Raw genomic sequence first — 144179 nt, 5'->3', positions numbered from 1 at the left:
ACTGGCAGCAAATCGAGAGTTCTTCCTGTTCTATGATACTGGAGCTTGTGTAGAGGTAAGCATGTGAAGACTCTGAGAATAGACTCACAAATTGTCATGGGTGCCAGTCCAGGTTTTACAGTATTTAGAGGATCCACCCTCCATTATCTTTATCTCATCCAAAACTCTACTGTCCATATTCTTATCCAATACAAAGTCACAATCACCACCACTCTGTCCTATATTGTTCATGGATATGTATAAATGTATATCTATTATAACGCATCAACCACGACTGCACTACAAACACACGTTGTATCATTCCACTGCACTTGTAGAGATGCAAGCTCCAGTATTTGTGTTAAAAAAGATATTATTACTGAGCTCTGCGAACCACAAGACATAACATATTTGTAGCAAGGTGTTAGTCAATAGAACTTAAACCCTACGAGCGGTGTAAATGCTGAATTTGATTGTGAAAAAAAAAGTGAGATAGCCGCCCCCACAGCAATGAATGCCGTCATGAAGACCCCCACCTGCCAAGAATGAGACATATTAATTTTGTTGCATGAACATTAATTTTAAACTGTTGCTGGAGTGGAGAGATGACTTGTTTAAAGAGATCAGCAGTGGCTGGCAAAAAATTTGCATTGTAAGAGACAGTCGCCTTGGAAAAGACAATGGGAACTGCTCACTGATTCAATGAACAAAGATTGGGCAGGCCAATGGTGACTCACATCTTGTCAGTGTAAGAGACAGCACTACACCCCCGTCCACCGCCTCTACCCACCCACCCCCCCACCCCCCAAACCCCCCACCGAGAGCTTTGAAATCTACAACCACAGGAGCGGTTGTTCCCAAATAAGGGGTTAGTCACATGACTAACCTGCTGGCCAACTTGGAGTTTTGAATTGTGCTCTCAGGACAGTTTGAAGACACAGACACAGACTGCAGATTGCAACTGAACTTGGAACAAGAGACTCTCTCCTGTCTGGCTCTCTCTCTTTCATGTATCTCCGGCTCCACTGAATCATTTAAACCTCAAGAGAGAAAAGACTCCTACATTGAAATAAGTTTTAAAGTGTGCACTGGGACCCAACGAAACAGCAAGACTTACCGGCAACCAAAAACTCCACATCGAACTCAAAGGACCGTAAATAGAACCCAGATATTGCCTCAAACTTTTCCCCTTTATTCGTTCTACTTTTGTCTCTATCTGCATGTGTGTTTATCGCGTATGCATGCTAGCATGGTCGCATCGCGTATTCGTAGTCGTTAACTGAATTAGAGTTTAAGATTAATAAACTTCCACCTTTCTTCTTTAAGTAAAAGAAAACCTGTCTGATTGATTTCTTTGCCTTACAATTGGAAAGCAGTGAACCAGGATTCACTGAGGGGGAGCTAAAAACACAGTGTTTTTAAAAATTAAACCCTGTTACGATCAAACCCAGCAAAAGCTGAGAGGGAACCCCTAGACTCCTTTCTCATCTAGTCGTAACAATGTGCAGTTCCAGCCCATGATGAATTGGGAGGCTGAGGATGCCGTGGAGGTAGTCAAAATGTTTAAGCAAAAGTTCAAATTAATATTCAGTAGTTTTCTGAAAGGCACCAGTGAAAAGGACAAGGTCAGCTCTGTCCTCTTGTGGACAGGAGAGAAAGGATTAGATCTTTTCAATGCTGGGAAATGAATGAGGACGAAAGTGAAAACCTAGACAAGATTTTTGAGAAATTCAGTACACATCCTCAGCCAAAGTCAAACCATTGGATCCACCGTTAGGAATTTCAGAGCCTGAGACAGGAACCAGGTGAGCCTGTTGACAATTTCTCAACGAGATTGAGAAATGTAGCCAGCAAGTGTAAATTCAAGGACGCAGATGAAAGGCTATTAGATCAACTCATTTGGGACTCAGCACACCCTGATGTCCAAAACGCTTTAATTGGCAAGCAGAAGCTTACAATACCACATGAGGTAGACACTGACAGAGAAGGTGAAGCCACAAGCAGACATAGGAAAATGCTGACTAACTAAACGGCTAGCCTTCCATTAAGTCAAGGGAAAGGAAGCAGGGTTGATGCAGTGAAAAAGCAACAAAGGGATGCACACTAGAGAGAGACAGAGAGGGAAAGATGTGCAAGAGATGTGGATGACTGCATGAGTTCACAGACATAAAGAAATGTCCTGCGAACGGATCAAACTGCAGAGCTAATAGAAAGCCCAATCACTGTGCAGGACAAAGAAAGTAGATGGTAAAAGAATTACCAGAGTCAGAGCAACAAGGTAAATGAGAAATAAAAGAAACCAAAACATCCATATCCTGGAAGATGAGGGGGAGTTTTAGGACACAATAGACATAGGAACCATAGACCTACATGAAATATCGAGATGCAAAAGTTCTCAGAAGAAAGAAATTTAAACAACCATATGGATCAGGAAGAAAGTGAGAAGTAAGCCCGTGACCATAAACCTGAAGCTGAAGCTTGAAACTGGAGTACAGAGTAACATCATCCTGCTCAGACTATACCAGAAGATCCTCCCTAAAAATTTGAAAGAGAGTGGTTAGCCAAAGTAAGACGCTCTGAAACTGAGCAACGTCGTGCTGACAGCATACGGTGGAACTGAGATTCAACAGCCGGGAACAACCCTAATCAGAGGGACGCACAAAGGAAAAGACGTTAACTGTATGTTCCATGTCACTGAAACAGATGGTCCAGCTATCCTGGGTTTGAGCAGTTGTAAATAGCTGCAGTTGATCTCGATAAACCATGAGATGAAGGCAGCATCACTAAATGTTGAAGGTAACACACCCATTGAAAAGCTGCCTCCAATCAGAAGCACGGAAGATCTCACCCAAATGTATCCAAAGTGATTTGATGAGTTGGTTGGATGCTTTGAGGATTTTGAGTATCACATCACTGTTGATCCAGAGAAGGAACCAGTGGTTCTTTATCTTCATTTGCCAGATTGCTGTGATTGCCAGATTAACAAAGGCTACAGATCGGGTAAATTCCATCATGGTGAGAGAGAAGCCAAATGGATGGCTATAAATTTGCTTGGATCCCAAAGACCTTAAGCAATGAAGAGGAATCACTACCCTAATCCAACAATGGAAGGAATCATGCCAGCACTGGTAGGGGCAAAAGTTTTCAGCAAGCTTGATGCTAGAAACAGCTACTGGAATGTAAAGCTTGATGAGGAAGCTTCGCTGTTGGCAAATTTCAACACACCCTTTGGACGGTATAAAGTCCTGTATCTACCTTTTGGCTCTAAAGTGAACCAGGGTATGTTCCAGCAAAAAATAGACGAGACATAAAGGGGATGCAAAGGAGGAATCAGCCTGGCTGATGATATCCAGATTGTCATGCAGGCCCCCATCTGCCAAGAATGAGGCATATTAATTTTGCCACATGGACATTAAATTTCAAAAGGTTGCTGGGAAAAAGAGGCCTGCTACAAGGACTGCCAGACCTTGGCTGGAAAAAACACATTTACATCCTAACAGACATTGAAGACAGGGAAGCGCATTCCATTCCCTGCCAAGATGATACAATACACAAAGACAAGATGTGGTCAGACCAGTTAGTCACATGAATAACCTGCTTGACAACCTGGGGGTTTCTGAATTGTACAATTTGAACTGAGAGTCTGCAGAAAGCTGTTTGCTCCTGGATTGAAAAGACCTTTCCTGGCTGGCTCGTCACAGCCTCTCCTGCCTGCTCCCATCTCTTTCTCACAAGCCTCTTAATCCATTGAAGACACATGAACCCCAAGAGAGAAAACTCTCCTATAGCGAACAAGGTTTAAGAATACTGGGCCCCAACAAAAAGCAAGATCTACCTAAAATCAAGGACTCTACAGTGAGTTTGAAGACCCGTAACAAAAACTCTTTAGATATTGCCTCAAACTGTTCCATTTTATTTTTCTTCTGCTTTTTTCTATCTCTACTTGCATGTGTGTATCGCGTATGCATGCTAGCATGGGGCACAGCGTGTATCCTGGGTGTTAACTGAATTAGAGTTTAACTTTAAGTTTAATAAATTTCAACTTCTTTAATCCTAAGAAAGCCTATTTGTCTTAGTTTCTTTGCCTTATATTTGGAAAGTGGTGAACAAGAATTCACCAAGGGGGATCTAAAAACATGGTGTGTTTAAAATTAAACCCTGTTACAGCAAGACTAGGTGAAGTCTAAAAGGGAATCCTAGACCTCTTTCTCATCTGGTCGTAACAAGATTTATAGTGTAGATGGAAAAGACCATGAATACCATCTGCAAGAATCCATGCAGAGAACCAGGACAACTGAGATCAAGCTAAATGCAGACAAGGGCATTGTAAAAGTGATAGAATGTCAGTTCTTCAGAATGGTGTACACACTTGATGGAGTCAAGCCAAGAGCTGAAAAAGTCACGGGTTTCTCTGAGATGGAAGCTCCGAGAGATAAGAAAGAGCTGAGAGATTTTCTTGGCTTGATCCAATACATGAGCTTTTTCATACTTCACATGTCAGAGCACACAGCAAACCTCCAAGAGCTGATGAGAGAAAATGTTGAAAACCAGTGGTCAGAGTCACATGAGAGGAGTTTCAGTAAACTCAATGAACAGACAGAAAGAACATGTACACACGTTGTGCCTGTTTCAGCTAAACAAAATAAGTGACATCCATTTGCTGGTTCATTCCTCAGGGTAATGCCTTGAATAATCAGAGTCAAGCTGCCTGGTTTAAATTTCAAACAAAGCTTGGCAATTAACTGTCAGTCATCGTAAACTGGTGCATTCTCCATGGTCATGCCTCTATCAATCAGAGTTCACTTACCAACCAACACTCTCTTCTCATACAGTATAAAGTTGTTGTTTTTCCTTACATTGGTATTCTTGCGGATTGTCCTGACGAGTGCAAGACGAAAAGCTTCGACAACATATCTCTATTTTCAGCAATACTGAAGTAATATGTAAGGAGACAAGTCTGTCATATTTAACAGCGTGACACCTGCCAATCTGCAAGTAATTGCTTCTACAAAAGAACTGTAAGCAGCCCTGGTACAAGAAGGAAAGTTTTAGCATTTGCATCCGAAGCTCTAACATCAGCTGAGATTGGATGTGCCAACATAGAAAGAGAGCTTTTGGCAGTGGTGTATGGAAGTGAGAAATTTCATACATATCTCTACGGGAGAAGATCCATAATGGAGAGTAATCATCGTCCACTAGAATGGATCTACAAGAAAAATCTTTGTAAAGCACCAGTAAGATTACGAAGTTTACTCTTGAGGCTTCGGAGTTATGCTCTCACTTTGAAATAGCCAAGAAGAGGAATGGTGCAAGTGGATATCCTATCTCGTCTGATGCCACATGAGAAGTACGAGATAAAAGATCTAGGTGTAAAAATACATCACCTAGTGAACGTGACGCCACAAAATTGAGTCAAATCAGAGATGAGACCAGTAAAAATGAAGAGTTATAGATGCTATCTCAGTGAGATGCAGTGAACACAACCAGCAATACAGCAGTATTAGTCAATTAGATCTGGCAGGTGGAATCTTATGAGTGTTGTGGCGTTCCCGGTCCTGCTGCAAATCCCATTTCTCACACAATTTTGTATTTAGATTAGCCACGCGGCGACAGGCACGAGGAACACATGGGATCATGCAGCAGGAGTGGCCTTTCATTGGTGGAACCTGACGTCACTGCCTCAAGCACCATGATTGTCACAGATATAAAACTGGTGCTGGTGGGCACAAGGATCAGCAGCCTTCCTTTTGATTTAAGTAAAAGCTTCAATTTAAGTTAGTCTGAAGATACTTACATAAAATATTTTTGTTTTCCTTATTTTGTGAAAGTCACCACCAACTTGATATCATTTATTTTCCCTACAGCCAAAGTGAATGACATGGCAGCCAGCAGGCTGCGTCCCGCCCCACGGTTCAGTGATGCCGAACTGTAGGTTCTCCTCCAGGCCATCAGGGAAAGGCGGGAGGTCCTCTGCCCTGCAGATGGAGTCAGAAGACCCTTCCGCCTCACCAAGGCGGCCTGGAGGGAGGTAGCGGAGGAGGTGCCAAACTGTGGGGTAACTCTTAGAACATGGGTGTAGTGCTGCAAGCAAAACAATGACTTGCTCAGATCAGCGAGGGTAAGTGTTCCGGGCAAGGCTGCTGCATTGATTTCTTCCATGGCTCTGTGTCTCTAAAGCAGAGGGTATGCAAAGAATGCAGTGGAATGAGTGAGCAACCTTGTTGTCATTCACTAAATTTTGAAGATTGGCATTGTTTGTGATTGGTTGTGTCATGCGAAGGCCAATGCAGAATGAGTGATCTTGATGCATGTATGCACTGGTTGTGATGCATTATTTGCCATGTCATTCAATCTGCACTGTCTGTTGCAGAAGAAACAAAGCCACAACCAGCATGAGCGTGCTAAGACAGGAGGAGGGTCCCCTGACATCAGGCGACTGACCACGGCTGAGGACGAGGCTTCAGAGATCATGAGAGAGGAGGGAGGCAGGGTGAGCAGAGAAGGCAGGGCAGGAGCTACAAGACATAAGGATGAAGTGTCATCTCTGCTCTTGCAGCTATATGTGGAAACTGAAGGAAATTGTGTGAACTCGTGAAGCACATGCTTAAAGTGCCTCTCTTTGTGTCTCCACTGCAGGTGCCCACACTCGAGTCCTAGAACGCCGTGTGACCCAAGAATCCTTTGAGGAGGAGGCAGAAGAATCCAATGCATCGTCACCTGTTTCTTCCACCTCTGCCAGCACAGATACATCTACACGGTCCACGGCTGGTTTAAGATTAGAATCTAGGTCACAAGCTGGTGTGCACAACACAGACTTCCCAGCAGCTGAGGGAGCATGTGCCAGCCGGGTCCCCTCACAAACAGAGGACTGCTGGGGACCAGGCCCCTGCTGAACCCCATGCTCATGATGATCCTCTGTTGCTACGATAAGTCTGCTGGATGTGCAGCAAAGCCCTGTGGAAAATATGTTGGAGATGCCCAAGGTCATGCGTGACTTTATGTGTGACATGGATGAGTCTATGCAAGCCATGACACCTGCCATGTCCCAGGCATTTGAGCATATAGCTTCCTCAGTCGAGAGTCTGGCGAGCTCCGTGAATCTGGTTGAGTACTCGAGCCACATGCAATCTGACCTGCATTCCATCACTGTTGCCATGGGCTCCATGCAGCAGAGTCTAAGCGAGAGTGGGACAAGGAACCTGGACATCCCTCCACATGCTCCTTCCCCTCAGGGGAACAGGCAGGTGCCATCGTGCACACAGATGGAGGACAAGCGCATGCCAGCTGTCCCAGAGCCTTCCTCTCAGGATACACCCAGAGTAAAGGGCGTCTCGTCCTCCCCCACCCCGTTCCCCAATATTGACCTCCTCATCTCCAGCAGGCGAGCACATGGAGGAAATTCAAGCACTACTGCTGCAGACCCCCAGTAGAATGGAGCCATCAAGGCCCCATTCCTCCAGAGGATGCCTACCACAGTCATCCACAGCAACAGGGCAGCACACTGAGCAGACTGCCTCCAACTCAGCTGTTAATGTCGGGGTAGCACCTAGACGTAGTGGGAGGAAAAGGAAATTGAAACAGTTTTGATCACGAAGGTGGCATGGGTGCTGTACAAATTGTCACAATTGCAAAGATGTATTAAAACATTTTTATTACATGCAAAATTTGACCCACTCTCAGTAATGTTTTGTTTGGTTACAGATGGGGCCTGTAGCAGGAACGCAATGATGCTTGCAAAGCATCTCAGGAAATGTCCAGTGTCCATATCTCATTGAAATTTGAGCCTTCATTCTTCAATGATGGCTGTTTTCCTTTAGATGATTCATAACTTTTTCCAATACAGTCATGCCTTACTTTTGTTTTCTATGGTCATAACTTAATGCTGCTTGCAGTGGTGTGTAGCCGCATTCGTCATAGCCCATAGATGATTTCAAATGCCAAACACATGAAAGTGCAGCAATGCTTCGTTAAGATTGCAGAGATGAATAAGATCTCATGTAAATTGGAATTTCTGTGGGGAACTGTTAGGTTTCTTCTTTTTTAATAATTTGTTCATGGGATGTGGGCGTCACTGGCTAGGACAGCATTTATTGCCCATCCCTAATTGCCCTTGAGAAGGTTCCTCCCAATGTTCCTTGATGATGTGGCTTATTGTTGGCTGAAACGTGCATCAATTAGGTTCTCCCTAATGTCCTTTGCATATCTCTCCATGGCCCTCATATCGATGATGGCATTGTTGTCTTTGTCTTCCTCCTCACCCTCTTCATAGTCATCCTCATCTGAGGAGGACTGGTGTTCCTCCTGTTCCTCCGCCTGCAGAATGTTGCTGCATCTAATTGCAATGTTAAGCAAGGCACAGCAGACGATGATTATTTGTGACACCCTCTGTGGCGCATACTGAAGAGCCCCTCCAGACGGTCAAGGCAATGGAATCGCATTTTCAGCATGCCAATGGTGTGTTCAATGATGGCTCTGGTGGATGCATGAGCAACATTGTACTTCTCTTCTGCAGCGCTTCAGGAATGATGCACTGGTGTCATCAACCATGTATAAAGGGGATAGCTCTTGTCACCCAGAATCCATCCGTCCACTTTAGCTGGTTCCTCAAAATCTGCTGACAGCTGGGAGTTCCTCAAAATGTAGGACTCATGACAGCTCTCTGGGAAACGTGCGCAAACATGCATGATTCTTCTCCTGCAGTCGTAAACCAGCTGTACGTTTAAAGAGTGGAAGCCTTTGGAATTGACAAAGACAGCAGGCTGGTCCCAGGGTGCTCTAATGGCCACATGAGTACAGTCAATCAGCCCTTTCACTCTAGGGAAGCCAGCAATGGCGCCGAAGGCCACAGACCTTGCTCCCTGGCAGTCCTCATCTATAGGTAAGTAGATTAAATCATTGGCGCATCGAAAAAGAGCATTGGTCACCTCTTTGATGCACATGTGGGCCGCAGACTGTGAGATGCCACATATGTTGCCTAAGGATCACTGGAGGGAGCCACTGGAGACAAAATTGAGTGCAGCAGTCACCTTGAGGGCAACTGGCATGGGATTCCCACCAAAGCCACGTTGCTGCAGGTTATGCTGCAGGATCCAACAAATTTCTGTGACCATTTTACGTGACATCCTTAGGCGTCTCTGGCATTGCCTCTCTGACATTTGAAGGTAATTTGTCCTTGTCCTGAGGATGCGATGATGAGCCAGTGCCTGTCTTCGATAAGGCCGTTCCTGGATGATATCATTCGGAGGATCCTCACTTTCCTGTTCTGTCTGTTGCTGGTGCTCAAGCATCATGAGTTGAGGGGAAAGAGTCCTCTTAGTCTCTCCCTTTGTTCTTCTTCCCATGGTACGAGACAAATTGGGTATATGAGACCCATGTCGCTGTGGCTTTTCTGAACAATAAATAAGCAGAGTGTGGCAATTCAGCTCTGTTGCCAGTGAGCTGAAACATAGAGGCAATGAACAGTTCCCTTAAATCTGCTTTCAAATTGCAGCCAGGTAGAAGACACACCCACTGCCATTTGCCTCCTCCCATTCTCCTTGCAATCTTTAAGTGTCCACGTGGTTTCCATTATCGTTGGAGAAAATGGTGAGCGTGGAATTCAGGGCAAGTCTCCCTCCTTCCAATCTCCTCCTGCAACCTTCCAGCTTGAGCCCATCACCCTTGGTGCACCCAACATTACCGTTATCCTTCTCTGCGTTACCATTGAGCCTCACCCTGTTACAGTGCACAGTGTAATCATCAATGTATTCATGCCAGCCCTCCCCCCTATTCCTACACCCATTACTATTGACATGCCAACTCTTGCCCTTGACCCTCCTCACACCGACCTGACCATTGTTGTTGAGTCCGTTCCCCTTCATATGAAGCTGTCAAATACCCACCCATTAGTCTTGACCATCCCCCCTACAGAATCTATTTGCCCCACAGCTCCCCAACATCGATAGCACTCATCCTTCACTTTAGGCCCTTGCCAAATATCTTCACACAGTACTGATCTAATTCACTCACCACCCCTGCAGCCGACAAAATGCACCTTCACCATCAACATCAACTATTCGACAACCGGGACACTCCACCACCCTCCGCTGCTCTTCCATGCACCCATTCAACTATACCCTTCTCTCCCTGACTACCCTCCCCTGTTCCTCCATGTAGCCCCGTCCATGCCGTCACCGCCATCCCCTGAGATGATTTACCCTTGCTGGTGCGGAGCCTGGAGGCAAACATCTATTCCAATGCTGGCATGGAGGTAAATATCCATTGCAATGCTGGCATTAGTTTGGTGGCTAACCTAAAGAGAGACGAGCACAGTCCTGAGTCTCAACTTCACAAATCCGACTGCTGCATGCCACGTTGAAACAGTCTTGAACCATGTGGCACAGGAATATCATTCACCATTCACCTAATCTGGCAGGTAGGACTAATTTGTAACTATGTATAGGGTAATGAGCATTCATGTTATTTAAATGAATGCAAACTGCAATCCACCACTGTGCTGGGGGAGCTCCGGAACACCACAAACCTGCCGCTGACAGGTTTCTCTAAAATATCCCACCATCGGGAATTCGAATAAACACCTCCCGCCTAATTATATCACCCTGCACGCCATCAAATCCGCCATGGTGGACAGCATTAAATTCCCGCTGACATCTCACTAGAAGATGGTGTTCTGCTGGCCAGATCCAGAATCAAAATACCCAAAATAAGAACTTCTCCAGGAGATACATGAAGGCCACATGGGAATGGAAAAGTGTAAGCTTAGAGCTAGATCAGTGGTTTACTGGATAGGCATGTACAAAGACGTTGAAGGAATGGTATCTACATGTAACATATGCCAGAAATATAGAAATACACAGCTGAAAGAGGAACTGATGGTTAATGAAGTACCACCCAGACCATGGTATACTTTGGGAGCTGACCTATTCATGCACAACCAAGAATGGTATCTACGAGTAGCAGACAATTACTCAAAGTTTCCATTCATCAGAAAGGTAAAATATTTGAGAGCTACAATTACCACAGCAGTACGAGTTCTATTTGCTGAGCAAGAGATTCCAGAAAGGGTAATATATGATAATGGAATGCAATGCACCTCCAGAGTTGTTCAGGGGTTTGCTGAACAATATGGATTCAACATCATAACCTCATTACCACATTACCCAAGGGGACATGGTTATAGAAAAAGACATGTCCAGACGGTTAAGAAGGCCCTCATAAAATGCTGAGAGACAAAGGAAGACCCAAACCTTGCCTTATTGACACTCTGAGCTACACCTCTCAAGGCCGACATGAAATCACCTACAAAGCTACTGAATGGCAGAAAATACAAAACAACTCTGCCAAGCAAGTGACATCCTCCATCCTCCAAATGACCATGACAAATCACTGATGCACAGGTAGAAGGAAGTCAGCAATTCAACAAACATGCCAAATCAATGCCTGAGTTGTTGAGAGGACCAATTGTGCATATACAGGACCCAATTCTGAAATCCTGCAACTTTGCAAAGGTTGTTTGTATAGCTGAGACTCCAAGATCATACAGAATCAAGTGTTACGATCGGATGAGAAAGGGGTCTCAGGCTCCCCTCTTGTCCCTTTCCTGGTTTGGCCGTAACAGGGTTCATCTTTTCGAACAGTGATTTTAGCTTAACACCTCAGTGAGTCCTTGCTCACTGCTCTCCAATTGTAATTGTAAATTAACCAACCAGACAAGCTTTCTCAGTTTCAAACAAGAACAATGTAAGTTTATTAACCTTATCACTCTAACTTGATTAAAATTACTAAACTATGTGACACAACCACCCTAGAAAGCATATGAGATAAACACACACACACAAATAGATACAGAGGGGGAGAAAGAATTAAAAGGGGAGGTTTAAGTTGGTTGGCAATAAATAGAATTCAGTTACTGTCTTTCGGTCTGGATGTATGGTCCTTGGTTGGAGTTGAGGTCTTGCAGTTCTTGCTGGGGCCCAGTGCACACTTTCAAACTTGTTTCTCTGGTACAATAAGACTGAAGAGGTCCTCTGTCTTGAGGCTTAAGCTGCTTCCGTGGGTCCCTGGGACTTTGCTTGAGAGAGAGACAGGGAGAGACCTTCCTTCTCTTTTGTCTTCAAATTGACATCTGCCCCCCCAAAAAACCTTTCTGTGATGCACAATTCAAACAGTTCCCACTCTGGCTAACAGGTGAGTCATGTGACCAGCTCTTTGCTTGAAACAGCATCTTCTGTGAGGGTTGTTGATTCTCAAAGTTCTCTAGTCACATTCTGTGGTATGTGGAGCTCTGGCTCTTACACAGACAAGAAAGTTGATTATTATGACTGCCCAGATCAATCTTGTTAATTGAATCCGTGAGCACTTCCATTGTCTCTCTATTCAACTGTCTCTCAGAATGCAAATGTGCAGCCATGTTTCAGCTGTCCAACTCTGTGGTCTTTTTGAAAAAGCGCTGTGCAACGTCTGGTAATAGGGTTCAAGTGGTGCTCCATCTGACAAAATTAATACGTTTCCATTTGGCAGGTGTCGTTTCCATCACACCTTCACCTCTCTCCGAATGAAATGCGACATTAGGGGAGCATTTCATTATAAATTAGAAGGAAGAGAAAATACAGGAAAGCACATATGCATTTTTGTTATTCATTTGCATTCATTCAGAAATTGAATTCATTAAAATTGTTACAGCCTGTCTTTCCTTTGTAGCAGCACTGCTTTATACTGCCCCTTTTTCCTTGAGGTCTGGATAGTTATGTGTTGCCCAAAGGGTTAAAATTTCTTCACTACCAGCTTGTAATAAGTTGGAACTTGGCATCCCAATAAACATGTGATTTTTGGGGAGGTTTGAGGTTTGTACATTTCCATGATTGTCAAGGGTGCCTTTGTTCCTGTTGGGGTTTGCAGAGGGATGGTTAGATTTAATTAGCCTTGGTTTGGAGCTCTGATCATGGGAGTCGGCAGTGGGTGGATCCACTCTGACCTCATTTTCAATGCTCTAGTGAGTCATGCAAGTGCTGTTAACTTCAGGGTATAATAAAAGCAAAATACTGCGGATGCTGGAAATCTGAAACAAAAACAAGAAATGCTGGAATCACTCAGCAGGTCTGGCAGCATCTGTGGAAAGAGAAGCAGAGTTAACGTTTCGGGTCAGTGACCCTTCTTCGGAACCGAAGAAGGGTCACTGACCCGAAACGTTAACTCTGCTTCGCTTTCCACAGATGCTGCCAGACCTGCTGAGTGATTCCAGCATTTCTTGTTTTAACTTCAGGGTATTGTTGGTTCCCTTTTCTCCTGACTGTGGGGAGAATTCTTTACTAACCTTCCCTTTGTCCTCTGGGACATACCTGCTTGCAGGTGTTTGTCCAGATTCTACTGCACTCCCCTGTGGCACTTCGACTAGGTGAGGCATCACCCTCACTGTTTCTCTGGGGTGTTGAATTGCTAAAAATAGGAAACATGGCCCAAGCTGCCACAAACATGTCCTAATCTGGTTTAGCTGGGGCAGGTTTGGGGGTCGAAGGAGTAACACAATCCTGACAGGCAGGTCACTAATTATAATATTTAAATGAGACTGCATGCCTCAGATTTTATCATCAATTGTTAATATAACGGCTGCGGATTAGGTTTCTTGGGGCTCTTAAAACCCAGCAGCTGAAGGGAGGGAGGAGCTGCTGGTTGCAGGAGGTAAGACTTTTTCCATGAGTTTGAGGACCAGGAGGAGCTGAAGTGTTTCCCTTGTACCCGCAGGCAAACCTGCCACAATCTCCATGCCTTTGATCTTCAGATCCACTGCTCGCAATTCGCTAAACCCCCCATCAACTGTTTCACCCCACCTCCATGATCTCTTCAGCCCGCTACGAACTCTCCACTCAGTGATCTCTCCCCTCCCCTGTGATCTCTCCCCACCCCCCCCCCCCCATGACCTATAACCTCCCAACCGATCAGCTCCCTCCTGGTGATTCACCCAACAATCCCTCTCCAACACTGCAGACTCTTCCCTCCCCACGATCTCTACTCTCCCTCCCACCCCCCTGCATTTCCCCTAGCGATCTCTCCCTTCCTCCTGCATTGCCTCTGCTTTCCCAATATCTCTCCCATCCTTTTAATCTCCCCCCCCCTCCCCAAGATCTCTCTGCTCTCTCTAATCTCTTTCCTCTCCACCACTAACACTCCCCACCCCCACCATCTCTCCCCACCCTGTGCGATCTCCCCCTCCCCTACAATCTCTACCCCTCCCTGTGATCTCTCCCCGGACCATCGCTCCCCTCTCTGTGATCGCTACACTCCCCACGATCTCTCCTCTCCACTACCATCACTCTCAACTCCACCATCTCTCCCCACCCAGTGCAGTCTCCCCCCTCCCCCACTATCTTTCCCCCCTCCACTATCTCTCCCATCCCCCGCGATCTCTCCGCCCCCCACCCCCCCCCCCGCACAATCTCTTCCTTCTCTGCAATCCCCTTGATCTCTCCACCAACCCAAAATCTTGCCCCGCAATTTCTCCACCTCCCTGTGATCTCTCCCTCCCTCTCCGTCACGCACTGAGACCCACCCACCCCCATCCCTTGTCCTGCCTATCAACTCCCAATCTTTCTCAATTGTCCGCAGTCCCAATCTGCTGCCTTGAAGTACAGGCTTTCCTGCTCATCAGTCAGCCAGCCTTCAATCTGGCCAGCTGCTGGTCAGAAAATGGAGTAAAAAATGTTAATGCGGTGCTGCCATTAAATTTGTGTTCCCATTACTCCAGGTCTTCTAGCAGCTGCAAGCACTCCTGCTCCTTCCCTGTCTCTTTATAAACATTGGGGCTTAACTAAATAGATACTGATAAGCCTGAAACAAATCTCTCTCCAATTTTCCTTCCGTGTTTTCTCCTCCTTCCCTCTAAGCATCTCACTCACCTTCCATTGTTTATCTATTTACCACTTCCTCTCTTCAGTGTGTGGCTCTCTCAACACCATCCCTCTTGTGTCTTTCTCTGCTCTTTTCCTGCTGAATTTTTGTCTGTCTGTCTCTCTGCTCCTTTTCTTCCATTTCTCTCACCTTGTCCCAGGTTGTGTGTCTATTATTCATTCCTCTGCCTCTGCCTGTCTCTTTCTCTTTCTGCTCCTTACCTCCATCTCTCTCTCTTTTCTTTCCATTTTGTGTCTCTACTCTGTTCCTTCTGTCTATCTCTCTGCCACCCCATCAACTGGTATAAAAATGCTTTTGGCCACAGGAAAAGCATTCTTGTCGTGGCCTGTCATACTGTTAATCAGCCTTCGAATTCTTGCACCATTTCATACTGTTCTCCAAGGAAAAAGTGCAAAGATATGAAAACAACAACTATCTCCTGTGTAGTATAAGGGTCTGAAAGGCTAAATGTTTGGGACAGTGAGAGTAACACCTCCCACTCTGATGATGATGTAAGAGACCACATGTGTAATGGGCTTGGGGAGAAGCAAGAAGCATCATGCAGAGTAAGAGCTAGACAGGCTTATGGAAAGTATATATAGTCCATGTAAATATAATAAAGGAGTAACTGTTCATATTTACAATGACTCTGCGATCTATGTAAACCAAGCTCAACCTAGCACCTGAAATGCTAGCAATAACATAAAACATCCCATTCTCCATCTAATCACTTTACAGCTCATCTTTTTGTTTTCTTGTGTATATGTTTTTTCCCTTCCTCTCCCTTGCTCTGTTCCTTCTGATAAGTTGGTCATCTGACAATGGTGTGAGGCTGAACCAAACTGTTTGCAACCTTGATATCACATCTGACCCTGAGATGAGCTTCTGACCACATATCTGCACCATCACTAAGACTGCGTATTTCCATCTCTGTAACGTTGCCCAATTTGATTCCTGCCTCAACTCATCTGCTGCTGAAGCCTTCATCCATGCCTTCATTACCTCTAGACTTGACTATTCCAACCGACTCCTGGCCAGCCTCCTATGCTCTGTAAACTTGAGCTCATCCAAAACTGTGCTGCCTATGTCCTAACTCACATTAAGTCCCATTTACCCAATACCCCTGTGCTCACGGATCTACATAGGCTCCCTGTTAAGTAATGCCATGATTTTAAAATTCTAATTCATGCTTTCAAATCCCTCCATGGTGTCACTCCCCCTCCCTATCTCTGTAATTTTCTCCAGCCCCACAACTCTCCGAGATATCTGCACTCCTTTAATTCTAGCCTCTTGAACATGCCTGATTTTAATTGCCCTGACATTGGTGGCCAGGCCTTCAGCTGTCAAGATCTCGAATTCTCTCTCTAAACTTCTCCAACCCTCTACCTCTCTCTTCTCTTTTAAGATGCCCTTAAAACCTACCTCTTTGAACAAACTTTAGGTCATCTGCCCTAATATCTCTTTATGTGGCTCGTGTCTAATTTTGTTTGATAATGATCCTGTGAAGCATGTTGGGATGCTTTATAATGCTAAAGGCACGATATAGATACAAGTTTTTGTTGTAATATTTTCTAGTTCTAATGACGTTCAATACCTGAAATATTAACTTGTCACTTCTCTTTACAAATGTTATGCCTGACTTGCTGAGTATTTTCAGCATTTTTGTTTCAAGGTTAAAATAAAGTTGGCTCATATTAAAATCAAGATACTCCTAGAGATGCATTCCAGTAATTGATTGGCTTTGTGCATAAAAGCCTTACATTGGCTTGGCTAGCTTCAGTGGAAATCTCTTGCACCTTTGCCTATTGACATCCATCGACTGAGTATACATGTTTCATATTTCCTGCACCACTCATAGCATTTCTCTTCAGCTTATCTATAAAGGATTTAACTGTTCTCTAACACTGCTTATGCATCAATAAAATATTTATTTTGATTTTGCATCAAGGCCCATTCACCCATCATCCCCTCTTTGGCCCCTAGTTCAGCAACACCTCAGTTTTCAAATTCTCATCTTGTTTTCAAATCCTCCCATCGTCACACCCCTCCCTATCTCTGTAACCTCCTCCAGTCCAACAACCCTCCAAAATATCTGTGCTTCTCCTGCCACTAGTGCGTCCCCAATTTTCATTTCTCCAATGCTGGCTGTGCCTTCAGCTGCCTAGGTCCTAAACTGTGAAATTTCCTCTCTAAACATCTCCTCTCTCTCCTTGAAGACATTCCTTAAAACCTACCTCTTTATCCAAATTTTGGTCATCTATCCTAATATCTCCTTAAATAGCTTGGTGTCAAGTTTTGTTTGTTTGTTAATATTCCTGTGAATAGCCTTGAGATATTACACTACATTAAAGGCACTATATAAATGCAAGTTGTTGTTCTTATTTCTGCCAATGGCAACTGATCTATTTTACACTTAGTGTTGCATTATGTATAGTCTGAAATATTACCTGCAAAAAAGTATTCTTCCACATCTTCTCACTTTGTGCATACACATCAGTTTTATAAACTGACCCACTCATGGCTGGCTTCCTGGGCAGAGCTATTATCAACCCCATTTGCCATGTTATTGAGGTTTCTTTTATATTCATTATTGGGATGTGAGCATTGCTGGCTAGACCAGAATTTATTGCCCATCCCTAATTGCCCTTGACAAGGTGCTGGTGAGCTGCTTTCTTGAACTGCTGCAGTCCTTGGGGTGTAGGTACATCAACAATGCTGTTAGGAAGGGAGTTCCAGGATTTTGGCCTAGCAACAGTGAAGGAACAGCAATACGGTGCCAAGTTAGGATGGTGTGTGGCTTGGAGAGGAACTTGCAGGTGCTCCCATGCATCTGCTGCCCTTGTCCTTCTAGGTGGTAGAGGTCACAGGTTTGAAAGGTGCTGTTGAAGGAGATTTTGTGCATTGCTGCAGTGCATCTTGCTTATGGTACACACTGCTGTCACTGTGCATTGGTGGTGCAGGGAGTGAATGTTGAAGGGAGTGAATGGGGTGCCAATCAAGCAGGCTGCTTTGTCCTGGATGGTGTCGAGCTTCTTGAGTTTTGTTGGAGCTGCACCCATCCAGGCAAATGGAGAGTATTCCATCACACTCCTGACTTGTGCCTTGTAGATGGTGGATAGGCATTGGGGAGAAAGGAGGCGAGTTACTCGCCACAGAATTCCCAGCCTCTGATCTTCTCTTGTAGCTACAGCATTTATGTGGCTGGTCCAGTTCAGTCTCTGGTCAATGGTGACCCCCTGGATGTTGATAGTGGGGGATTCAGTGATAGTAATGCCATTGGATGTCAAGGGGAGATGGTTAGATTCTCTCTTGTTGGAGATGGTCATTGTCTGGCACTTGTGTGGTGCAAATGTTACTTGCCACTTATAAGCCCAAGCCTGGATATTGTCCAGGTCTTGCTGCATATGGACATAGGCTGCTTCAGTATCTGAAGAGTCACGAATGGTGCTGAACATTGTGCAATCATCAGCGAACATCCCCACTTCTGACCTTATGATGGAGGGAAGGTTACTGATGAAGCAGCTGAAAATGGTTGGGCCTAGGACACTACCCTGAGGAACTCCTGCAGTGTTGTCCTGGGACTGAGATGATTTACCTCCAACAACCACAACCATCATCCTTTGTGCTCGGTATGACTCCAACCAGTGGAGAGTTTTCCCCTGATTTCCATTGACTCCAGTTTTGCTAGGGCCCCTTGATGTCATATCCGGTCAAATGCTGCCTTGATGTCAAGGGCAGTCACTCTCACCTCACCTCTGGAGTATAACATTTAGTAACTTGTTTAATATTCCAAGTATTTTTTCACTGTATTAGTAGTGTATCTGATGTCTCTTTTTGTTCCATCAAGGTAGGAGATGTCAATTGTACATATGAAAGCTTTTTATTCCCATATTCGACACCAATGTCAGCAACAACCACTTCAAGGTCTGTTTTAAAACAGACTAGATGAAGAGTAAAGGTTCCTTTGCTCTGCTTCAACACTCTGCCTCACCCCAACTACAGTCTAATACATTTTATTGTCCGAGTAGGGAATTAACCACATTAACCATCCATGTGGTTTCCCTGAAGAAAACTGCATAGTGCTAATTAAAGCTGCATTATGGAGAGTTCTGCTGTGTGGGATCACTCCAATTGGTCAGCAAAGAAAATTAATTTTATTTCAATTCAATGCTAATGTCACACAGAGTTACATAGAGTCTACAGTATACCTTCAATGGATTCCAGCTAGATTCAGATTAGCAGAAGCAATGTGAGATTACCTGAACCTGTATATTGTGTAAGAGCACCAAAGTAGTCCAGTTCTTAACTAATATTAAATCCAAACAGCATTTGGATGCCACTGGGCATAACTCCGGGTAAGAACACAGGTGCAAAGCCTTGCCTCATCTCATTTGACCACTGAATGACGCAGATTTAACTTTAACTCAGCATCAACAGTTTCTAATCAATGACTGATTTCAAACCAAAATCAACATATTAACAGCATCATAAGATATTCTTTGTGTATATTTTATGTTTATAGAAGGTTTAAAGCACAAATATGGCTCATTGAAAATGAGAGAGGTAAAACGTGACTGCATCAATATAATTTTCTGAGCAATACTTCACAACAGAAGATGTCAGTAACATTCTTGGACCTGTGACAGCAATTGAAGATGCAATATTTAAAATGCATTGAAGGCCTTGATGGACGGTTACTTAGAATACTAACAAAATTGAACAAAATTCGTGGAATAGAAAAGAAATCCAGACCCTTATGAAATGATTAAAGTTACTAACACATTGTGGAATGATTGTTTTATCATTTAAAATACCTGGCATGAAGGAGTAGCGAATGATATCTTGCAAACACAGGGCCAGCATTAAGGATCTCAGTAGATGGGAAGAAGGTATCTTTGAAGTATGGAATAGGTGGGAGTGGGAGAAAAGAATGAGTTGACCCTTCAAGTGTTTATCATTTTCAAAATTGTGAGTAATTGTAGTTATTCCTTCGCAGTAGCCGACACTTCATTGCATTGGGAGAGGAGGCGGTAGTGTAGTGGTAATGTCACAAGACTAGTAACCCAGAGCTCCAGGCTTATGCTCTGGGGGAACATGGGTTTGAATCCCACCACTGCAGATGGTGGAATTTGAATTCAATTAATAAAAATCTGGAATTAAAAGCTAGTCTATTGGTGACCATGAAAGCATTGTCGATTGTTATTAAAAACCCATTTGTTTCACTAATGTCCTTTAAGGAAGGAAATCTCTCGTCCTTACCTGGTCAGACCTACATGTAACCCCAGACCCACAGCAATGTGGTTGACTCCGAAATGGCCTAGCAAGCTATTCAGTTGTAACAAACCGCTACAAAACCTCAGAAAAGGAATGAAACCAGACTGACCACTCGGCAATGACCTAGGCACCGGAAACGACAACGGCAAAACCAGCCCTGTCGACCCTGCAAAGTCCTCCTTACTAACATCTGGGTTCTTGTGCCAAAATTGGGAGAGTTGTCCCACAGACTAGTCAAGCAAAAGCTTTACGTAGTTGTACTCACGGAATCATACCTTGCAGACAATGTCCCTGACACCACCATCATCATGATCCCTGTCAGGACAAATCCACCAGAGGTGGCTGCACAGTGGTATACAGTCAGGAGTGAGTTGCCCTGGGAGTCCTCAACATTGACTCTGGACCCCATGAGGTCTCATGGCATCAGATCCAACATAGGCAAGGAAACCTCCTACTGATTACCACCTACTGTCCCCCCCATCTCCCTCAGCTAATGAATCAGTGCTTCTCCATGTTGAACACCACTTGGAAGAAGCACTTGGAAGAGCACAAAATGTTCTCTGGGTGGGGTCTCCAAAGTCCATCACCACAAGTGGCTCAGTAGCACCACTACTGACTGAGCTGGCCGAATCCTAAAGGACGTAGCTGCTCGACTGAGTCTGCACCAGGTGGTGAGGGAACCAACCAGACAGAAAAAAATACTTGATCTCGTCCTCAACAATCTACCTGTCACAGATGCATCTGTCCATGACAGTTCCTGTGGAGACGAAGTCCCATCTTCATATTGAGGATACCCTCCATCGTGTTGTGTGGCACTACCACCGTGCTAAATGGGATAAATTTAGAACAGATCTAGCAACGCAAAACTGGGCATCCATGAGGCGCTGTGGGCCATCAGCTGCAGAAAAATTGTATTCAACGACAATCTGCAACCTCATGGCCCGGCATATCCCCCACTCTACCATTACCACCAACCCTGGTTCAAGGAAGAGTTTAGGAGGGCATGCCAGGAACAGCACCAGGCATACCTCAAAATGAGGTGTCAGTCTGGTGAAGCTACAACACAGGATTACTTGCATGCCAAACAGGAGAAGCAGTATGCAATAGACAGGGTTAAGCAATCCCACAACCAACGGATCAGATCTGCAGTCCTGAATGGTGATGGACAATTAAACAACTGACATGAGGAGGGGGGTTCCACAAACTTCCCCATTCTCAATGATGGGGGAGCCCAGCACATCAGTGCAAAAGATAAGGCTGAAGCATTTGCATCCATCTTCAGCCAGAAGTGCCAAGTGGATGATCCATCTTGGCCTCCTCTGAGCTCCACAGCATCACAAATGCCAGTCTTTAGCCAATCCGATTCATTCCACGTGAAATCAAGAAACGGCTGAAGGCACTGGATACTGCAAAGGCTATAGGCCCTGACAATATTCCGGCAATAGTACTGTAGACTTGTGCTCCAGAACTAGCCGCACCCCTAGCCAAACTGTTCCAGTACAGCTACAACGCTGGCAATTACCCAGCAAGGTGGAAAATTGCCCTGTGAACAAAATGCAGGACAAATCCAGCCTGGCCAATTACTGCCCTATCTGTCTACTCCAGATCATCAGCAAAGTGATGGAAGGGGTCATCGACAGTACTATCAATTGGCACTTGCTCAGCAATAACCTGCTGACTGATGCTTAGTTTGGGTTCTGCCAGGGCCACTCAGCTCCTGACCTCATTACAGCCTTGGTCCAAACATGGACAAAAGAGCTGAACTCAAGAGGTGAGGTGAGACATCACGGCAGCAACTGACTGAGTATGACATCCAGGAGCCCTAGCAAACTGGAGTCAATGGAAATCAGGGGGAAAACTCTCCACTGGTTGGAGTAATACCTAACACAAAGTAAGACGGTTGTGGTTGTTGGAGGTCAATCAGCTCAGTCCCAGGACATCACTGCAGGAGTTCCTCAGGGCAGTGTCCTAGGCCCAACCATCTTCAGCTGCTTCATCAATGACCTTCCCTCCATCATGAGTCAAAAGTGGGGATGTTCACTGGTGATTGCACAATGTTCAGCACCATTTGTGACTCCTCAGATACTGAAGCAGCCCTTGTCCATATGCAGCAAGACCTGGACAATATCCAGGCTTGGGCTGATAAGTGGCAAGTAACATTTGTGCCACACAAGTGCTAGGCAATGACTATCTCCAACAAGAGAGAATCTTACCATCTCCCCTTGACATTCAATGGCATTACTATCACTGAATCACCCACTATCAACATCCTGGGGATTACTATTGACCAGAAATGGAACTGGACCAGCCACATAAATGCAATAGCTACAAGAGCAGATCAGAGGCTGGGAATTCTGTGGCGAGTAACTCACCTCCTTTCTCCCCAATGCCTATCCACCATCTACAAGGCACAAGTCAGGAGTGTGATGGAATACTTTCCACTTGCCTGGATGGGTGCAGCTCCAACAACAGTCAAGAAGCTCAACACCATCCAGGACAAAGCAGCCCGCTTGATTGTCACCCCATTCACTCCCTTCAACACTCACTCCCTCCACCACTGATGCACAGTGGCAGCAGTGTGTACCATATACAAACTGCACTGCAGCAACACACCAAGGCTCCTTAGACAGCACCTTCTAAACCCACGACCTGTACCACCTAGAATAACAAAGACAGCAGATGCATGGGAACACCACCACCAGCAAGTTCCCCTCCAAGCCACACACCATCCTGACTTGGAACTATAACCCTGTTCCTTCACTGTCACTGGGTCAAAATCCTGGAACTCCTTTCCTAACAGCACTGTGGGTGTAACTACATCCCAAGGATGACAGCGATTAAAGAAGGCAGCTCACCACCACCTTCTAAAGGGCAAGTACAGGTGGGAAATAAATGCTGGCCTAGCCAGCGATGCTCACATCCCAAAAACGAATAAAGAAAATTATATTTCAGATCTAAACTGTATGAGATGCTGCTGGTGACACAGCAGTATTAGAACAATTGGTGTTTCTATCTTTCTCGTATTTATCTCTTAGCACTTACTTTATTGCATTTTTTGTTTTATTAATTGGCTTCTATTGATTTTAAAATCAAATGTATTGCATTATAAATTGAAAGACCTATTTGGGAAATGCAGTAATATCTTCCCAATGTACTCTCAGGTCAGCAATAGATGAATTGGACAGTAGAGTAAAACACTGTTACAATTTTGGACTTCCTGTAAATATCTTCTCGGGTATGGTGGTGTCAATTGCTCTCCTAAGTTTCATACTTTGTTTTTTAAAAATTCTTTCATGGGTTGTGAACATCGCTGGCAAGGCCAGCATTTATTGCCCATCCCTAATTGCTCTTGAGAATATGGTGGTGAGCCGCCTTCTTGAATTGCTGCAGTCCATGTGATGTTGGTGCATTCACAGTACTATTGGGTGGGAGTTCCAGGATTTTGACCCGGGGCAGTGAAGGAAGGGTGATATATTTCCAAGTCAGGATGGTGTATGGCTTGGAGGGGAACTTGCAGGTGATGGTGTTCCCATGTGTCTGCTGTTCTTGTACTTCTAGGTGGCCACGGTCGCGCGTTTAGAGGGTGCTGTTGAAGGAGGCTTGGTGAGTCGCTGCAGTGCATCTTGTAGATGGTACACACTGCTGCATCTGTGCACTGGTGGGAGAGGGAAAGAATGTTTAAGGTGGTGGATGGGGTGCTGATCAAGCAGGCTGCTTTGTCCCGGATGGTGTTGAGCTTCTTGAGTGTTGTTGGAGCTGTACCCATCCAGGCAAGTGGAGAGTATTCCATCACATTCCTGACTTGTGCCTTGTAGATGGTGGGCAGGTTTTGGGGAGTCAGGAAGTGAGTAACTTGCCACAGAATTCCCAGTCTCTGACCTGCTCTTGTGGCCAAAGTATTCTGTTGAATGTCAAGGGGAGATGTTTAGATTCTCTCTTGTTGGAGATAGTCATTGTATGGCACTTGTGTGGCGTGAATGTTACTTTGTGAGAGTGGACTTCCACAGTCCTATATCTGCTTGCATGATAGTGTCACCCAAAGCTGAATGACCAGTATTCCCTTCAAATCCTTTTGTGCATGTACTTTTTCAATTTTTCTTAAAACAGACTGAGCAAGCAGATAGCAAGGAATCATTAAGTTGATTCATTTCATCGTAACATGAACAGTATAGAATTCTTCTTCTTTGGCCTCCTTGTCTCGAGAGACAATGGGTAAGCGCCTGGAGTTGGTCAGTGGTTTGTGAAGAAGTGCCTGGAGTGGCTATAAAGGCCAATTCTAGAGTGACAGACTCTTCCACTGGTGCTGCAGATAAAATTGGTTGTCAGGGCTGTTACACAGTTGGCTCTCTCCTTGCTCTTCTGTCTTTTATCCAGCCAACTGCTAAGTCTCTTCGACTCGCCATGCTTTAGCCCCGCCTTTATGGTTGCCCGCCAACTCTGGCGATCGTTGGCGACTGACTCCCACGACTTGTGATCAATGTCACAGGACTTCATGTCGCGTTTGCAGACGTCTTTAAAGCGGAGACATGGACGGTCGGTGGGTCTGGTACCAGTGACGAGCTCGCTGTACAATGTGTCCTTGGGGATCCTGCCATCTTCCATGCGGCTCACATGGCCAAGCCATCTCAGGCGTTGCTGGCTTAGTAGGGTGTACATGCTGGGGATGTTGTCTGCCTCGAGGACTTCTGTGTTGGAGATACGGTCCTGCCACCTGATGCCAAGGATTCTCCGGAGGCAGCGAAGATGGAATGAATTGAGACGTCGCTCTTGGCTGATGTATGTTGTCCAGGCCTCGCTGCCGTAAAGCAAGGTACTGAGGACACAGGCTTGATACACTCAGACTTTTGTGTTCTGTGTCAGTGCGCCATTTTCCCACACTCTCTTGGCCAGTCTGGACATAGCAGAGGAAGCCTTTCCCATGCACTTGTTTAATTCTGCATCGAGAGACAGGTTACTGGTGATAGTTGAGCCTAGGTAAGTGAACTCTTGAACCACTTCCAGAGTGTGATCCTCGATATTGATGGATGGGGCATTTCTGACGTCCTGTCCCATGATGTTCGTTTTCTTGAGGCTGATGGTTAGGCCAAATTCATTGCAGGCAGCCGCAAACCTGTCGATGAGTCTCTGCAGACACTCTTCAGTGTGAGATGTTAATGCTGCATCGTCAACAAAGAGGAGTTCCCTGATGAGGACTTTCCGTACTTTGGTCTTCGCTTTTAGATGGGCAAGGTTGAACAACCTGCCACCTGATCTTGTGTGGAGGAAACATGCGTTCAAGTATAGAATAGCCGTGCTTAATTCAATCCAACCAATTTATCTTTGCGAAGTAACACAATATCGGTACTAGGCTATGCCAGCTCTTATCAGTGGGCCATCTCACCTGATTTAAATGAAATGGTTTTAACTGTCTTTCACCATTTTAATCTCTTCACCTCAGCGAAAACCCTCACAGATTTCCCTTTATAAATCTGACAACTGTTGCAGTCTTGTTGTTTCACAGAGACTCGCTGCCAGCCTTTCTTTATCTCCCTCTCACAGGCAGGAATTAATCAACTTGCTAACACAATAGGTGTGAGCTCTTCTTTAATTACTCAGACAACCTAAAGAATTGCTTATTGTTTAATCTCTGGGGAAATGTTTTCTTACAGCATCTCTCGTCTAGGTGCTTTCTTTAATTTGTGTTTAACACTTGGTTTAAAAACCTAACATTAAAAGTAACTTTTTTTTCAACTCCCTCTATGGTAAAATGGCCAAAAAAACCCTGAAACATGGCACTCTCCAGAATTTGCCTTAACTCTACTCTAAAAACACCAACGCTACTGCACCGGCGTTTTCCACAGCAGCTGATTTTCTCTTTCTAACAGTGAATAATACTTTTCATGAAAATTATAAGCAAGTTTTGTATGATGCAGTAATAACCCACTAAGACTCATGTTGAGACGTTCCTGATCTTGTTTCATCTGAGATTCTGACATTATCAGAGTTGAAACAAATGTTAGCAATCTGAGTTGAGTTGCAATCCAGAACCAAGATATGAAGAGTACTTAATCCTCCAATACCCTTCCAAACTTGATTTTTATTTTGAATTATATAAAACAAAGTCATGAAAAGGCTTTCGTGCTCATTCACGTTCACGAACACATTAAAAATGAGGCTGCATTTCTCTGTCAATCTACTTCTAATTGCAAACTCGGAAAATCATTTCTTTACTCAACACCCCACTGATTTCTCAATCATCTGAGATGGAAACTTCCTTCCATGAAACTACAACTCCCAGAGCCTCCTGCGGCGCTGGAAGAAACCATTATATTAGGTGACTTCTTTCAAACTCAACTCGTGTAAAAAAAACGAGCGTTGCTATACCGGCAATCAATGGTAATGTTTGTAACTCGACCGGAGCAGTCAAGGCGCTTTGTGCTTAGGGTTCATGTACCGGTTGTAAAGGCAGTGTTTAGACTATGATTTCCTACCCCGCCCCCTCTCTCTTGGGGGAATGGTGTGTGCTGAGGTAGGGGAGGGGGTTCAGTGTTGACCGAGCTGGGAAGGCGGTAGCCGGCGGAGATACACAGTCTGAGTTCGCATTATTGCTCATTTACTGAACGCAATGGAGGCGAGTGAAACAGAGCAGCGGCCTGTAAGTAATGTGGGATTTGGATTTAGTATCGGATTGTTTGATTTGAACCTGTTGAAGCAGTTCATTTTATTTGGGGGGTGGGGGAGAGGGTGTCCAATTGCTGGGGGTTTGGCTGCTTGTGATGAAGCTGTCACTGAGCGGTCGCCCTTTGTTGTGTCTCCTGGACCTAAGCCCCGCGGATACATTGTTGCACAATAAGAGTGCAGTGGATACAGTTTGTTCCATTGCCTTGTTCATTCTTAATAAAGCAACATTTTTTAATTTTTAAGATTAATTCACCAGATTTAAAAAAAAATAAAGTCCTTGACAATCTGGCCTCTTTTACTAGCTCCCCCCAATTTCTACAAAAGTCACTGGGTGAATTGACTTCAAATTCATGTGCACTCAAATCCAGGGCTGCACACGGCGTTACTGGAGTCTCAGTGACAGCCGGGTGTTCCTGGGCTTTTGACATGTAACGAATTGAAGAATGCTGCGTATTTCCCATCTCAGCAGGTGTTCGCTTACGATTCTCTCATTCAGAGGTTGATCGTTTCAGTCGAGGTTTGTAATTCTGCAGTAAACGAGTGTTGGTTTTCTCAAGACTCAACATTTCTGCAGGGAGCTATTTTCTCCACTTCAGCTGTAATTTAAATCTCTATCTTGTATCAGTCTATCACTGACACAAACAATTCCACTTGTTTTGTGTTTTTGGGTCCAGCACTCGACTTTAAAACTTTCTCCAGTAAAACAAAATCCATACTTGGAAGGATCAGGAGGCTGAAGCTGCTATTTGCGAGGTGCACCCTGAACGGATGCAGTAACCATTCAAAAATCGAGCTCAACCGTGCTTCGTAATATTCCCGCCTGATTAAATCACAATATAATTTACTGCTGTTGGTAATAAATAATTGTGATGGCGCTCCTTTGATCTCCTCGATCCCATAGCCCCTCTGTGCTGCGTCTGAGACGGACCTGATTTGAGAATAATCGAAGGAGACTTCTTGCATTTATATAGTGCCTTTAATATAGTAAAATGTATCAAGGCGCTTTGTCAAATAAAATTTGACACCCAGCCACACGAGCCATTAGGACAGATAACCAAAATCTTGAGTAAGGAGGTCGGTTTTAAGGAGGGAGTTCCAGAGCTTCAGGCCCAAGCAGCTGAAGGCAGAACCGCCAATGGTAGAGTGATTCAAGTCTGGGATCATGCCTATGCTGAAAGGATGTGCTGGATTCTAAAGCATTGGGACATGTACCGACCTCATTACGAAACCTGATACTGAGGGAATCAATGTGAATGTAATGAATTCACAACTATGCTCCACGCTACCTTATCTAGCTTTCCCATTGCCATGGTATCCATCAAAATGAGGAGCTACAATCTTGCTTTTTAAAAAATGAGTTAGTCCTATTTCTATCTGGATTAATGGCTATCCGTTCATATCTGGGATAACTTGGTCCTGCTCTCCCATCACGCTTATTCTTGCTGAGTTAAATTCCTGACCCTTGAACATGTTAAATTTAAAACCCCTCCATGGGCTCACCCTACTCCGTCTCTGCAGTTTCCTCTGGCCCTATGTAATCTCTCATCTCATCTCTCCTCGCCCCAGAAAGCTCTCTTTTCTCAGATGTTGTCCTTTTCCAAATCCGGCCTATTGTCCATCCCCCCACATCCTTCACTCCACCCTTGGCAGCCATGCCATTCAGCTGCCTAGGCCCTAAGCTCTAATTTCCTCCCTAAATCTCTCTACTATTCTATCCTTCTTTAGCATACTCCTTAAAACCTACATCTTTGACCAAGCTTTTGGTCACCTGTCCTGCTTTGATTTGTTGTCAAATTTTGTCAAATTATGCCCCTGTGAAGCACTATATGGACACTTTATTACATTAAAGGCAAGTTGTTATTTTTGTGCAGCCCCTCCAGCAGAGCTTCTAGTCATCTGAATCATACGGTCTGGAATTCCTTTCCAAAACCTGCCGCCCTCCGTCTCCTTTTAAAACCTCATTGATTTTCTTGTAACCCCTTGTAACCTCGCTCTTCCTAGCTGGGTATGTGTTTTCTTTATCTGTAAAGTGGCTTGGGGCATTCTTTACATGGAAAGTGCTTTAAAGAATGCAATATCTGTTAAGCAGCAGCCTGAGGGATTCAAAGTACAGTTAGAGTAACACTTTGATACACACTCAAAACCACTTTCTATTGTAGCAATGCAAAATGGCTGTAACTCAAATTACTGAACATATTGGAGCCCTGAGATATGAGATGCTCCTCAAGGAGACTGGTTTGAATCTAAAAATAGTGTAGCACAATTTCAGCTTCAGAAAGATTAAAACAATATTACATAGCTGGGAGTGTTGGCTGGTATGTAAACTGATGCATACTTGGGAGTTAATGACTGGATCTTATTGCCATTGAGGACGTGCAGGGTTGTGCATCAAATTAATTCCAGGAAAAGGACAGCTGTGTGGAAAGGTTAAGGGAATGTGTTGCTTTCTTCAAAAACTTCATTTAGATTACCCAAAAGTTTCCTATTTTTCTCAAAGTTTTGAACGGGATTGACAAATGATTCAGGCAAACTGTTCACTGAGGCCTTCAAATACTTGGGGACAGCAATTTTAAAAATTAGGCTGGCTAAGTTATGCTGAGACATTAGGAGAAGAAAAGTTCCACATTTGATTCTTAGCCTGTCAGCAAGCTAACTAGGAGCAAGGTTAGAGACACTACAGTTGGTGTCAATGTCCTGTGTTGGGGAGGAACTGATCTCTTCTCATCACTAATCGAGGGACCTCTGCACGTAATGTTTGCCAGATAAGGACAGATTGAGCTTGGTTGTCTTAGTCATTCTACCCTCAGTTGAGGCCCAAACCTGAAGAATGGCTATTTGAGAGAGGTCCCAAAGGCTGCACAGTGCCCATGGAACCATACGCCAACAGAGTTTTCATTCACAAGCGAAGAAGACGAGCAAAGAAACAACACCTGATCCCTCCAAAAAAGTGGGAATTCTGGGGTCAAAATGGAAATGGGGCAGACCTGTTTTATGCAAAAGGTAATAAACTTATTGGAATCAATTGCCAAAGATGACTATTTGAAATGTATAGTACAAGAAGTATTTTTGGGAGATTGAGGAATATGTGAGGAGGAGGTAGGTATGGTTTGGATGTGTTTAAAGCTGCTTGATATTGGTGTGAGTGATACATTTGTGCTGCCGGTCTTGTGAAACCAACAGTAACCCCAGTGTAAACCTGCTGGATTCAAGGCCAGTGTCCAAGCAGATCTGTTTTTTACTGGGACCTCTTATTTTCCTCCATTAGCAAGTTTACTTTGGGAATGTGTACACTTTGTGAACCAGTAGTGCAAACACCCCCTCCCTCAATGTAAAAGAAGGTAAAAAGAGACAATTCTGCATCCTTTCTAATTTGTCAACAAGTAGAATTGGCATATCTGGCTTGACATCATGCCCAGAGGTAGTGGATGAAGGAAGGTCTCTGCAACCAAGAAGGCCTTTTGCTGTAAGGAGTCATAAGTAAATTCTCGTCTTGATAATCAATTGGTATTATGTTTGCATGTGCCTTTGTCTTTTTTGTTTGTTCAGTCAGTTGTTTGAGCCCCTTATTCGACGATTTCTGTAGCCCCTCATAAGTTTTTTGATTTGCAGATATGCACTGCCAAGTGTGAATTACTTCAGGTGGTGAAACTGTCTAACTTAAACACTGTTTTAATTACAACCTGTTTTCTTTCAGCATGTTTCTTGAGGAATTTTGGATAGTAACACATATGATTATGATTACCCCATTGCTGTACTGTGCTTGATCAATGGACAAAAAATATGACCAATCAGATCAGTGAACAAAATAAAATATTGCAATGATGCAGTAGTTGGAATGTAGCTTATTTAAGCGTTTGTAATTGAAGTATCAACATGGTCAAATCGTTGCTTGATTAACTATGCAATTGCGCATTATCCCTTCCATCACATAGTTCATGACAGCCCACAGTGCAGTATAATTTGTTGTGGAGAGATATTTATGGTCATTTGCATAGGCCAATAACCTATTGGTCATTGCATGAATCTGGGAAATCCAAATGGTAATTGTACTTCCATGTCAGTGCGCCATTTTCCCACACCCTCTTGGCCAGTCTGGACATAGCAGCAGACGCCTTTCCCATGCGCTTGTTGATTTCTGCATCGAGAGACAGGTTACTGGTGATAGTTGAGCCTAGGTAGATGAGCTCGGGAACCACTTCCAGAGCATAGTCGCCAATATTGATGGATGGAACATTTATGACGTCCTGCCCCATGATGTTCGTTTTCTTGAGGCTGATGGTTAGGCCAAATTCGTTGCAGGCAGCCGCAATCCTGTCGATGAGTCTCTGCAAACACTCCCCCGTGTGGGATGTTAATGCAGCATCGTCAGCAAAGAGGAGTTCCCTGATGAGGACTTTCTGTACTTTGGACTTCGCTCTAAGACAGGCAAGGTTGAACAACCTGCCATCTGATCTTGTGTGGAGGAAAATTCCTTCTTCTGAAGACTTGAATGCATGTGAGAGCAGCAGTGAGAAGAAGAGCCCAAACCGTGCAGGTGCGAGAACACAGCCCTGTTTCACACCACTCAGGATAGGAAAGGGTTCTGATGAGGCGTCACTATGCTGAAATGTGCCTTTCATATTGTCATGGAATGAGGTGATACTTAGTAGCTTTGGTGGACATCTGATCTTTGCTAGTAGTCTGAAGAGACCACGTCTGCTAACGAGGTCAAAGGCTTTGGTGAGGTCTACGAAAGCAACGTAGAGGGGCATCCGTTGTTTGCGGCATTTCTCCTGTAGCTGCCGAAGAGAGAACAGCATGTCAATGGTGGATCTCTCTGTTCAAAAGCCACACTGTGCCTCAGAGTAGACATGCTCAGCCAGCTTCTGGAGTCTGTTTAAAACAACTCGAGCAATTGCACTATGCTGAGCAGGGAGATTCCACGGTAGTTGTTGCAGTCACCGCGGTCACCCTTATTCTTATAGAGGGTGATAATATTGGCACTGCACATGACCTGTGGTACTGTTCCCTCATCCCAGCACAGGCAAAGCAGTTCATGGAGTGCTGAGAGTATAGCAGGCTTGGCACTCTTGATTATTTCAGGGGTAATGCCGTCCTTTCCAGGGGCTTTTCCACTGGCTAGAGAATCAATGGCATCACTGAGTTCTGATTTTGTTGGCTGTTCATCCAGCTCATCCATGACTGGCAGAGACTGGGCTGCATTGAGGGCAGTAATAGTGACATCATTTTCCCTGGAGTACAGTTCGAGGTAGTGCTCCACCCAGTGGTCCGTTTGCTTGCGTTGGTCAGTGATCGTTTCCCCTGATTTAGACTTGAGGGGGGGTGATGATTTTGATGGTTGGCCCAAAAGCTCTCTTAATGCCATCATACATTCCTCTGATGTTTCTGGTGTTGGAAGCCAGCTGTATATGACTGCATAGGTGTTGCCAGTAGTCATTTGCACAGCGCCTGGCTGCTCTTTGCGCGGTGCTTCTGGCGGAACTGACACGGAACACAAAGGTCCGAGTGTTTCAAGCCTGTGTCCTCCGTACCTTGCTCTACGGCAGCAAGGCATGGGCAACGTATGTCAGCAAAGAGCCATGTCTCAACGCATTCCATCTTCGCTGTCTCCTTAGAATCCTTGCCATCAGGTGGCAGGACCGTATCTCCAACGCAGAAGTCATCGAGGCAGCCAACATCCCCAGCATATATGCCCTACTGAGCCAGCAGCGCCTGAGATGGCTTGGCCATGTGAGCTGCTTGGAAGATTGCAGGATTCCCATCGACGCATTGTATAGCGAGCTCACCACTGGTATCAGACCCACCGGCCGTCCATGGCTCCGCTTTAAAGACGTCTGCAAACATGACATGAAGTCCTGCGACATTGACCACAAGTTGTGGGAGTCAGTTGCCAGCGATCGCCAGAGCTGGTGGACAGCTATAAAGGCGGGACTAAAGAGAGGCTAGTTGAAGAGACTTAGCAGTTGGCAGGCAAAGAGACAGAAGTGCAAGGAGAGAGCCAACTATGTAACAGCCCTGACAACCAATTATATCTGCAGTGCCTGTGGAAGAGTTTGTCGCTCTAGAATTGGCATTTATAGCAACTCCAGGCGCTGCTTCACAAACCACTGACCACCTCTAGGCGCTTACCCATTGTCTCTTGAGACAAGGAGGCCAAAGAAAAAAGAATTGTACTCATTTTCTATATTTTTAAGCCTATTTTGTAGGTATTTTTCTTTTGTTTCTTTATAGACAAAAGTAAGTTTGATAAGTCCTGTAATGATCCTTAATATTGAAGAAAATAACATACACCAAATGTTATTGTTTTAGGAAAGATGTTTCATTACCAACATGGAGACAATTGAGTATGGTATTTCTTCCTTGATTTCACCACCGGTGAGTGTCTGTATTAATCCTGGAATTGCTCCATAGAAAATATTGGGAGCTGTAACTTCAGGTGGCTGAAAGCTGCTAGATTCTGGTAAACCACACTGTAGGCTGGGAAGTCTCCATCACCAGCTGCTTGTTTGGTTTTCTGGATCCTTTCGCTCTTGGGCCCATTTGAATTTATGGCTCTTGTTTCCTCCTACGAAACACCTCATTGCTGGTCTAGCAGGGAACAATACCCAAATTAAGGCTCTCAATAGTGGTAATTAAAATTGACTTCTTAAAATTGAAATATCATATAATTTATTTTACTATAAAAGGAGTATTTTAATTTTTTGAAGTATCCTCTGCACTTTCACAAGATACTTACAGATGAGGAAGACATTTTGGCCCATCTTAGTTGTTCAGCTGGAAAGATCCTACTTTCTCTTTCCTCCCTTTACCTCTTCCATTGCTGCATCTAATTGTTAATGACTTTTCTTCCCTGTTGAGTTCACCTTCCACCAGAACTATAAATCATTCCTCAAACAAGAGGCTGGGTAGGCATTTTATTCCAAGATCTCTTGCAGTATTAGCAGCTCACTGATTTTTGTGTTTTGTCCTTTTTTTCCTTTTCCTTTGAGAAGCATCATGCTATCACTTCGATGCTGTATGGCTGATGCAGATTAACTGGAATGCCCAACTGACAAAATTGTAGGACGTGAATGAGTATTCTGTTTTCTTGTGGGATATGCCATACTGATCGGTCTCCCAAGTATTAACTTTTTAATAAGGGAGTAATATTTGGAGAAATGACTGGCTTTCTAATAATGACCCTTGCAAATAAATTTTCTTAGCATTTCAAATTTGACCTTATCTACTCCCCAGTATGTTAACTTGGCAACAACAAACTGCATCACTTTGTATGTCTGTCTCCTTTTAGCATCACCCAGTGAATCACTCTTTGTAGCTGTATAAAGAGCACATGTAGGAGCAGGAGTAGGCCATTCAGCCCATTGAGCCTGCCCTGCCATTCAATATGATCATGGCTGATACTCCAGTTCAATGCCTTTTTCCCACATTATCCTCATATTCCTTTATGTCATTTGTATTTAGAAATTTGTCAATCTCTGCTTTAAACATACTCAATGACTGAGCTGTCACAGCCCTCTGGGGTAGAGAATTCCAAAGATTCACAACCCTCTGAGTAAAGAAATTTCTCCTCATCTCTGTCCTAAGTGGCTTCCCCCTTATTTTGAAATTGTGTCCCCTGGTTCTAGAGTTCCCAACCAGGGGAAACATCTGAGCTGCATCTACCCTGTCTATCCCCTTAAATATTTTGTAAGTTTCGTTGAGATCACCTCTCATTCTTCAAAACTCCAGAGAATACAGGCCCAGTTTCTCCAATCTGTCTTCATAGGACAGTCCTGCCATCCCGGGAACAAGTCTGGTGAACCTTCGTTGCACTCCCTCTGTGGCAATAATATCCTTCGTTAGGTAAGGGCACCAAAACTGCACACAGTACTCCAAGTGTGCTCTAACCAAGGTTCTATATAATTGAAGCAAGATTTCACTACTCCTGTACTCAAATCCTCTTGTGATAAAGCTAAACATACCATTTGGCTTCCTAATTGCTTGCTGCACCTGCATGTTAGCTTTCAGTGACTTATTGACAAGGCCACCCAGGTCCCTTTGTACATCTACACTTTCTAATCTCTTACCATTTAAGAAATACTATGCACATCTGTTTCTCCTACCAAAGTGGATAACCTCACATTGTTCCCCATTATATTCCATCTGCCACGTTGTTGCTCATACTCACTAAGTCTGTCCAAATCCCCTTGAAGCTGCTTTGCATCTTCCTCACAACACACATTCCCACCTAATTTTGTGTCATCTGCGAACTTGGAAATACTACATTTGGTCCCCATATCCAAATCATTGATATATATTGTGAACAGCTGGGGCCCAAGCACTGATCCCTGCGGTACCCCACTAGTCATAGCCTGCCAATGTGAGAATGACCTGTTTATTCCTACTCTCTGCTTTCTGCCTGTTAACCAATCTTTGATCCATGCCAGTATACTGCCTCCTGTCCCATGTGCTTTAATTTTGCTAACCAACCTCCTGTGGGGGACTTTATCAAAAGCCTTCTGAAAATCCAAGTATACCATGTCCACAGACTCCTCTTTATCAATTCTGTTAGGATCATCCTCAAAAAAATCCAACAGTTTCGTTAAACATGATTTCCCATTCATAAATCCATGTTGACTATGCCCAATAAGATCATTATTATCCAAGTGTCCATTTATCACATCCTTTAGAATAGATTCTAGCATTTTCCCAATGACTGATGTAAGGCTAACAAATCTCAAATTCCCTGTTTTCTCTCTCCCTCCCTTCTTAAATAGTGGGGTGACATTTGCGACTTTCCAATCTGCAGGAACCGCTCCAGAATCTATAGAATTTTGGAAGATGATCACCAATGCATCCACTATGTCCATAGCTACCTCTTTCAACACTCTGGGATGTAGAATACCAGGTCCTGGGGACTTATCAACCTTCAGCCCCATTAATTTCTCCAATACAACCTTATTACTAATACTAATTTCCTTCAATTCCTCATTGCTCCTAATCCCTTGGATCTCTAATTCTGGGAGATTTCTTGTATCTTCCTCAGTGAAGACAGACACAAAGTACTCATTTAGCTTCTCTGCCATTTTTCTATTCCCTATTATAAATTCTCCTGACTCTACCTGTAATGGACCCACATTTGTCTTAGCCAAACGTTTCCTTTTTATGTACCTGTAGAAGCTTTTACAGTCCATTTTTATATTTTTTACTAGCTTACATTCATATTCTATTCTCCCTTTCTTTATCAATTCCTTCGTCCTCCTTTGCTGTATTCTAAAATCCTCCCAATCCTCAGGTTTACTACTATTTCTGCAACTTTATAGGCCTTTTCTTTTAATCTTATACAATCCTTAACTTCCTTTGTTATCCACGGTTGACTGCCTTTACTTTGGGGTTTTTGTGCCTTGAAGCAATGTATAGTTGCTGTAAACTATGTAATATTTCTTTAAAGACTATCCATTGCCTATGTACTGTCATACCTTTTAATGTATTTTCCCAATCCTCCTTAGTCATTTTGCTCCTCATACCTTCATAATTTCCTTTGTTCAAATGTAACACCCTGGCTTCAGATTGAACTAACTCACTTTCAAACATAATGTAAAATTCTATCATATTATGGTCACTCATCCCTAAAGATTCTTTTACAACAAGATTATTAATTAGCCCTTTCTCATTACATAAAACTAGATCTAAAATAGCCTGTTTTCTAGTTGGTTCCTCAACATGCTGCTTGAGAAAACCATCCCAAACACACTCCAGAAACTCATCCTCCACAGCATTATTGCTCATTAGATTTACCCAGTCTATATGCAAATCGACATCACCGATGATTACTGTTTTACCCATGCTACGTGCTTCTCTAATCTCCTGATTAATACCATGCCCCACACTACCATTACTGTTTGGTGGCCTATGAACAACTCCTATCAATGTTTGCTGCCCCTTGCAGTTTCTTAGGTCCACCCTAGCAGATTCCACATTTTGTTCTTCCGATCTGAGTTCATCCCTTACTAATGTACTGATCCCATCCCTTATTATCAGCGCAATACCACCTCCTTTTCCTTTTCGCCTGTCCTTCCTAAATGTTGACTATCCTTGTCTTGGCAGTCTTGGTCACCCTGTAGCCACAATTCCATTATGGCAATTTGATCATACCCATTTACTTCTATTTGGGCCTTTTAAATCATTTGCCTTGTTGCAAATGCTGCGTGCATTCAGGTAGAGTGCCCTTAACCTTGTTTTCTTGACATTCTGCATTCTAAGCCGGGTTGATGCTCGCCTTTGTTTCGCCTGCCTTCTAATGTCACTTCCTACTTTTCTACCTCCTCTCATCAGCTTTACTTCCTTCCAATTTGAGCTACCCCTCAGGTTCCCATCCCCCTCACAAGCTAGTTTAAACCCTCCCCAACAGCACTAGCAAATCTCCCTGTGAGGATATTAGTTCCGGTCCTGTTAAGTTATAGCCCGTCCATCTTGTACTGGTCCCACCTGCCGCAGTACTGGTCCCAATGCCTCAGAAATCTGATGCCTCCCTCCTACACCAATTCTCCAGCCACGTGTTCAATCAATCATTCCTCCCATTCCTATGCTCACTAGCACATGGCACTGGGAGTAATCCTGAGATTACTGCTTTCGAGGTCCTGCTTTTTAATTTCTTTCCTATCTCCCTAAAATCTGCTTTCAGGACCTCATCCCTCTTCCTGCCTCTCATTGGTACCAATGTGGACCAATATCTCTGGCTGTTCACCCACTCCCAGAAGGATGTCCTGCAGCCGCTCCGTGACATCCTTGACCCAGGCACCCGGGAAGCAATACACCATCCTGGAATCACGTTTACTGCACAGAAACGCCTGTCTGATCCCCTGACTATCGAATTCCCTATCGCTATTGCTCTTCCACTCTTCTTCCTCCCTTTTTGTGCAACTGAGCCACCCGTGGTGCCACAGACTTTGCTCTGGCTGCACTCCCCCGAGGAAGCATCACTCTCACCAGTATCTAAAATGGAAAACCGTTTAGCAAGCAAGATAGACTTGGGACTTCTGCACTGCCTGCTTGGTTCTCTTAGACTGCCTAGCGGTCACCCATTCCCTGTCTGCCTGCTTGCTCCTAACCTGCAGTGTGACCACCTCCCTAAACGTGCTATCCACGTAGTTCTCTGCCTCACGGATGCACAACACTGGCTCCAGCCACCGCTCGAGTTTCAAAACCCGGAGCTCAAGCTTCTGCAGTGGGTGAAACTTCCTGCAGATGTGTTCATCGAGGATACATGGTGTTCCCACATACCACAGGACAAAAATTCCAATTGGCCAAGCTGACCTGCCATAACGTAACTTTAAAAACTTTTATATAAACAGATAGCATTTTCAAAGTTAAAATGCATAAAACATTTCTGTGATGCAGGATGAGGGCTATATTTATTTATTTATTTAGAGATACAGCACTGAAACAGGCCCTTCAGCCCACCGAGTCTGTGCCGATCAACAACCACCCATTTATACTAATCCTACATTAATCCCATATTCCCTACCACATCCCCACCGTTCTCCAACCACCACTAGGGGCAATTTACAGTGGCCAATTTATCTATCAACCTGCAAGTCTTTGGCTGTGGGTGGAAACCGGAGCACCCGGCAGAAACCCACGTGGTCACAGGGAGAACTTGCAAACTCCGCACAGGCAGTACCCAGAACTGAACCCGGGTCGCTGGAGCTGTGAGGCTGCGGTGCTAACACTGCGCCACTGTGCTGGTTTAATAGGTTTACTGTATGTATTGAATGTTCTGATATGACTTTTGTACGTTATAAATATTTAGTAAATACAGCATTAACTTATTGCAACATCAGTGAAAACATACAGATTAAAGAATGATGGGTACCTGGAAATAATTACACAGGTAATCTGGTTCAGGTGATCATATAGTGTTATACCACATGGTGTTCCTCATCCTTCTCAACCTGTCTGCAGCCTTTGACACGGTTGACCACACCATCCTCCTCCAATGTCTGCCCATTGCCATCTAGTTGGGTGGGACTGCTCTCACCTGGTTCCAGAGAATCACTTGCAATGGCTTCTATTACTGCTCTCTCACCATTACCTCTGGTGTCCCCCAAAGATCTATCCTTGGCCCCCTTCTAGGTCTCATTTGCATGCTGCCCCTTGGCAACTTCATCCGAAAGCACAGTGTTCGTTTTCATCTGTACACTGACGGCAGCCAGTTCTACCCTAGCACCAATTCTTTCGACTCCTCCACTGTTGCTAAATTATCAGTTTGCTTTTCTGACATCCAGTACTTGATTAGGAGAAATTTCCTCCAATTAAATATTGGGAAGACTGAAGCCATTGTTTCAGTCCTCACTCCATACTTTGTTCCCTAGCTTCTGGCTTCAACCTGCTGCCTGCTCCATGTCGGAGATTAAACAGTCTGTCTGCAACCCTTGTGTCACATTTGACCCCAAGATGAGCTTCCAACCTCATATATGCACCACCACTAAAACTGCATATTTCCACCTCAGTAACACCACCCAGCTTCGCCCTTGTCTCAGCTCATCTTCCGCTGAAATCCTGATTCATGTCTTTGTTACCTCGAGACTTGACTATTCCAGTGCACTCCTGACCCGTCTTCTTCTTCTCTCCATACACTTGAGGTCATCCAAAACTCTGCTGCCCGTGTCTTAACTCACACCAAGTCCCATTCACCTATCATCCCCTATGCTCCCTGACCTACGTTGGCTCCTAGTCAAGCAACGTCTGATTTTAAAATTCTCATCCTTGTTTTCAAGTCCCACTATGTCCTCGGACCCTCCCTATCTCTAATCTCCTCTAGCCCCACAACTCTCGGTGATATCTGCGGTCCTCTAATTCTGGTCTCTTGTGCATCCCCAATTTTAATCGCTCCACCATTGGTAGCTATGCCTGCAGTTGCCTAGGCCCCCAGCTCTGTAATACCCTTCCTACACCTCTCCACCTCCCTTTCCTCCTTTAAGACATTCCTTAAAACCTACCACTATGACCAAACATTTGGTCATCTGACTTAAATCTCCTTATGTGGCTTGGTGTCATATTTTGTTTTATAATACTTCTGTGAAGCACCTTGGGACGTTTTCTTACATTAAAGGCACTATATAAATAAAATTTGTTATAGCAGCCCCATAAGCCTCAGAGGTATTTATTTCTAATACATTCTAAAGATCAATAGGGAGTGGGGGAGGGGGTGGGCGGGGGTGCAGTTTGATCACTGCTGTGTTGGAGTTCTGACTGTCAGTATTACTTGTATGATGGTGTCGACAGCGATCAACCAACTCATTAGTGGGAAGTAAGTCATTATCTGGATTTTTATTTTTGAGTCCAGTAAGGTACACACTCAGTTTCGAACCATGAATCACCTGTCTCACTCTTAATCGTGCATGTAGTGTCCAAAAGGCTTACTTAACCAAAATCTTTCTTAACTCTGGTTTTCTTAACCATGCTGATTTTCTCAAAACTCCAACTGTTAATAGATTGTCAGTTGTGGGTATTCCATTTACCAATCACAGTGCTTACATGGCTAAGTTGTATGGCAGCCATGTTGCCTGTTTACTTGCTGCACTATACACCACTAATAATTAAATTCTAAACCCAATCTGACCAATCCCAAGTGTTACAGTTTGTTTCCCCGTCTCCGGCCCCCCCTCCTTCCCGCATTAGCTGCCAGCTGCCTGGGAAGAACATTGATCATTTAGACTTTGTTCTCAATATTCACTCCCTTTGCCCTTCATGTTTATGTCTCCTAACATTATGCACTTTTATATGTAAATTAAAATGAAAAACATGTTTGATTAAGATCTCTTAAAATGTGATTGACGTATTTCCTTTTTCAAAACCACCACTGGTTTTGCTTCACTGAAGGATAGCTCCACATATGTGACTCTGTGAAACTTTATCACTTTGTTAGATGTTTTTATCCATCAACAGTTCAAGTCTTAAATAGTGTTCCAATGATCAAAGCAACATTTATCTTGAATGTGATCTGATAGGTGGTGGTGGGAATTCATGCAAACGTTTGAATCTACAGGTAAAGGAATGCAGCAAATCACAAAATTAGTTTTTTCTGGCTTATCCGATGTACTTGTTTGTGGTTAATTTGCTGAGTAAGAAGGAACTCATAGGGCTTGCAGGGAAGGCTGTAGAACCATCAAACAGCAAAACCAGTAGTTGTAAGTAATTTAGTTTGAACCACTGATCTGCTAGTGCACCAAAATGGAGGCTATTTGACATTATTGGAATGCCATGTTTCTCATGCTTCCTGTAGCTGAAAAGTTTAAATAGTTGCTTTTTAAAAACGAGATGGCTTCAACTCCCCCACCTCCCCATCCCCAATCCTTTTTTATTTGCATATTGTGCATTTTTATGAGAATTCATTTGTGTAAAAATGCATTATTTGTGAGTGGAGTGAATTGAACTGGCACTTTGTAAAAGACACGCAGTTTTGGGCTTTTGATTCTTTCTTACCTGCCTTTTTGTTTGCTCCACCCTCCATAGGAGGAACAGTCAGAGATTGTTTTATACATTTCTTGATGATATTTCCCCTCCTTGCTTTGATGGGGTATGGTTCCTCACCCAAGTAACCAATCAGAGCATCAGAAAACCACTTGGTACCACAGCCAAACCTGAATTTATCTTCTCCCAACTTACAACAGAAGTCGCTAGTTAATAATTAGGAGCAGAACGAGAGTCACTTAATCCCTTCCTAATCCAGGAGTGTTGAAACAAAGTGTCACACCTCGATTGCTGCCCTAGTTCAGTTAATCTACTTCAGAGATTTGAAATCTTCCTAATCCTGGTGGGTGAACTACTCACTGGCTAAACTTGCCATGAGGGAAGCAGTTCTCCTGACATTTTGCCTTTTACATGCAGACTCATTTTAGAGCTGGTGTGTAAGCTTGATGAGCAAAATATGCACAAGGGCACGAGTTGGCCCTAGATTATAACTACTTGATCCATTAAGCAAACGTGTTTTTGTTATTACTATTCCATTGCTTAATATATCAGCCTTCGTACTGACTGGTATTAATTTTGATGGTCTTTCTCTATGTTTACACTGCAAACAACATTTCTGTAATAATGAGAGGCTGGAGAAGAGATGACATTACTGCTTCCAACAGGTAGAAAGCTGTTAATTGATTTTCTTATTCAAAGTTTTAAAAACAGTTATTGTAATCCCCTAGTATAGGTAGGTGGTAGGGGAATTGAGGGAAGGTGGGGATGGGGTAGGAATATGGGATTAATGTAGGATTAGTATAATGGGTGGTTGATGGTCGGCACAGACTCGGTGGGTAGAAGGGCCTGTTTCAGTGCTGTATCTCTAAATAAATTTTTAAAAAATCTTTTGGGTAATGCCTGAATTGACACTTATAAGAAGATAAGAAACGGGAGCAGGGGTACACAATTCAGTGCTTCAATCCTGCTCCACCATTCAATAAGATCATGGCTGATCTTCTATCTCAACTCCACTTTCCTGCCCTATCCCCACACCCCTTGGTTCCCTTAGTATCCCAAAACCTATTGACTTCTGTCTTGAATATACTCAACGACTAAGCATCCACAGCCCACTGGGATAAAGTGAAAAAAATTCTCCTTGTCTCAGTTCTAAATGGCCGACCACTAATTCTAGACTCCCCATCCAGAGGAAACATCCTCCCAACATCTCTTATCCTGTCAAGCCCCTTAAGAATTTTTATGCCTCGAGGAGATCACCTCGCATTCTTCCAAACTCTGGAATATAGGCCTAGTCTACTCAATCTCTCCTCATAGGTCAATCCTCTTATCCCAGGAATCAGTCCAGTGAACCTTTGTTACAGTCCCTCTAAGGCAAGTATATCCTTCCTTGGGCAAGGGAACCAAAACTGTGCACAGTACTCCAGGTGTGTTCTCACCAAGGCCCTATATAATTGCAGTAAGATGTTTTTACTCTTATTTTCCAATCCCCTTTCATCAAGGCTGATAGACTGTTTGTTTTCGTAATTGTTAGCTGTTACTGCATGTTAACGTTCTGTGATTTGTATACAAGGACACCAACATTTTTCAATCTCTCAACTTTTTAAAAAACATTTGTTTTTCTATTTTTCCTATCAAAGTGGATAACTTCACATTTCTTCACATTATATTCCATTCGCCACATTCTTGGCCACTCATTTAACCTGTCAGTATATCTTTGGAGCCTCCTTGTGTCCACCACACAGTTTACTTTCCCACCTAACTTTGTATTATCAGCAAACTTGGATACATTAAACTCTGCCCCCCTCATCAAAGTCATAATATTGATGGTAAATAGCTGAGGCCCAAGCGCCGATCCTTGTCGTACACCACTAGTTACACCTGCCAATCCGAAAATGACTCTCTGTTTTCTGCTCGTTAACCAATCCTCAATCCATGATAATATAGTACCCTCAATCCTATGAGCTCTAATCTTGTGTGGCACCTTATTCAATGCTTTTTGCAAATCCAAGTATAATACATCTACTGGTTCCCTTTATCTACCCTGCTAGTTACAATTCCCAAAAAATGTAACTGTAACTGATTTGTCAAGCATGATTTTCCTTCTATAAATCCATGTTGAATCTCCCCAACCAAGTTATGATTTTCTAAGTGCCCTGTTACATGTCCCTAATATGTTGTTGTACAACACAGCTGAATATTACTTAAGCTTACTTTTGATGGGGTTTGTTTATCAAGGGAGTTTTGGGACCCATTTTCCAATTGTGTTCACAGCTCAGGTGCAGTGTAGGTCAGAGGTTGAGTCAAGTTCTTTCTATTCTGCTCCAAGAATGTGCCTAGTCAGTAGTAGCAGGAGTTGTTATGCTTGTGGAGACCTGGAAATTAATCTTTTCTGATGATTTCCACTAACATTAATCATGAGGACAAAACCTGGTCATTTCATATTGCTTGTACCCCAAGATTAGATGACCAAGACCCAGCACCACTCAAGTTTTTAAACCGTCCATCTACCTACATTCTGAATCATCTTTCCAACCATCTTCCTCTTTATCCTGTGCTTCAGTTTTAAAAAAAAAAGCTGAGTTAAACTCTGGTATACTTAAATGAACTTGTAATATTCAAGATCACGGATTTATTTTTATGTAAATTTGTACATAAATGTATAATTTGAGCCAGAAACTATCACTTACATTTATATATATTCTTAAAGATGCAATTTGATCGGCTATAATAGATTTTATGTTATTTAACATGAAACAGCATATCCTCCAATTTGTCATAAACAATGACAGAGAAAATTTATATTTGTAAAGGTTTTATGTATGCATGCACTTTCTGCTTGTCAAATATAACACATGGCTAAAAGCATGACATGCAAGGTTCATGCCTACATCATCCAACAATCACAGTTGATTAGAAGGTACCGTACCAATCAAATTTTTTTCATAATTTTAAAAAATGGATAACTGTGTTCTAATGGAAAAGCTACTAAGGACTTAAGGAAATGACCATCTCACCGATCAGTCAGGAAAATAATGAATAAATGAAAAGAGTTGAACCATTCAAATTATCAAAATATATTTTCTAAAATGCTTTTATTTGCCTTCTGTTTCCCACCCCCTCCTCCCCTTTAGCCAGTTCTACACTGGTTAAAGCATACAGTTTTTTAAAAAAAAATCACCTGACCCATAAAACTATCTGAAAAGTGTGTCTAATAAATTTTGTTCAAGGCCTGATCTCTGTCAGAGGCTTGTCCCTCTAATTTGGCTCCGAGGTTTCCGCCAGTCTTGTATTTTGTGGCCCTCACAAAAATAAGAGTTTTCCTGTTCTTTCCCTCCCAGAACCCTGGCAGGCTGCTGTTTTCACCCTGCCCACATCACTCCCTGCCTGGTCCAGCTCTGCCCATATAGACCTGCCTTATTCTTGGCCCAGTGTGCTTTGCCCGCGACATTGTGACTCTGACACATTCCTGATTTGTCAGGCTCACTCTCGCTTTTGCTGGTTATTTTACCTGACAGGTGACCTGTTTTGCCTTTTCAGAAACCATTCTTGCTTGAAGTTGATGTTCGGTGTTATGCATTATTCATATTCATGTACATGAATATGTTTATGTTCGATCAAGTCATTGATTGATATGTATGTGTATATATAATGTAAAGCTGAGGCCCAGAACCAATCTCTGAGGAACACCACACTGTATTCTGATCTTGCCGCATCTCCTTCCATTTCACTGTTTGGCGCACCTCTGCATCCAGTGCTGCTGCCTACCTCGAACCTCGTACATCTTTGTGTTGACTCATTCAAGGAACCTATGGTTAACAAGGCTAGTAATGTACTGTTATATGGAAAAATGGATATTGATGAAAGAAAACAATGTAATAAAAATCCAATTTGACTTACTGAGTCAAAATAAACCATGGCCAAAATTTTTCAGTGGGCAGACAGGATCCGGCCTCTGACGTAAAAGTAGGTGGCAAAACTTTTTAAAAATTCATTCATGGGATGTGGGCGTCGCTGGCCAGGCCTGCATTTATTGCCCATCCCTAATTGCCCTTGAGAAGGTTGTGGTGAGCTGCCTTCTTGAACTGCTGCAGTCCATGTGTGTTAGGTACACCCACAGTGTTGTTAGGAAGGGAGCTCCAGGATTTTGACCCAGCGACAGTGAAGGAGTGGCAATATAGTTCTAAGTCAGGATGGGGTATGACTTGGAGGGGAACTTGCAGGTGGTGATGTTCCCATGCATTTGCTGCCCTTGGCCTTCTAGTTGGTAGAGGTCGTGGGTTTGGAAGGTGCTGTCTAAAGAATCTTGGTGCATTGCTGCAGTGCATCCTGTAGATGGTACACACTGCTGCCACTGTGCGTCGCTGGTGAAGGGAGTGAATGTTTGTAGATGGGCTGCTTTGTCCTGGATGGTGTCAAGCTTCTTGAGTGTTGTTGGAGCTGCACCCATCCAGGCAAGTGGAGAATATTTGGTCACACTCCTGACTTGTGCCTTGTAGATGGTGGACAGGCTTTGGGGAGTCAGGAGGCGAGTTACTCGCCGCAGGATTCCTAGCCTCTGACCTGCTCTTGTAGCCATGTGTTTATATGGCTACTCCAGTTCAGTTTCTGGTCAATGGTAACCCCTAGGATGTTGATAGTGGGCGGACAGTGACAGTGATGGTAATTCCATTGAATGTCAAGGGGAGATGATTAGATTCTCTCTTGTTGGAGATAGTCATTGCCTGGCACTTGTGTGGCGCGAATGTTACTTGCCACTTATCAACCCAAGCCTGGATGTTGTCCAGGTCTTGCTGCATTTCTACATGGACTGCTTCAGTACCTGAGGAGTCGCGAATGGTGCTGAACATTGTGCAATCATCAGTGAACATCCCCATTTCTGACCTTATGATTGAAGGAAGGTCATTGATGAAGCAGCTGAAGATGGTTGGGCGTAGGACACGACCCTGAGGAACTCCTGCAGTGATGTCCTGGAGCTCAGATGATTGACCTCCAACAACCACAACCATCTTCCTTTGCGTTAGGTGTGACTCCAACCAATGGACAGTTTTCCCCCTGATTCCCATTGACTTCAGTTTTGCTAGGGCTCCTTGATGCCATACCCGGTCAAATGCTGCCTTGATGTCAAGGGATTTCACTCTCACTTCACCTCTTGAGTTCAGCTCTTTTGTCCATGTTTGAACCAAGGCTGTGATAAGGTCAGGAGTTGAGTGGCCCTGGTGGAACCCAAACTGAGCGTCATTGAGTAAGTTATTGCTAAGCAAGTGCTACTTGATGGCACTGTTGATGACACCTTCCATCACTTTACTGATGATTGAGAGTAGACTGGGGCGGTAATTGGCTGGGTTGGACTTGTCCTGCTTTTTGTGTACAGGACATACCTGGGCACTTTTCCACAACTTGCTTCCGCCTCGCCTGGGGATCCGTTCCATATTTTAAGGTCCCCAGGCTTTAATTGTTCTGAGGCGGGACTTACACCTGCTTGAGGGAGAAAGTCCTGCCTCATTGAGCTGCCAGCCAATCAGTGGGCCAGCAGCTCTTAGTCCCACCAGTGCCACCGGGAGAGGTGGCCACAGCTGGGATTACAGCCCACCATCAAGAAAAGATATTGGGGAGCCAGGAGGAAAGGTAAATTTTGATTGCCATGCCGGGGATAATCGGTCAGGCCCCGGTGGGGGATGGGAGGCGTGTTGGGTGCTGGGGGTTGTTGGGGCAGTGGGGGTGGGGGCACCTTATGCCCGATGAGCAGGCCCCCGCTCCACCCCCCTGACAATCGCAGCCGCCTGGTTTTCACAGGTGGCTTTTCCCGGCTCCAGGACGCCCGCTTGCCACATGTAAAATCCGCGTGGAGGCAGGCGAAGACCCTTAAGTGGCTGTTAACTGGCCACTCAAGGGCCTTGATTGGCCTGCAGCTGGTGGGCTGTTTTTTGCCCCTCCCGCCCTACGTAAAGGGAGGGCGGAGGCAGGAGTGGGTCAGGAAAGCCTCCCGGAGTCTCCTGCTCCATTTTCCGCCATCACCCGTCTCGTTCGGGTGGCGTAAAATTCTGGCCAAGCCTTTGATAATACAGTGGGCATCACATTGCACAGCATCCTTTTATTTTAAAACAAGGAGTCATTCAAGTCACCATGAGGAATACCCCAGGAGATCTGCAGAATTCTGGCAAACTTCATTGTTCTCGGAGCAGACTTGTCTTGCATCCTATTGCATATAATTTCTTGTTGCAAGTTGGTGAAGGGCAAAACCGTCACCATTAGCATTGCATCGGGCAGTAGTTTCATCCCTCTTTTTAATATGTCACTGTAATGTAAGAAACACAGCAGCCAGTTAGTGCACAGCAAGCTCCCAGACAGATAAAGACCACCTCATCTTTTTTTTTAGAGATGCTGGTTGACGGATAAGTGTTGGTCAGAACACCAGGAAGAGCTTCCCTGCTCTTCAGATAGTGCCATGGCATCTTTTGTATTTGCCTGGAAGAGCAGATGAGGCCTCGTTTTAATGTCTCATCCAAAAGACAGCACCTGTGACAGTGCAGCACTCCCACAGCATTGCAGTGGAGTGTCAGCTTAGATAGTGCGTTCAAATCTGTGGAATGGAACTTGAACCCACAGCCTTCTGACTCAGAGGCAAAGTGTCACTGAGGAGTCCATGATGACACTTTTCCGAACATTGTGGTGACTTGTCATCATGACTACATTCCTGCAGTGCTGCAGCACTTCTGTTGCAAAGGCTGGCAGATTTGTTGGTTGATAGGAAGGGAGTTTATTGAGTGATATTTTTGCTACGTGCCTCTGAGCCAGAAGATTGTGGTTGTTGTCACATTGCTGATTGTGGGATGTTGCTGTGCGTTCATAAATCATACAGATTTATGACACAAAAGGTGGTCATTTGGTTCATTGTCTGTTTTGGCCAAAAAAGAGCTAACCAGCCTGAATCCACTCTCTAGCTCATGGTCTGTAGCTGTATCGGTTCTGGCATATCAAGCGCACATCTAAGTAACCTTTAAATGCGATTAGACTTCTGCCCCTACCACCCTTTCAGGCAGTGAGTTCCATTCCTCACCACCCTCTGGGTGATAAAATTTCTCTTCAATTCCCCTGTAATCTTTCTGCCACTTCCTTTAAATCTATGCCCTTGGTTATTGACCTCTCTGCTAAAGAAAATAGGTCCTTCCTATTCACTCTGTCTAGGCCCCTCCATAATTTTATACACCTCAAATAAATCTCCCTTCCGCCTCCTCGGGTTCCAGCCTATCCATTCTTTCCTCATAGCGAAAAATTTCCAGTTCTGGCAATATCATCAAATCTCCTCTGTACCCTCTCCAGAGTGACCACATACTTCCTGTAATGAGGTGACTAGAACTGTAGTACTCTAGCTATGGCCTAACTAATGTTCTATGTAGTTCCTGCTCTTATATTTTGTGCCTTAGATAATAAAGTATCCCATATGCCCTCTTAACCACCTGTCCTGCTACCTTCAGGAATCTGTGGACATGCACTGCAAGGTCCCTCTGCTTTCTGCACTTCTCGGTTTCATCCTATTTATTGTCTATTATCTTGTTTACCTCTCGCTTCTCCAGATTGAATTCCATTTGCCACTTTTCTGCCAGTCCATTGATATCTTCTTGGAGTCTACAGCTTTCTTTTTTGTTATGAACCACATGACCAATTTTTGTATCATCTGCGAGCTTCTTAATCGTGCCCCCTCCATTTAAATCTAAATCATTGGTGAATACCACAAAATGCAAGAATCTTAGTCTGAGCCCTACGGAACCCCATTGGAAACAACTTTTCAGTCACAAAAATATCCATCGACCATTACCCTTTGCTTACTGCCACTGAGCCAATTTTGGATCCAACTTACCACTCTCCCTTGGATCCCAGGTGCTTTTACTTTTCTGACTAGTCTGCCATGTAGGACCTTGTCAAAAGCTTTGCTAAAATCCATGTAGACTATGTCGAATGCGTTACAATCATCGGCACTCCTTGTTACAAAGATTGTCAAGTTAGTCAAACATGACCTTCCCTTAACAAAGCCATGCTGACTGTCCTTGATTAATCTGTGCCATTCTAGATGACAATTAATACTGTCCCTCAAAGATTTTCCAATAATTTGCCCACCACCAAGGTTAGGCTGACTGACATGTATTTGCCTTGTTTATCCCTTCCTCCCATTTTAAACAACGGTGCAACATTAGCAGTCCTCTGGCACCATGCCTGTAGCTAGAGATGATTAGAAAATGATGGTGAGTCTTTGTTATTTTCTCCCTTGCTTCTCTTAACAGCCTGGGATACATTTCATCTGAGCCTAGCAATTTATCTACTTTCACAGATGCTAAACCCTGTAATATTTTCTGTCTCACTTTGTTTATTTCATCCAATATTTCACACTCCTCCATAACTACAATGTCTGCATTGTCCCCCACTCTTGTGAAGACAGATGCAAAAATATTTATGACAAACCATGCCCATGTCTTCCCCTCTACACACAGGTTAACATTTTGGTCTGTAATTGACCCTACTCTTTCCTTGGTCATCTTCTTGCTCTTTATGCATTTATAAAACATCTTTAGGCGTCTCCTTGATTTTACTTGCCAATAGTCTTTCATGGCCTCTCTTTGCTTTCCTAATTTCCTTTACATTTTACCCCTGTAGTTTCTATACTCCTCTAGGCTTTCTATAGTATTGCGCTCTAGGTATCTGGCATAAGCTTCCCTTCTTTGCCTCATCCTACCCTGTATGCTCCTTGTCATCCAGGGGGTTCTAGATTTGAGAGTTCTACCATTTTTCTTGGTGAGAACATATTTGTTCGGAACTATCGCTATTTCCACCTTGAATGCCTCCTACTGCTCTGCCACTGATTTACCTTCATGTAGCTGTTTCTAGTCCGCCTTTGTTAAATCACATCTCCGCTTAGTAAAATTGGTCTTTCCCTAGTTGAGAACTTTTACTCCTGGTCTATCTTTGTCCTTTTCCTTAACTATGATAAATCTAATTGAATGATGATCAACACAACCAAATTGCTCCCCAACTGATACCCCTTCATCCCTAAAACTAAGTCCAGAACTGCCCTTCTCACGTTGGGCTTGCTGCGTACTGCTAAAAAAAAGTTCTCAATGCATTTTAAAAATTCTATGGATTCTACCACTGTTAACATTAGGGTAGTTAAAATCCCCTACTATTACTGCCGTATTGTTTTTGTACTTGTCAGAAATTTGCCTACATATTTGCTCTTCTATCTCCCTTTGACTATTTGGGAGCCTATTAGTATACTCCCGATAACATGTCCTTCAGTTCAATTCATATGGCCTCATTTGATGAGCATTGGAACACATCATATCTCTTCTCTAATTGTCTCTTTAACCATCTATGCCTTTGGTGCCGATATGGACCATGACCTCTGGCTGTTCATGCTCTTTCCTCCCCCATTCACCAACTCAGCTTGTTTTGCGGCTACTCATTGACATTCCTGACCCTTGCACCAGGGAGGCAACATATCATTCTGGAATCATGTATGCGGCCATATGTCTGTGGTCCCCTAACTGTTGAATCCCCCATTACTATTGTTTTTCCGACCTTCCTCCTCCCTGAGCTACCTATGCTGTGGACTTGGCTTTCACTGTACTCCCCCAAGGAACCAATGCCCTCACCAGTATTCAGAACTGAGAGCAAGATGCACTCAGCGGACTCCTGCACTACCTGCCTGGTCCTCTTTGTCTATCTGGCAGTCATCCATTCCCTGTCTGCCTGCACACTGTTAAGCTGCAAGATGGCCACCTCCTGAAACGTGCTATCCATGTAGCTCTCAACTTCGTGGATTCACTGCAGTGTTGCCAGCTGCTACTGAAACTCTGAAATCCAGAGTTTGGGCTTCTCCAGTTGACACTTTCTTCATCTGGTGGTTGCCCAGGACATGACAAGTGTCCTCGAGTTGCCAAGTTGCACAGGATGTACATTTGAAGGGACTAACATGCTCTGCCTTGCCTCTACTTATTAGACTACTATCTAAATTTACCAGAAATATAACTTAAAACTTGTCCCGATCTGGACAAAAAGAACACTCACCAATCAGCTGTTTCCCTTCTGCTGATAGTTCAGGTTTTTTTTAACCTTTCTCCCTGATACTCTCCTACATTCCTAAGTGACTAAGCTTCAAAGGTACTTCATTGGCTATAAAATGCTTTGGGAAGTAATGAATGGTGCTATATAAATGCAAATCTGCTTAGTAACTGGGAAATTGCACAGTATCTACACTGCAGTTGAAAGCAAATAGTAAAGGCTTGATTCATGAAATATTCATATTTTGGAAAGTCTTGTGTAATGAATTACACCCAAAGGCTGGAATATTCAAGTGAACTACTTAACTTGTAGCGACACAAACATTGTTTCAAGCAGTTTCAATTGAGTTGCTAATGATCCTTGGTTAGTGACCTTTGAGGACAATGGAAGCAGAGTGTTTTGGCCTCTATAGTGAGTCAGTCGAACTTTGTATCCATGATGCCACACTTGACTGTAGGACAATAATCATTTTGTTGCTAATTTTGTAGCTGAATAGAAGTATTACTTTCACTGGAATGTAAAATATTTGCTGTAGTTTTTTTTTGCAGCAAGCTAACTAAACTAACTATACCATGGGTTCTTGTATGTTATTACCTTCATAATAGTCGTGAGCATTAATTTGCCATCACTTCAAGGATATGGAAAGCTAAGACAGATTTGAAATGAGAGTTTAAAGGAAGTGTCTAAATTGATATGGAAGGAACATGTGGAGTGATGGGCTTGAATAGCAGTGGGACTTGAAACCACAATCTTCTGACTCTGAAGGAAGAATGTACGATTGAGCCAAGGCTGACACTTGCTCTCTTATGCACCCTTTCAATGAAAGCTAATCCTTTTCAATAAGGGTTAATACAAGTGTAAGGGGAAATGAACTCTTGATAAGAGGGTAAAGTCACCAAGCAGAAGCTAGACGCTTCTGGCAGGATGAGTGGGTGGGTGCGGTGGAAAGCTTGAGTTTTCTCTTGAGTTGTTATTACAACCTCCTACTATGGTTGGTGGTACTAAAGGAGCCACAGAGGCCTGTGAGGTTACATGTCCACTCCCAACCAGAGCAGGTGAATGAACGATGGAAATACATTTGCTTTATCCATTAGAAGCACGATGAGCTAGCATACACTTTTGTTTCGCTGCACAATATCACTGGGTAGTGCAATGCTTCACTATTTAGCATCTCTTATGTTCCACAGACCAGATCTGCACGAAGATTTTTTTAAAAAAGTATATACATATATTTACTTCTCAAGAGGAGGGTGGTCAGTGCTGAAGAATGGAATGTTTCCCATTTTTCGTGTTCTCTAATCAGATTATCTTCTTTGGCCTCCTTGTCTCGGGAAACAATGGGTAAGTGCCTGGAGGTGGTCAGTGGTTTGTGGAGCAGCACCTGGAGTGGCGATAAAGGCCAATACTAGAGTGACAGACTCTTCCACAGGTGCTGCAGAAAAAATTGGTTTTCGGGGCTGTTACACAGTTGGATCAGATACAGCACAGATATGAAGTAATGCTCTTTCAACTCTTCTCCCGTGCAGGACTTTCCAATTGATTTGGGTTAAATATAGGGTAAAGCTGCTGTTCAGTAATCTCTGTGGATCAGCCACATCCGAGGTCCTATTCAGTGAGTCTATTTCACTTGTCATTCATTTGTCTGGTAGGGATGAGTCATAGTAGAGTTTCCTGTCTTTTTTAAATATTGTTTTGCCACTTCAACACCTACTTAATGTCTGCAAGCCTTAGCTCCCCACAATGGATATGCTTTGCGGAGGTATTATAAATGAAGATGCAGATGTATAATCTAATGTCATAAAAGTGCTCTTTGGGATAGCTAGCTGTCAATTATAGCACTTGTACATAATTACCACCTTTTAATCATTCTACATTCTGCAGTCTGCATTCAGTAAAAAAGCGGGCAGCTGTTACACGGCAGGGGAGTGGGAGTGTGGTGGGTGGGGATGTAGTGGATGGCTAATGTTGCCTGGAGTTCATGGGGTTAAAATTCTGATCACAGTGATGAAAACTAATGTGTTTATGTTTGTGGTTTTCATAAAGATTTGTCTAATGTAGCCTCATTCCTTCTGAGACAACTTTTTTAAAAATTATAATTGGGAATCATAGAACAAGAGTCGGCCATTCAGCCTATCGAGCCTGTTCCACCATTCAATTAGATCATGGCTGATCTCTACCTCAACTTCAGTTACCCACCCTTGTTCCATGTACCATGATCCCCTTACCTAACCTAACAAAAGTCTGTTAATCTCAGTCTTAAAAATTTCATTTGACCCAGCATCCACAGCCTTTTGTGGGAGCAAGTTCTAGTTTTCCACCACTTTTTATACAAAAAAGTGCCTATTTCATTCTAAATGACCTAGCTCTAATTTTAAGATTAAAATCAGTTTGTTAATGGTGCTGGTTTGTTCTTCCTCATGGTCAGCCAGTGACTGATGTGATTCGCTTATGGCATTTGTCACTATACCACATGCTGCTTAACAAATGGAAATATGTGGCTATGATTTTCTTGGACTCTGCCTGCAGATTAATGGCTTTGCTCTACTTCTAGTTATGCTTTAAAATTTGGGGAATACTGGGCAATTGCCAATGTTGACAAGAAAATAATTTGAGTTCAATTTGATAGCAATATGGGGGAACCTAAAGGGGAGGTGTGTTTTTAAAAATGTGTATTAGCTGTCTTATTCTAGGAATATCATTGCTCTATATAAAAAGAAATGCTGTCTTTGAGTTCCTCCTTCACCACCGCTGTGCACCATAGGCCTATCCCACCAATAAAGTAGCAGAGTCCACCTGCCCTCAGACATCTGGCAATGATGATTGTGACCTGGTAGCTAGGAGTACATGAGCCACCAGAGATGAATTGCCTGTTTTATTTGCTGCTTTTCTTCCCCCAATTCCCCCTTTCAAAATGTTTGCATTTTGACGTTCACCCTGCCCTCACAACCCAGGATTTAGTGTTTGGGGGTAATTGTCAGCTTTGCTGCCTGTGCAGTAGCCTGGCGGAATGGATCTCACTCCCAGTTTTCAATCCATTGCATCAATGGAACAATAGCATGGGTTTTTGAACAGGCAAGGTGATGCACTCTGCTGGGTTACCACCCAGACCCAGGTGATGTTGAAAATGGCACCTTCTGTAACCTATTGCTTCATGGCATAACACAGAGAAGCAATATAAAGCCATGCACAAGAATATCATTCAAATGTGCTCTCGGTTTTGCTAATCCTGTTTTCAGATTTTGAAAGTGCTTTTAGATTTCCTACAGAAAATCATTATTTACTGTTGCTAATTGAAGGAATAATGACAAATAAGATTGTGCATAAGTTTGAAATTAATCTTGTCATGAGTTTCTTTGTGTTATCTTAAGCAATACAATAAGATACGTGGATTCCAGTTCCTTAAAGATCTCTAGAAGGTTTATTAAGAGCTAAACTAGTACATATAATACAGAGCAAACCATATACAGAACCTTTGTCCAGGTTGTTGCTTCATCAATGACCTTCCCTACATCATAAGGTCTGAAGTGGGGATGTTCGCTGATGATTGCACAATGTTCAATGCCATTCGCAACTCCTCAGATATTGAAGCAGTCTGTGTAGAAATGCAGCAAGACCTGGACAATATCCAGGCTTGGACTGATAAGTGGCAAGTAACATTCATGCCACAGATGTGCCACGCAATGACCATCTACAACAAGAGAGAATCTAACCATCTCCCCTTGACATTCAATGACATTATGATTGCTGAATCCCCCACTATCAACTTCCAAGGGGCTGCCATTGACCAGAAACTGAACTGGAGTAGCCATATAAATACCGTGACTACAAGAGCAGGTCAGAGGCTAGGAATCCTGTGGCGAGTGACTCGCCTCCTGACTCCCCAAAGCCTGTCCACCATCTACAAGGCACAAGTCAAGAGTCATCGAGAGATACAGCACTGAAACAGGCCCTTTGGCCCACCGAATCTGTGCCGACCAACAACCACCCATTTATACTAATCCTGTATTAATCCCATATTCCCTCCCACATCCCCACCTTCCCTCAATTCTTCTACTACCTGCCTAGACTAGGGGCAATTTACAATGGCCAATTTACCTATCAACCCTGCAAGTCTTTGGCTGTGGGAGGAAATCGGAGCACCCGGCGGAAACTCACGCGGTCACAGGGAGAACTTGCAAACTCCACACAGGCAGTACCCAGAACTGAACCTGGGTCGCTGGAGCTGTGAGGCTGCGGTGCTAGCCACTGTGCCGCCCATAAGGGTGTGATGGAATACTCTCCACTTGCCTGGATAGGTGCAGCTCCAGTAACACTCAAGAAGCTCAACACCATCCAGGACAAAGCAGCCCGCTTGATTGGCTCTCCATCCACAAATATTCACTCCCTCCACCACCAACGCACAGTGGCAGCAGTGTGTACCACCTGCAAGATGCACTGCAGCAACGCACCAAGGCTCCTTTAACAGCACCTTTCAAACCCACGACCTCTACAAACTAGAAGAATAAAGGCAGCAAATTCATGGGATTACCACCATCTGCAAGTTCCCCTCCAAGTCACACACCATCCTGACTTGGAAATATAGCACCGTTCCTTCACTGTCGCTGGGTCAAAATCCTGGAACTCCCTTCCTAACAGCACTGTGGGTGTACCTACCTCACATGGACTGCAGAGGTTCAAGAAGGCAGCTCAGCACCACCTTCTCAAGGGCAATACGGGATGGGCAATAAATGCTGGCCTAGCCAGCGATACCCACATCTTGTGAATGAATGAAAAAATACAGCGTGACTATGGTTTCTAGTCTCATGGCTACATCCTGGTACTTAGCTCATTAGCATAATGAGTTTTTAAAGGGACATCACTCTTAAAGCACTCCTACAAAATCCTTTTCTTTCCAAAGATAAGTCTCGTACAAATAAAAACACACAAAATTGGACAATATCAAAATTAGTTATACATGGATAGAGATTATAGAAATTACAAGTGTAAAGATAGGGATTATGAAATTTACGAATGCAGAAGCTTAAGAGTCTATATATTGTTTGGGGGTTTGACAACTCTTCCAGATCTTGTTATGGTATAACCTTCTGAGGATGTGGATTTCACCCTTGGCTGTTCTTGGCTTGCAGAAGTTCTGTCAACGTGTTGGTTGTTGTCCTGTTGTTCAGTCACACCCTCACTGTCGGAGTGCACTCTTTCGAGTCCACTGTGCACAATTGGAGTGTTGCACACTTCTCTTAATTGGCTTTGGTTCCTCTTCAACACTGCTCCGTTAGATGTTGTAATCTCGTAAGACCTTGGCTCACTGCAAACTTTGGATACCTCTGCGGATAACCATGTTCTCATTGTGGGTGTATGACCCTGACCTTTTGTCCTACGTGTAGTTGAGATAGTTCCGCCCCTGCATGTTGGTCGTGCACCATCTTCATTCTCCCTTGCTTTTCAAGAAGTGTCTCCTGCATCTCAGAGAATTTGGACAGATGGTGGCTTGGCAGAATCTTTCTCACTTGTCTGCCAAACATGATCTCTGCTGGACGAATAACCCATACCCATAGGTCTGGGTCCATTGTTTCATTGTCCTACACTTCAGGATAAGCGATTTAACTGTGTGAACCATTGGCTCGGCCAGACCGTTGGATCTAGAGTAATGTGGTGAGAGCATCATATGGTTTATGCCCCATTTGGCACACACATCCCTGAAAGGTCTGTGGCCCATTGTCAGAAATAATTTCTTCAGGTGCACCAAACAGACCGAATATGGCACTCAGTGTGTTTGCGACAACCATGGTGAAGTGTCTTTTACCTGGTTGACAGTTGGAAATTTGGAGAAATAATCGGTGACTGAGATAAAGTTGTCTCCATTCACAGTAAATAGATCAGTGATTTTGGACCAAGGGACTGATGGAATCTCGTGAGGGCGTAGAGGTTCTTTTACATTCTGGTGGCTGGTGGCTCTGGCATGCCTCGCACATCCTCACTAACTTTTCGATGTCACCATTGATCCCTGGCCTATAAACAGTGTCTAATGCCAGTCGTCTCATTTTGCTCCATACCCATATGGCATTGGTGAAGTTTTGATAAGATGTGTCCTGTTGGAGAACTTTGGGCACAATCACTTGTTTTCCATGAAGGTGATGCCTCTTGAGATACCAAGTTCATCTCTATGAGGCCAAAAGCATCTGAAGGTTTCTGGCACGTCTTTTATCGTATCAGCCATCCTTCTATGATGACTCTCCGTAGTGCTTTCAGTTGTGGGTTGTTGGCTGTTTCTCATTGTAGTTGGTCACATTTGTGCTGACCAAAATGCAATAAATCAATTTTGAGCACATCTTCCACCTCATGTCCCTGCTGTCTACTTGTAAATCCAGTTGGACTTCTGCATTCTTATTTAGCTTTAGCAGTCTGCTCAGCGTATCTGAGATGACCATTTTGGTTACTGGTTCGTAGCAGGTGTCGAAATCATACCCCTGTACTTACCCTGTAGTCGAGGTGGTGCGCTTGTCAATAGTTTGCGCCAGATCATCTCCAGCAGTTTGTGGTCAGTTTCCACAGTGAACTGCTTACCGAACAGGTAGGTGTAGAGCCTTGTGATCCCAAACACTGGAGCAGGTGTTTCACACTCTATGTTTGAGTAATTGGATTGTGCTGAGGATAATCTTTTGGATTCAAATGCAATTGGCTTGCCGTCCTGCAGGATGCATGCTCCTAGCCTTTCTGTGAGGCGATGACTTCCAGGATTGTCTTCTTCCTTGGATCATAGTACTGCAGGATACAGGTTTCTGCTGATGGTGCTTGTTTGAGAGACTCAAACATATGCTGATGGTTCTCCTGCCATACAAATGCTGCATCTTTCTTTAAGAGCTCTCTCAGTGATGATGCTTTGCCAGAAAAATTTGGAAAGTATGGTGCCAAGAAGTTGAAAAATCCAAGACATTTCTGTAGATCTTCTTTGTCTTGTGGAGTAGGCCTATGCCTTACTTCTTTGATTTTGCCTGGTTCAGGACAGATTCCGCAACCTGAATAGATGAAGCCAAAGAAATTGATATGACTTACATTCACCTTGCACTTCTTGCTGTTAAAAACAAGCCCTTCGTGACAAGCTACTGCCATCAGTGAGTGATGATTTTGATCATGGTGTTTTTTGGTTTTGCCCATTACCGCAATATCATCAGCAATGCATATACATCCAGGCACGTTTTCGATAATTTTGTCCATATGCTGCCAAAACAGATTTTGACTGACAGATAAGCGGAAGAGTAGTCTCTGGAAGCAATATCTTGCAAATGGTGTCCGGAAGGTGGTGACTTCCTGAGATTCCTTAGCTAGGTGTACCAACCAATATCCATGTTTAGCAACCAATTTGGAGAAGAATTTGGCTCCTGTGAACTTGGGATTCAATTCCTCTAGTTTGGATTCTTGTGGGGGCATCTCTTCAGGGAGAGGTTTAGACGTCTTGGATCTAGACATACCCTGATCGTTCAATCCTCCTTTAGCATGCACATCATTGAGCTGCACCAGTCTGTGTGATGATACACACGACAGATGATGCCATTGCATTCCATGTGATCCAACTCACACTTAAGTTTTTCTTGTGCGTGCACGCTGCACTTTCTGGGAGGATCGATGGACGGAATTGCATCCTCCCTGAGGTGCAGTACGGCATCGCATTTGAAATCACCTATGGTGTCAAACCTGTCCGGATGTATTTGTTGTACGTCCTTGACGGACCCAATGCGGGTACTCTTACTCTCCACTGCTGTAATGGGTACCTTGGTGACCTCATTGATCTTTATGATGTCGAGGTCTTTACACACGGGTAGTCCTGCCACTGCAGGTCCGCTCATGTCTACCAGGTAAAATATATGCGGTTTCCATACCAATTTGCCATAGCTGCATTGCATTGTTAGTATGCCACTGCAAGGGATGGGTGACCCATTGTATGCAGTTAACTTTGCAGTTGTCAGTTGTATCATTAATTTCCAGCAACCCCAGTCATATCCTTCAGGATTCGGACTGCTAGGATATTTGCATTGGTCCCGTGTCAATCTTAGTCTTGAGTGTGTGTTTGCCAACTTCCTTTGGGCACATGATATTAATGGTAGCAAAAGCTTCCAGTTGGTTGACTTCATCAGCACAATGTGTCAGGCTCACAATCTGAAATGCCTGATCCTCTTCTGGCTGAGAATTGCTCCACTCTGAGTCTTGTCTCAGGTCTTTTTCACTGTGGACTTTGTGTATCGGCTTGCATTTATGCAGGTCTCTGGCACTCTCCTTGCTGCTGTTTGCCATGCTGCTGCAGCTTTCTTCTGTTTGTTTGTGTCTATTGTGACTTCTGGCTGTGTCTTTGGAGCCAGATGTCTTGCCTAGGCGGGCCTGGTGTCCTTTTGCACCGCATGTCTCACACAGATCTTGAAATGTAGGACAGCTTCGCAGTGAGTGGGACAAACCACACTTAACACACAGCTTGCTTGCTTTTTGTGACCTGGTTACCGTGCTGATACTGTTGGCTGCATCTAGGGCTTGCAGATGCTGTTGTCCAGCTATAATGGCTTCATATTTCCTGACATCTTCTAGGAGCGCATCAATGTTGTGACCTTTTTCCCTAAGAAGTCTTTTTGAAATGCTTCAATAGGTGTTGAGACAATCACCAGCTCCATAATTTGCTCTGTCAGCTCAGTTTCTGAAAAATCGCATTCTTTGCCCTTACTACGGCATCTACTGATGAATTGATCTATTGATTCCTGTGGCTGTTGCCCGGAGAACCTCAATTCCAGGTGATGCATTCTAAAATTCACTCTTAACCGAAGTTGATCTTCTCGCACTTTCCATATCTCTGCAGGACTTTTCTGGTCCTCTTCAGATAAGCTAGACGTATTGACTCTGTATAACCCCTCATTTCCAACTGCAATCAGTATTTTCACAGCCTGCTTCTCTGGTTCTGCAACCACTTGTTCTATGAAGCATAACTGCATTCTTTGCTTAAAAAGTTTGAACTCGGATAGGATATCAATGGCCTTCCAGTTCATGGGAAATTTGATATCCATCCTTCTGCTGTTCTTTTGCTTTCTACTCTGTACATAACTTTGTTCAACTCTGTGTGCCTTCAGCATTGTACTTATTATGACTTTTCTATTTGTGGCTTAAAACTTTTTTACATTTTTAAAATTTATTTCGTGATACAGCACTGAAACAATTAACTCTGTGCTGTTCCCCCTTTAAGAAACTTTTTTTCAGGCTAGCTGCTTTGACTGCGTGTAACAGGTGCTTGACAGTGTTCTCTTTTTTTCTTTTTCAGCACTGCACTTGCATGTTTAGACAGCTGTTCAATGGGCAGTTCAAGGGTTTTCCCTTTTTTGGCTAGAGTATTTATCTTCTTCATGCGAGACTGATGTAATGGAGACTCTGCCCTGTTGGGGGGTTTCCCGCACTTTTTTTTTTCACTATCGGCCTTTGATTTTTTTAGTTTGCGTGCTTTTCAGGGTTAGCCTTTTTATTTTCCTCTCGCCCACACGGAGTCCTTAGAAAATGAATTTTTAAAAACTCTTCAAAGGCTTTTTTTAACTGGGATTTCTTGATGGTCGGCACATTGACTCACCCAATTGCTTGCTTTTCAGCCACGCTTCTGTTCTACGGAGCTTTTCTCAGCCTCCTCAGGTTTGTAGCTTTCTTTCACCCTTTTCAGGTGCTTGTTTCCAAGTTTCTTCAAACTTTTTCTCTTCTGTTTTCTGTATTGCTTTTAAATTTTGTTCGCTGTTTTACCCGCGCTCTTCGTATATCTTGCCTTTTCACCACTGCTGCCACCATTCCACGAGGTTCTTTGTGTTATCTTAAGGAACACAATGAGGTATGTGGATTCCAGTTCCTTGAAGATCTCTAGAAAGTTTATTAATAGCTAAACTTTTTTTCTTCTTTGGCCTCCTTGTCTCGAGAGACAACGGGTAAATGCCTGGAGGTGGTCAGTGGTTTGTGAAGCAGTGCCTGGAGTGGCTATAAAGGCCAATTCTAGAGTGACAGACTCTTCCACAGGTGCTGTAGATAAAATTGGTTGTTGGGGCTGTTACACAGTTGGCTGTTCCCTTGCGCTTCTGTCGTTTTTATTGTCAACTGCTAAGTCTCTTCGACTCTCCACACTTTAGCCCCACCTTTATGGCTGCCCACCAGCTCTGGCGATCACTGGCAACTGACTCCCACGATTTGTGATCAATGTCACAGGACTTCATGTTGCATTTGCAGACATCTTTAAAGTGGAGACATGGACAGCCGGTGGGTCTGATACCAGTGACGAGCTCGCTGTACAATGTGTCCTTGGGGATCCTGCCATCTTCCATGCGGCTCACATGGTCAAGCCATCTCAAGCTCTGCTGGCTCAGTAGGGTGTATATGCTGGGGATGTTGGCCGCCTCGAGGACTACTGTGTTGGAGATACGGTCCTGCCACCTGATTCCAAGGATTCTCCGGAGGCAGCGAAGATGGAATGAATTGAGACGTCGCTCTTGGCTGATATGTTATCCAGGCCTCGCTGCCGTAGAGCAAGGTACTGAGGACACAGCTTGATACACTCGGACTTTTGTGTTCCGTGTCACTGCGCTATTTACCCACACTCTCTTGGTCAGTCTGGACATAGCAGCAGACGCCTTTCCCATGCGCTTGTTGACTTCTACATCGAGAGACAGGTTACTGGTGATAGTTGAGCCGAGGTAGGTGAACTCTTGAACCACTTCCAGAGTGTGGTCGCTGATGTTGATGGATGGAGCATTTCTGACGTCCTGTCCCATGATGTTCGTTTTCTTGAGGCTGATGGTTAGGCCAAATCGTTGCAGGCAGCCGCAATCCTGTCGATGAGTCTCTGCAGGCACTCTTCAGTGTGAGATGTTAAAGCAACATCGTCAGCAAAGAGGAGTTCCCTGATGAGGACTTTCCATACTTTGGTCTTCGCTCTTAGATGGGCAAGGTTGAACAACCTGCCACCTGATCTTGTGTGGAGGAAAATCCCTTCTTCTGAAGACTTGAACGCATGTGAGAGCAGCAAAAAGATGATCCCAAACAGTGTGGGTGCAAGAACACAGCCCTGTTTCACGCCACTCAGGATAGGAAAGGGGTCTGATGAGGCGCCGCTATGCTGAATTGTGCCTTTCATATTGTCATGGAATGAGGTGATGGTACTTAGTAGCTTTGGTGAACATCCGATCTTTTCTAGTAGTCTGAAGAGACCACGTCTGCTGACGAGGTCAAAGGCTTTGGTGAGATCAATGAAAGCAACGTAGAGGGGCATCTGTTGTTTGCGGCATTTCTCCTGTAGCTGGCGAAAGGAGAACAGCATGTCAATGGTGGATCTCTCTGTTCAAAAGCCACACTGTGCCTCAGGGTCGACACGCTCAGCCAGCTTCTGGAGTCTGTTTAAAGCGACTCAAGCAAAGACTTTCCCCACTATGCTGAGCAGGGAGATTCCACGGTAGTTGTTGCAGTCACCACCGTCACGCTTGTTCTTATAGAGGGTGATGATATTGGAATCGCGCACGTCCTGTGGTACTGCTCCCTCGTCCCAGCACAGGCAAAGCAGTTCATAGAGTGCTGGAACTATAGCAGGCTTGGCAATCTTGATTATTTCAGGGGTAATGCCGTCCTTCCCAGGGGCTTTTCCACTGGCTAGAGAATCATTGGCATCACTGAGTTCCGATTTTGTTGGCTGTACGTCCAGCTCATCCATGACTGGCAGAGACTGGGCTGCATTGAGGGCGGTCTCAGTAACAACATTTTCCCTGGAGTACAGTTCTAGGTAGTGCTCCACCCAGCAGTCCATTTGCTTGTGTTGGTCAGTGATTGTGTCCCCTGATTTAGATTTGAGGGGGGCGATCTTGATGGTTGGCTGAAAAGCTCTCTTAGTGCCATCATACATTCCTCTGATGTTTCCGGTATCAGAGCTAAACTGGTACATACAATACAGAGCAAACTATATACAGAACCATTGTCCAGGGTACTGTTCAGAATGACTATGGCTTCTAGTCACATGACTACATCTTGGTATTTAACTTATTCGCATACTGACCCAAACGAACCAGTTTTATTTAATTATGGAAAATAACTGGAATTCTTGGGAGTAGAGGAGTTATCATTTTTAATACTGATTTTATTTGGAATTTTTCATTTTTAATTAACTTTTAATTGTCCCTCAAATCTCATTGTATTCTTTATCATCCCTGACCAGCAGTGCTCTATATTTAGCCACAATGTGCTGCAGGAATACAGCCTGGGATAACGGAGAATTTTTCTCTCTCTTCCTCTTCAGGAAATGTGGCTGGGCATTGGGATTGTGTATACAACTCTGCTTTGCGAATTTGTGACACCATGTATTGGAACTCCAGCCTGCTTTCTACTCTAGTGTCTATAGAATATTTTGCTTTTAGATTTATTTTTCCTCCCCTTTTGCAAGACATCTCTCAACTCACAGTTATCATAATCAGATGCATTACCTTGCTTGTTTCATTGTGATACTGTTCAAACCAATTGCATTTATCACCAAAATGGTGACCAATCAATAGCAAAGCATGAAAGAAAGACACATTCCCCCATCCCAGCCGCATGTACCGTTTACCTGTGGAACTTACAGGCAGTCTGTTTAGAGGTCACTAGCAATCGCTCTGGGAGGTTTGAGAATGGAGCATGAGTTGAATGCCCCTGGACATAAACCACAAAAAAATATGTTTTGTTAAAATTTATCAATTTGACTGCTTTGAGCATTCATTAGAGAATCCTATATCCTTTTTGCAACTAGACAGTGCAAACTCACATGTTCTGGTCATAAATGCTCTTCCTAATATTGCAAAATTGCAGATATTTTAAAGTGATCTATTTATAATTAAGGCTCAATAGCCAGCCAACTCATTTGCCACTGGTTTGTGCCCTGTTTGGGGCCATTAACTGATTTATCTAATATTGGAGGTGAATTGGAGAGAATTTAGATAACTTTTATCCTTAAATTAAAACGGAGTGAACATCACATTCATTGTGCAGTTTTTTTTTTTGTTCTGTTTCTGGCCATTTGCACTGCCAATCAGTGATAGATGATTATTTTGTCAATCCCAGCAGATGTTTCCATTTGGTAGTAGCATGAGATGATTTCCTATGTCTAAAATAGTTCCATTATTTTGTTTGCATAATGATTAATAACTTTCCTTTGTGCTTTGTTGCATCATTTCACTGTTTGCATTTGATGTGATCAATAAGCAAAATACTGCATGTGATATGTTAACATTGAATTGACGGTTTCTGTTGATTTATTTTTTTTATAATTCATAGAACAAATGCTGACATCAACCACAGCCAGGCCCCCATCTCCCCACCCCCCCACCCCAATCTTCTGTTATCTATCAAGTGTCCTCTATTAGTGTCACTATTCCTGCCTTTGGGGACTCTATTTTAAAACTATTTTGGATTTTAAACGCATTCTCCTGAAAGCCTGGTAATTTAGAAATTCATAGAATTTTATATCACAGAGGAGGCCATTGTCCTTTGTACCTGTGCTGGTTCACTGAAAGAACAGTTAGTCCCTTTCCCCAAAAAGTAAATAAGAACGAAACAAGAAGAAAAAAGCTTAAACCAGCAAAGAAACAAAACAAAACTGGGGCAGAGGTTGTTATCTAAAATTGTTGAACTCAATGTTGAGTGCAGAAGGCTGTAAAGTGCCCACTTGAAAGATGAGGTGCTGTTCCTTGAGCTCGTGTTGAGTTTCATTGGAACACTGTAGCAGGCCAAGGACAGAAAGGTCAGAGTGGGAGCAAGGTTAAGAACTAAAATGACAAGTGACTGGAAGCTTGGGGTCACACTTGCAGATTGGAAGACAACTAAACTAGTTGAAGGTGCTTTTATTTTAAATTAGGTTGCTTACTTTAAATGATTGATGTCAGTATTTGCAAAGTAATTATGAACCCCATTCCTGCACCTGCTCCAATTAATGGCATTATTGTATTTCAAATTAGGTGGGATAGGTAAACGGCATTTAAATTGATGATGCCCTAAAACTAAAATGTCTCGTAGTGAAAATATTCAAAATATTATTCTTTACTTTCTTTTACCTGAGTTTTTTTGTGCACTTGCTTCCAGTTGAAGTAGTTCCTCAATGTGACCAGACTGCTAGAACTTTCAAATCTGCTGAAATTCAGTGTGTGGGGAAACAATGGTGCAGGTGCAAGATTTCATGCATGCAATTATTGGGAAATTGCTATTATGATTAGTTACACAGCATAGCCCTTCCCTCATGCCTAGGGCAGGCCTATATAAGCAAGCACCCAAAAAGTTGCATTGCCAGCTCTTATGATTGGGCTGACTGTTCATTATGTTTACTTGTATTTTGGGAGAATGAGCAGTAATTTCAATTTTAAGTACTCCATTTGTCATCCCTCTCAAAATATGGTTCGAAAAGATCTCCACTGTTAGGTAGAGGACATACAGTTTTTAATCTTCCTTTCCTGCAGCTCTTCGAGACCTGTCATGTCAGCTCTGAATGTTAAAAAGAGCTGCTGAAATTAAATTGATGAGTCCATCTGTAAGTGGGGCAGATTAGAATTCTTTCACACCAAGACATGTTACCAGCTCAGAAGTTTGATATTAAGTTATTGCTGTCTGAGGACTGGTGGATAGATTGTTTGAGTCTCTCCACTTTAGCACATGAAACATGTTCAATTGCTCATCCTTTCTCCTGAGGATGCATTATCGCATTCAACAAATCAGCAATTTTCAATGCGAGATACATATCGTTTTGAAACTTTTTTTTCACTTTCCTTTTTTTTCATGTGTAGACATCCTACTAGACAAAAATGCTCAAAATAGATGGCAAAGTAATTCTGAGGAAGAGGAAATGGAAACCTTATGAACCATTCCCCATGTTGCTGAATAATAATGATAAACATGCTGTAACCAGCTGGTGGTTATTTAACACGGAGAATGATGGGAGTGTCTGATACTAAAAGCTGCCTCATAGAAACTGGCTGGAAGGCAATACTGCAAGTATTGGTGAGACATGCACTGGTGGCAGTCAGTGGGATAGGGGTAGGTGCAGGGCACCTAAGGCATTGATGGAGGTTCAATTCCACGCTGAAAGGGGAGGGATTTGGCAATGACCAACAATGTCTAGATGTAAGCTGACAAATGGAACACTTTTCCCTTTGCAAGTTTGCCAGGTTGGCATCAGGTTCTTTGGGTGCAGACAGCACAGCCAAATCAGATTAAAGCTCCCTTTACCTGAACAGAAGAGCAATTCAATTTCCATTTTAAGAAAAAGAAAATTCCTCTGCATCAGCCTCTTTGAGCAAATTAGTGGAAAACTATGGGTGGTTTTATCTTTCCTGTAGGTGTGATTTAGAACATGTTGCAACTGATGAAACTTATTTAGAACTGTTTCAACTGTCAAAAAGAGAAGGCTTTTCTCACATGAGCTTGGGCTGTTTTGAAGTCGGAATGAATATTTGAAAGGAGCATATTCTAAGTAACGTTTCTACCCAGTTCCTGTCTTTTCAGTATTTTAATGTATTTTCAAAACCCAAACCAAATTTTCATAAAGTTTTTTCATGATCCATGCTAAAATTTATTTCAGGAAAAATTAAAATAATGTCACACTATAGTTGCTGTAAAGCATATTGGCAGGTGTGTGAGATTTTTTGATGTGACCACTTAAGTTGCAAGTATATCAGGTAGATCAATTATAGATTTATTTTGTCTAAATTTATGTTTGAGCTGACCACTAGAGTGATGTATTGATGTGAACAGGATACTGTTCACAGGTGATGGCAATGCAGAAGCAGTTTGAGGTGGTGAATGATAAGTCTTTGTTTTCCTCTCATATCTTATGGATATTAGTATCAACTACTGTTTGTATGACCAGCATGTAAATAGTAAGCAGGTAGTAAGAGGTGGGGTGGGGCCTATTAACGACAGAGAAGGTGATGTATGGTTGGAGGTGCATGACAGGCTTGAATATTAATGAATACTTTGTATTGGTGTTTACAAAGGAAGAGGATGCTGACAAAATATTGGTCGAAGCAGAGAGGGTAGAAGTATTGGATGGGGTGAAAATTGATGGCAGGATAGAGATGTACTGGAAAAGGTGGCTACGCCTGGCCCAGATGGCTTGTATCCCAAGTTACAAAGGAACGTGGGGGTAGAGATAGCAGAGTGGCTTGCCATAATCTTCCAATCCTCCCTAGATAGATAGAGGTGCCAGAGGATTGGAATGTGGCAAATGTGATGCCCTTGTTCAAGAATGGATGTAAGGGCATTCCTAGTAACTACAGGCCAGTCAGTTTAATATCACTGGTGTGTAAGGTTTTAGAAACAATAACCAGGGGAAAAAATTAACAAGCACTTGGCGAAGTTTGAGTTAATTAAGGAGATCCAGCACAAATTTGTAAAAGGCTTGACTAATCTAATTGAAATTTTTGATGAAGTAACAAAGAAGGTTGATGAAGGGAATGCAGTGGATGTTGTCTGTATGGATTTTAAGAAAGCGTTTGGCAAAGTACCACATAAAAGGCTGGTTCACAAATTGAGGCACATGGAATAGGAGGGTTAGTGTCAGCTTGGATAAAAAGATTGGTTTAAGGACAGAACACAGCGAGTCATGGTAAATGGTTATTTTTCAGACTGGAGGTAGACAGTGATGTTCCCCAGGAGGTCAGTGGTAGGACCACTGCTTTTTTATATATATGCCTTAGTTATATATATCCTTGGATATTGGAATAAGATTCCAAAATTTACCAATGATACCAAACTTGAAGGAGTGGTAAAAAGTGAGGATGATCCAAATCGATTGCAATGGGACATAAGCTAGCAGAATAGGCAGACAAGTGGCTGATGGAATTTAATACAGAGAAGCATAAGGTGATGCATTTTGGCAGAAGGGATAGGGAGATATCCACTACTGATATTAAACTGACTAGCCTGTAGTTAATAGCACCGTTCTAAAAGGTGTGCAGTGGCAGAGGGACCCAGGGGTTCATGTGCATAGATCTTTGAAGGACATATTGGGAGAGTAGTTAGCAAAGCATATGGGACCTTGAGCTTCATGAATAGAGTTATTGAGTACAAAAGCAGGGAATTCATGCTGAAGCTTTATAAAGTTCTGGGGAGGCCACAACTGGAGTATTGTGTCCAGTTGTGGTCACCACACTTTAGGAAGGATGAGAGTCCTTGAGATGGTGCAGAGGAGATTTACCAAAACGATTCCAGGGATGATGAAATTTAGCTACACAATTAGGTTGGAGAAGCTGGGGTTGTTCTCCTTGGAGCAAAGGAGGTTGAGGGAGATCTAATAGAGGTGTACAAGATTATGACAGGTTTAGATAAGATAAAGAAAAGCTGTTCCCATTAGCTGATAGTACAAGGACTACAGGGTGCAGATGTTAAGGTTTTGGGCAAGAGATACAGGGGAGGATGTGAGGAAGAACTCTTTTAAGTCTTGAGTAGTAAATCAGAACTCGCTGCCTATGAGGGTGGTGGAAGTGGAGACGATCAATGATTTCAAAAGGAAATTGGATGGGCACTTGAGGGAAATAAACTAACAGGGCTATGGGGAGAGAGCAGGAGAATGGGACTGACTATAGAGAGCCGGCATGGACTCAATGGGTTGAATGGCTTCCTTCTGTGCCGTTATGACTGTATGACTTGATGTGCCGGATGCAGTGAACATTTCAAGAGCCAAATACGCACAGAGTTTGAAAGTCTTGACTGTGATTGTCATTCCTCTGAATTATTATCAAAAACTCAATGAAATCTTTCACACATCAACATGTTAGATATGAGTAGGTTCAATGGGGCAAAAAAGCCATTTCAGCTTGTTTCATCTTCTATGATCCATCTGCTAAGTATTCGTTTGCTTCTGAAGTGAATTTGTACAATTCTGCAACAAAGGACTCTAGTCATATTGTAGCAAAACCACCTTTAAAGTCCAAAAAGAAACTTAACATTAAAGTCACTTACCTGAGGTCGTGATGGAGCATGTCCGATCCGGCCCAACCTGACCCGACACGTGTTATCGGGTCCCGTCGGGTTCGGTCGGATAGCAGGCCTTTAAGATCAATATTCCAGGATATAGAATCTTTGGGGGTGGGGTGTAAAAGAGGAGGTGGCATTGCAGTATATTGATCAAGGAGTCAGTTACTGCAGTAAGGAGGGATGATATCTTCGAAGGTTCCTCAAATGAGGCCATATGGGTAGAACTTAAAAAGGGGGCAATCACTTGGCTGGGTGTGTACTACAGGCCTCTAAATAGTCTGGGAGAAATGTAAGCAAATCTCAGAGAGGTGTAAAAATAATAGAGTAATAATAGGCAATTTCAACTTCCCCAATATTAACTGGGATAGTCTTAGTGCAAAAGGCTTAAAGGGGGCGGAATTCTGAAAGTGCAACCAGGAGAGCTTTTTGAGCCAGCATGTAGAAAGTCCTACAAGAGAAGGGGCGATACTGGACCTAATCCTAGGGAATGAAGCTGGACATGTGGTAGAAGTGTCAGTGGGGGAGCATTTCAGGGATAGTAACCATAACTCCAAGATTTAAGGTAGTTATGGAAAACGACAAAGATGGACTGGAAGTAAAGGTACTGAATTGGGGGAAGGTCGATTTCAATATGATAAAACAGGATCTGGCCAAAGTGGACTGGGAGCAGCTACTTGTCGGAAAATCTACATCAGACCAGTGGGAGTCATTCAGAAAGGAAATAGTGAGAGTTCAGGGCCATCATAATCATGTTCCCGTAAAGGTGAAGGGTCGGACCAACAAGTCCAGGGAACCCTGGATGTCAAGGGATATAGAGGATTCGATCAGGAAAAAAAATGAGGCTTATGGCAGATTTAGAGGGCTGAAAACAGCAGAGGCATGAGAGAAGTATAGAAAGTGTAGGGGGGGGGAACTTAAAAAAAAAAGTAATTAGGAGAGTGAAGAGGGGGCATGAAAAAAGATTGGCAGGCAAGATAAGGGAAAATCCCAAGGCATTTTATAAGTATATTAAGGGCAAGAGGATAACCAGGGAAAGGGTAAGGCCCATTGGGGTCCGAAGTGGCAATCTGTGTGGAGCCGGAGGACATAGGTGAGGTTTTAAATGATTACTTTTCATCTGTGTTCACTATGGAGAAGGCCGATGCAGGTGTAGAGATCAGGGAGGGGGATTGTGATATACTCGAACAAATTAGCATTGAAAGGGAGAAGGTATTAGCGGTTTTAGCTGGCTTAAAAGTGGATAAATCCCTAGGCCCAGATGAGATGTATCCCAGGCTGCGATGTGATGCAAGGGAGGAGGTAGCCAGGGCTCTGACACAAATTTTCAAATCTTCTCTGGCCACAGGAGAGGTGCCAGAGGACTGGAGGACAGCAAATGTAGTACCATTATTCAAGAAGGGTAGCACGGATAAACCAGGTAATTACAGGCCGGTGAGCCTAACATCAGTTTCAGTTAAACTGTTGGAAAAAATTCTGAGGGACAGGATTAATCTTCACTTGGAGAGGCAGGGATTAATCAAGGATAGTCAGCATGGCTTTTTCAGGGGGAGATCATGTCTAACAAACTTAATTAAATTTTTTGAGGAGGTAGCCTAATGTGTAGATGAGGGTAAAGCAGTTGATGTCGTCTACATGGACTTCAGTAAGACTTTTGATAAGGTCCCACATGGGAGATTGGTTAAGAAGGTAAGAGCCCATGGGGTCCAGGGCAATTTGGCAAATTGGATCCAAAACTGGCTTAGTGGCAGGAGGCAGAGGGTGATGGTCGAGGGTTGTTTTTTCAATTGGAAGCCTGTGACTAGTGGTGTACTACAGGGATTGTTGCTGGGACCCTTGCTGTTTGTAGTGTACATTAATGATTTAGATTAGATTAGATTAGATTAGAGATACAGCACTGAAACAGGCCCTTCGGCCCACCGAGTCTGTGCCGACCATCAACCACCCATTCATACTAATCCTACACTAATCCCATATTCCTACCACATCCCCATCTGTCCCGATTTAGACGTGAATATAGGAGGTATGATCAGTAAGTTCACAGATGACATGAAAAGTGACAGTGTCGTAAATAGTGAGGAGGAAAGCCTTAGACTACAGGACGATATAGATGGGCTGGTAAGATGGGCAGAGCAGTGGCAAATGGAATTTAATCCTGAAAAGTGTGAGGTGATGCATTTTGGGAGGACTAACAAGGCAAGGGACTATACAATGGATGGTAGGACCCTAGGAAGTTCAGAGGGACCTTGATGTACTTCTCCATAGATCACCTGAAGGCAGCAGCACAGATAGATAAGGTGGTTAGGAAGGCATATGGGATACTTGCCTTTATTAGCCGAGGCATAGAATATAAGAGCAGGGAGGTTATGATGGAGTTGTATGAAACGCTAGTTAGGCCACAGCTGGAATTCTGCGTACAGTTCTGGGTCTCCACACTACAGGAAGGGTGCAGAGGAGATTCTGCAGGATGTTGCCTGGGCTGGAGCATTTCAGCTATGAAGAGAGACTGGATCGGCTAGGGTTGTTTTCCTTAGAGCAGAGAAGACTGAGGGGGGACCTGATTGAGGCATACAAAATTATGAGGGGCATAGATACGGTAGATAGGAAGAAACTTTTTCCCTTAGCGGAGGTGTCAATAACCAGGGGCATAGATTTAAGGTAAGGGGCAGGAGGCTTGGAGGGGATTTGAGGGAAAACATTTTCACCCAGAGGGTGGTAGAGGCAGGAACCCTCACAACATTTAAGAAGTATCTAGATGAGCACTTGAAATGCCATAGCATACAAGCTACGGGCCAAGTGCTGGAAAAGGGATTAGAATAGATAAGTGCTTGATGGCCGGCATGGGCCGAAGGGCCTGTTTCTGTGCTGTATAACTGTATGACTCTATGACTTTAAAGCTGGGTGGCAATGATTTGATGCAGTGGTTTTGCTTTTTAGACACCAGAGGCCTTCGAGATGGTGCAGAGGAGATTAGAATGGTACTCGGGATAATGGTACTCCAGTTATAGAAAATAGGAGCAGGGGTAGGCCCTGCGAACCTGCTCCGCCATTGATTATGATCATGGCTGATCATCCAACTCAGTAACCTGTTCCTGCTTTTCCCCCATATCCTTTTATCCCTTTTGCCCCAGGAGCTATATCTAACTCCTTCATGAAAGCATACAATGTTTTGGCATCGACTGCTTTCTGTGGTAGCAAATTCCACAGGCTCACCACTCTGGGTGAAGTAATTTCTCCTCATCTCAGTCCTGAAAGGTTTACCCCGTATCCTTAGACTATGACCCCGGTTCTGGACTCCCCCACCATCGGGAACATCCTTCCTGCATCTACCCTGTCAAGTCCTGTTCGAATTTTATAGGTTTCTATGAGATCCCCCCCACACTCTTCTGAAGTCCAGCGAATATAATCCTAACCGACTCAATCTCTCCTCAAACGTCAGTCCCACTATCCCAGGAATCAGTCTGGCAAACCTTCGCTGCTCTCCCTCTATAGCAAGAACATCCTTCCTCAGATAAGGAGACCAAAACTGCACGCAATATTCCAGGTGTGGCCTAACCAAGGCCCTGTATAATTGCAGGAGGTACTAGAGGAGCTGGGAATGTTCTCCTTAGAGCAGTGAAGGTTAAGAGGAGTTTTAAGAGAGGTGCTCGAAATTATAAGGGATTTTGATAGTGAATTGGGAAAATTTGTTTTCACTGGCAGTATGTTGAGTAATGAGAGAACACAGCTTTGGGGGAAAAAAAGCCAGGTTGGGGGAGGTGGGGAGATGAGAATTTTTCTAGGCAGCGAGCTTTTATGATCTGGAATGCGTTGTCTGAAAGGGTGGTGGAGCAGATTCAGTAGTAGATTTCAAAAGGGAATTTGATATATACTTCAAAAGGAAAACTTGTCAGGCCATGTGGAAAGAGCAGGTGAGTGGTAATAATTGGATAGTTCTTTCAAAGAGCCAGCACAAGCACATTGGGCTGAATGGCCTCTTTCTATGTGGTATGACTCTGTAGGCTGGATTTTGCTGGAAAGATAGTGAGGCAATCAGCACTTGCCATTATTAAAGTGTAAATCAGATTGCAACTTGCTGCCGCCTACACATCTGTAGTTAAACATGGAAATCCAGAAGTTGCTGTCTGAGATGGTGTCGTCCACTAGAAGATGCACTATGCCAGTATCTCTGAGAGACTCACCATTTAGCAAAGTGAAGTTGCTGTCCTTACCTGATTTATGCACATTAAACGTATCAGAAAAATCTAGGCCATGTCCATTTCAGAGTAATTTTTTAATGGTGTGATGAGTCTTAATTTCTCTGTCACTGAAAAGTAACCTTTACAAATGTGGAATGTCATTCCTTCTGATCTTAAATATTGTTGGAGATTCTAAAAACTAAAAAAGTCAAGAAAATTTTTCATAGAATGGTTACAGCACAGAAAGACGCCATTCGGACCATCGTGTCCATGCCAGCTCTCTGCAAGAGCAACTCTGTTAAAAAAAATAAAAAACAATTCTGAAAATAGGTTCATTAATAGAATCTACTTCGTGTGTCTCTGAGAGGACTGAGGAGCCACTAACTAATTAACAATTAATTAAGATTAACTGACAAATTGGAAAAATGTGCTTCCCCTTTCAACTTGGTAAGCAGGAGGTCATTTTGAAGTTTGGTATGCTCACAAGTAATTTACTATTGAGGTGATATGTAGTCTGCTGATGTACCTCGGATTTAATTCCAAATGTTCCAGAAGTATGGCTACCTGTATCCTAAATGGTACGTTTAGTTTAGAGATACAGCACTGAAACAGGCCCTTCGGCCCACCGAGTCTGTGCCGACCATCAACCACCCGTTTTACACTAATCCTACACTAATCCCATATTCCTATCACATCCCCACCTATCCCTCTATATATTTCCCTACCACCTACCTATACTAAGGGCAATTTCTAATGGCCAATTTACCTATCAACCTGCAAGTCTTTGGCATGTGGGAGGAAACCGGAGCACCCGGAGGAAACCCACGCAGACACAGGGAGAACTTACAAACTCCACACAGGCAGTACCCGGAATTGAACCCGGGTCGCTGGAGCTGTGAGGCTGCGGTGCTAACCACTGCGCCACTGTGCGTGTCTTCAGGACAGACAGGTGGGAAGCAGGAATTTTAGCTTGGTGCTCTTTGTGGTGTAATTATAAATATCTGATCCAGCGACAACATAAACTGCAGTTGTTAGCTGTGGGTAGCCTTCCTCATTCTTGATGTCACAGCAGGGGGAGTGGTACATAAAATGTTTGACTCCATCCATCAGTTAAAATAACATGAAGCAAGATAACGAGGGCACCAGCTAAGTGTACAAGTCTCCCTTGATATTATAATGCTTAGGATTATAGGCCAACATGGTAGACGTATCCTCTGAAACTGCAGCATAAAAGCAACACTAACTTTATTTATATGATTTTCAGGGTTCAGCAGGCATTCTGTTGGGGTAGATTATTGGGATGAGTTAAGCGCCATGGCTAACTGGGTAGAATACAGCAAAATGCTGCCAGTTGGCTGTTCCTCGGCGGCCTTCCTACAGGGAAAGGCCGCCGCTCCACCCCCACGATATTTTGCGCGGGGGCTCATTTAACTTCCACGCCCAATGACGTGCAGGGTTGGCCTCCACATCCCCGGCAACAGCATCCGGCGCCACCGCCGTCTTTAAAGGCCTTCAAGCCCTTCAGTAACATTTTCATATTTAAAGATCCCGGTCTCCAGTATATAAAAATAAAATTTTACTTCAGCTCTAAATCCCATCTCCAACCCCCCAATGGGTAAATCATACATTAATTGCCCTCTACCACCATGATAAAATGTAATTAATATCACGAACTTGCCCCCCGACATTTGTTCCCTTTAACCCTCAACGCATTCTCACCATCCCCACAGCCAATAATAAATGTTTTCCCTGCTCCTCCACCCCTCCCGTCCTGAAAATTTTATTCCTCCCTATCAGGTTCTTGCCTCAGAACTCGGCGCGGAGTTCCAAAGGTGCGTGAAGGCCTAACGGAGGCTGTAACATCAGCGTGGGACGTCCGCCACCTGCAGATAAGCTTATTAGCATCTCATTTATGTTCATTTTAAATATGCAGATGAAGGGCCTGCTGCCAGGCGGTGGGGGTGCCGCACCGATGTCCCCCCGCTGCTGGTAATATGCAGTGGGCCCTTCTCAACACCTCAGGTTGAGGCGGACCTCTCCCCGCAACATTTTACCTGCCCCCGTGCCGTGACCCTCGGTAAAATTCAGCCCAATGTCTTTTTTCAATAAAAAGACACCAGTGAATCCTTGTCATTCTGTCTGGGAGAGTCACTGTCTTGAATTCTTTCTGTGGTGGCTTTCCAAGGGCTAACTGATGCTACCAATGCTGCGATAAATGAAGTTACTTTCTTTCTTTTGGGCCTCCTTATCTCGAGAGACAATGGATACGCGCCTGGAGGTGGTCAGTGGTTTGTGAAGCAGCGCCTGGAGTGGCTATAAAGGCCAATTCTGGAGTGACAGGCTCTTCCACAGGTGCTGCAGAGAAATTTGTTTGTTGGGGCTGTTGCACAGTTGGCTCTCCCCTTGCGCCTCTGTCTTTTTTCCTGCCAACTACTAAGTCTCTTCGACTCGCCACAATTTAGCCCTGTCTTTATGGCTGCCCGCCAGCTCTGGCGAATGCTGGCAACTGACTCCCACGACTTGTGATCAATGTCACACGATTTCATGTCGCGTTTGCAGACGTCTTTATAACGGAGACATGGACGGCCGGTGGGTCTGATACCAGTGGCGAGCTCGCTGTACAATGTGTCTTTGGGGATCCTGCCATCTTCCATGCGGCTCACATGGCCAAGCCATCTCAAGCGCCGCTGACTCAGTAGTGTGTATAAGCTGGGGATGTTGGCCGCTTCAAGGACTTCTGTGTTGGAGATATAGTCCTGCCACCTGATGCCAAGTATTCTCCGAAGGCAGCGAAGATGGAATGAATTGAGACGTCGCTCTTGGCTGGCATACGTTGTCCAGGCCTCGCTGCCGTAGAGCAAGGTACTGAGGACACAGGCCTGATACACTCGGACTTTTGTGTTCCGTGTCAGTGCGCCATTTTCCCACACTCTCTTGGCCAGTCTGAACATAGCAGTGGAAGCCTTACCCATGCGCTTGTTGATTTCTGCATCTAGAGACAGGTTACTGGTGATAGTTGAGCCTAGGTAGGTGAACTCTTGAACCACTTCCAGAGCGTGGTCGCCAATATTGATGGATGGAGCATTTCTGACATCCTGCCCCATGATGTTCGTTTTCTTGAGGCTGATGGTTAGGCCAAATTCATTGCAGGCAGACGCAAACCTGTCGATGAGACTCTGCAGGCATTCTTCAGTGTGAGATGTTAAAGCAGCATCGTCAGCAAAGAGGAGTTCTCTGATGAGGACTTTCCGTACTTTGGACTTCGCTCTTAGACGGGCAAGGTTGAACAACCTGCCCCCTGATCTTGTGTGGAGGAAAATTCCTTCTTCAGAGGATTTGAACGCATGTGAAAGCAGCAGGGAGAAGAAAATCCCAAAAAGTGTGGGTGCGAGAACACAGCCCTGTTTCACACCACTCAGGATAGGAAAGGGCTCTGATGAGGAGCCACCATGTTGAATTGTGCCTTTCATATTGTCATGGAATGAGGTGATGATACTTAGTAGCTTTGGTGGACATCCGATCTTTTCTAGTAGTCTGAAGAGACCACGTCTGCTGACGAGGTCAAAGGCTTTGGTGAGATCAATGAAAGCAATGTAGAGGGGCATCTGTTGTTCACGGCATTTCTCCTGTATCTGACGAAGGGAGAACAATGGTGCATAAAGTACGCTTTACAAATACTGTGCAGAGTAATGGCCACCATTGTTCAAAGGATACAGGATTTTCTTTTTTCCTCTTTTCTAGGTCATCTATAAAGCAAATCCTGACTGAAAAGTCAGACTGGCAATTTGGGCTTTAGCATTGCTACTCTTGTCCTGAAGGTGAAGATGATTACCCAAGGCAACTGACTATGCATTCAGCTCTCTCCCTGGTCTTGTGTGCTATTTTTATTTGAAACTACCAACTACGACCAGCTTTATTGCTGCCAACTATATAAGTCCACATGCTACAATAAATTCCCTTCACACCATAGTGTCCACTCCTCTGACATAGGAGAACACTTTACTGCAGTTACTGGGACACGGAGGATTGGGGCATTTTATGGTGTATAATTGTAGCTTAGGAATTATTTCAATGCAAGTTCACATCACTCCTTCTCCTTACCTACCCAACACTAAAGTTAACTGTTAAATAATCTTTTATTTTATTGAATTAAGTATAATTGAGTGTTAGAATCTCCTGTTCAATAACTGGTAGTTTACAAAAAGCTTCAAGATCAAATGCTTATTTGGTGCCTGGTGGCAAATAATTGTGTGCTATCATGGAGTTGTAATACACAAGTTCATGTATGTGATTTCAAACCTTGCAGTAGCTTGGGCTAATTGGGGAGGGGGAAGGAGAGTTTGCATTAAGTGGGTGTAAGAATGCACTGCACAAGGATGCAAATATCAGATCCTAACCAAGTGTCTGATTATGGAGTAGATTTGGTAGAGGTCTGAGAGAGCATGTTACCACTTTACACGATTGGCAGGAGGAAAGATGTGTTGGCATGCCTGGGACATAACCAGGAGGGTGAAGAAAATAGAAAGGGTGATGGAGAAGAGGGGAAAGTTGCATGTTTAGAACAGGAGGAACTGCGATCTAATCAATTTGTGCTTGGATATCTCACCTTCCAAATACTGCTATTCACAGTCATAATGGAAATGCATAATTTTGTGTTCGAAGCTTTCTCAGAGTTTCAATTCATTTATGCATCGGTCAACTGATTGTGACCACAGCACCACTAATAATAATCAAGTGGGAGGGTGGGTTCTTTCAGACAGACACACAGACAGAAACAGACACCCCATTTATTCTCAGCGCAGCCTTGGTACGAAATTAAACTGTTCTCATTTGAAAGCTCTAACATATTGTCTGCATATAGTTCCTCGGATGTTGCGGTTAGCAATTTGTTTTTTTGCAAAGCAGTATTTCCTTGAGGCTAATGCAAATCAAATGAGGCTTATTTGAGCCAGAATAATTTGACTTTTGGTTTAAGGCTTCAAGCACAATACGAACAGATGCCTGTTATCAGTTTAAATAATTTTAACACAGTTGTTTTATCCAGGAAGAAAATTATTTCTTCAAAAGATATTCCAGAATGATCTTAACATGGTCCTAGGACAGATAACTGACAAAAGCCATTAGTTTGCCGTTGAACTACACCTTCCCATGTAAAATTGAAATGTTATCTCCATAAATTATTGCCTTGTAAGTAACTTGAGATATTTTAACATTAGATGTGATGCATAATTTTTTGATTTGTGCTAGTTGTGCTCAAAAGAAGCTTCCTGTTAGTGTGGGTGTACAGAGCAGTGACCATGAATGAATTCAGTATTCTGTCAAGCTAGTCACACTCCTTTTGACGAGTTCCTGTTACCAAATGTGCTAGGCTCAGTTGAAAGGAGCAGTGCTGATTTCAGGACTGTGGTCTGACTGTACATTGTTAAACTCTCTCTACTACACTTGTATGTATCCAATTTGCAACATCCTGCTGTAGGATTAAAATGATGACCATACTTGGGGCTGAATTTTGTGGCAGGGCCCGAGGTCCTGCTGCCACTCATGAAGGGGGGTCTGCTGTGGTATGGAATTCTGTGGCAGTCAACTAATTAACTGTTGGGTGGCAAAAGGGGTCAGGCCACTGGAAGTGCAGGTGCCATATTTAAAGGGCTGCCAGCACTCTTAAATCGTTCCTCGCCACTAAGACTGCACCAACTGAAGTCCTGAGGAGGAAGACTTGTGAAAGAATGGCAGAAGATGCCAGGTGGCCCCACGGTTCAGTGATACCTCCCTGCAGGTTCTCCTCCAGGCTGCTTGAGCAAGGAGGAAAGTTCTCTTCCCCTGGGACGGGAGGATGAGACTGGCCCGCCAGACCATGCAAGCCTGGACGGAGATCACGGAGGAGGTCAGTAGCCCGTGGGAGGGAGCGGAGAGTAGTCAGACAGAAGGGAGTCAGGAAGAAAAGCAGCGATCACAGGAGGGAGTGGGTAAGAGAAGTGGCCATTGAAGGGGGAGGCGCTTTGTGCTTATTCACTGTTTTATGTAAAATTGAGCAGAGCCATCTTTATGATAGGCACCTGCCTGAGACGTCGCTGACAGTGACGTTTCAACGATGCTATGTTTGCACACGTGCCAGTAGTGCACCATCTATTGATTGTGTTGTCAACAAACCTGGTTGACTACCAGTGCCTACACTGTTGCTCTGCCTTCCAAGCTGTGCTAGCCATCTGGAATCAGCATTGACTTCCCTGTAACTCTCCCTTCGTTATACCTGGCGAGGCTTTGAAGCCCCTTGGTTCCCATGCTTTGGAAAATTTGAAACCATGGTAAAATAGCAGTTAATTGCCTGTTTAACAGGCTTAATTACTTTCCTGCTGTATTTGAGCACGGGGTCCTCCTGCCATGCTGACCACCCTTTGGAATATCTGGTAACATAAAGATGTCAGGCTTCTGTCCCAATGCCTTTCATCGCAATATTCCGACTCCTGCCACCTCCCAGCCCATCGCCATATTCAGCCCATCGCCATATTCAGCCCTGTTCTGAGACTTCAATATTGAAATGGTAAACCGCTTTAGTTGTTGAAGAAATTATGCTGAATATGATTGTGTATGATTTGGTATACTTTGAAATCCTGTTTGGAAAGAGATGTTATTTTAAATTGGACAACAATTTATCCTCCTTTACAGTAAGTTTGTCAAACTAAAGACATAATCAACTCCCTATATGTAACACAACAAAGTGCTTGGAGATTTATTTCTAAGTATAGCACGTGTTTCTTCCTCTTGCATTGACTCCATATCTTAAACCTGGGCTAGGTATCTGTTGGGTATACTCTGCATTTGGTTGTTAATGCCTGCATCCTGGAACAGCTTAATCTGGTAGCAGGTTTTAAAAATCCATTGCCCTTGAGAGGTCCCTTAACAGAGAGGTCATTACCCCAGGGCAGATGGATTTAAAGTAATGGGCAGAAGAATTGGAGGGAAGTTAAGAATTTTTTCACCTGAGTGTGTTTGGGATCTGGATCTCACTGCCTAAAAGGGTGGTAGAGGCAGAAACCCTCTTCACATTTTAAAAATGCTCGGATATGCATTTGAAGGTACAGGACTATGGATCAAGAGCTGGAAAGTGAGATTAGGCTGGATAACTCTTTTTCAGCTGGCATGAAGACCGTGGGCCAAATGGCCTTCTGTGCTGCAAATATTTTATGTTTCTGGAGATGCATGTTTAAACCCTTCAATCAAACTTTCATGAACACATTCAGTTGCTTGAGTCTGCTGGACCTATAAGCAAGGGTGAGCTGTTAAAGGATATGCATCAGCAGAGCAAACATTATTTTAGGCAGAACCACTACTGTATGGTGACCAGGTTGTCTTGGTCCATGGCTTCCATGTTTTTCAACCTTAATTTGCAAAATATGGCCAGTTCTGCAAATGTTTAGGTTTGAGACTTGAACTGAGTGACTTTCCTTCCATTAGAACTGTTCTACTTTGTTCCATTTATTATGATTAGCTGGAGAGAGCTGTTTTTCTGGGTCTTTTTGTACCAGGCTATGTAATTGAAGTCTTTGTAATGTTTCAGTCATTAAATGTTGAAGCACCCATTGTTTAGATTACACACGAGGCTCTGTTACAGCAATTATTCCCATGCCTAGGACAACAATATTCAATTTTGAAGGCAGTTGGTTTGCTGATGACACCTACCCGAATGGGAAGAGTGTTACTGTTCCTTCTGTGTACTTAAGTCTTCAAGATTATGTTGTGGATCCATGGACAGAGGATGTTGGGTCTTCCGATACTGCCATTGTTGATCAGATTTCAGTCTACCAATTCTCCATTTCGGTTTCTGCTACTTACAGTTGAATCTTGGCCTCTTTCAGGTTCTCACCTGCCAATGCTCTCCACTCCCTACTACCTTCCTCTCTCCATACAAAGTGGAGTTGATTTTTGTGCAGTGAGCATTGGGTCTACACATACACCTTCATAAAAGTGAACCTGCTTGATAACCATATTCCTTTAGCTTTTCACCTTGAGCGTGATCTGTAATATCTTAAAACTTTAAACATAAATCTGCCCAAGTCAGTCAGAAATGAATGATTTGCAATGCTTTGTAAATCATTTAAGCTGGAGACTGTAGATTGTAATCATAAACACTATCACTGTTCATTCCTGTAAGCTGATGTAATACTCCTTGCGATTCGGAGTGTGCCATTACCTGAGCAATATCTAGGTAAACATGGCAAGAACTGGGGTCAAACCTAGTACCCACAACTGTATTCAAGGTTCACATGCCACTGTATAATCTTCTAATTTTAGGAATGTTGAGGAATATGCACTCAATTAGACTGAGGTTCAGGCTATAAACCAAAGAACCAATTTACATAATGTTAAATTGATCAATTCCCAGTATTTAGTACAAGCAGAATAGTCATAGTAGATACAAACATTAGTATTCTTCACTGTTAAACGACTAAGGCTCTGCTATACTAATTCATACCTAAAATTGATCCTTGAAACTCAAGTCACTCACTTCTTATGTTATGAAATGCTACCTTGGAGTGTTTGCAAAGCCCATTACCTCTGCTGGCTTCAAACAGAATTATTTGGCTTCCTGCACTCGGCTGCAATAAATCCACAATTAGCAGGCTTCTAGCCACAAAGCTGTTTGTCAAAGGGACCAGAAAAATATTATCAGCCCCCCTCCTCTCTCAGACCTAACCATGTCAGCACCCTGGATACAGCTGTTAATCAAACCCAGAAGCTTTTCAGGATGGTTATCTTAACTGTTTTTGTAATTTCCAGATGCCACGGATTACATTGTCCAGGCTGCTGTCCAGTAAACATGACACCTATGACTGCATTTAACAGATGTTAGCATATTAATCCCACTTGACTTCAGGCCACAAACATGTATTAATGTGTTGTTTGCATCCCATACCGTATATTCCTGTAGTATGCAGAAAGAGCTAGCAATATCTAATGTTAACTGCAATATCACTTGATTCCTGGTGGGTTGCCCACATGTATTTCACATTTAATATAAGATTGGTTAAATGCATGCTAATTTTCACTGGAAGTTCACAACTCAAACTAATGCTTCTCCAGGGATGTTATCAATTCTTTAATTCAAATAATCTTATTGAACCTTTTAAATTACCTACAAATTCAAGCAATTGACCTGTTTTCAGCATTAACTGGCACACTGATCTGCAAAGGCCTGCGGTGTTGTATTGAAAAGCACTGTAACTGATATAATAGGATTTCAATATTTACTGCTTTGCTGCTGTTTTTGCAAGGGATGGGATGTATCTAGGTAATTAGGTTGGCCAGTTGGTCAAGAAGATATCGTTAACAACTAAAAATAAAGCAAATGTTAGGTTTAGGTGAAGCTTTCATTGAAACATTACCTTAAGGGAGTTGGGTGACAGCATGTAAAATTTATAATGTAAATCTCACTGGTTATGCATCTTTTTTTTTCTTTTTTCTTTCTTTTGGGCCTCCTTATCTCGAGAGACAATGGATACGCGCCTGGAGGTGGTCAGTGGTTTGTGAAGCAGCGCCTGGAGTGGCTATAAAGGCCAATTCTGGAGTAACAGGCTCTTCCACAGGTGCTGCAGAGAAATTTGTTTGTTGGGGCTGTTGCACAGTTGGCTCTCCCCTTGCGCCTCTGTCTTTTTTCCTGCCAACTACTAAGTCTCTTCGACTCGCCACAATTTAGCCCTGTCTTTATGGCTGCCCGCCAGCTCTGGCGAATGCTGGCAACTGACTCCCACGACTTGTGATCAATGTCACACGATTTCATGTCGCGTTTGCAGACGTCTTTATAACGGAGACATGGACGGCCGGTGGGTCTGATACCAGTGGCGAGCTCGCTGTACAATGTGTCTTTGGGGATCCTGCCATCTTCCATGCGGCTCACATGGCCAAGCCATCTCAAGCGCCGCTGACTCAGTAGTGTGTATAAGCTGGGGATGTTGGCCGCTTCAAGGACTTCTGTGTTGGAGATATAGTCCTGCCACCTGATGCCAAGTATTCTCCGAAGGCAGCGAAGATGGAATGAATTGAGACGCATCTTATGCATCAAAGCTTTTATTAAAACAATGTTGTGATGGATTATAAGTCACCCTCTTTATTTAAATAATGTAAAAGTAAATATGGATGTGTGATTTATATACAAGATTGCTTCGAGTAAATTTTTGCTTCTGGGGTTAATCTACCATGTTCTTCACAACTTAAGCCTTTATCATTACTGTTACATTCTAAAGGTGATGGATCTGTGACAATTCAGTGGTTAATATCATGATATGTTATCATTGTAATATACCATTGTGTTTAATTGCTCATCACTTGTTTGTCCGCTTCTCCCCCCCTCCCCACACCCTCCAACACCGCCTTGATGAGCAATTAATTTTTCTGTGGAATTTGGATGAATTATGTAATGGAAACTCTCCGACCTACCACAATCTTACTGTTAGGCACTGACTAGCATCAGTCCAGCTGCCTAATGATTTAGATTAATTTAGCATGTGCTAAGAAATTCATGTCTGAATTTAAAAATCGAAATTAATAAATTTTAATTACATTTTGGGAGATGTACAGAGGTGTCATCCCAAATTGTAGAGTCTGCTACTTTTCTGCTCACTGAATTTCCATTTCATTGTTACCACTGGTAGGGAAGGGGTGGGAGGAGGAAAAGCAAATCTGGCAAGTGGCTTCCTTTCTAGAGCAAAGAAGGAAAAAGCTGAATGCAGGTCACACTGGAGATGTTTTATATATGGCTGAAAAGCAGCAATGACAGAAACAAAGCAGATCCTTTCCCTGTCCTGCCTGCCGGACAGCAACATGGCAGATAACTTAACCTGTCACAGAACTGGAACATTTATTACTTTTTTGTTGAAGAAGACAGCAGTTGAGTTATAGCCATTGCTAGTCTTCATCCCAGACTTTCCCAAATGGGAGGTTGCTAATCAGTGTCAGTTGGGTGCAACTACAAGAGGCAATGTGCTGGGAGGTGGAGAGGACATTACACGAAGAGGAGAAATATAAAGAAAAAATAACACAGATGTGATTATCCAACCCTCAGTTATGAGGGAAATTAATCAGCATAGAAGATAGTGCCTACTGCTTCCATCTGTTTATGTTCGGTATGTGACTGAAATTGCCCGGCAGGGTAGGTGCATCGTGTGTTACAGTCTCCCTTTGTCTAGCATTCATGCATATCACTAACAAAAGGTGCATGCTCTATTTCATAATCTATATCATGTTCCTTTCTTTGCAACTAGGCTCCGGAGAAGCGTAATATTAGCCTTGGTGGTCATGTGGGTTTCGACAGTCTCCCCGATCAATTAGTCGGCAAATCTGTATCACAAGGCTTCTGTTTCAACATTCTTTGTGTAGGTAAGTATTGCCATTGCATAAAAATTGTCATCTTAGAACAAGCTGTCATGTATACAGTGACTGGGTGTAAGCCTGTCAATTAGTTGAAATGATTCAATTATTTTGATTTTAAAAATATAATTGTGGCACTTCAGATCATTCAGTGGGTTAATGCACCTTGGGAGATTGCCCTGGTTTGAACTGATGCCGGCTAAGTAGCAATGGATGGTACTACATTTGACCTAGGAACACTAGTCAAGTACAGGGAAAAATCAGCTTGGGTCCCTCCTTATCATTCTGTAATGACTCATAGTGAAAGTGCCAACAGTAAATGACCTGTGATGCCCTTAAATGTTGAATAGTTTACAGTCAGCCACACTCTAATTATATGTGGCCACTTGGGTGAGGTACTAGAGGACTGCTGGTGTGTGTGAAATTGTAGCTGAGCACCAGTGGATGCCATTGAGAACAGAATAAAATGCTGGCATTGTGCTGTATTATCCTGTAGCATAGCTCTGTGCATTTAAATGAGTGTGTGGCCTGTTCAACGTTTTACTATTGTGAATTACCCCTAACAGCACAGTGTTTATCTGCAAAGATTTAAATTGTGCTGGGTGTCTTTGATTTGAATTGATGTTGAAATTTGGCTTGCTTTTCTGGTTTTTACAGATTTAATGTAATCTGATCCAAGAGCATTATGAATTACATTAGAAATTTTAAATTAATGTAAAGTTTTAAATTTCAGTTACACTTTCCACCCTTTTCAAAATTGGCTCACTCCTCTCCATCTCTATTTCCTCTCTTCTAAAAATAGTAACTCATGGTTCCATGGATACCTGGGAATTTCATTCCAATGGCAAGTTTTCACGTGTTCTAAAATATTTGTTAGTGCTTTCAACAATTAGCCACTATCAGCCAATCCAATTTTTGCATATGTACACTTTTGAACAATAGCTGCTAGGGATTCAAGGCAAATTTTCCATCCCCGGCCCCTCCACAAACCCTGGGAAATTCAGATCAATATGCCCCCACCTTTATTCCATCTATTAGCAATCTAAAGACCAAAGATCACACCTGTGACCTTCCAAATCTTTATAGTTTAGTACCACACCATGTGATAAATTTATCCATTGAGCACATATTTGCATTATCTATAGCATCTGTCCTGGCTAAAAATAGTTGCTTGAGAGAAAAGTGTAAACAGAGAATTAAGTTTGTTTTTTGACTTATATGGCATTGGTCACTAGTATAAAATGTGAATAACAAAGTGGTCCTCTGTTGTTCAGTGTGTTGCATCACAGAGTGATTAAATGTGATTTTTGTCTGCAGTATTCCTCTCTTCTGTTCCTCACCCCTCCTCACCACGCATCAAGTTCTTGAAGCTCTGTCGTATTATAATATTTCTCTGAAGCAGTTTGGTAGAACTGAATGGCTTCCTTGGCCATTTCAGAGGGCAGTTAAGAATCAACCACATTGGAGTCTGGGGTCATAGGCTAGACTGTGTAAGGACATTTCCTAAAGGACATTAGTGAACCAAATGGGTTTTTATAACAATCCGGTAGTTTCATTGTCATCATTAGGTAGATTGTTTATTTTCACTCCAGATTTGTTTAATTAACTGAATTTAAATTCCCAGCTGCCATGGTGGGATTTGAACTCATGCTTCCAGTTTATTAGTCCGGACCTGTAGATTACTAGCCCAGTAACATGGCCATTGTGCTACCACACCCACTGTTATTATTTTCAAATGTCTAACTGATTTCTCTTGCTTTCTTAGGAGAAACTGGTATTGGTAAATCAACGTTAATGAACACCCTGTTCAACACAATGTTTGAAAGTGATGAGGCTACCCACTATGAACCAGGTGTTCATTTAAAGCCACAAAGTTACAGTTTGAAGGAAACCAATGTGGATCTTAAACTAACTGTTGTTAATACAGTGGGTTTTGGTGACCAAATTAATAAAGAGGAAAGGTAAGTTCTTGAAATGAACATGCACAAAATTAATCAGAAACATTTCATTTTTGTTTTCTCCTTTGTTAACTTGCATGTTCTGACTTTTTACAATATTTTGGGAAACTCCTTTCCAAAACATGCATGGGATCTTCTGGTCGGATTATTGGCTAGGAAATTTGCTCCTAGGTGTTTGTCAGTGGTGCTGTGTATTCACACAAGAAATAGGAGCAGGAGTAGACCACATGGCCCATTGAGCCTGCTCTGCCATTCAGTACGATCATGACTGATAGAGTTATAAAGCACAGAAACAGGCCCTTCGGCCCATCATGTCTGTGCAGGCCATGAAGCACCTATCTATTCTAATCCCATTTTCCAGCACTTGGCCCGTAGCCTTGTATGTTATGGCGTTTCAAGTGCTCATCTAAATCTTGATCTTAGGCTTCAACTCCGCTTTCCCGCCCACTTGCCACATCCCTTGATTCCCTGAGAGACCAAAAACCTGTCTATCCCAGCCTTATATTTAACGATGGAGCATCCACAAATCTCTGGGGTAGAGAATTGCAAAGATTCACAACCCTTTGAGTGAAGTAATTTCTCCTCATCTCAGTCCTAAATGATCAGCCCCTCATCCTGAGACTGTGCCCCCATGTTTTAGATTCTTCAACCAGCAGAAACAATCTCTGTATCTACCATAAGTAAAAACAAGAAATGCTGGAACCACTCAGCAGGTCTGGCAGCATCTGTGGAAAGAGAAGCAGAGTTAACGTTTCGGGTCAGTGACCCTTCTTCGGAACTGACAAATATTAAAAATGTCACAGGTTATAAGCAAGTGAGGCGGGGGTGGGGCAAGAGATAACAAAGGAGGTCGAGATTGGACCAGGCCACATAGCTGACCAAAAGGTCATGGAACAAAGGCAAACAATATGTTAATATTGTATATTATATTATATATATATTGTATATTAATATTTCAACACACCATTAACATATTGTTTGCCTTTGTTCCATGACCTTTTGGTCAGCTATGTGGCCTTGTCCAATCTTCTCCTTTGTTATCTCTTGCCCCACCCCCGCCTCACTTGCTTATAACCTTTAATATTTGTCAGTTCCGAAGAAGGGTCACTGACCCGAAACGTTAACTCTGCTTCTCTTTCCACAGATGCTGCCAGACCTGCTGAGTGGTTCCAGCATTTCTTGATTTTATTTCAGATTTCCAGCATCTGCAGTATTTTGCTTTTATTTATCTGTATCTACCATATCAAGCCCCTTCAGGATCTTGTATGTTTCAGTGAGATTGCCTTTCATTCTTCTAAACTCCAGAGAATATAGGCCCAATTTACTTAGCCCCTCATCATAGGACAACTCCCTCATCCCAGGAACCAATTTAGTGAACCTTCAAAGTGAGCCTATAATAAAAACTGACCATAAGGATGTAGAAAATGTAGTAATTTATTAGAGTGTATTAAAGACTGAGGATGTGTTTTGTGAAGCTTCCCCTGAGCCAAACATATATTGTGAATTGCAATTACTGGATGCAGGCAGCAACACCAAATGAAGTATTCAATTTCCTTGAATTGGCATGCACAAACCCTCCCCCCACCAAAAAAATATGTTTTTTAATCTCTCCAATTTTCTCTTCAAAAGGCACCCTTTGTGTAATATGTTTTCCCTGGCACAAGTCACTCTCCAGCATCTCACCCAGGTGGCCATTACACACATGAGCCTTGGTCATGAGTGTTGACAAGCTATTTGACCTAGGATATATCGCAGCTTAATGCGATTCTATTCCCTTCTAATGTTCACACATGCAAACTTCCAACAAATGTCATTAGATTGCAGTCAGGAGCAAGAACCCTGGCTGCTTTGATCCCCATTAACCTAGAATGCTGAGTCAGTTGGAGTGCCTCTGATCACAGCACTTGCTGAGATCAGGTATCTTGGCACAGAGTAAGGATTGATCATGGGACCTTACTGGTGTTTGTGGCTCAGCTGTGCACTGGATAAAATTGGTGAAGTATGAAATAGTTCAATAATTTAGTTTATAGAAGTGGGAAGAAAGATAATGGAAGAGTATTTACTTACAATCTTAGAAGATTCTAAGGGGTCCTGACAGGGTGAATGTGGAAAGGATGTTTCCTCTAGTGGGAGAATCTAGAACGAGAGGCCACTGTTTTAAAATTAAGGAGTCGCCCATTTAAGACCGATAAGGAGAAATTTTTTCACTGAGGGTCGTGAGTCTTTGGAACTCTCTTCCTCAAAAGGTGGTGGAAGCAGAGTCTTTGAATATTTTTAAGGCAGGGAAGATAGATTCTTGATAAGCAAGGGGTGAATGGTTATTGGTTATTGGGGGTAGGCAGGAATGTGGAGTTGAGGTTAAAATCAGATCAACCATGATCTTATTGAATGACAGAGCAGGCTCGAGGGGCTGAGTGGCCTACTCCTGTTCCTAGTTCATATGAGGTTTCCTTTGAACATCTGCAGTACTGAGCTTTCCGTTTCCTTTTGTGCTCCGTGTTATGAGCATTCGAGTTCCTTGGATACGGAAGCAGAGATTCTTGGAATGAAGTAGACCCAAAAGATTGCTTTTTTTATTTCATGTGCTAACTAATTGATTTCAACTTGGCCCTGGAGATTAGTAATGTCATAGAGTCATAGAGAGATACAGCACTGAAACAGGCCCTTCGACCCACCGAGTCTGTGCCGACCAACAACCACCCATTTATACTAATCCTACTTTAATCCCATATTCCCTACCACATCCCCACCATTTTCCTACCACCTACCGACACTAGGGGCAATTTACAATGGCCAGTTTACCTATCAACCCTGCAAGTCTGTGGGAGGAAACCGGAGCACCCGGCGGAAACCCACGCGGTGACAGGGAGAACTTGCAAACTCCTCACAGGCAGTGCCCAGAACCGAACCCGGGTCGCTGGAACTGTGAGGCTGCGGTGCTAACCACTGCGCCACTGTGCCACCTAATAGAGAGATGCAGCACTGAAACAGGCCCTTCGGCCCACCAGGTCTGTGCCGACCCATTTATACTAATCCTACATTAATCCCCTGTTCCCTATCACATCCCCTCCATAGTGTCAGAAGATCCTTGACTATACTTATATGGCTTCTTGAAAGAGGACAAAATATACAATAACGAGAAGAGAATACAAATTAGGTTATTGCAGATAAGAATTAGTTAAAACTTGCATAGTATAAACAAGATTGATGTTGTACTAGAATATTGATTACTAATATAACTCAGTAATTATCTGAATTTTCTTTTATTGCAGTGTTGACCATATGAAATGTTCATCTTTGGAATGGTGAACAATAGATAGTCTATCTTTGGTACGAAAGTGCAAGTTAAGAATATAACAAAGTTAAATCTTTTAATGCTCACACAAGGACTAGAAAGAATGTTTTTTTAAGATCCAAACACATGAGGTAGCTTAACACAATTTATGAGCAACAACACTGCCAGGAGTTCATTCTGTTTTTATTCTTCAGCTATAAACCTGTCGTTGACTACATTGATGCGCAGTTTGAGAATTACCTTCAGGAGGAGCTGAAGATCAAACGCTCACTGCATGATTTTCATGACACAAGAGTTCATGTCTGTCTCTACTTCATTGCTCCCACTGGTCATTGTCTCAAATCATTGGATTTAGTCACAATGAAAAAGCTGGACAGTAAGGTACCAATGATCAGCTATGCATAAGTAATGAGGTTATGTTATCACTTTGTAAGATGTGCAATGGTCTTCGATGTACAGCAATCTCTGTGGCCTTCCTTTTAAATAGTGAAGATTACAAGATGTATGTTGTGATATAACAATGTAAACTAAAATTTCTAAGTATAACCTACAGCATCATCACACAGCTCCAGCCAGTACATGTGTAGACTAAAGATGGGCACTATGCCTTGTGTTTTGTTGTTTGTTCAAAATTTTATGCAGCCATTCTGGACCCCATATAAATCAGTCAAATGTAGCTATCTTGTCCCCTTGCAAGTCATTGACATTGCACCAACCAGTGTTCATACTGGTATGATTGGCAAAAGAACCAAAGGTGACGTGACAAAAACTTTTTACACAGCAAGTGGTTAGGATCTGGAATGCACTGCCTGAGGTTGTCGTGGAGCAGATTCAATTGTGGCTTTTAAAAGGGAATTGGATACACACCTGAAGATAAATATTTTGCAGGGTCACAGGGAATGGGGGTGGTGGTGGGGTTAGTGGGGAGTTAGACTAGCTGAATTGCTCTTTGAGAGGCGGTGAGGAGTCAGCAGGTCTCAACGGGGCTGGAACCATTCGATGATTCTGTTCTATGATAGTAAGTGTTACAGGCTAGTACTGTGTTTTTGCTTGAATTTCTCCCCACCCAAGTTCCCAAATGTGTTTCATTAGAATAATCTATTAACTCCTATACATTAATTCTCATCTCTAGGACTAGAAAGCAACATTATATGTAGACCTTTATATTCCTGACATTTGTCAGGATTGATGTAGAGAGGTTCACACACTCTACTGCTCTGTTCTTCTGTTTATGCCTTTTGCTTTCCCTGCCTTTTTTCCTTAAAAAAAAATTGTGTTTGCACAATGTTGAATCTTCCTTTAAATTATTTTCAGTGTGACATTCATTTTACAATTCCTCATTTATTGGTTAGTTTAGTTTAGAGATACAGCACTGAAACAGGCCCTTCAGCCCACCGAGTCTGTGCCGACCATCAACCACCCATTTATACTAATCCTACACTAATCCCATATTCCTACCACATCCCCACCTGTCCCTATATTTCCCTACCACCTACCTATACTAGGGGCAATTTATAAAGGCCAATTTACCTACCAACCTGCAAGTCTTTTGGCTTGTGGGAGGAAACCGGAGCACCCGGAGAAAACTCACACAGACAGAGGGAGAACTTGCAAACTCCACACAGGCAGTACCCAGAATTGAACCCGGGTCGCTGGAGCTGTGAGACTGCAGTGCTAACCACTGCGCCGCCCTGGTTATTCCAAAATAATATGAATTCAGTCCATCTGAACCAGTAGGCAAAATGTGAACTTGGCATGAGAGGGAAAATGATAATCATCTCTCAGATGAGAGTTTAACTGACTACTAAGGCAGACCAACTACATTGATACTGCGTCGAGTTTATATGAAGTGTTCGTAGATAAATTCTAATTGTTGGAATCCTGAAGTTCTGCATTTTGCCCTATAACTACAATGTTATTTTTAGTAATGTTCTTCAATATGATGCCTTCATGATTGTGCCTTCAGTGCAAAGATTTGCTGGGAAATTCTAAAAGGCACCTAGGTCTATTTCACTTGAAATTGTAACCCTTTTGAGATGTTCTTAGTTTCTTTTTCCTTCCTTTCCCACCCAAAAATAACAGACTGATGACAGGCACTTCCAGAGGCATCATAAAGTTATACTGGATTTACAAGATGCTTTTCAATTAAATTTGCTCTTTTATTTTAAGCAACGGTTGCAATTTACAACATGTTACTTAATTACAAATTCAACTGTGTTAGCTGTCAGTATTTGTGAATCAAAGTATCAAGGAACAAAATAAACAGAAGTCCTAACAGGTTCCTAATTCTTTTTGGCAATATGCTGGTAATTGAATCTGTGGACAATAATCCCTTTCTTCAAGGGGAGATGGTAAGCTTAACATCTCTGTCACTGTCTCACACTGTGCTCGGGTGAGCTGGGAACACACAACTACCATCTGCTCAACAAGTAGTAGCCATGGCACAGTGCGTTTTTGTGTGGTGAAGTTGGTATTTTGGAGCTGTGGAGAAATCTGTTGAAACTGTCACCCCACCTCCACATCTCACTGTCTCTTGGCAGTTTTGCTAATGGTAAATCACAAATAACTTGGGAAAATCACAAGATTGTAAATTATGCAGGCTCTGCAGGAAAGAAAGGGCTGGATTTCTGAGAGATCATTTGTTTTTCCTCATTTCATATTTCATGTTGTGCATTGCAGTTTACTACTGCAGTTGTGCTGTGTGGCTGCCTCGCACTTTCTTCTGATTGTATTATTTATGGTAAGAACGGCCCCAGCAAGCCATTCACACTTTGACTACTGATTTGTGTGCACCAAAGTGGCTAAACATTTGAATGCCAGAAATTGTGTGTGATGTCAATTTGGTTGGTGGATAGCTCTAGTCGATGCTTTTTATTGATAGTGCAATATTGAAAACACTACTCTACTCCCAAAAAAGTACATAATAGAGATTAGTACATCATATATGATAATTGTATTACTGAATCTTGATACCACGGTTTCACTTGTTCAAGAATTGTTTTATCAGGAATGGTAGATGCTGTTAAATGTAATTATTGCAAATGTTGCAATTATATCCTCTGCACATTTGGAGCTGTCAACTAATGTGGAGAGCTATTGTGTTTTAGAACATGTTGAACAGTAATGGTTGGTGGCGTCTCTGAAATACAAATCTGTTGGGAAAATTACAAAAGAAAAAGAATACAATCACCAAGCATGGCATTCTCAAGTTACTATTTAGTCGTACTGAATGAAGGTTGTCCACCTTTCTCAACTAGATTTTTCTTTTAAAATTTTAGGTGAATATAATCCCCATTGTAGCCAAAGCTGACACAATTTCTAAAAGTGAGTTACACAAATTTAAGATAAAGATAATGAGTGAACTGGTAAGCAATGGTGTGCAGATCTACCAGTTCCCAACAGATGATGATGCAGTGGCAGAGATCAACTCAACAATGAATGTAAGTACCGGCTTCATGAAGGCATTCGTTGTAGTTCCCAGGTTTCTGTTTTCTTCTGTTTCCTATAAGATAGGAGTTACTGGGGAGTAGAATGGTGCAACATGCCACAGTACTTGCTTTTCACCTTTTCGAGTTTTAAATTGCCTCTTCCTGATGACCCTAAAGACTTCTGAGTAAAATTAATTTGCGCTAGTCTCAACATTCCTCATGGGTGCAAACTTGCACAACATTTGAGGTTGCTAAGTGCTAATTTACAGTGTTGCTCAGAGGTGCTGCAATGACGGTGCATGGAAGTGGAAATGTCACACCTCTACAATAGAAGTCACTCTTTTAAGGAGATGGGAGTTGTAAAACGGTGACTTTCAAGAGATATAGAGGAGCTGTCTCTACACTCAGAGTTGCAGACAGTGTTGCACAACCATTTCTTTAAATAGTTCTGCAACATAATTGCAGCAGCAGAATTTTTTAATCGTAATTAGCACCTTGCACTCTATTGATCATGTCTGAAGTACTGCTTGATGTTTTGCTATCATTATAGTCGACTACATCACTTACCCCTTAAATGCCTTAAATTATTTAATGTGATTCATGATCTGTTATTCAATGATAATAGAACAAATAGCATAACTTTTTGTTACATATAGATCTGTCTTTTCTTTTCCCAGGCCCACCTTCCATTTGCAGTTGTTGGCAGTATGGAAGAGGTGAAGGTGGGAAATAATTTGGTGAAAGCTCGGCAGTACCCATGGGGTGTCGTTCAGGGTAGGTGGAGGTTTCCTAAAATTGTTATAAAGATACTTTTCATAAGGTGTAGATAATGCAAGTTTCCTCAATCAGATGTAGCAAACTACACTTGTAACAGGACTAGCATCCTGGTGCAGTTACTATTGTCCGAGTTAGTTTTCTGTGTTTTTATGTGAAGCAACTTGTCATCGATATTTGAAGAAAAAGTTTCCTGTGTTACTTTTTCTGTTATGCAATCTTGTCTTAAAATCTGAAGGAAAATATAAACTGATTCTTTCAATAATTCATTAAAAATAAACACGTTTTGTATTTGTGACGTATTTAATGAGGATGAAGTGGAAGTGCCTTACTAGTTCAGTAAAAGGTATTCATCTGATGGGTTATAGGGTGTACGGCACATTTTATGTTCTTCAGCCCACTGAGTGTTTAATATCAATGTGCAAAATGTTTCATTCCTTAACATTGACTTCCTTGATGAGTACAACAAAGCACAATTAAATAAAATAGTTACACGTACATTACTTACATTAGGCGTACTTATTCTTTTGATAGTTGAAAATGAACAACATTGTGACTTTGTGAAGCTACGAGAAATGCTGATTCGTGTGAATATGGAAGACCTCCGAGAGCAGACACATACACGACATTATGAGTTGTATCGGAGATGCAAGCTGGAGGAGATGGGGTTCAAAGACACTGACCCTGACAGCAAACCATTCAGGTTAGAAAATCCAGATCAATATTTGGTGGAAATGGTTTTTAATACAACCTCTTCTATAATTAGGGCATCTAGGTACGTGGTTTGTATTTGGGGGGAAAATGTATATTTATTAGGTGAAAGTGAAATCAGCAGAAATTTTGTGTAACTGTGAGTAGCCCTTGCCATGCCAAACAAACAAGAAATCCATACACTAAATAGAGAGTAGTCCACATTGTTGCCTGTCCAATGTAAATTGCAGCTAATTTCCATTCACAAATTTTGGATGAATTATGGACAGACAGCTTTCTGTTTACTTCTAGTCAAATCCCTGTTCCTTTGGCAGAGCGTCAACCTGTCTAGATTCTATGAGGGAATATGATCTAAAGTCACTTTACTCTTGTCCTGGAACTGAAAGGGATTGTATTGTATGATCCACTCTGTGAAGCAATGCTTTATTTTGAATATTTGCAATTATTGGGTCATGTTTACAACCTTATCCATTGCCACACATTCCAAATGTGGTGTTCCTTTATGCTAAGATGAAAATAAGATGTTTCTTTGCTGATAGCCAAAAGCAGCAAGAGACTCTAAATATGTAAAGGAGTTCTCTGTTCATATCTAAATCCAGATCCATCCTGCTGGGAAGAATTCAATCTTCCTTAAAGCTGTTGTTGTACATAACTCATGAGGTTGTAACTCTTGTCTTCATCACTTTGTTTCCTGCATAGCTAGATATGGAGTTTTCATTTTGTTTAGTAGGGGAAGGGTAAACATGATGTCAAATATTTGCCGTGCTAATCGTATGGATTCCTGTTTACTTAGTGGAATAAAACTATTCACATTCTTTCAGAACACTGGCATGATTGTTCTAGTGCAATTCAGTTCTTTGGAGAACTACAGTTAGTGCAGTACCAGAGGGCATGGTGATGCTGCAATGTGGTAGGAATGAGTGAAGCCATTTAGGGCTGGATTTTACAGAGGCCTCGACGTTGGGATCCATGGCGGGGGTGGGGGGGGGTGCAAGAAGATTGCCCCGGATGAAGCATACCACGGACCTCGATGCAGGCAGGGCCCTTCCTGATCTTGCCACCGGCGGCAACGCCTCCTGGCACCCCCCCTCCCCCCCCCCCCCCACACTGCTTGGCGACGGAACGGTAATTTAAATATTCAAATAAATTAGCTCACCTGCATTAATGAAGTTCCTGTCGCCTCCTGAAGTGCCGCCGCAATCTTCATCCAGCGGTCGGCACTGCCATGCCTTCGAACCCCCATCTGGGGAAATGAGGCATAACACCTGTGGGGACAGGGGAGGGGGAAAGTTTCTCAGTGCGGGAGGGGGAAGTGGGGGGATGGTGAGAAGGGGTTGAGGGTTAAAGTTCTTAAAGGTCGGGGTGGGGGGGAAAGATCGGGATCTGCATAAAAGTTTTTGTTTTGCGGGGGGCGAATGTCCAATTAATGAATCAATTCTTCCTTGGGAGTGTGGGTGAGGAGAGTGAAAATGTAATTCCATGTTTAACTGCACTTTCCCACATTCTTTGACTTTAAAAATGCAAATGCACCTAAAGGGCTTGAAACCCTTTAAAAATGGCGCCTGTGCAGTGGCGCCGGATGCCGGGGACGGTTCACCCGCCCCCTCCACATCATTGGGGTGTTGTGGGGTGAGTGGTGGTCCACCCCTGCCATGTTACTGAGCTGCCGCATACAAGATCGTGGCGGCTCCGCAGAGTAAAACGCGCACGTGCGGGCTGCCATCTTTTACGGCCACTGCCGTACTCTGCGGCAGCAACATTAAATCCAGCCCATGGTGACTAGTATCGTTATGGTTTCTACAACAACGAGTGATGGTGGTACCAAATTCCAGACAAATATCCATGAGAATATAGAACACTGTAGGCAAAACTGTGGAATTTGTCTAAAAAAAAAAGTGACATTTGCGTGCTTTTTTTTAAAAAGAAGAGAATCTTGAGACTTCTGGTACAATGATTATTGTCTTTTTGGCTATAAAGTTGAAGCTGAGAAGTGGCACAAATTGTTAATATTCTAATATGTCAGTGCTGTGGATATAATTTTCACCAATCTCAACTGAAGGAGAGTCACCGTGACTATCTTCTGCACCCTTCAGCAGCTACTTTCGAAGAGATGTGGAAGGAGATCACCAGCCTGCCTTCTGAGTTGCAGCTTCATGGGTGGGCTGGGAGGGTGGAAAAACCAACATTGTTATAAAATATAGAAAACCAAGAAGTAGTTGTTACTGAAGAACTTGGTGAATCTCTGACCCTCGTGCCTTGCCTTACGATGCATACTAAATATTGTAATTGTTTGCCAAATTGAACCAAGCTGGAACATGTGACAGGGTCTTATTCTTTGTCACTGTCCATTATCTAATCTGTTGAAATGGTAGTGGCCTAGAATTGGTTGCGTTCGTTGACAATGCAACCATTAGATGGTGCAGTACTGGCACATGCACAACTGCAGCCTCATCGACTGAAACGTCACTGTCTCAGGCAGCTGCCAGTAATAAATTGGTACTGCTCAGTTTGTCACGAATTAAACCCAAACCCCTTAAATGTCTGCGGTCGCCACCTCCATCCCACTCCCAAGCGTATCCTGCTCCCTCCCGCCATAGCGCTTCTGTCTCGGCTGCCCACTCCCCGTGACCCCTCGGCCACTCGCACTACCCTCGCCTCTTCTCCGGGTAGCGTGGCGGGAGCGTTTGGCCAAGAGGAGAAAGCAGCAAGCGAGCAGCTGAAGCAGCGAGGCAGGTTGAAGTGGGTAAAGCAGCTAGGAGGGACGTGGTAAGGCCATGAATGAGCGGGGTGGGGGAGCGCGGGGAGAAGGGAAGCGAGCGACCGAAGCCGGGTACTGTTGGGGGGTGCGGGGGGAATGGAGACAGCCATTGAGAGGTGAGGCAACGTGCTGGCATCATGACGTAGGTGTGCGCATGCGCAAATTCATAACGACAAGCTGGCAGATGTTCGGACGCACTGATGACATTGGCAATCGCTCTGCGCATGCTCTGCATTGCCAGGAAACACTCCGCTAGAAATTTGATCATTCCCTAGTTGAGCAAGCAGAGCCTGCTAATGCACCATTGTTACTCTTGTGGAATCAGTATTCAAATTCAGCCCAGGAATTGGGGATCAAAATCTCCTTCTCACTGACTATAAGGATTCACCATGGCTGTGGAGTGGGGGAGGTGGTGGGGATGGCAATGGCGGGGCAGTGCTTGACAAAGGACCTACTGGGATCACTGTCAGCCTGTAATTCAGTATAAACTAGAAATTTCTTTTGCAAGTTAACAAGAACAGATGAGTTGGTTAATGGAAACAGTTACCTTGGTTGAATTGATGGTGTTCTTTTGAGGTTAAGGTGCACTAATGGGGTAACATAATGAGCGCTTTAACTCTACCTCTGCCTGAGTTTTACCTAATCTGCCAGTGCTTGGTGCAGACTCAATGCCAGAAGTAAAACGTGTTTAATTCCCCATCATTGACATCCCTGAAAATGAAAATACACATTTCGGCAAAAAAGTCTGAATTAATAGCTTTTAAGCTAATCTGTTTGACATACTGAAGACTGGCATTTAGCAGTTGATCTATAATTCTAAAAATATTGCTCTGTGTTCAGCCTGCAAGAAACCTACGAAGCCAAGAGGAATGAATTCATGAGTGAGCTGCAGAAAAAGGAGGAGGAGATGAGGCAAATGTTTGTCATGAGGGTTAAAGAGACTGAGACAGACCTAAAAGAGAAAGAGAAGGAGGTGAGCGTTTTTTCCCCTAGAAACTGGAAATAGGTTAGATTCTGTTAATTGTCTTGCTGAAATTGTAAATTCCATATCTATTGGTTTCCTGTTAATAATACACACACTATATATAACAGTAAGAAAAGAAGGTTGTCTGGCCTTTCATTAATATTCAGGCATGCTACTTGTATTGAAATCTCAGGCCTAAGTTTGGAAGTACTGAATCTTCTGGAATTAAAGGTTCAATTCACCAAGTGCATGGGTAATTCAACACCCTGTTCTGCCATTTAACAAAATAGAGGTGAAGAAAACTTTTTTTAAAGTAAACTTGTGTGAATTAACAAGCTAGACCTGGCTATTGACACTGGGGTTTGCACAGAAATGTTCAACACATCTGCCAATTTCACTAAAGTTGGAAAAGAATGGCACGGACTTGCCACTGACCTCGAAGAAAGCTGTCCACAAAACTCTAAGATCTATGTGTCATGGATTATACCTTTTCCAAAATTAATTTGAATCTGGAGCCAAGTCAAAAGGGCCTCCAGGCATCCAGCAACAGTGATGTCATCAAGCAGGGTAAGCAGCGAATCACATAGAAGAATGTGGGACGGCGCAGGGGCGGCACAGTGGCGCAGTGGTTAACACTGCAGCCTCACAGCTCCAGCGACCCGGGTTCAATTCTGGGTACTGCCTGTGTGGAGTTTGCAAGTTCTCCCTGTGTCTGCGTGGGTTTTCTCCGGGTGCTCCAGTTTCCTCCCACGAGCCAAAAGACTTGCGGGTTGGTAGGTAAATTGGCCATTATAAATTGCCCCTAGTATAGGTAGGTGGTAGGGAAATATAGGGACAGGTGGGGATGTGATAGGAATATGGGATTAGTGTAGGATTAGTATAAATGGGTGGTTGATGGTCGGCACAGACTCGGTGGGCCGAAGGGCCTGTTTCAGTGCTGTATCTCTAAACTAAACTAATTCTCACAGACAACAAAGCAGGATGTGAAATATGCTTATTATCCTTCATTTTTTGTAAATTTTACAAAGAGTCAAATTAGAATTGGGGCATACACATTAGGAGCTGAACTTTAAATAAAAAAACTTTTTATTAAACTATGGAATTTTTATCACAAAATTTGATACACAAATATATAATTGGTTTCCCAGTGCTAATCAGGTTCTTCAGCAATAGATATGAACTCAGTAAGCAGTTAAAAACCCAGTTACACTTCATTAACAAGACATAACTTTTTGGGGGGTGTTTAATAGCAATATTACTGTATAAGAGGGGAAGTTCTCCTCAGTTCAGTGATTTCTAAGGATTGTCATCTGCGGGGACTTCAACGGCACACCCTGTGGAGCAGCAGAGAATCACTGACAGCAACTTCTGGATTTCCATGTTTAACTGGGCTTGTGAAGATGCCAGAAGTTGCTGTCAATTTCCCCATTGTAATGACAGTGAACACTGACAGTTTCACCGTCATTACAACCACAAAATCTAGGCCAGTGTGATGAAAATAGCATCTGGAATTTAAGATTTGGACCTATTTCTTGCACCGCCCATGTATAGAAAGAAAATAGTAAAGTGAAATTTTGCCTTATGTTACTTGAAGTATCAGACAATAAGATACATGAAGGGCAACCATTGATATAATGACAACTCTCTCATGTTTCCTCAAAAAATAAATGGCCTTGACCGAACATTGAATTTTTGCTTGCATTACTCCTCTGGCTTCATGTTTACAGCTTCATGATCAGTTTGATCTTCTGAAGAAAACACACCAGGAAGAGAAGAAAAAGCTAGAGGAGAAGCGCAGAGAACTGGAAGAAGAAATGAATGCGTTTAACCGGAGGAGAATGGCAGCACAGACACTGCAGGGGCAATCTTTCCAGGCTACAGGACAGCAGCCGGTCAAGAAAGACAAAGATAGAAAAAAGTAAGCTGGTTTACTGACCGCATAAAATGTAAATTTGCTTCAGAATATCTACTTCGTGAGATTGCAGTTATTGATTACTGAGGCTTGTTCCTCCCTGTCCTATATTTAAATTACAACTAATCCTACTCTGTGACCTGTATGTCAAATATTACGCTGACAAGCATGTTCTCATGCCAGTTACCTAAAAGAGATGTGTCATATATATATACGTGTGTGTGTATATGTGTATATAATTCTACCGCACAGACCAAGTAGAAAGTAAATAGAACATTTATGGAGATCCATTGAGACTAGAGGATTAATTAAAGTCTGTGTCAACATCTAAATGTAGGTTGAAATATCTACTGGTGCTGTAGGACTCTGCATAAGTTAGGAAAGGGATAAACATCCAGGACTTAGTGGTTCGCACAAAATTAACTACCTTTGTCAGAAATTGCTGCAGTGCTGTTGATCTATGCAGTTGGTTGAAACTATTCATCCACAACATATTTAAATTTGTTTATTTCTAAATATATTCTGGTTTCTTTATTTTGCCTTTATTTCTACGTAAGTTAACACTGTTTGAGCTTGATTGTTCAAGAAGAACTAAACTCCAAATGGGGATGTATCAATGGGTGTGGCTTGCCTTGTAGCCACTCAGTTTGTGTAGCCTAAAATTAAATGACCATTCCCTTTTGAGAGAGAATCCATTGCAAATTACAAGTAACCTGAATCTATCTGCACTAATATGGCTCAGGATCACATCATCTGGATGATGGTCTTTGTCCCGTGTTGTGTTATACAGTAAATTTGTACTATGAGTTGTCTGATGGAAGAAAGAGAAGCACATGCCCTGAAGGAAAGGCAGCTTGACTCATAACACCGTTGTGGAGCTCCTAGCCGCTGTCTTTGGCGGTATGGTCAGAAGTTTGAGTGTCAGCCAGACACCCATATTGGTAGTAAAAGTATATGTGGTGAAGAGGGGCTGAAGAAAACACAGATCCAGCCACATATAAAGAGTGGGGGCTACTCTGGCATTTGGAGTTTGGAAACAATTGAGGGTACACAGCTCGCTCCTCTAAATAGTTTTTCCTATGGAAGAGGAAAAGAAAATAACTTAATGAATGGATAGTTACCAGACAGCAGGGTGCAACATGTTCTTAAATTAGTGGGGGAGACAAGAGGGTTAATTTTTCCCCCTCTTCCACTCAATTGCTATAGATGTCACAAAAAGAGAGCTTTTTGTTTTGCTTTTTAATTAGAAAGGTTATGTTTTCCTGCTTTGGCTCAGCGTGTGAAGTTTTATACTCACGTTGACTGTTGAATTTTCTATGGTATTGGTTTTGGGCATCATCAATATTTCCTTAAGGGGAATATTTTTATTGTTCAAATTCAGTCAAACTGTGTATGTACAACTGTGAGATTTTTGCTTCAGTCAATGCCACCTCCACAAACCAAGTGCTAGTCTTTAGACCTGGGCACTCCAATTCAGAGAAAGATCTATCTTTTGCACTGAAGTTAATTGCAGGATCCATCTGTACCATGTGTTTCTCATCATGTATGACTTTGGTGGTTCTTGCATTACCAACTTAACTTGGATGGTAGCATTCACTTTGGAGCCAGATGGTTTTGGCTTCAGTTCTCATTTTCTCTCCCTGCCTTCTTTCATCTTTCTCGCCTCTTCACTTTCTTTCTCTTTTGTGTTTCTCACCTTTCACTCTATCTTTTCTTTCTTTCCCCCTCTCTTCTTTCTTTCTCACCTTTTTCTCTCTCGATCCGCACTTTTCTTCACTCGTGTTCTGCACACCTCAACAACAACTTATGTTTATATAGTGCTTTTAAAGTAATAAAACATCCTAAGGCGCTTCACAGGAACATTATAAAGCAAAATTAGACACCGAGCCCCATAAGGCAGTATTAGGGCAGATGGCTAAAAGCTTGGTCAAAGAGGTAGATTTTAATGAGCATCTTAAAGGAGGAAAATGATGTAGAGAGGTATAGGGAAGGTATTCGAGAGCCTGGAGCCTAGGCAGTTGAAGGCATCCAACGGTGGAACGATTAAAATCAGGGGTGCTCAAGAGGTCAGAATTAAATGAGCATGGGTATCTTGGAGGGTTATGGGGCTGGAGGAGATTAGAGATATGGAAGGGTGAGGCCATGTAGGGATTTGAAAACAAGGATAAGAATTTTAAAATCAAGATGTTAATTGATCGGGAGCCAATGTAGGTCAGTGAGTACAACAGGGGTGATAGGGGAATGGCACTTGCTGTAGGTTAAGACATGCAGCAGAGTTTTGGATGGCCTCAAGTTTACGGAGGGTACAATGTGGGAGGCCAGCCAGGAATGCATGGGAATAGTCAAGTCCAGCGGTAAAGGCATGAATGAGGGTTTCAGCAGCACATAAGCTAAGGCAGAGGTAAAGTAAGTCGGGCAATGGAGGTGGAAATAGGTGGAATTAGTGATGGCACGAATATGTGGTTGGAAGCTCATTGTGGGGTGGGGGGGTGGGTGATGGTCAGATGTGATACCAAGGTTATGAACAGTGTAGTTTAGTCTCAGACAGTGGCATGGGAGAGGTATGTAGTCGGTAGCTCGGGAAGTGTGTGTGGAGCGGGGACCGAAGACAATTGCTTCACTCTTTCCAATATTTAATCGGAGGAAATTTCTGCTCAACCAGTACTGAATGTCAGACCTTCGTGCTCTCCCCACCTCTTGTATCAATGCTGAGTATTGGAATATCATCATTTAGTATCATACAACAGAGCATTTATTATTTGCTTCATTTATATGATTTCTAATTTTTGTTTTGTTTCTCTTTCAGTTAAAGCTTCATGCACATTTAAACCCATCAGTATGGGATTGTTTCTTGTGACCTTATAACATAATAGTTATCATCCAAAAAAATGTCTCTTTCCTCCAAACTTTCCCACTCCTGCTCCACCACAACATGGACAACAAACATTCCACATCAAAACTCAAGCAGAAGGAGCCAACATCAAGACCTGTGAAACCCTGTTTGGATGATTATCACATGAATTTTGTTATTCCACATGTTTCATTGTTGTAATGAATCCTAATTTCATTCTGATTCAGTCTGTCATTGCCTCCGAAATGTTGAAATCTTCAGATGACTTGTTCATTTTTTTTTTCCAAAGAACCCTTTTTAAAGGAACATTAATATAGAATATATATATTTAAAATATTTTTGTAAGCATTTCTAGTAAAAACAAAAGATAAGCACACCAATTTTGTATGACATAATTTATGAAATGTATATGCAACAACCACAAAATTGTTTTCTCGGTTTTAAGATTTTAATGTTGCACCGAAGAATATATGCAAGATGGAAAACAAGCCAAGTTTCATTCATAATGTTTTATAGGTTTGATTTTCTTAAAAATGAAGGATGTTCTTGAACCTTAAAGTCAGCTCTTGGGGAAAGCTAAAATGTGCAATTTTGTGCCAAATTGTTTAGGCCTGCATTCTAGTGAGAAAAACTAAACTAGCTTTATATTTTGAATTGGGATCTTAAAAAAAGTAGACAACTCTTAAGTTTGCTCACCTACAGTTTGTTAGATGCTCAATTTCTTGCATATGGTATAATTCAAGTTAAAACATATTAAACAATGGAGTTACACAGACTATCAGATGAAACTGGAGCTACTGAGAGTTGGCCATTTTTGGGCAAAGTGGGAGGCAGGGGGGCATGTAGAAAGGACAATACTACTTTGGACTCCATAGGAAGCATCTGGTTGCATTTAATCTGAATGCATCTTTTAAGGTTTAATGGCTGTGTGTCGACCACATGGAAGAGGTACTAGCCTTGTGCCACTTTCACTCCCTGGAGCAAATTCTTGTATTTTGCACTTAATATAAGGACGGGTTAATTGGGCAATCAGGCACATCAGTGTAGCAAAGAGTACTTATGTATTTCATTTTTGAAAAAATGAAAAATTGTATTGTAACACCTTGCTTTACAGATTCCTGTTTTGAACACCTTTACACTTTAGCAGCTAAATAGTGGAATAGGCCCACTGGGTGAAATAGGTGGTGGATGGAATTCATCTTACATTGGTAGCTAGAACCATAGAAAAAGTACGGCGCAGAAGGAAGCCATTCAGCCTGTCCTGTCTGTGCTGGCCGAAAAAACTAGCTACCCAATTTAATCCCACTTTCCAGTACCTGGTCCAAAGCCTTGCCAGTTACAACACTTCAGGTGCGTGTCCAGGAACCTTTTAAAAGAATTGAGGGTTTCTGCCTCCACCATCTGGCAGTGAATTCCAGACACTCACCACCCTCTGGGTGAAAACGTTTTTCCTCATGTCCCCTTTAATCCTTCTACCAATCACCTTAAATCTGTGCCCCCTGGTAATTGACCTCTCTGCTAGGGGAAACAGGTCCTTCCTGTCTGCTCTATCTAGGCCCCTCATAATTTTGTACACCTCTATTAAGGCACCCCTCTCCTCTGTTCTGAGGAAAACAACTCTAGCCTATCCAGTCTTTCCTCATAGCTGCAACTTACGAGCCCTGGCAACATTCTTGTAAATCTCCTCTGTACTTTCTGTAACGTGGTGACCAGAATTGTACGCAATACTCCAACTATGGCCTAACCAGCATTTTATTCTGTTCCAGCATTACATCCATGCTTTTGAATTCTAAACCTCAGCCAATAAAGGAACGTATTCCATATGCATTCTTCACCACTCTTTCTACCAGTCCTGCCACCTTCAGGGACCTGTGAACATGCACTCGAAGGTCTCTCACTACTTCTACCCCTCTCAATATCCTCCCATTTATTGTGTATTCCCTTGCTTTATTTGCCTTCCCCAAAAGCATTACCGCACACTTACCTGGATTGAAGTCCTTTTACCACTTTTCCGCCCACTCAACCAAACCATTGATATAATTCTGGAATCTACAGCTAACCTCTTCACTGTCAACTACGTGGCCAATTTTTGTGTCATCAGAAAATTTCCCAATCATGCCTCCCACATTTAAGTCCAAATCATTAATATATACCATAAACATCAAGTGACCCAACACTGAGCCCTGTGGAATGCCACTGGAAACAGCTTTCCATTCACAAAAACATCTATTGACTACTACCCTTTGTTTCCTGGCCCTGAACCAATTCTGGATCCAACCTGCCACATTGCCCTGCATCCCATGGGCTTTCATTTTACTGACCAGTCTACCATGTGGGACCTTGTCAAATGCCTTAGTAAAATCCATGTAAACCACATCCACTGCACTTCCCTCATCAATCCTTTTTGTTACTGCCTCAAAAAACTCAATCAAGTTAGTAAGATATGACCTTCCCTTAACAAATCCATGCTGACTATCCCAGATTAATCCGTTCCTTTCTAAGTGACAGAATCTATTTTGAGGGACAGGATAAACTAACAATTTACCCACCACCGAGGTCAGACTGACTGACCTATAATTATTTAGCCTATCCCTTGCACTCTTTTTAAACAATGATACAACTTTCGCAGACCTCCAGTCGTCTGGTATTTCTTCTGTATCTAGTGAGGATTTGAAGATGATCCTCAGCGCATCCATTATTTCCTCACTGGCTTCCTTTAACAACTTGGGATGCAATCCATCTGGCCCTAGCGATTTATCCACTTTCAGGGATGTCAGGCCTTCTAGTACTTCCTCTCTCATTATGCTTGTTGTATCTAATACTTCACACTCATCCTCTTTAACTACAATGTCTACATCAACCCTCTTCTTTGTGAAGACAGAGACAAAAAACTCATTAAGAACCCTGCCCACATCTTCTGCATACATGCATAAGTTCCCTTGTACATCTCTGATAGGCCCTACCCTTTCCTTAGTTATCCTCTTGCTCTTAATGTACTGATAAAACATCTTTGGGTTTTCCTTGATTTTACCTGCCAATAATTTTTCATGTCCTCTCTTTGCTTTTCTAATTTACTTTTTTACTTCACCCCTGCACTTTCTATACTCCTCTAGGCTTTCTAAAGTATTAAGACTTTTGTGATCATCATAAGCTTTCTTTTTCTGCTTTAACTTACCTTGTAAGCTTCTAGATTACCAGGGGGCTCTAGATTTGGCAGTACCACCTTTTATCTTGTGGGGACATGCCTATACTGTGCCTGTAGAATCGTGCTTTTAAATGCCTCCCGCTGGTTTGCCACTGATTTTCCTTCAAGTAGCTGTATCCTGTCCACTTCCACCAGGTCACCTCTCAGCTTCTTAAAATTTCCCTCCTCCAATTTAGGACTTTTACTCCTGTTTTATCATTGTCCTTTTCCCTGATTGCTTACTGTATTATGGTCACTATCTCCAAAATGGGCACCCACTGTTACTTCCTCCACTTGCCCAGCTTCATTACCAAAGACTAAATCTAGAATTGTGCCCCCTCTCGTTGGGCTTGTTACGTGCTGGCTAAAAATGTTCTCTTGCACGCAGTTCAAGAATGTTGTGCCCTCTGTGCCCTTCGCACTGTTTGTATTCCAGTTGATGTTGGGGTAGTTGAAATCCCCAGCTATTATTGCCCAATAGTTTATGCACTCATAAATTTGCCTACATATTTTTTCTTCTACCTCCCTCTTACTATTTGGGGGTCTATAGTCCACTCCTAGTAGTGTGGCTACCCCTTTTTTTATTTCTGAGCTCCACCCATATAGCCTCATTTGATGATTCATTTAGCATGTCATCCCTCCTCAAAGCTGTTATTGATTCCTTAACTAATAATGCTACACCCCCTCCTTTTTTATCTCCCTCTCTATCCCACCTGAAAACTCTATATTCAGGAAGAGTTGCCATTCCTTGGGGAATAACGCAATGTGGATTGAACTGTCTACTTTAACTGGACACTGCCAATAGGATTGTGCTGTAGTAGGATCTTTCCATTTCAGTTTGACTTTGCAGTGTTGAGAAGGCTTTGGGTTGCTTGCTATTTTACTGCTGTCCTTGCATGGGTCATTCATTTCTTCCATGAAAGAGAAAGGTATGTAAACCAAGCTAATGAGGTACTTCATTATAAGTAAAACAAACCTTTTGCACATAGCTGTCTTATAACTTTTTTTCTCATCATTATATTTTTAGTAAGTTGGATTGATCAATGCTAGCAGTAATTAATGTGCTTGAAGAGTGTCACGTGCTCTCTTTCTAGCCTTCATCACTCTGTTGTGTCTTTTCTCCTGTTTTTTTTTGAAATGGGAGATTTGACAAGACTTCACCAAAGGGGCATTTAGAAGGAATTGCTTAAGCATACAAAAGAAGCTCACATGTGGAATGATATGATTTACTAACCAAATTGAACTTAAGGAACGTAAGTCATAGTATACTCAAATTTTATAGCTTAGCTAATTTTTGTATGAAGGAATTGCAGTTTTAAATTGATGTAGATTACTTCAAAATTTGGGTTATTTTTCTTTTGAAGAATGAAATTTCTTTAACTGAACAATATGATGAAGGCTTGTATGAATTGGCTTTTAAAGCGGGCACAAGGATAGATTTTCTTTTAAATTAGTCTTAAAATTTCCTTGTTCTGATACCACTCCCAGTTTGTACAGTGAATGTATCAAGGCCAAAAGGCTTAATTTGTGGTGATCACTCAACAAATTGAGAACAAAATCTTTTAAACAGAATTTTTGTTTTTGATGTCTAGTTCATCCTAAGAACCTTGTGATGACTTACTTTTAAAATGGAGTGCATGAATCCAGAAAGTACGAATATGCTTTAAGTGCTTGCCTGGTATGTCTTTTATACAGGCACTTCTACAGTAAATAACACATCCCCTTTAGTTCATATATTTGCAATGTTGTTTGCATAATCAAATCAACAGTAGTGTATCCTCACAATGGTCAGGCATTACCAGTTCACCATTGAATGTCTAACTGTAATGGGTTTGCATTAGGTAATAAGATGGCGGCTGGAGAGGGTGTTTTATAGGTCAGTATCCCATCCTTTCTCAACTCCTTGCATTTCCAGTGACTGACTATACAAAGACTACAAAAAGGCTTAATTCATATTTGTACATTTAAACCTCTATTCTAGGAAAGTATTCAGTTCACCAGCAGTAGCATGCCTAATATTGATGTCTGAAGTTAACTCAAAATCCCTTTGGGAGTAATTGTCCACTTTGTTTACTGCCCATAGCCTGTAGCAGTGGGAGATGTGATTAATCATTTAGAAATATGTGTTCCATCAGTGAACTTATTATTTAGTGTTTAAGGAGTTCTATTATGGATACTATCATTGTGCTTTAAAGTGAACAATTGGTAGACTTTGTAAATGCAATATTTTACCACAGTAGATCACACCAAAACTGAATTTGGTCGCAGCTCTGCTTTGGGTAGTAAACCAATATGGATCGAACTGTCTACTTTAACTGGACACTGCCAGCAGGATTGTGCTGTACTAGGGTCTTTCCATTTCAGTTTTACTTTGCAGTGCTGAGAAGGTTTTGGGTTGCTTGCTATTTTACTGCTGTGCTTGCATGGGTCATTGTTTTCTTCCATGATAGAGAAAGGTATGTAAACCAAGCTAATGAGGTACTTCATTAAAAGTAAAACAAACCTATTGCACAACTAAAGTTGCAAGATCTTTTTTTTTATTAATGGCCTGTTCCTTCATTGTTTCGTTCAAGTGATTGGTTATCATTCAGAAAGAACGTGGGTTGGTGAATAACCTCTTGTTATTTCTTCTTCTGTCTGACATTCTTGGAAGCTAATTGTGCTAAAACATTTATATTCATTAAGCAATGATAAGTCAGTGGGTTGATGCTCCATCTTGTGGTAGAAGGAGAAAGGATTCTGATTCATATTTTCAGTTCACCTCATGCCGATCTCTAGAAATGCTGTTGGAGGAAATACAGAGAGGAGGCCAGTACATATACAGAATGAGGGAAAAAGTCAGCAACCAAGTCACCCAAGGCAACTCATTCACCTCATAGTGTCTAATTATAGAACGGTACTGACAGAAGTCTAGGTATGGGTGATTTGTTTACCTGACTTTTTGGCCCATGAGTAAGTGGGGATATCCAGAGGCTGTAAATGTGTGTTCCTCTCCTTGCTATGGAATGGATTTCCAATCAGTTGGAGTGTTAGCATGGTTGAAGATGCCATGATCTCCTGGTGAAAATAGAATTAAACTCAGCTGGAGTGACCTTTTCCTATTGTCAACTAACTGTTCTTACAGTTGAAGGATAACCACTTGTTTGAGATATCATAAAGTTTCCTGGCTTTAATTCCTTTTGAACTCTACCTCACTCTGATTTTGTGTTCTCAATAGAGGAGGTGGCATAGGAGAAAATAGGGCTGATTGAAGGAGCTTACAGGGCGGGAGCGGGGAGGAGCAGATATGGTAAACAGCTGCTATCTTACTTCGAACATCTTAAATCTGTCAGCTAGTGTGTAACTTGCACTGATCTATTAAATAAGCTGAACTGAATATTTTATACCATCATTTTTGTTTTGACTTTAGATCATGACACTCCATTTCCAAATTCCATCTAAGTTTATTGAGTTTTACTGTCTAAATGATTTCTAGTTTGAAATTCTTAGAGAAAAGGATATTGTAGCTTTACCATCAGTTATTTACAAACGCACATTGTCTATTGCCTTTCTTGGAGGTGGAGAGGTTTTTTTTTAAATGGATCAGGTTCATTTTAAGATGCCATTTTTCATTGCGTCTTTGGACCAAACTATCCTAAAACTCGTTATAGAGAAACCGTTTTTTTGCATTAATTCTTAACAAGGGTGCTTGCTTGAAATCCATAAAATATTTATAAATTTATATATAGTTTTTTTACTAAATAATCAGAATTGAGCAGTGAATTGTTCTAAAACATTTTGCATACAATTGCTAGTATTGTCACTTGAAATTGTATCACTCCATAGTATTCCAGTTCATTGTACTTTTTCATTTTTACCTTTTATTCAGTGTGCATTTGTAATTCTTCTGTTATTTTCAGCCACTGTAATTCTGTGTACCTATTAGTTTGCTCAGGTCATGTGCTTTTGTGGAACCTTTGTATGTTGTCTGTACTTGAACAATCCTTATATTGTTCAAACTTCTTGTGACAGTACTGCACTGACCTCTGCCATTGATTGTTTTTTTTAATTCTTGCATTTCAATTAGTTATCCATTTTACTCCAACACATTGTGTCCATCTTTAATTTTATGACTTCGTTAAAAACCGATCTGCATACACCAAAATCAAAATGGTTATTTCTGTGCCAGTTCAGTATATAAGTTGTGTTTTAAATGTCCTGAGTTTTATTTTCATTGTTTGCTTAGTATTGACTGTTTATCACTAAATATTAATAAATCATTGTTTTTGAGATTTATTTTGCTTGTCTCCATCTCATGTTTGGTTTCCACCCTCAAGAGATTAAAATGGAGGAGAGGGGAACCACTTCAGGAGGGCATGAATCACATACTGGCATGGTCAGTAACTACAGTGGAGACTGGGTAAAAGGAGATCATTCATACCTGGTATTGTGCACTGAGTAAAGAACTGTTTGCTCATAGGGTACTCTGCACGTAGTTTGTATCCATGTAGTTCTTTCCCAGTGTAAAAATAAATGGAAAAGTCATTCGTAGGACCTTACTTCCTGTTGTCACAATTTTGGTCATGTTTTTGGAATATATTTTGCTGCTATGAATTCTATGTCAGCAGTTCCCATCCAGATTTATGTCATGTCAAATATCACCTTGCAGTTGCAGGCTCTGACTGCCGGATGGCCCTGTGTTGTTGCTGGCATCTTCTAATTTGGTTACCATTTTGTATATATTGAATAAAAATATTGTATTGATCAACCGACCATTGAGCAATGCCATAATCTATTAATTGTGTATATCTATGTGTGTTTCACACTGCTGAAGTTCTGTATTTACATCGAAAGCTGTTCCCTCTCCTGGGTTTTATACAATGTTATTTAATATGCCCTCTGCAAACACAATTAACTATGCTAAATTAAAGACTTTTATATAAATGAAATGCAAGGCCTAGACTGGCTAATAGCATTCAAAATAATAAATCTTCAGGAATGAATGGTATTTATCCAAAATGCTGAAGGAGATTAAGGAGGGGATTTGTGAGGCATTGACCATTATGATGGAGTAACTAGACACTAGCAAAGTACAAGTAAATTGGAATTAGGTGAACATGGTTCCCAAATTCGAAACTGGTGAGAAATTAGACACAGACAGCTACAGAACCTTTAGTCTTTCTTCACTCCTGTGTGAAATAATGGAATCTATCACTGGAGTAAACTTAACAAATATCTGTAAAGAAAAACATTACTGACAGCTGACAATGTGGATTCAGAAGGGAGGAACCTGCCTCATCCAACTTCCTTGTTTTTGAAAACCTGACAACCCTGGTGAACTGTGGACACATTGTACCTTTATATCCAGAAGGCATTTGACAAAAGTTTAAGATGAAAGACTATTAGTGAAGTTCTAAACTGTGGGGACTCGGAGGGTAGATCTTGGGTATGGATAAAAAATTGAAATGCTTACATGTAAGAGGAGATATTGGGGTCGGGGATGTTGGTGTGATTTGGAAATGCTGACCTTTGTTACAGAGCTACTACTGTGCCTAATTCACATCAATGATTTGGGTGTAGAAGCTAATATGAATTGGTTAAAATAAACTATGACATTCACTCCAAGCCAATGGGATATAGGAATGTATTTAAATGCATTGGCAATTGATAGATTAGTAGACAACAGTGCATAGTACTGCATGGGTAGGTATTTAGTTGATAACCAGTTACCAGTGGACAGCCACAAGTTTCAGTGTTGGGGCCGCTGCTGTCTATAATTCTTATAAATTAATTAAATGATGGAATTGTAGTCAAATTTGCAATGGATACTACATTGGGAGCAGTGGCAAATGATAAATATCAATACTCACATTCAAAAGCAACTTGATGAGCTCCATCATTGGATAGAGAAATGGAAAATTCAGTTTGATACAAGGAAATGTAAGATTATGAAATTTGATGGAGGAAATATTGATGTGAATTATGTGCTAAATTGAAATGTACTTGGTGTCAGAGCAGAAGAGAGATCTTGGGGTATTAGTGGACAGGTCACTAAAACCATCAACACAATGGTCTCGGGCTTTTTTTTTCAAATAAATATTGGGATGCACGGCTAGGGTTATAACATACATGAGCTGCTGCTGAGAAAGTCTAATACAACTGACTTTATTTGTTCCCATGGTTCTGAAATTGAGTTGAATGTGTGAAGATTTTCCACATTGGTTGTGACCTGCATTTGGAATTCCTCTCTTCAGTCGGGCTGGTTTAGGGCTGAGACATTGACCACCTTCCTCGTGGATGTTTGGGTCTCGCAATCTCTTGCTGCTAGGTGGGTGTTCATCACCGATTGAACAAGGCGAAGGTTGCTGGACAGACCATACATATAAATCTAGAGATTTTAAAACTATGGGCTGGATTTTTATGCTTGTGGGGAGGGAGCAGGGATGTGGCTGGATTGATGATGGAAAATGTGGTGTTCAGGGTAAGATCAGAGGACAGAAAAGGTGTGGGAGGTTGGAAGGTGGGATGGGTGTGAAATCAGAGGCCTTTGGGGGGAGAGCGGAAAGGGTGGGAAGGCATGTATGCAGTATCCAGCAGGTAAGTGGAAAGATCCAGGAATCCTCACCTTTAGCTGCCAGGTCTCCCAATGTCCAGGAAAGCTGGCCGGTCAGTTGGCCAGAGTTAAATTGAAATCATGAATCAATATAAAGGTGTGAGCCTCATTATAATATTTAAATTGCCCACCTGCCTCCTGTGATAGGATTGGCTGCCCTCCCATCCCGCCGCCATTAATACCAGAAGTGCGTGAGTTGGAGGTGGGTTGGGTTTTGGGATTCAGATTTTTAACATTTTAACCTCCTGCTCGAACCAAACCCACCTTTTTGTTTTGGTGTTAAAGTTTCCCCTAATTGTCTCTGTTGAGACCTCTTTATGAAGTACTGCATGTAGCTTTGGTCTCCTGAATTCAACAGTTATTCAGTTATTCACTGGACACAAGGCAAACATTCAAGCATTGGAGGCAGTCCAAAAAGCCGCTCGGCAAATCCTCAATTTTGGAGATCTGTGCAATGAGGGGAAAAAAACTGGAGAAACTTGGTATTGCGAGCCATGAAAGCAGGTGTGCTAGCGATGAACTTAATAGGGTTATGCAAGTTACAAATGGTATGGAAAATCACTTCAAAGTTAAATTGCAAGAGTTGGGAGAAAAAGGTAACCGGTCCAAAATTAGTAAAAGACAAAATTAGGGCTGATCTCAGGAAGTATTTCTTCAGAGTGGTCAACACAAGGAATGTGCTCCTGGATAGATAGAACCCTGAAATCATTCAAGAACCAGTTCCAAAGCTGCAATGGTGAAACATTGTCTTTCTGGATGGATAAACTAAGATGGGCCTGCCTCATCTGTGGTTATCTTGCGACTATGTTGCATTCTTTGATAGTTGGGATATTGCAGTGATAAGTACAGTGCAATATATATGGTGTAAATTACAATCATCGATTTTCAGGAAGTTGTGCCCTTTATTAATTAAGCAGTGGAAGCAGATCAACTGACCAGTCCACATAGCAGATGGGCTAGCTTCTGCAGGACATATGTTAAATGGTGTGTAATGCACATGTCAAAACATGTGTACAGCAGCAGAAACAAAATAAGAGTTCAAGGTTGAAAGGATATTTCTACTGTCAGAATGTTTCAGATATTGGGCTGGATTTTAAAGCCCCTCCGCCATCGGGAATGTTAGCGGGGGGGGGGGGCCACCAACGGCCCTGATGGCAGCAGGCCCCGTGCTGATCTCAACGGCGTGAGGCTTCGTGGCAACTACCCCGCCATTTGGTGACGGGACCCCCATTTCGATATGTAAACTAATTTACATACCTCATTTAATGAAGGTCCCGTCGTCTCCTTAATTGCCACACCCATTTTCATTCGGGCGGTCGAGAATGCTGCGCCTCTCAATCCCCGTTTGAGGAAACGTGGCGTGACACCTTTGGGGAGGGAGGGAGGAGGATTTTTTCTCTGTGCGAGTGGGGTAACAACAACGCGGATTGGTCGGGGGTGGGGGGGTGATGGGAAGGGGTAAAGGGCAAAGGTGCCAAACACCGGGGAGGGGGGGGGTGGGGGTGTTGGTCGTAGGTCATATTTTTTTATGAATTCCGGTGGGGGGTAAAGGGCACGAATGTTTTGAGATGCCATTGGGGGGATGGGTGGGAAAATGTATTTCAAGGTAATTTGTTTCTAATTTTGGTAATTCAATTGACCTGGCTCCTTTAAAAATCGAGCCTGCACATTGGCGCCAGATGCTGTTGCCTGCGATGGCTCGCCCACCTCCTCCATGTCATCGCAGGAGGAGGGTGCTGCAGCATGCAAATGAGCCACCCCATTTGAAATCATGACGGCTCCATGACACAGCGCTCCATGCGGGCGGGGTGCATTTTTTACGTCCACCGCCTACTTCGGCAGCGGACTCTTAAAATGCAGCCCATTGAATCGTAACAGTAATATCAATCATTCTGTTTGCATCTGCTTAAGTCACTGAAATTGTTAGATTGAAACAAGCTCACCCAACTGTAAAATTACTCCTAAAACAGCATACTGCATTTGCCATGACAAAGATTAGGATGGTTCTTTCTAAATTCTAAGGTACCAAACAGTGGGATAAAGATCTTTCTCTAAAAGCAAACTGTGTGGTTCACAATGTACTGCATCTTTACAGCTCAGCCGTCTAGGCCCTAAGCTTTGGAATTCCCGACTAAACCTCTTGCCTCTCCACCCCTCTCTTCCTTTAAGACGATCCCCAAAACCTTCCTCTCTAAATAAGCTGTTCGTCACCTCTCGTAATACCTCTTTTTTTCAGCTCAGGGTTAATCTCTGATTATAATTTTGTGAAGCATCTTGGGACATTTCTCTATGTTTAAAGGCACTATATAAATCCAAATTGTTTTTGTTCATCCTGGGATTTTTTAGCTGGTTGGCTGGCCTCAACTTCATTCCTAACGACACACATCAGTGAATTTGAAATTTTATAAAATCTTGGTGTGTTTAAATCTGAGATTTAGGAACATCGTTGGGGAAATCTAAAGGGAAGGCTTGAACTACCTTGCATTTCACTCTTGCTTTCTCCAAGTTATTCAAGACTTTGGGCTCTTGGCAAACAGCTGTTTCTGAGCCTTATATGCCATGTATAAAGGTGAAATTCATGTTCCTGTTAATTTGTATTTATATCAATATTTTGTATAGTAAGTCGTGTTTTTTAAGGAATCAAGGTCCCTCGTGTAAATATCTCTAATTTCTGAGTAATTTAAGGGAGTAAATTAAGGGTAACTCATGGCAGGGCAGCTGGGCAGTGTGGAGTGTTCCTCCTGTGCAATGTGAGAAATCAGGAACATTTCCAGTGTCCAGGGCGAACACGTGTGCAGGAAGTGTCTCCAGCTGCAGCTACTCGAAATCCACGTTTCTGATCTGGAGCGGCGGCTGGGGACACAGTGGAGCATCTGCCAGGTTGAGATCATCGTGGATAGCACATACAGGAAGGTGGCCACACTGCAGGTAAAGACTGCTCAGGCAGAAAGGGAATGGGTGACCACCAGGCAGAGTAGAAGAACTAGGCAGGAAGTGCAGGAGTTCCCTGGGTCCATCTCCCACTCTACAGATTTTCTGCTTTGAATACTGTTGAGGGAGATAGCTTCTCAGGGGAATGCAGCAAGAGCCAAGTCTGTGGCACCATGGGTGGCTCAGCTGCACAGGAGGGTAGGAAAAAGAGTGGGAGAGCTATAGTGATCGGAAATTCTATTGTAAGGGATACAGATAGGCATTTCTGTGGCTGCAAACATGACTCCAGGATGGTATGGTCCTTTCCTGGTGCTAGGGTCAAAGATGTCACGGAGCGGCTGCAGGACATTCTGAAGGGGGAGGGTGAACAGTCAGAGGTCGTGGTTAAAATTGGTACCAACGACATAGGTAGAAAGAGGTATGAGGTCCTGCAACAAGAAGTTAGGGAGCTAGGTAGCCGATTAAAAAGGAGGACCTCAAAGGTTGTAATCTCTGGATTACTCCTTGTGCCACATGCTAGCGAGTATAGGAATAGGAGGATAGAGCAGATGAATGTGTGGCTGAAGAGATGGTGCAGGAGGGAGGGCTTTAGTTTTCTGGATCACTGGGTCTGTTTCTGGCGAAGATGGGACCTGCACAAGTCTGACGGGTTGCACCTGAACCGGAGTGGGACCAACATCCTTGCAGGGAGGTTTGCTAGTGTTGTTGGGGGTGGGAGGGTGCCGGGGTTTAAACTAATTTGGCAGGGGAATGGGATACAGAGTGAAGATACAGTAGGGGGTGATGCACAGCCAAGTATAGAAGAGAAAGTGAGTCCGTCTGGAAAGCACAGCGAATAATGCAAGGCTGAATTGCATCTATTTTAAAACAAGGAGTCTTACAAGTAAGGCAGATGAATTGAGGGATCAACAATTCCCAGTTGATTAACACATGGGAATATGATACTATTGTTATCACAGAGACATGGTTGAGGGAAGGGCAGAACTGGCAGCTCCATATTCCAGGATATAGAATCTTCAGGTGTGACTGGGGGTGTGTAAAAGAGGAGGTGGCATTGCACCATTGATCAAGGAGTCAATTACTGTAGTAAGGAGGGATGATATCTTAGAAGGTTCCTCAAATGATGCGATATGAGTAGAACTTACAAACAAAAAGGGGGCAATCACTTTGCTTGGGAGTGTACTACAGGCTTCCAAACAGTCAGGGAAAGATAGAGGAGCAGATATATAAGAAAAGAGGTGTAAAAATAATAGGGTAATAATAGTAGGGAATTTCAACTTCCTCAGTATTAACTGGGAGATTCTTAGTGCAAAAGGTTTAAAGGGGGCAGAATTCTTAGTGCTTACAGGAGAGATTTTTGAGCCAGCACGTAGGGAGTCCTACAAGAGAAGGGGTGGTACTGGACCTAATCTTAGGGATTGAAGGTGGATAAGTGGTAGAAGTGGCAGTGGGGGAGCATTTCGGGGATAGTGACCATAAAATCTGTAAGGTTGTTATGGAAAAGGACAAAGATGGACTGGCAGTAAAAGTATTGAATTGGGGGAAGGCAGATTTCAATTTGATAAAACAGGAGCTGGCCAAAGTGGACTAGGAGCAGCTACTTGTAGGAATGTCTACATCAGACCAGTGGGAGTCATTCAAAAAGAAAATAGTGAGAGTTCAGGGCCAACATGTTCCTGTAAAGGTAAAGGGTAGGAACAATAAGTCCAGGGAACCCTGAATGTCAACAGATATGGAGAATTGGATAAGGAAAAAAAAGGAGACTTAGGTCAGATTCAGAGGGATGAAAACAGCGGAGGCACTCGAGGAGTATAGAAAGTGTAGAGGGGTACATAAAAAAGTAATTAGGAGAGAGAAGAGGGGGCATGAAAAAACACTGGCGGGCAAGATAAAGGAAAATCCCAAGGTGTTTTATAAGTATATTAAGGGCAAGAGGATAACCAGGGAAAGAATAGGGCCCATTAGGGACCAAAGTGGCAATCTGTGTGTGGAGTCGGTGAGATTTTGAATGATTACTTTTCATCTGAGTTCACTATGGAGAAGGGCAATGTAGGTGTAGAGATCAGGGAGGGAGATTGTGATGTACTTGAACAAATTAGCATTGAAAGGGAGGAGATATTAGTGGTTTTAGCGCCCTTAAAAGTGGATAAATCCTCAGGCCCAGATGAGATGCATCCCAGGCTGCTATGTGAGGCAAGGGAGAAGATAGCAGAGCCTCTGACACAAATTTTCAAATCCTCTCTGGCCACAAGAGAGCTGCCAGAGAACTGGAGGACTGTGAATGTGGTACCATTATTCAAGAAGGGTAGTATGGATAAACCAGGTAATTATAGGCCAATGTGTCTAAGATTAACATCAATGGTAGAGAAACTATTGGAAAAAGATTCTGAGGGACAGGATTAATCTCCACTTGGAGAGGCAGGGATTAATCAGGGATAGTCAGCATAGCTTTGTCAGGGGGAGATCGTGTCTGACAAATTTGAGTTTTAAGAGGAGGTGACTAGGTGTGTAGATGAAGGTAAAGCAGTTGATGTAGTCTACATGGACTTTAGTAAGGCTTTTGATAAGGTTCCGCATGGGAGATTGGTCAAGAAGGTATGTGCCCATGGGATCCAGGGCAATTTGGAAAAATTGGATCCAAATTTGGCTTAGTGGCAGGGGGCAGATGGTCGAGGGTTGTTTTTGCGATTGGAAGCCTGCGACCAGTGGTGTACTGCAGGGATCGGTGCTGGGACCCTTGCTGTTTGTACATTAATGATTTAGACGTGAATATAGGAGGTATGATACGAAAATTTGTGGTGTCGTAAATAGTGAGGAGGAAAGCCTTAGATTACGGGACGATATAGATTGGCTGGTAAGATGGGCAGAGCAGTGGCAGATGAAGTTTAATCCTGAGAAGTGTGAGGTGATGCATTTTGGGAGAACTAAAAAGACAAGGGAATATACAATGGATGGTAGGACCCGAGGAAGGACAAAGGGTCAGAGGGACCTTGGTGTACTTATCCATAGATCACTGAAGGCAGCAGCACAGGTAGATAAGGTGGTTAGGAGGGCATATGGCATAGTTGCCTTTATTATCCGAGGCAGAGAATATAAGAGCAGGGAGGTTATGCTGGAGCTGTATAAAACGCTAGTACGGCGACAGATGGAGTACTGTGTACAGTTCTGGTTGCCAGACTATAGAAAGGATGCGATTGCACTGGAGTGGGTGCAGAGGAGATTCACCAGGATGTTGCCTGGGCTGGAGCATTTCAGCTATGAAGAGTGACTGGATAGGCTAGGGTTGTTTTCCTTAGAGCAGAGAAGGCTGAGGAGGGACTTGATTGAGGTATACAAAATTATGAGCGGCATAGATAGGGTAGATAGGAAGAAATCGTTTCCCTTAGCGGCGGTGTCAATAACCAGGGCTCATAGATTTAAGGTAAGGGGCAGAAGGTTTAGCGGGGATTTAAGGAAACATTTTTTCACCCTGAGGCTGCTTGGAATCTGGAACACACTGCCTGAAGGGGTGGTAGAGGCAGGTACCCTCACAACATTTAAGAACTATTTAGATGAGCACTTGAAACGCCATAGCATACAAGGCTATGGGCCAAGTGTTTGAAAATGGGATTAGAATAGATAGGTGCTTGATGGCCGGCATGGACACGATGGGCCAAAGGACCTGTTTCTGTGCTGTATAACTCTATGACTATGCTGAATGTAAGAAATTTGGGGGGTTCTGATCTAGGACCTGCCCATAAATGGAGCAATAATGCCATGAAAAGCTCTTTCCAAACCTTTGGGCTTTCAGACAATAAATAAATAAATGAGTAAAGCTAAGCACAAAAAGAACTAACTTGCCTGAGCTGTGTGGGTCAAAGATCAGGGGCCATATGTGGTCATTAGGACATAGTTTGGACTGCCCTATTCTACTGCATCTGACCAAAGAGTCGTCAGTGCATACTAAGTTTACAAAAATACATCCATCACCATCCTTTAAGTATAAAGTGTTACACACTGGTGGTAAGGGATGTGTGTGTTTCCCATTGTTCACCTCCCAACAATCATGTTTTGTTTAAAATGATAAGTTAGCCCCTGGGTGTTTTACCTGTCAAATAAACAGACAGTGACAGGTTTTCTTGTAGGTTTAAAACAGAAGATTAACTATTTGTTGAACAGTATTCATTCCCCGAAGTGTTCACAACACCACTCGCGCACACATTTACCCTCACAAACACACTCAAGAGAAGATAGAAGGTAAAGGGTAAGAATTCAAGGTGTGATTGGTGTCCGTGGTTTACAGTAAACCTGTTAATTCTTCCAAGTAGAACAATCTTTTTTAAAGATGCAGGCCTGGGTTGTTTGTAGTCTTGACTTGTTAAGGTGTTGTAGATTTCTGGTTGTTAAAATTTTAGATTGGAGATGGTGGGTCACTTTCAGTTCTCTGCTGCACCATGTTGAAGTGTAGAATTAACAGCAGGGCTCCTTCCTTGCCTGGCTGGTCTCCTTCCCTGGCTGGAGTGCTTCTGTGATGTTGTGTGATCTCCTTCTCCAGAGCTACCGTTTAAGGTTTTAAAAAACCCTCACATTAGCTTCTGTTAGGAGACGCATTGCCCTCTCCCCTGTTGTGACCATACAATGGGCCAAGATATAATAACCATGACCATTGTTTGATGTTTGAATGGGAATCATTCTGTTATGCTCTGTCTACTTCACACCTTCTTTGTTTCAAAAGAAACCATTCAATTCAGGAATGTCTCTTGATGGTTTCAGAATGGCTGTAATTGGCACCTCTTAGCCTAGAATATATCCTTTTGTATATACACAGGTCAGGTCATTTGACCTTTGGCGGTCATTTTTCAGCTTTGTCTACCTTTTTCTAAAAGGTAGAGTCAATTTTAAAGAGTCCACCTTGAATAACGTTCATATCTTAAAAGTAGGAATATGAAGTGTCTTTACTGGGCATTACAAAAGGTTTACATATTTAAAAATTAAAGTTCCCACTCTTAAGAATCAAACATAGAATTTTGATTCTACAGAGAAAATGCTTGTCTATTCAGAATATAAACTGCCTTCCAAGAGACAGTGTGTGTTAAATTGGATAGTACCTGAAAACGGGCACATGGATCACAATGCGTAAGTAACCCATGCCCATTGATTGTAATCTAGGCATCAGGCTAATTTTGTGCTGCTTGCATTGCTGTCTGTAAGCTAACTGCACTGTTGATTGGCTGCATGCATCAGCAAGGGCCCAAAATTGGAATTTACTAGCACCCATTAAAGCTGGCCTGCACCTCTTAAAGGGGTGGTGCATTGTGGCTGGAGCAGACACTGGCAGTTATTCAAGAGGCGAATCTGACCTGGGAAACAGTGAGGGATGGTACATCATGGGCAAGAGCCAGCTCTGATGTTTACCAATGCTGCACTCGAGGTATTGGTGGAAGAGGTAAAAAGTAGGAGAGATATCCTGTATCCGTAGGGAGCCGGGAGGCCCTCCAGATACACGCTCACAAGATAGTGGGTGAAGATAGTGTAGAAATCAATGCTAAGAGTCAAGCCCCCAAGGATCTGGATGCAGTGCCACAAGAAGTTCAGTGACCGTACAAAAGTGGTCAAGGTCAGTGAATGCATCTTCAAATGCCATATCCTACTAACTGCTTCAGTGGCTTCAGCCATTGCATAAATCACCGCACCCCCATCATTCACCTACCAACAATCTCTATCAATCAGGACTCATACCTGACATTCATAGCTTCAACACACCATCACATACTAGCACTTCTGCATACCTCACACATTGCAAACTATGCAACCATGACAGCCACATTAACCAGATTGCACAACACTGGCACACATTCCTCTCTCATTAGCGCATAACCAGGGGCAGCAGGGGCTACCTATAGGGTAACAGGCATGTCCTAACCGCCATGGAGGAGACATGCTAGCCATTATTGGAATGTCCATTGCAGAGGCCATGGTTAGCAGCAAAACTGAAACCATCAAGGATATCTACATACCTAAACCTCCTCACATACCATTTGCTCCTCAACCCACAATTTCTTCTGGCTTACAAGCTGCAGATGCTGTGAGCATGCATCTCTTAATTCCCACCGAACCACTGCCTTAGCCTTGTGCCTTTCTCTTTTCAGATACCTGAAAAATGTTCCCTAGACAGACAGTGGAGGAACAGCAGGAAGACAGTGATGAAGAAAACACAACGTCACTCGATTTCACACTCGCAGTCACCAGCTCAGATACTGAGGCTGCACGTAATTTAAAGAATAGCAGAAAGGTGGGATCTGCACGTGGTGAGACACTAGGTACAAGTGGCCAGCAGCCAAGGCAGGGGGCAAGGATAGCACAGGTGCCAGCTTGCCAGAGGGTGAGGTTGCTTATGGTTCCCACTACAGAGGGCTCAGATAAGGTCTTTGATGGGACAGCCTACAGAAGGAGGCTGATGAGTATGCACAACAAAATTCTTGATGCATTGGTAGACCCACAAAAAAACCTGCGCTCAGTGTCAAGGAGCATGGAGGAGTCCAGCACCAACTTGGCACAGGACTTCGAGCAGAGCTTGGAGCCCATCCTTTCCAGCATGAAAGTGGTGGCCAACTCTGTTCACACTTTTGTGAACCCAACCATAAGGCAGTGTCTGATGGCTGACATCACAGCTTCTATTACAAGCAGCTGCCACCCAATGTCTGAGTGCTGCAGTGAAAGCTCAGACTGCTGTCATGCAAGGTCAGCTTGCTACCATGCAAGGTCAGATTGTTGCCATCATGACTGTGGATTACAGTGTGCAAAGAGGTTTACAAAGACGTGTCACAGTAGTCCAGCAATCTGTCCTCCAACATATGTAGGATTCCTGAGGCTCCAACTTGGGAGAGTGGCGGCGGCTCCATGAAGCATGAACCTACTGTCCTCTCTCAGGCAGACAGCATTCGCCCTCCCACCCCTACTACTTTGCCAGTGCCCTTGCTGTTGCCTGTTAGCCAACCAGTCCAGACTGCTGCTGCCTATGTCGAGATGGTGCAGTCTGCAACCGGGCCTTCTAGGCCCAGAGCATCTCCTGGTTGTCCTCCAAGGCCATCTGCAGTCTCCGCTACTGGAAGTCAGCAACTTTTCACTAGCCATGCTGCAGCTGTGTAGGGTTGCACTGTGTAGGTGCACAGGGACAGGCAAAGGCACACGGAAGACAGGCAAGAAGGGAATGCACAGAGGTGATTTGTTGACTTTTGTATGCGATATGGCATGATTTGATTTATAAATTTTGGTTTGGAATGGTTAGGTTGTGGTGTTTTTTATTTTTGCATTGCAGACGCTGTGTTAGTCAGTGACGGAGGAAAGGTAAGGTGTGGGACTGTCGGTGAATGGGGAATTGGCGTTGCAGTTACAGGTATCACACTCAGATAAGTTCTTCATGGTCAGACCAGCATTAGGTTACCTCTTCCCTTCATCCTGTCCCAGCTCCTAAGCTGCTTGCCATATAACTGGTGGCAAGGGCTGTCCCCTCATGACCGGGAGGTTGTGCAGACCACCACGAATCTTGACAGCAGCTCTGCCGAGTACTGCAAGGCTCCTCCATAGCAGTCCAGTCAGCTGAAGCATTTTGTCTACTCACCAATGGTCAGTTTATATCACATTTGGTGTGGTTGGATGGCTTTCATTGTATGAATGCTGAGCACATGTCCTTGGGTTGCACACTGGAGTCATGAGCCATGTCAGCAGCAGGTAGCCCTTGTCACCCAGTAGACACCCTTTGGTTTGTCATGGTGCCTCAAATGCTGATGGTACAGCTCACTGTCACAGAACGAAGACATTATAACTGCTGGCAGGATATCAGGCATTGACCTGCACGATTTGCTGCCTCTGGTCATATGCCAACCGGACATTGAATGAGTAGCATTCCGATTGGTTCCATATAAGCCAGATTTGGAATGCGGTGCCTGGAAAGGGATGTGTATGCAGTCAATGGGATCCTTTGCCACGGGGAAGCCCGCACTCCTAGTGAAACCATGTGCTTGCTCTGCCTCTCTGGCAAGAGAGAATGAAATGTAGTTAGCTCTCTTTTTGAATAAAGAGCCTCAATAGATTGGAAACTGTGACATGTTGCAAATATCTCCTGCTGCAGCAAGGAAGGAGCCTAATGTGTAAAAGCTCATCGCCACAGTCACCTTGACAGCCACTGACAATATGGTCATTTCCCTGCTGAGATTCAAGTTACAGTTGCAGCAGGCGGCAGATTTCCGTGAGGATGTCCTTACTGAAGCACAGCCGACTCACACATTGTTCCTCGCTGAGGTTCAGGTAGGGGAATTGCTCTCTTAGTGCCCTGGGTGGATATGGCCTTCTGCTGAGAGCCTTTCTCTCCCTCCTATTCCTTCCTCTTACACCAGTGTGTGCTGCTCTGAGTAGCCTCTGTTCATTCTCCAAGTCATGCTGTGTTAAAAGGGGAATGCCTGTGCAGAAGCCTTGAAATCAGCAAAACATCCTTCAGCACCTGCCACACCACTCCCTGTAGACTTGAAAGAACTGTAAAATGCACCAAACACTTGTTGAACAAAAGCAACAGCCAGAAGACATCAGCCAGAAACTAACTTGTAAGTAGTTCATGATCCCTTTAAATAGTACTGGTGGAAGGATCCTTCCTGCTGCTGAACATTAAAGTACACCATGTCAGAAATTAGGCTCATTAGTGCATGCCTTTTGAGTGCTACATGTGCCCTTAGAGTTCCAAAATGGCACGAAGTATCCAGAGTCGGCAGATCATGTAGTCAATTAGCATGCGTTGCTGATTTGACACCAGGGCTGCCATTTTGGAGCTCGATGATCCAAGGCCAGCATTTATTACCCATCATAAATAGCCCTTCAGAAGATGGTGGTTAGCTACCTTCTTAAACTGCTGTGGTGAAGGTATTCCCATAGTGCTGTTAGGTAGGGAGTTCCAGGATCTTGTCCCAGTGATGATGAAGGAACAGCGATATATTTCCAAGTCAAGATGGTGTGTGACTTGGAGGGTAACTTCAAGGTGGTGGTGTTACCATGCACCTGTTCTTCCTGAGCTTTTAGGTGGCATAGTCATGGATTGGGGAGGTGCTGTCGAAGGAGCCTTGGCAAATTTCTGCTATGCATCTTGTAGATGGTACACACTGCAGCCGCAGTGCACCAGTGGTGAAAGGAGTGAGTGTTTAAGGTAATGAATGGGGCACCAAACAAGCAGGCTGCTTTGTCTTGGATAGTGTTGAGTTTCTTGACTGTTGTTGCTATCATCCAGACAAGTAGAAAGTTTTACTTCACACTCTTGACGTGTGCCATGCAGATGTTGGAAATATGTAATGATTCTGTGATTCTGTTGTGAAAGGATTGTGAACGAGAGGGCACAGGTTTAAAGTATTTGGTAAGAGAAGCAAAAGTGATATGAGGAAAAGCTTTTTCACGCAGCAAGTGGTTAAGGTCTGGAATGCGCTGCCTGAGAATGTGGTGGAGGCAGGTTCCATTGAAGCACTCAGAAGGGAATTAGACAGTTATGTGAAAAGGAAGAATGTGCAGAGTTATGGGGAGAAGACAGGGAAATGGAACTGAGGGAGTTGCTGTTTCAGAGAGCTGGTGTGGACATGATGGGCCAAATGGCCTCCTTCTGCGCTGTAACAATTCTGTGATTCTGTGAAGTGTCTGGAGAGTCAGGAGATGAGTCATTCCCTGCAGAATACCCAAACCCCTGACCTACGCTTGTAGCTACAATATTTATGTGGTGGGTCCAGTTAGGTTTCTAATCAATGGGGACACCACCCCGTTTAGAATATTGATGGTGGGGGATTTGATGATGATAATTCCATTAAATGTCAAGAGGTGGTTATTAAACTCTTTCTTGTTGGAGATGGTCATTGCTTGCCATTTGCCTGGCATGAATGTTACTATCCAATTATTCGCCCAAGCCTGAATGTTGGCCAGGTCTTGCTGCATGCAGGCACAACCTGCTTCATTATCTGAGGAATTTTGAATAGTACTGAACACTGTCCAATCAACAGCAAGCATTCCCACTTATGAATTCATCTTGGAGGGAAAGTCATTGATGAAGAAAGCTGAAGATGGTTGGGCCTAGGGTACTGCCCTGAGGAGCTCCAGCAGCAATGTACTGGGGCTGAGATGATTGGCCTCCAATAACCACAATCATTTTCCTTTTTGCTCTGTGGAGATTTTTCATCCAGATTCCCACTGACTTTAATTTTGCTATTATTCCTCAATGCCACAATTGGAAAAATGCTGCCTTGATGTCAAGGCCAATCATTCTCAGCTGACTTCTGAAGTGCAGCTCCTTTGTCCATGTTTGTACCAGGGCTGTAATGAGGTTTGGAGCTGAGTGGTCCTGGCAGAACCCAAACTGAGAAAAAGAAAGACTTACATTTATACAGTGCCTTTCATGATTATAGGACATTCCAAAGCACATTACAGCCAATGACATACTTTTGAAGTTGTCATGCTCACGTGAAGTGCAGTGATGAAAATACGGAATCCAAACTGAAGAGTAATAAAGTGGACTTCTTTTTAAAAAGTGGACTATGTGCTGCAAAAATGGCGGTCGAAGGTCAAATGACCCGGCCCTAAATATTCAAACTGTCTTACTGTCTGGTAAGGACAAGAGGATACATTTCAAGCTAGAAGGTGTCAACTACACCCATCCTGAACCCATCAAGAGACATTTTTGAATTGTATGGGTTCTTCTGAAACAAACAAGGTGTGAACTAGCCACATCCTGGTCCGTTGTTTTGTACCACAGGGAGGAGGCTCTGCATGTTGCAACAGAGGCAACATGTGAGAAATTTTTGACCTTAAAATGTGGCTCTCTGGAAAGAGAGGGAGAAATCACAACACAAATCACAAAAGCCTGTCCAGCAAAAGCCAAAGACGAAGCCCTGCTGTGAATTCTACACTTCAACTTGTTGCAGCAGAGAACTGAAAGTGATCACCACCTTCAGACTGAAGTCTCAACTGCCAGAAAATCTACAAACAGCCCAGGCCTGCAACTTTAAAAGAGAAATTGTCCTCCGAGAAGATTCAACAAGTTTACCGTGAAACCTGAACACCTCGCTCACTTCAAACCACTTACCCTTTCTATATATTCGTGTGTGTGTCTGTGAGTGTGTGTGTGCGTGTGTCTGTGTGTGTGAGTGTGTGTGTGTGCAAGTGAATGCATGTATGGGTGCGGGTGCAACCATTTTGGAAATGAATATTGCTCAATAGATAGTTAATCTTCTGTTTTAAACCTACAAGAAAGCCTGTCGTTGTATGTTTATTTGACAAATGAAATACAAGGGGTTAAAACCTTAATAACAAAAACACTTGCTGTGGTCAGTTGGGAGTTAAACAGTGGGAACCACCCACACCCTTTACCACCCGACTGTAACAAAGTGTAGTCGCTGTTATAATGTAGGAAAGGCAGCAGCCAATTTGTGCACAACAACTTCCCACAAACAGGAACATGATAATGACCAGATAATCTGTTTTGGTGATGTGGATTGAAGGCTAAATATTGATCAGGGCACTGGGGATAACTCCCCTGCTCTTTTTTGCAATAGCACAATGGGATCGTTTACGTCCTTCTGTATGGGCCTCGGTTTAACATCTCATCTGAAAGCTGGCACTTCTAACAGTGCAGCACTTCCTCAGTCCTGCACTGGAGTGTTGGTTTTCATTTTTATGCTCAAGGTCTGGAGTGGGATTTAAACCCACAACCTCCTGCTTCAAAGGCGGGAGTGCTACCAACTAAGCATCGGTAAGTGCCATTTAATAGCTCTGTCAATAATACTGTGCTGATTTTTGAAAATAGACTGCTGGTTGGTAATTGACTGGATTTTATTTCTCCTTCCTTTTGTGGCCAAAATATATCTGGGAAAGTTTTCACTTTTTTGTGTGGATGTCTGTGTTCCAGCTGTATTGAAGTAGCTTAGTGAAAGGCATGGTTAATTTTGGAGAACAATTCTTCAGCACTGCAACTGGGAAATTGTCAGGGCCCGTATCCTTTGCTGTATCCAGTTTCTTGATATCATGTGGAGTGAATCAAAATAGCTGAAGACTGACTTCTGTGATGTTGGGGATGTCAGGGAGGCCAAGATGGATCATCCACTCAGCACTTCTGGCTGAAGATGGTTGCAAAGGCTTCAGCCTTGTCTTTAAGACTCAGGAGCAGGACTCTGTTATCATTGAGGATGGGGATGTTCATGGAGCCTCCTCCTCCAGTAGTTGTTTAATTGTTCACCACCGTTCATAACTGAATGTGGCAGGACGGCAGAACTCAGATCTGATCTGTTGGTTGTGGGATTACTTAGCTTTGTAGCATGTCTGAAGTATGTACTGTTGTCATGATTTAGTTGTAGTTTTATGATGTTACTAACACCTCTGACATTTAGTAATGCCTGAGTGTAATTATAATGCCTGCTTCTATTGCTTCTAAAGATAAGGCTAACACTTGCTATTCAGTCCTCCCAGCATCACTTCTGCCTATCATTTTTCCCAATACACGCATATCAAATACAATTAAACCGTGACCAAGGCCACGGGAGATTCATTAGTATTTACTAAATATGCCATCATCTTTTAAAGCTAGGAAATCAATAGTGTACCAAGCTATGCATTTTATTATATCCTGTCTTTCCAGTTGTGAACCTTATGACCCCTTCTCTGGAGACCATTTGAATGTGAACACTTCATTTAACCCACTGCTAAATCCAACATTAGTTCAATTGAGTTTCTGGTCACCTTATGCATCACTGCCTCTTTTAGAACTTACTTTTAGTGTTTGACGTTTGCCTTGTTGTTAAGATCACTTATTAAAAAACTAGGTAGTTTGGGTTCAATTCATATTGATTTGAGTCTGAATTGAATGCATCTCAAGACATAAACCTTTTCTAAGAGGCTTGTGAGTAAAATTGGATTTCCATAGTGTTGGTTTGTTTTGCTCTTTTATCTGTTACTTTATCTGACTTTTAGTTGTATTGACTGATTCTTCTCTTTTCTCTGTAGCTTCTTTAGCCTTCCCACTGCCTGCTCCTTGACTTCTGGAAGAGGTTGTAATTAGAAGATGTGATTTAAAAGTCCTAGCTCCTCATGCAGAAGGAATAATGTAATGTTTTCAAGGCTCTGCTTTGATACTTGATCTGTTAATTTGCCAATGCAGTTTCCTGGTATTGATAAACAGTGTGTAGTGAAGACATTACACCCCTTTTGATTCTTACAGGTTGGATTATTGCCAAAGCATTGCAACTCCACATCTGAGAAGATTAATGCAGGAGAAATCCTGTTTTCCTAGCTCTGTAGCAGGAAGATACTTTTTGCTTTTAACACCATTGTTTGCTTTTGTTTTGAAAATGGATAGGATTCCATTTATATGGATTGGTGTTTGTTCTTAAATGTTATAAGTGAAGAGATTTCTCTTCACTTATTGGTGTTCAAAGACACTATTGACACCTGAAATTCTGTTCTGATATTTTTCTGTAACAACATCATTGTCGGGGACAGGGAATTTGAGCAGTACTCCCCATTCATAATGTCTGATTCTAAGTCTGCATCTGATCAATTGTTTTAAAACATAAATTACAGGAGTAAGGAAGATCTGAAAGGCACTAGTGCAGAGGCTTAGATCCTTCTCTTTACCACACGTATTGAAGTAGAAATTGGGATGAATGCAATTTCCTTTTATTAATGATCCAATGAAATGGTAGTTGTGGGCACCTACTCATACACAGTGGAGTTTGGATACAGCTCTTCATTTCATTGCCTCATTGTTAAGACTTCTATATCTTATAATGAATCTACAATGCCACATGTTGGCATAACTGCAAATCAAGGGTTCAGTGTATTGGATGGGGTGGATACAACAGAAATGTGTAATTCCACTGTATTCTAGGGATTAACATTCATTAGCAATAAGAACTTTAGTATTGTATCATCAAGCACTGTATATCAATGTCAAGACCTTTTGCAATTTTAGCCTTTTCTCCCAGAATTGTTTAGATAAAACCCTTTCCAATGTAAACCCTTTAATGTCTCATTAAAAGAGGTTTTACTAATCTTTCAGAGTAGGCCCCTCATTTAAGTCCTTTCTTCTGCTGTATGTTAAGTTTGCCTTGAATTTTAAATGGTCTGTTCCAGAGAAGGACACTTGAGGTAAGAGCATCACCACAGAGATCAACAGAAAATGACAATCTTCAATTGCAAATCAGTGACACACTCTTATGTGGACTGACCAGTGATGCTGTTTATGCAACTATACTTTAGAGATCAAGCAGAGAGATTCAGCTTCGCAATCTTGTAATTGAGAAGCTCAATGAATTCAAAGAGGTGCAGCTTTTCTCCATCTTGTGGATGAATTTACTATGTGTTACTGATGTTTTTCATTATCTTTCTTGAATAGCAATTGTCAATGATTTGCCAAGTAGGTTAATATGTGTCTGAGGTACAATCAACCGAAAAGGGCTATAGTTCAAATGAAGTGCAGAACTGGGCTGTTGTGGGTGGAATCTTCTCCTCTTAGAAGATTCAAGGGAGTTGAGACCAAAGGAGAGTCCCAACTCCGATGGTATACGAGTCCCACCTGCCTGCATGATCATCCTGGAGGCCACCAATTAACAGGCCACTGCCAGGAGCCCTGTCCAATTAGGGATGACAGATGGGCTCCACAGGCAGGAGGGCCAATTGGAACACCCAAGGTTATGGGCAGCCGGCGGTCCCACCCGGAGAAGTGGGCACTGCTGATGTAGGTGGGAGACCGTGATGGCCTGCAGCTGCAGCTGTATCTCGCTGGCACCTGCGGCTCCAGGAGTAGGGGTGAGTTAAAGGAGGCCTTGTTGGCCCTCTGGCCTCCTGCTGGGAGGCCACCTCCAGTCTTTGGCTTCAGTGAGGGGGGCCATCCACCGCCGGGAAGATCGCAGTGACATCACCAATTTGCCCCTAAGTAAGCACTCAATTGATAATTAGCTTCCCGCTGCTGCCAGGCAGGCAGCCAGTGCCTGACAGACCGCGCATCTAGCAAGATTGCTTGGAGGCAGGAATGCATTTGGGAGCCTCCCCAACGCGGGATTTTCTAATTTTGCTTCTGGTCCCAACTCCAACCCGTCTCTGTAGGTCCAGGAAAATTCCGCCCTGTATTTCTGTGACTCATGGTCAGGTAGTTGTTCAGCTGTCATTTTCAAAATCATTTCATTTTTGATCAATTGGATCTCCTGTGGAAGATACTATTTTTTATAACACAGGCACAGCTTTGCATGGCTGCTGCCCATCTGCCTTGAGTAGCAAAGCTGCCTGAGCCTAATGCGGATAGTTTGCTGATTTTATGGTTTTCTCTTTCATTTTTGAAAATTGCAATTATCCACCAGCACACCTGAAGTCCTGTCTTCCCCAGGACTCACTAACTGCTCTTCTCTGAGCTCCAGCAATAGCTTTTGATTCTGTGGGGACATTAGAAATTCAAATTTAAGACACCGCTCACTTTGGCTGGGCATTATATCTGATGCTGTTGCTGACAGTGCTATAGGCTGTCACTAGAGTAAATTCCCTGGCTCCATCATTGCAGATGTTTTTTGAGTTCTCTCCCTCCTCTCCTTAAGGGACAGTCTCAAGCTGGGTATAGTTATAGGATAGTGTTACGACCTCAGTAGAGACCGCTAACTAAGAGACATGAACTTTGCCAGACTGGATAAAGAATTTCACAACAAGATTTCATATTTTAAGACTTTTACTATAACAACACAACTAAAAATCAACATTAACTGAAAAGTACTCAGTAAGTAGCTAATACACTAAATTAGAGAGAAAGGTATTTCCCATTAACTTATTAACACACTCGAAAATGCCACACCACATTTATACGCTACACAGTGTTCTAATTGAAACGGTACCTTGCAGTTAAAAGTCCCAAAGTCCTCCCAGTTGCAATGGATTGGATCTCACAGTGTTCCTCTCAAAGCCAATGTCCTCTTCGCTCACTTGTTCCAAGCACATTCAACTGGGCTTCTGTTAATAAGGCAATCTCTGGTGACGCTGTTGGTCTTTTGTCCTCCACAAACCTCAAGCCTTTTAACCGGGTTCAAAATTATCAGTTTATTAACAAAGAAGACTTATCCAGTAATGAAGCAACGCATTAACACACAGATTGAAATATGACAGTTCCATTTTTAAATTCCCTACACACACACTCACACTGAAAAAAATACAGAAATTCCCTGTGCAGAGGTCTGTTGCAAAAAAAAAACAACAAAAAAGAATACTTTGGCCAAATACTTGTTAATTCTTGAAGAAAAAAAGAGAAGATATGGAAGGAAGTCAGTTGTCACTTTTGGTCTGTCATCCGAGTATACAGAAATGGGTCACTGGGATCTTTTCAGAAGCAATTCGTTCTGGAGATGTTGAGAAATCATCTGGTAGGCTTTCCAGGATATGTGGCATCAGGAGTTTCAGCCAGCATACACTTGAATCACAGGGTTTTCCCAAAGACAGGAGGAAAGAGGAGCTGACACACTGGTCTTCTCAGGGTCTCTTAGAGAGGTGCAGGCAAAATGAGCTGGGGGTTTCTTTTTCCTTGGCAGGCAAAACACCATCTTCAAAACAGTTTACATCCCAACTGAACTGAAAACAATATCCAAACCACAAACAGAAAGTCAACCTCCTGACTTCCATAAACCTTGACATGCAGCTTCCCCAGGTCACCAAGGTTTCTGTTGTTTATTGAGCTTAAAGCACATGATTTCCATCAAAGGTGTTTTCAAACAACATCTCAAGTGTCCTTTCAGTGAACTTTGCAAAAAAAAACACATCCATGGAATCTTTTCAGTTTTAAAACACAAGTGCTCAAAAAAAATTTAACAAAAAATGCAAGCACCTTCACAGCACCTCCATCCTTAAAGGAACAAAATACCATTTTTAAATGTGTTTCTTCACAAAGAGTGAAAAAAGGTGAAAAAATTAAAGCACATTTACACATTTATTCTCATTCACTCTTTACCTGTAGCTAATACAGTTCTGTTTTGTACCATCTTTGCACTCAGATAACTCAAAGCAATGTTAGCTTCGCGACAAAGCATTCGCAATTACATTATTTATTCCTGCAATGTGGATAATCTTCAAGTGATAAGGTTGCAATAGTAAACTCCATTGGAATAATCTGGCATTCTGGTTTTTAAATTTTTCCACAAAGGCTAGGAGATTATGATCAGTATATACCAGTGTCTCTCTGTAGTCATGGTGGACATAGACTTCAAAATGCTTAAGAGCTAGTAATAAGCCCAGGGTTTGTTTTTCCACTGTTGAATATGCTTTTTGTTGTTGATTTAGCTTTTTGGAAAAGTATTCCACTGGCATTTCAATGCCTGATCCATCATCTTGTAACAGGACTGCACCGACCCCAGGTCACTAGCATCAATTGCTACCCTGAAGAGCTTAGTGAAATTTGGAGCAGCTGACACTGGTTCATTAATCAAAATGGCTTTCAGCCTCTCAAAAGATACTTGGCACTCCCTTGACCACAGTCCCTTGGTTTTCTGTTTTTGTAGCAAATCTGTCAGTGGAGCAGCTATAGTACTAAAATTTGCCACAAACTTGCAGTATAAACCACATATCCCCAAAAACCTCATGATTTCTGGCTTAGTCTTAGGGGTAGGGAGTTTACTTTTGCTGTTCTTGACAACACTTATCCTTGCCGTACTATATGCCCAAAGTAGATTACTTTGGCTTTTGTTCAGTTTTCAGTCCATTAACACCCTATCTGTACTAATGCTTTGTCTTTCAGCACACCATTAACATATTGTTTGCCTTTGCTCCATGACATTCTGGTCAGCTATTCTGTGACCGTGTCCTATCAACACCTTCTCTTTTGTTATCCCTTGCCCCACCCCCACTTTACTTGCTTAAAATCTTTTACATTTCTTATACCTGCCAGTTCTGAAGAAGGGTCACTGACCTGTAATGTTAACTCTGCTTCTCTCTCCACAGATGCTACCAGACCTGCTGAGTTTTTCCAGCACTTTCTGTTTTTATTTCAGATTTCCAGCATCCACAGTATTTTGCTTTTATCCCACAGTTACCGTTCCAGACATTAGGTTACACTCTAGGCGCACCCGGTACAAAGGTACGGGTATATACTCCCCGCCGATACCATTCACTAAAACCTTAGCATTCAATGTGCTCTGTGGTGGAAAAGTTATGCCTTTCCCCAGCAAAAGAGTTTGGGTAGCTCCTGTATCCCTAAGTATAACTATAGGTTTACCTGCCTCACTTGAGGGATAAGGAGTTACTTTTCCTTTTGACAAGAATTCCCTATAACTCTCAGGTATCTTATTCATGTTGCCAGCACTCACAGTGGTTTTTGTACTTGGCCTTACAGCTGCAGCCAGAGCTACGGCCTGATCTGTCATACTCTTGGTCAGGGCCCCTTTCTCTCCATTGGCCTTGTGCACCCCAATAAGTCCCATCGGTTTACCCCGCAACGTCCAGTATTCTGCACCAAGGTGTCCCACCTTGTGACAATGGTAACATTTAGGCTTGCAGACCTCACTTCCACCCTCAGCATCTTCCTTTCTGGCTTGAGGAGGAAATCCCGGGGCGTTCCCAGCTATCCCTTCTTGTCCCTGGCTACTTGCCTTCCTTTCACCCTACCACCTTCTATCCTTCTTGGGTTTGCGGGGGTGACGGACAAAGGGTTTGGGCTTGTAAACAGGCTCATAATCATCAGCGATTTCCACTGCCTATCTGACTGTTGAAACCTTTTGGTTCTCTACATCGGTTCTTACTAACAGAGGGAGTGAATTTTTAAATTCGTCCAGGAGAATTAGTTCCCTAAGGTTCTCATACGTGGCCTCTACCTTTAGTGCCTGCATCCAACAATTAAAATTAATTTACTTTACCCTCTCAAATTCTATATAAGTCTGCCCAGGCTGTCTCCGGAGGTTCCAAAATTTCTGCCTGTATGCTTCAGGGACCAACTCAGCGAAAATAGCCTTTTTTGCCATCTCATAATCTGCAGAAGCCTCCTCAGAAAGCATGGCATAAACTTCATGAGCTCTGCCCATCAACCTGCTTTGCATAGCAGTGTCCAGCTTTCCTTCGGCCACTTCATCTGTCTGGCTATCTTTGCAAAAGAAATGAAAAATGCCTCTACGTCCCTTTCCTCAAACTTCGGAAGGACTTGTACAAATTTAAACAGCTGTCCACTGGGTCCTGGGCTGGAGTCAGATCTTTCCCCACCAAATTTTTTACTGAAGTCAAGACCACCCCTTTGTCTTAGTTCCACCTTTTTTAATTCAAATTCCCTTCCTTCTCTTTCACTTTCGCTTTGAAATTCTCGTTCAAGATTTTTCATTGTTAATTCTCTTTCCTGTTGAAGCTTAAGTTTTTCCAATTGTATTACTTTTTCATTTTCTTTGTCAAGTTCAAACTGTCTCATATGCACCTGAAATTTTAGCTAATTCAGCTGCACTACCATCTGGTTTGTCTTTTTCTTCTTCCAATTTCAAATAGTTTAGTTTAGAGATACAGCACTGAAACAGGCCCTTCGGCCCACCGAGTCTGTGCCGACCATGAACCACCCATTTATACTAATCCTACACTAATCCCATATTCCTATCACATCCGCACCTGTCCCTATATATTTCCCTACCACCTACCTATACTAGGGGCAATTTATAATGGCCAATTAACCTATCAACCTGCAAGTCTTTGGCATGTGGGAGGAAACCGGAGCACCCGGAGGAAACCCACGCAGACACAGGGAGAACTTGCAAACTCCGCACAGGCAGTACCCAGAATCGAACCCGGGTCCCTGGAGCTGTGAGGCTGCGGTGCTAACCACTGCGCCACTGTGCCGCCCCATAATAGTATGCTATTACCTCAATTATATCTGCTTTCTTAGCTCCTGGTTTTAACTCCAACACTAACTTTACACCAACTTTTCTGCCAATTCCTTTAGTCTAACCTTGGTTACGTTTTTCAAATCACTTAGGGATAAATCCTCATTCCCCAGAAAAGCCATAGCAACTGACAAATCTATTCCAATAGTGTAAACATTACTCTAATGCACAAGAAACCTATTTTTGTTACTTCTCTTTTCAATTATTATTACCCCAATTACAATTGCACTTTATCGGTGCCGAGTTATTTCGGACAGTCCCCCAATTATATGTTACAACTGAGGTGAGAGGAGTGCACTGTCTTTTCCAGTCCCACTTCTCCACAGATCGCAACATATGTTTTTAAAATGTTTGCCCAGTTACCAATTCGGTTAATCATATACTCTACTCTTTATCCCAGAATAAAATGTACCAATAACGTTTCTTTAATAAACAACAAAATTATCAGTTTACTGTCAAACAAGACTTATCCAGTAATGAAGCAAAGCATTAACACACAGATTGAAATACAAAAGTTCCCTTTTTAAATTCACCACACACACGCTCACAGACATACTGAAAAAAATACAGAAATTCTCTCTACAGAGGTCTATTACAAAAACAACAACAAAAGAATACTTTGGCCAAATACTTGCTAATTCTTGAAGAAAAAAAGAGAAGATATGGAAGGAAGTCAGTTGTCGCTTTTGGTCTGGCAGAGACGGGTCACTGGGATCCTTTCAGAAGCAATTTGTTCTGGAGATGTCGAGAAATCATCTGGTAGGCTTTCCAGGACATGTGGCATCAGACGTTTCAGCCAACACACACTTGAATCGCAGGGTTTTCCCAAAGACAGGAGGAAAGAGGAGCTGACACACTGGCCTTATCAGGGTCTCTTAGAGAGGCACAGGCAAAATGAGCTGGGGGTTTCTTTTACCCTGGCAGGCAAAACACCAACTGTCTTCAAAACAGTTCACACCCCAACCGAACTGAAAACAATATCCAAACCATAAACAGAAAGTCAACATCTTGATTTCCATAAACCTTGACATGTGGCTTCTCTGTAAACATCTTCCCCAGGTCACCAAGGTTTCTGTTATTTATTGAGCTCAAAGCGCATGATTTCCAGCAAAGGTTATTTTCAAACAACATCTCAAGTGTCCTTTCAGTGAACATTGTGAAAAAACACATCCATGGAATCTTTTCAGTTTTAAAACACAAGTGCTCAAAAAGGTAACAAATATGGAAGCACCTTCATAACACACTGCCTTAAAGATGACAGCCAATAGCAAAGGTGCACCAAGGGAAGACACCCCACCTAAATGCATTGTTTACTGCCTGTCCATCATCTTTTGTAGATAGAAAGATGCCAACCAATAAAAATCACAGCTTTTAAAACATAGCCATACTGCAAAGTCCAGTGTTCATAACAGATGGTAGCAGCTTTCCCAAGTGGCGTTGTTGATGTATGAGTACAATCAGGCTATCTTTCGCTGGGACATTACAACCAAGTACATTCCTGTCCTCATCTTAGATTTCCAGTGGATTTTCTTTTTCCTAATCCAAGGCAGCTGAGGCGCATCTTAGCCCCAATACTGCCATCAAGCTAAGGTCAACTAATTCAACACCGACAAAATATTAAATTGTTTTTCTAGTAAATGTATTTTTTCCATTTCTGCCCTTTGAGTCTCATTGTGATCCTTGATTGAGTTACCAGTTCTCTTGCCCCTAAATTTCTCTGTCACTCACTTTATAATTAGAAGTTGTGAGCGAACATTAGAGAGGCCGCGCATGATTAATCTTTTCTCCCTGTAGAGTTAAAAGGTTAATCATACCTCAGCCTCTCTCTTGTTACCCCAGCAATCGGCAGCTACAAATTGACTAGAGAAACTTCGGGTTAGAGGAGCTGGCAGTGTGCACGTAGCTGCTTCCTCGGCCCCTTACAACGGTTGAAAGATTTGCTGATTGAGTGAATTACAGTATTCGTGCTGCCACTCTATCAACCACCTTGCCCAGTGCAAGAATTTTTTTGCTGATTGTGCATTGAGAAACATCCCTGTTAATTGAGGCTCTGACCGATTTCTTTGCTACATGGGCTGCAAATACAGTTAAGATGCTAGTCAAATGTTCTTTAATGGGACAGCAAACAGAGTTGTGTATTTCATCTCTTTCGTGTTTGGCGAGAGATAGTTATGTAAACCAGTATGCACTTGAATTTTCACCTCTGACATGCAGATATATTATATGTTTGCCCGTCTGTCGCACATTTTTATCACTTTGTGTATTGCTATGCTGAAAAAGGAAGATTCCAGAGTTCCTACTTGGGTATCACATGTTCTCAACTCTACAAACATTTTCACAAAACAAAATATATATTTATGGAACAGTGCCTGGAATCTGCCACTGCAGGGCATTGAGTTACATTCATGAGATGCAAAGGGCACTAAACTGGATGAGTTGGAAGATATGGAACTGGATTCTGAATGCACTATGTTGGAGAGGACAGCTGGTTGATCATCTGTAGATCTGCCATGACAAAAAATTTTCATTTACTAAATATCCTTTCTTCCTTGCATATTGAAGGGGGATCAAAATCATGTTTAAATTTCAAACTCTCCATCTGATGGCCGTTATTTATGTATTTTTTTATATACAAGAGCAGAAGTCTAGTGAATGTTCACTACACTGATTAAGAAGACAAAGGGCTGGATTTTACATCGGGCGGACGGGAGCTGGCCACTGATGTAAAAGTCGGTGGCAAACCCGCTTCCACCCGTTCGTTCCGTCCCTCATTTTACATGCCCCCGGGCTTTAATTGTTCTGAGGCGGGACTTCTACCCACTTGAGGGAGGAGGTCCCGCCTCATTGAGCTGCCGGCCAATCATTGGGCCAGCAGCTCTTAGTCCCAGCAATATCACCGGGAGCGGTGGCCATTACTGGGACTGCAGCCCAGCTGAGGACATGGAGCCAGGACTACAGGTAAGTTAGGATTGCCTCGCTGGGGTGATAAGTTGCGCCCCGGCGAGGCACCGGTGGTCGTGTGGGAGGAAGGGGGGCGTTTTGGGTCCTGGGGGTGGTTGGGGAAGCAGGGGTGTCCCTCAATCGGGCACCCTGTGCCAGTTTGTCAGGGCCCACCCCCGGGGCGCTGAGAGGCCATCAGCTTTCCCTGGGTGGCCTTTCACGTCTCCCAGACACCTGCTTGCCGCGGGTAAAATCCCCGTGGAGGCGGAAGCAGGCCCTTAAGTGGCCGTTAAGTGGCCACTTCAGGGCCTTGATTGGCCTGGGGCAGGCGGCTTGTTTCTCGCCCTTCCTGGCTCGCTGGGGTGGCGTAAAATTCCGGACAATATCTTTTAAAAAGCTGTTGGTCATTAACTGGTAAACATGAATTGTTCCTTTAATGAAAGTGCCTGCTCTGCAACAGGAATCTGGGCTAATTCCAGTGACAGAAATAAACGGCTAAAGTGGATTTTTAAAGTTGACATTAGATTTAATACGTTCAAATCTCCTGAAGTTGTGGAATGTGCCAGCTGTGGTAAGTCTATCATTTTTATGACTTTAGTTTTGCAGAATGTGCTTTAATTTGCAGAAGATGCCTCTCAAATTTGGTTAGTGTGATAAGATTGGTTTCGTTAATGAAAAGCTTACAAAATGTTGCCCCACATCTGTGATTAAACTGAGAATAATTTTGTTTATATCATTTTAAGAGGTGTGTTTTAAGGATTAATCTAGAAGTCTTTCACAGTTTGACCCCTGTATTAGGAAGCAGATGCTTGAATTGTGGTCTTGACTGATATTTACATTTCATCTTTTTGGAGCTGGCTTGAATCAACTGCGATATCTGAAAGAGTGGGGAAAAGAGAAAATAACCCTCCTACTGCAGGGACGGTTCTGTTCCCATCTCATTCAAATGTCTCATTACAGATTTACCAATGGCCGGTGTTGATAGTTTCTAAGATGGTTACATAGCTGCTGCCCCCAACCAAGGAAGATGGTTTGCAATGTGACCAGCTTGACATGAGCAGAGAAAATAGAGAAAGGAAAGAAAGATGTACAGTTTTCTAATGGATTGTATGTATTTGCATTAAAATTCACATTATTTAAATTGAATTCTCTGATATAATAGAATCTGTCTATTGCAGGATCTGGTCAGAATCCATCTCCAGGAGATGGGCAAGGATCTCTTCAATTTCATGATTTAACTTGGGTGCATAAATACATGGACCTTATAAATCTGCTATCAGGCTAATAATTTTGTCAAATATTGTGCAGATTTCTAAATTCATAAAATCAATACAGCTGAATTATTTTGTGTCCATTAGGGCTATTCTCTGTTTTGCTAGTTTAAAATTTTATATTTTTAAAAAACTTTTTTATGCCTATTTATCAAAGTGAGGCTTCCTCCCTCCTCACCATATTTCTTGAAGTAGGGATGGTCTTTCAAGATTGCATTTATCAGTGTTTCATTTCTATTTCCAACAAAATTTTGAATTAGACGTCTCAGTTTTGAATTTTTTTTCATTCATTCATGGGATGTGGGCGTCACTGGGCAGGCCAGCAGTTATTGCCCATTCCTAATTGCCCTTGAGAAAGTGGTGGTGAGCTGCCTTCTTGAACCGCAGCAGTGCATTTGGGGTAGGTACACCCACAGTGCTGTTAGGAAAGGAGTTCCAGGATTTTGACCCAGCGACAGTGAAGGAACGGCGATACAGTTCCAAGTCAGGATGGTGTGTGACTTGGAGGGAAACTTGCAGGTGGTGGTGTTCCCATGTATTTGCTGCCCTTGTCCTTCTCGTTGGTTGAGGTCGCGGGTTTGGAAGGTGCTGTCTAAGGAGCCTTGGTGCGTTGCTGCAGTGCATCTTGTAGATGGTACACACTGCTGCCACTGTGCGTCAGTGGTGGAGGGAGTGAATGTTTGTAGATGGGGTGCCAATCAAGTGGGCTGCTTTGTCCTGGATGGTATCGAGCTTCTTGAGTGTTGTTGGAGCTGCACCCATCCAGGCAAGTGGAGAATATTCCATCACACTCCTGACTTGTGCCTTGTAGATGGTGGACAGGCTTTGAGGAGTCAGGAGGTGAGTTACTCACCTCAGGATTCCTAGCCTCTGACCTGCTCTTGTAGCCACGGTATTTATATGGCTACTCCAGTTCAGTTTCTGGTCAATGGTAGTCCCTAGGATGTTGATAGTGGGGGATTCAGCGATGGTAATGCCGTTGAATGTCATGGGAGATGGTTAGATTCTCTCTTGTTGGAGATGGTCATTGCCTGGCACTTGTGTGGCGTGAATGTTACTTGCCACTTATCAGCCCAAGCCTGGATATTGTCCAGGTCTTGCTGCATTTCTACACGGACTGCTGCAGTATCTGAGGAGTTGCGAATGGTGCTGAACATTGTGCAATCATCAGCGAACATCCCCACTTCTGACCTTATGATTGAAGGAAGGTCATTGATGAAGCAGCTGAAGATGGTCGGGCCTAGGACACTAGCCTGAGGAGCTCCTGCAGTGATGTCCTGGAGCTCAGATGATTGACCTCCAACAACCACAACCATCTTCCTTTGCGCTAGGTATGACTCCAGCCAGCGGAGGATATTCCCCCTGATGCCCATTGACCTCAGTTTTGCTAGGGCTCCTTGATGGCATACTCGGTCAAATGCTGCCTTGATGTCAAGGGCAGCCACTCTCATCTCACCTCTTGAGCTCAGCTCTTTTGCCCATGTTTGAACCAAGGCTGTGATGAGTGGCCCTGGCGGAGCCCAAACTGAGCGTCACTGAGCAGGTTATTGCTAAGCAAGTGCCGCTTGATGGCACTGTTGATGACACCTTCCATCACTTTACTGATGATTGAGAGTAGGCTGATGGGGCGGTAATTGGCAGGGTTGGACTTGTCCTGCTTTTTGTGTACAGGACATACCTGGGCAATTTTCCACATTGCAGGGTAGATGCCAGTGTTGTAGCTGTACTGGAACAGCTTGGCTAGGGGTGCGGCAAGTTCTGGAGCATAGGTCTTCAGTACTATTGCCGGAATATTGTCAGGGCCCATAGCTTTTGCAGTATCCAGTGCCTTCATTCGTTTCTTGATATCACGCAGAGTGAATCGAATTGGCTGAAGTCTGGCATCTGTGATGCTGGGGACTTCAGGAGAAGGCTGAGATGGATCATCAACTCCGCACTTCTGGCTGAAGATTGTTGCAAATGCTTCTGCCTTATCTTTCGCACTGATGTGCTGGGCTCCCCCATCATTGAGGATGGGGTTATTTGTGGAGCCACCTCCTCCAGTTAGTTATTTAATTGTCCACCACCATTCACAGCTGGATTATAGGAAGTTGAATGCTGTTGGCTTTTGCACACGACTGGCCCAAGATGATTCACTGCCCAATTTCTAGTTGCACCCTGTGTCTACTCTCAGCCCATGCCCACATTAGCATGACTGAAATTGAAAACTCCCTATCTGTGGCATTTCTCTATACCTAACTGAACAACTGTAGATGTAAAGTTGTGAGAATTTCAATCTCTTTAACCCACATAGCTCTAATGAAATAAATTTCTCTTGACATGCAGGGTGCATCTGAAGAAGCAGGTTTGTTAATTTTCACCTTCCACTCACCCTCTCAGATTTTGGTACGCATGACCCATTGATCCATGAATTCGGAGTGCTAGGGCTGGATTTTGTTGAGCTCCCGACGTCAGGCTCAGTGGTGAGGTGGGGCCGGTGGGGGGGTGGGGGGGGAGGGAGGCCGAAGATCCCACCGACAGCGGCCCGCCACGGGGCCAGATGCCAGGAATGCCAGGACCAATGTGCTCCGTGGCAGCACATCCACCGCTCTGTGGCGGGACCCGAATTTCAATATTCAAATCAGCTATCTAAATACATTTAAGTGGAAGCCGGAGCGATCTTACTGGCAGTTCTGGATCCTCCGAGCGACGTGAGGCACTCCCGCGCCTTCACTTTCTCATCCAGGGAAAACTGGCACCACCGAGGTGGGAAAGGTGGAGCACTGCATTTGTAGTGAAGTTGGGGGCGAAAGGGGTCAACTCTGCATTGTCAGTGTAGTGGTGCGGGGGAAGGGTCGAACTCCTCACTTAGGTCAGTTGAGGGGTGTTAAAGGAGTCAACTCTGCACTTAGTGCGGTTGGGATGGAAAAGGGGGAATCTGAGCTTCTCCGGTGTAGTTGGGGGATTGGGTGGGTCAAACTTTACTTCTGTTGCAGCTGAGCGGGGGGAGTGGAAACGGTCAACACAGGCCTGGCAGCCCTTTAAAAATGGCACCAGCGCCTGTGCAGAAACAGGCAACGCTGTTGACATGATTGGTGGGGGGGGCAGCTGCCCTACATATTATAATGAGCCTCTGGGCTGAAGACTGCGACGGTGTGGCGGACCATGCATGTGGGCCGCCATTTTTTTTGCCCGTCGCTGTTCCTGGCAGCATGAAAACAAAATTTAGCCCCTGCTCTCTGTTCGTCACCTGAGTTCTGACAATGTGATCAGCTTGGGCTCAGGGTTCAAAGTGGTGGAGGTCATAGAGTCATTTGGGCACAGAAGGAGGCCATTTGGCCTATTGAGTCCATGCTGGCTCTCTGTAGAACAATCCAGTCAGTCCCATTCCCCCGCACTATGCCTGTAGCCCTGCAAGTTTGACACACACACACACACACACCCTCAGTTACAAAAGCACCTTATGGACTATACTGGTCGGCACAGTGGCGCAGTGGTTAGCACCGCAGCCTCACAGCTCCATCTCTTATCCATAGATCACTCAAGGCAGCAGCACAGGTAGATAAGGTGGTTAGGAGGGCATATGGCATAGTTGCCTTTATTATCCGAGGCAGAGAATATAAGAGCAGGGAGATTATGCTGGAGCTGTATAAAAAGCTAGTACGGCGACAGATGGAGTACTGTGTACAGTTCTGGTCGCCAGACTATAGAAAGGATGCGATTGCACTGGAGAGGGTGCAGAGGAGATTCACCAGGATGTTGCCTGGGCTGGAGCATTTCAGCTATGAAGAGTGACTGGATAGGCTAGGGTTGTTTTCCTTAGAGCAGAGAAGGCTGAGGAGGGATCTGATTGAGGTATACAAAATTATGAGCGGCATAGATAGGGGAGATAGGGCGGCACAGTGGTGCAGTGGTTAGCACCGCAGCCTCACA

At 43.1% G+C, this 144179-nt stretch overlaps 1 protein-coding gene across 3 annotated transcripts; it reads left to right on the top strand.

Moving 5' to 3' along the window:
- Positions 1 to 26618: 26618 nt before the first annotated feature.
- On the top strand, positions 26619 to 110934 carry LOC137375986 (septin-8-A-like). 3 transcript variants are annotated; one of them, XM_068043832.1, is made up of 10 exons: positions 26619 to 26770; positions 84719 to 84833; positions 86590 to 86785; positions 90272 to 90458; positions 93356 to 93517; positions 94183 to 94279; positions 94814 to 94982; positions 98589 to 98721; positions 100440 to 100630; positions 103431 to 110934. In XM_068043832.1, the coding sequence occupies exons 1-10, from the start codon at positions 26741 to 26743 to the stop codon at positions 103432 to 103434; spliced, it is 1284 nt and encodes a 427-aa protein (XP_067899933.1). In that variant the 5' UTR covers positions 26619 to 26740; the 3' UTR covers positions 103435 to 110934. The 3 variants fall into 3 exon arrangements, with proteins under 3 accessions (XP_067899933.1, XP_067899935.1, XP_067899934.1); XM_068043834.1 differs by lacking the exon at positions 26619 to 26770 and adding an exon at positions 27296 to 27313; XM_068043833.1 differs by lacking the exon at positions 26619 to 26770 and having other exon boundaries at positions 84750 to 84829.
- The last annotated feature ends 33245 nt before the right edge of the window (positions 110935 to 144179 follow it).

This window comes from Heterodontus francisci, chromosome 12, assembly GCF_036365525.1.
Source record: "Heterodontus francisci isolate sHetFra1 chromosome 12, sHetFra1.hap1, whole genome shotgun sequence".
Classification (NCBI taxonomy): domain Eukaryota; kingdom Metazoa; phylum Chordata; class Chondrichthyes; order Heterodontiformes; family Heterodontidae; genus Heterodontus; species Heterodontus francisci.
Note: the sequence above shows the minus strand (reverse complement) of the source record. Positions and strands in the feature narration are given on the sequence as shown.

Coding starts and splice junctions, on each gene's coding strand:
- LOC137375986 (XM_068043832.1), top strand. CDS start 26,741: ATGGAGGCGAGTGAAACAGAGCAGCGGCCT. Junction 26,771..84,718: donor GTGAAACAGAGCAGCGGCCT/GTAAGTAATGTG, acceptor CTTTGCAACTAG/GCTCCGGAGAAGCGTAATAT. Junction 98,722..100,439: donor TAAAAGAGAAAGAGAAGGAG/GTGAGCGTTTTT, acceptor TCATGTTTACAG/CTTCATGATCAGTTTGATCT.